Below are 144,179 nucleotides of genomic sequence, written 5' to 3' on the forward strand. Positions count from 1 at the left end.
TCCCATTCGGGAGTGCTCATGGTTAGAAAATTATTAATTAATTTTATTCTCACAAAGTATATTATTTTTGCTAATTACTTATAAAATAAGATAAAAATCATAATTTTACAAAAATGGTGTTTTTACTTTTACTTTCTCGTGTACGAAGTATTGTAATCGTCAAAAAATTCGAATTCAAGATTTTGACGAATCTTCACGCTTGAAATGACCCTGAGTTCGAAAAACACATTTTTGGAAAATCCCTGTCCATCTGTGACAAAAATAACACAAAAACGTTTGAACTAGATGGTTGAAATTTGGTTCACGATCCTTACAACAAATTTGTGCGTTTCAATCAAATTTTGGGTAAAATCTGTTTTGTAGAAGTCCATCTTTCCGGCTGTTCAAACGTAAGTTAACATGATAATTATAAAACGAAGAGAGCTAGATAGATAAAATTTGGTACACATATTTAAAAACCGCAGTGCATACACCAGTCATATTTTTAGCCAAGACCAACAACTGTTTGACAGTCTACAGGTCTGTATTTTCAGAAACATGTTGTTATTACTTATGGCACTTGTCATATACAAGCCCGCTGACTAAGTCAGCGATTTAAGCCGAGTTTGTGCAGTAGCTTCTGAGGGTAAAGGCCCTTGAGCACCCTAGGGTAGAAGTCTGACTTCTAGCTCATATGAAGATGACACTCACACAATCGCTTGGAAACCTCTTTTTACAGGGGGCTCTTTCACACACCTCACAGGGAGAACACAGGGTAAAGAACAACCGTTCCCGAACAGGTCTCGACCTTGGGACACACAGATCACGGGAAAGACGCGCTACCCCTAAGCCGGCTCAGTAGCACGTCACGCATTCATTAAAAAATACAATGATTTAAATATATCAAATTAAGTATGGGATATTGTGACTGCAAGTGCAGCTTTGTGTCAAGTCTTTGTTTCAATCTATTGAGAAAAAGGTGTCTGTCTAAAAGCATAAATTCTTTTTTGGATACCATTAACCGCATGCCATGAATTAATCGCCAAAAAAAAAAAAGATAGATTCAGTATAAATGCTAAATTCACGTCAAAGGATAATATTTCGTAACTATTGTACGCCATTGCTGTTATTCCAAGCGTTCTCTGGCATGACAAATTTATTAAAGAGTATGCGAGAAAGTTTTGGGGAGACAACTCCCGCTCATTTAAAATATGATATTGCAGCATTGAAGAAAGGCAGCCGAATCTCCATAGCCGAATGGTCATGGCACTGGTCTCATAATCAAGAGATCGTGGGTTTGAATTTCGCTAGAGACAATGTGATTCATAGTATATGTACTACATATTTAATTCCTTGATTTTATGTTCTCCGTTATTTCATGTTCCAGAAGATACTGGACATTTCTTTACTTTACGAGATAAGCGTTCTGGACTTTTCTTACTGTCTCCAGAAAAGTATTCTGGAACTTTCTCTGCTAGTAAAAAGCAGAAGATTTATCAGTCACTGAGTTCTGAGTTCAGTTAATAAATTGGTCTACCACTTGTGTGTGGCATTGAGTTCTATACTAAAGTATCTGCGTGACAATATGTTATCAAAATCATTTAACTAAATCAATGAAATCATTAAATCATAATTAGTTAACTGATCATCATCATAAATCATTTCGTCGATTAACGCAGCATGAAAAATTATTGTTGAATTGTACCAAAAATAGTTAAAATAGTTGGTATTCTACAAGGGTATCATACTGTTTGCACATATATAATAGTCTTATTATTTCAGATTCAATACATTCTTCTTTTCACTGTGTGCGTTTGGTGGGAGGATTTTAAATGATCATGTGGCCTTTACGTTTCTTGTTCTTCCCATTGTCTTTTAAAATGTGATTTTGTATCGCAGATGAAAAATAAAAATTGTTTTGTATTGACCAAAATATGTGGGTGAATGATTCTTCTGGAATCATTTATATCTCATTCAGATGAATCATTTAATTTCTATTTTGCTATTCCGATTTCTGTTTTTAAAAACAATGCAGAATTTTCCTTTCGAAAGTGCATTAAATTCATTTTAATATCATCAGATTCTCTATAATGACTCCGAGCATTTAATTTTTGTTATTTATTGATAAAAAATTACTGATTAATCTCTAAATACGGTTAATACACAAGTACCAGAAAACTAATCAATATTTTGGATCTTTTTTTTCTGCTTCTCTCACCCCCCCCCCCATCCCGAAATCAAAGTTTGACACGAAACAACAGATAAAGTCACAAGATCACATGCCAATTTTTAGCTATTTAAGTTAATATGTTTTTGCGTTATCGTATTTAATTGCTTGTGAAAGTACAGATAGACAGATGGTCGATGTAGTACATAGATGTAGTACAAAATTTGATTAAAAAAGATCTATATTTTAATTGTTTAAAGCTAGAATTAAATTTATTACAAATGTATTCAATTTTATTTCAATCAATTTTTACATTTTTGAATTTTTGCGTTTAGATACACATAAAAAACACTGCAGACAGATTTAGTTCTAAATTTAGAATGTATCTACACTTTAGATGTTAAATCTATAAACCAAATATTACCTATCTAGCTTTCTTCCTTTTATATTTACTGTGTTAACCCATATTCCGACATTCTGACAGATAGATTTCCTTTGAATGGATTCGATGCAAAATTTGAAAGAAGCCTACAGATTTGGTGCAAAGCTCACATACTGAATTTTACCTGCTTAACTTAAAATATTTTTGAATTATTGGGTTCACAGAGAGAAAGATGGACGGGCAGATGATATAGTCTGAAGATTTGTTTTTCGAATTCAGCGAGGGTGAAACATGGAGGTTCGTCAAAATTTCGTATTCGAATTTTATAAACTTCACTTTGTCTATTTTGTATAAGAAAAAAATAACAAACACGAATAAATAAATTTCAATATTTTCCCTTTCGCTTTCATAATTTTATTCATAGCTTAGTTTTACGTTTTGTAGTTTCGATTTCACTGAAATTCATCATACCATAGAAAACATTGTGTGGATTCTAAAAACGAATAAAATAAAATAAGTCCAAAAAATATCTGTTGCATTAATCTACTCCTCAACATAAACTTAATAAATGAGCCAACTTTCGTAATATTCGTAAGAAAGACATTCGATTTTTTATCTTTATATCCTCAAGAATGTCTGCCATAGGAAAAATATTTCCAAGATTTACATTCGAAAAGCCATATCTGTTTCAATCTACGTAAGTTATGCCGCGTCTTCTACTACGAACTCTGAATTCACTTATTGTAATCTTAAGTACTTCTTTGACATTTATATAGATATAACTTTTTTCTATACGCAATTTGAAGTAAAAACACGAGCGTTCCGAAAAATCAAGAATAAATAGAAAATGTCATCTTACATAAAGACAGTAAATAATTTTTTTCTGTTATTTTTCTGAAAAAAATCAGAGCATAATATTTTTTATATAATGCATCTTCGATTTATTTTTTCAAATTTATTAATTTAACGAGCCAATTTTTATACTAAGCAGAATTAATTTATAAAATTCTTAAAGATATATATATTATGATTGAAATTTAGAATTCAGATTGTAAAATGTTTAGCAATATAATATTCATAATGGAGTGAGAAATCGTTTGCAATAAAAAAAAATACTTTATTTCAAAATCTTTTCATAAAAAAAGAAATGATAGATATTATCAGATTTTTCATTCACTTCCTATCTATTATTTATATGAGCACTAGCTGGTACCCGGCGCGCTGCTGTCTGCAGAGAAAAAAATTGGGGAATATCATTTGAAATTTGATATAGCTATTCTGTTTAATTAGGAATGATAGAAAGAATGATATTTATTTTCTTGTCGATAAGGAATGCTTTCATTGAAATTGACTGATATATAAAGGAAAAGTATAAATAATATTTATTCTATTTTTTTACTTTATTATTCAAGTATACTTCCGAATAGACAATATATTTTCCCCCCTTCTACAGGAAAAACAAATAAATATCTTGACTTCCCGAATCATGAGCATCCAACATACAACTGGCCATGTGAAAAACATGGATTTTCTAAGATTCAGAGCTATAAGTTGGCAAAGTTTTATCGCAATCGGATGAGCGGTACGGCAGCGCATGAAATACGTACAGACAAAAATTTATTTTTATATATTAGATATAATAATTGTACTATGTCTATAACCATCGCGCAGGTGCCAGTAATAAGTTGGCAAAGCTTTATCTCAATCGGATGAACCGTTTGCAGTGCTTAAAATATGAACTAACAAAAATTAATTTTTATTTATTAGATATATACTAAATTGATATACTATTCTAACTTACATAGCAGGTAGCTGTCATTCTAAATTCTTTTTATAGAGAGTGCTTGAAAAAAAAAACAAATTTTGGGGCAAATTCCAAAGTTGTCTTTATTTTTGTACTAGCCGCCTTTGGCGACCAGCCGGTTCGCCAATCTTAATGTTCGTTAAAATTTTAATAATTAAATATTTTATGCAATTCCAACTTTAATAGATTCTTCAACAAAATATTTTAAAACTTCAAATTTTGATAGTCATATAATTCACTCATAATATTATAAAGGCCTTCTGTCATAACGTGATATGTATCTCTCTCATCCTTCGTAGAATTTATGGTTTAAATTAAAGTGTAAATGATTAATCTGCAATTAATATAATAATATTTTTTACTGAAACAAAGCATTTTTTTCATAATATGATTACTGATAATAGAGTCACTGAGCGTTTAAACTTTATGGGCACTAAAAAATATCTTTCTTAATTTATGTAATATCTCAAGAATTTGTCAACAAAATTTCTCAGATTCATCATGAACAGATCGATTCATTAACAATGTTTAATTTTAAATGCATTAAACACTAAGAAAATAAAATGAATCGTTTAAAATAATCGGTTTAAAACAGGTTTAAAAAAACTATTTAAAAAACGATGTACTAAAAACTATAAGCATATACAAAAAAATATATATATAACTAACATAAATACAATTTAATTACAAAAGCATGCAACTAATCTAAAAAATAATTTAAATCATCCGTTGATAGTGGTTGTCATGACAACAAGCAGAACAATGCGCATGCGTGAATTTTCTTCGCCAGTTAGGTAACGCAAATGCGTGAATTTTTCTACGCCAGTTGGGGTAACGCTATGCAGATTATACATTTTTAATTTCCTTTATTCTGTGTTATTTTAATTCAAAAGTACTTCAGAATGAATCTGAAACATGGATTCATTAACAATGTTTAATTTTAAATGCATAAAACATTAAGAAAAGAAACAGAGTCGTTTGAAATAATTCGCAGAAAAATATTAACCCTAGCCTCATTACTGTTGGGAGAAAAAAATAACTGAAGCCTTACTCATTTGGCGGTGGATAAAATGGAAGATTATTTTGGCGGATAATTTGGCGGTGGGGAAAATGGAAGATTTTTTTGTCGGGAAAGTTAGTTTTTAATTAATAATTAAAATTCTAATTAAAATTTCAAAAAAAGGGACCCCAGGTGCACATTCCCGACCTCTAAGGTATATATGTACCAAATTTGATAGCTGTATGTAAAATGACCTGGCCTGTAGAGCGCCAACACACACACATACACACACACACACACACACACACACATACACACACACACACACATTGAGCTTTATTATAAGTATAGATAACTATTTTATCAGTGTAATATTTCTACACGATATTTTTGCCATTTAAATGAACTGAATTTAATATTATAAAAATATTTCTTCAAATGAGATTTTACAATGATCCCAAAATTATCCAGACACCAAAATACGAACTCTCTAGGATTTGAAATTTGAGTGCTTTTAGAGTTGTCGCGCTATCCAACTCCTATAATGATGAATGAGCCTTTAATGAAACCAGATTGAACGAAAACTGAATGCATGCTGTTCACCTAACTGCAGTAAATTTCACAACTAGTATAATAAAGTTAAGAAATCTGGACTAACAAATAGTAAAAGTCACTTTTCCGGATGAGTGTATTTCAGTCATTGAGAAATTTCTTTTGCTGCATTGCCAGTTTCGAAGCAGATGGCATTGATTCTGGGCTTTCTACATCAAAATTATTATGATGGCCTACTTTTCAGGAAATATCGACTTATGCAAATAATGAGTTATAGACCGAGGATAACTCTCATATTTCATGAAAACGCGAACAGAAATTGTGATTAAGTATGAATTCAACTGCTGTGTGTTAATGAAGACGTATGGTCTGATATAATTCATTATGCATGATGGTGCAGAGAATTTAAAGGGCAAATAAGGGACAAAGACTAATTTTTAAGTTTTTTTATATATTTATCCTTATTAGTTTATATATTTAAAATAATTTGTATATATTATTTTTATTAATGTATTATTGTATATATTATTTTTACATATTATTCCTTATTTTGTTTTTCCAAATAAGGTCCATTTATTTGAAACCTACTTCTTATAAACCTCCTAGATAAAACAAGAAAATACAATAAAACTTAGGTTATTCTAACTAATTATGGCCATAATCAATCCGGATATTCGAATATACGATAATTGTTGAAAACTAATGTATTTTGTAAAGAAACGAGGGAATTTATTTTTAGTGTATTAATTTAAATATGAAAAAAACTATATTTTTTATATTTAGTCTAGAGTAGCCTTATTATAATTCGAATCTTAACTAGTCTAGCTCTTACAATACCCCATGTTTTCAGAAGGGGAATAAGGACCATGAAAAAATAAATAAATCATTTCATATCGATGCCAATGACCTTCGGACAATGTAAGCAATAGGTTATTCCTCAAGTTTGATTATATTTTATAATATACGTAGCTTCCTCAGAAATATTGTTGTGTTTAAATTACATTAAATGCTTCACAATTAAATTGATGTTCATGATTATGTCAATAAAAAAAGGAATTTACTGAGTGAAGTTGAATCCATGACATCATTATGCCATTAAAAATTAAAGTATCTGGGTAAATATTTTAGATTTTACGTTGTATTTTGTAATAATGTAATTTTTTCTTTCAAAATCCTGATATAAACTGCTTAGATGATTAGAAACTTTGTAATAATTTCCAAAACTGATTAGTAATAAAAAAAAATTCCAGTATGAGAAAAGGTAAAATTATTCTCATTTTTCTATCTTTTAACTATTTTAAATTCCGTTTAATGTAGAAGAAATTATTAGTTATATGATATTGTTTGTTTGGGCGATAATGCATACACGTGAAAGCATAGTGTTTTATGAATTGGAAATTAACTGTTTAAATAACTATGGAAATCTTTTTTGAAGCTTTCATTATGTTTCATAATATTAAGAAAACTTTGAGAAAATGTGTTCAGCAATTTAGATTCTAAAAGGCAAAAAAAAAAAAAAAATCCTTTTATTTATACCAGCTTTTATGTGTTCAAACATTTTTAAAATTCGAGGTAAAACGCTATAACTTGGAACTTAATATGTATATAAAGTCAGAAATTTTCCATTTGATCTTCAAGTGATTTTAAACCCCATATGTCTGAAAAAAAATTATTTAATTAAATCTTTAAAAATAAAAATCAAAAATCAATAATTTAGAGATAAGACGCGTCACAAAAGTGTTCCTACATCGATAAATTCCAAATACATTCATAATTAAAATTATGGTCTATCACTTATATATAATTTTTGGTTATGTTTAAAAAAATTGTTTGATTTCATTTTTTCTTTTCTTACTTCTCTATATTCTATTTATTATTTTAAAGCGATTCTTAATTCGTAAGAAAACAACAAGCAACTTTCGAAAATTGATTATTTTTCATCACAGTAGTAGTGAATTAAATCGGCATATCGCTAAATTATTAAATTTATTCTATTTCACAGACATATATAATAGGTAATAAAATGCTTTTAAAGGTTAAAAACCGAATCGAAAACAAGATAAAAAAATAAGAGCGTCCGGATAATTCAAGTTAATAAGACATTTACAGTAAATAAAAAAATATAGTGAAAATTCCCGTTTGAAGGCTGTAAAGAATTTTGTAATTTATCAAAATATTTTCTACTTCAATTTCACTTAAAATTATTCAACGAGTCTTCAGATCAGCTGGATTACTTAGACGTTCAGACAGAAGAAAATCTTTTTCTCAAGTAAATTAATTTGTAATTACCCACAAAATCGGAAAATATCATCTTATTTACTGGATTTAAATCCAATAGAAACATATATGGAGGGAACTGAAACTTAGAGTACGAAGATAGAACATTAATACAAAATCGGACTAAAAGAGTAATGATGCCAGAATTGTGGAAAAGTAATATTAAAAAAAAAACTATTGTACTGTATGCACAGATATTTAAAAGCTGTTGAGGAAGCTGCGGGTCGAAACACGATATTTATTAGTAGATTTAAATTTCTTAAAGTATACGAAGACTTTACGAGATAAGTTTGTTTCTTTCTGATTATTGATTTTTTTCAAAAAGAAAGGATTTGTATTTCTTTAAATATTTAATTAAGTTTTGTTAAGAAATAATTATAGACATTATTAAAAAATTCCATTCTCCAATATTAACTTTTAGTAATGGACAGAACAATATTTCCTTAAAATTCGTAAGGATCCACTAAGATCGATAAAGTCATTAATTTGATATCGATAAAGTAATTAATATGATATCAATAAAGTAATTAATTTGATACCAATAAAATAATTAATTTGTTATCAATAAAGTAATTATTTTAATGTCAATAAAGTAATTAATTTGATATCCATAAAGTTATCAATTTGATGTCGATAAAGTAATTAACTTGTTATCAATAAAGAAATTAATTTAATGTTAATAAAGTGATTAATTTGATATCCATAAAGTTATTAATTTGATGTCGATAAAGTTATTAATTTAATAAACAAAATTATAAGATGTGATCATTTTCCTAAAGTAAATTAGATAGTCGTTCATTTTTCAGTTTAATTTTGGCCTGCTGTAACGTATATAAATTCCTAGGAAAACATCAGTTGTTCTAAGTTAAAATCCTGAACAATTAGATATGAAGTAAATAACTTAATTTTCTTAAAGTGAGAAACAGCAACAGAAGTTAAGATCAAGGCCAAATTTTTAATTAGGCAATGCAGACTATTGCCTAAGGCTCCACAACTTTTGGGAGCTCCGAGCCATCGAAGTTTTTTTATATGATATTTCAAAGTCTATTTAATTTAATATATGTATTTAGTATATAAAAACAATGTAGTCGAACTTGTTAAAATTAAAATCAAGAATTTTTAAAAATTAACTTTGGAGTGTTATTCTAATAACATTTCTAATTGATTACAATTTTACAAGTTTTGTATTACGTTATTTTATAATTATAATACAACAAGATGCTATACAATTAAAAAAGTATCTGATCCTATTGTTCAATATTATTCATATTAGAATAATAAAAGTTTTGTAAATTGTTTTCTGTTGCCATTTCGTTTAAAACTGCTTTTAAATTTCATTTGTATATTTTTTAATATGTGATATACCGAAAGCGACTTTTTAAAAATTGATCTGTAACTAAACTTTTTCAATTTCAATTATTCAAAATTTACTACTTAAAACTTTATATAGAAATATTAATCTAAAATCGATAAAAAAATTTGACTTTTTAAAAAAGTTTATAAAGAAAGAGGGGGGGGGGTCTTGAAATTAGTATTGCCTAAAGATACTTAGAAGAATCAATCCAGTACTAGTTAGGGGAGGTGAAAAAATTAGATAAGACTGAGAACAAGTAATTGAAACTAAAATAAGAAAAGATGTATTTTGCCTGTTCAAAAATAAGTCAGTTATTAATAAATAAATGCATATAATCAACAAAAAAAGGCATTGACCTATAAATGAATTGAAATTCCATTGTACATTAGATGACATACAAAATGCAACAAAAACCATCGAAGACGTACGTTAAAAATATGTATAACGAGTCGAGCCCTAAACACTTCAAAATTGAGAACTGTTAAGCCAATAGAGCGAAATTTCGCTTCGCAGTAACCACCGAACGGATTAAGAATCCTTAGCCACTTCACTTCCCCGTGAAGGAAACACTTTTCTGCGGCAAGATTGTCCACAAGGTCGCAACTCATCAGACCCTGGCGAGGCAGACTCGTTCCGCGTGATTGCTCCACAGGTCACATGCGTCAGCCACCGACTGTCCTATTCTTTGTTTCTCGCATCAATTGACCGCCCATGCATTGTTTGAGAGAAGAGCGAGGAGTTTTGCTTCAGAAAAGAAGTATCAGTGCAGTGAAATATATTCATTTCTCCGCGATCTTGCTTTTGTGACACAGGGACGATTTAAATGAATGTTGGCATTGTTAGAAGGTGGTCATGGAACAAACAGGCTTGCCTATTAGAACGTTAGAAAAAAATGTTTAGTTTCTGTGTCATTTGAATGCTATTTTCCATTCCTTTCCTGTCATTTTTCGCGACGGAATTTTTTTCTATAAAAATAACAAAAAAAAAAAAAAAAAAAAAAAAAAAGATTTAAAAAAATCTTTTAATATCTAAAGATTTTTTAGTTTTCAAATATCAACATACCATATAAGTTTCAATGATATATTTTTATTAAAGACATTTGATGATTCTTAAACAATATTTTAATACTAAATAATGGATGATGTTAAATAATAAACATTCATGATGTTATTTCAAGGGTTAAATTTTGTTTCACAGAGTGTTTTTTTTTTTTCCTTCTTTCGGTTTCAATATTTTTTTTTCTCCTTATTTCGGTTTTTTTATTAAAGGCATTTGAAGATTCTTAAAGAATATTTTAATACTAAATACTAAATAGCTGCAGTATTGATCATGATATTTCAAGATCAAAATTTGTCTCACAGAGTGTTTTTTCTTATTTCGGTTTCAATAATACGTTTTTAGAGATATTTTTTTTCTATTCAACTTCTTCACCTACATAATGACAATTAATAGTTTTTCCTATGCAAATAGTAATTAAAATATGGCATTATTTTTTTCATTTCATCAGAATGTGCATTAAAGAATTGATAAATTTGTTACCATTTTGTTTCCGCGACACCGGACATTTGATATCTTCTTTGCCCTCCGGTGACTACACTATTGATATAAAAACAGTTTTTGTACACTAATATGCTCCATGTTACACAGAGGACAATTTTAAAATTTTGATTAATTTTTTAATGAAATTTTTTAATATAATTTTGGGATTTGTTTTCTTACTGAACAACTGCAACCCAAGAAGTAACTTTGTGCCAAAGTTGGTAATTATAGTATCAAAGATACTATGAAGAGGAATTTTTAACGATATTGTTTTTGTAAAGGTCACAATTATAGATAATATGCTAGCATACACATTAGCAGGTTTAAAACACACACACACACACACACACACGCACGCACACACACACACACACACACGCACACACACACACACACACACACACACGCACACACACACACACACACACACACACACACACACACACACACACACACACACACACACACACACACACACGCACACATGAAGCAACTTTATGACTGTCTGGAAATACGAAGAAAAGTTTTATAACTCTTATCCTATTTACCTACAACTATCAATTATAAAATATGTTGATTTTTTTTCAGAAAGCTAACATCCGCAGAATGGTATAATATATCTGTAAAATTTTGATAAACTTTAATAGAAAAGAATAGTGATACTTAACATGCGCTCTGGCACTTTTACAGAGGTTGAAAAAGCATCGAAAACTAATTGGAAGTTGAAGAAACTTAATTATTGAAAACTGAACTAATATATTCGATTTTACTATTGACTAAAAAAGGAAATGTTAATCATGAAAAAAGTATATTTCATTCTTTTTATCAAAAAAGGTTTATGATATCAAAATTCCAAAATTCGTGGGAAAGAGAAGAGGGAAATTCAATAGAAGCATATGAAAATATTAGAGCAAGTATAACTGATTTGTGAAGTTAATCCCCAAATACTGAACAGTAGAAAATAACAGATTTAAATTAAAAATATATATTTATTTTTGTGAAGTATTTTTCAAAAACAGTTGTTTTTATTTCATTCAAAATTTATTTGAATTTGGACATGGGGCTCTTATTTAGCAAATGTTGAGCAGTATAAAATTTTGCTATAAGGTTTTTTCTTAACTCGTGAAGTAAAATACTTCCTGCTGGACATTCCTAAGATATGCTTGCATTGTTAGTTGTTGATTATGAAGCAAGCTTCTTAAAACCTCAGGAAAAAAGACATATCTACCATCTATGGTATGCATAAGGTATTTTATTACTATTGTTTATCTTGAAAAAAGAATATTGTGGAATTTTTCCGTAGAAAAGGCAATGAACAAAAAAGGGTGTGTTTCAGAGATATTTTATAGGTGAATTGTTTTCGTAAGAGTAAATGGTGTAGTCTTTTATGTATTTCCTTTGCTTTTTAATATCTCGTATCGGAAAAATAACGAGACAAAACACTATAATCGTAAAAGAAATAAAGTTTCGAGATTTAGAAGAATTTTGATGTTTTACTTTTCTTTTTAAATGATTAGAACTAATTTCCAATTCAGAAAATCCTGAAAAAAAATTGAATCTCAATGTGAAATTAAAGAAATTTTGTCGAATTGATAAAATGAAGATATGAGAAAGATAAAGTAAACTGTGTAAACTTTGCTGAAATTAGTAAACTGAAATTCACTACAGCTTTAGTGAATAAACGTATGCATTTCAGCAATATAAAAGAAAATTCCGAAGAATAAGATAAAATAATATAAAAACTATATCGAAGATAAGAATAAATAAATACGAAATATAAATCAATGTAAAAAAACTAATAATATACATATAATATGCATATAAATAGATGAGGATATATGTAATCACAGTAAGAGTAAAAAAATTTGATGTATAAGCATTAATTTCTATATGGTTGTTGAAATATATATATATTTATATATATATATAACATTACATACTTGTATTTATAATATTTTAATAGTTATATGACGAATTTATAAAAAAAATTCCAGTTTTTTTTTAAATGTGTCATTTTAATTTCACATCATTGTATTTTTTCTTTTTCTCCATTTCCTATCGGAAATATGAATACTTCCGTTTTGCAAATAAAATTTATCACTGCATAATATGTTTGGCATAAATGTAAAGACAGACGATATTGTATAATTAGATGACAAATAAGTCAGACATTTATCGTATTAATGAAGTTATAATAAAGACATTGGATAGAAATAAGTTCCCGTAATTCTAATTTAATATAGATTGAAATTATTTTAATAACTTTTTATCATCAAAAATTATGAAAGATTATTTTTTCATCCGAAATTGAAACAAAATTATTTTAATCTAAAGTATCTTATATCTATATTATTGAAAATATTCTTTACAAACAATTGAAAAACATCGATTTTGATCTACACCATTTTGAAATTTTTTTTCACAATCAAAATATATATTTAATTAAAATCTAAGAAAATTAATTAAATCTAAATATATAATTAATTAAAAACATTAAGAAAAACCGATAATTTTCTTCAGATTATTTTTATTATCGTGTGATTTCCATTCTAAATCAATTTTTTTCATTCAAAAAGAACAGACGTCATAACTACCATATCTGCGTGACGCACAGACTTGTCAGACGTCCTGAACAGGTTAATATCCTTTCGCTCTCACAGTAACGAATATTTTCGCTTTAAATATGATAATGAAATAGTAAAACAAATTTTCCGGTTCGGACTTCAATCACTAAACTTTTCTCTTTTATTTTTCATTCTGAAGAGGCTGGAAGTGGACATACAACTTTCACTTATTATTTTCCATTTATTTCAAAGCCATTTATTTCGGTCAAGATCCAGACGATAGCCCAGTTTATAATAACAATGTATAAAATGGACGCGCTAAGTATGAACAATGAACTAAAATTATTGTTACTTTTTCTTCTTATTTTGATTAGTTATTAGCAAATTATTGATTACTATTATTATCAAAAATGCCATTTTGATGTTTTTATTCAAAATTTATCAAAAGTCACAATTTGAACATCATGTTTTTTTAAAACTAACTTTCTAACTAATTTTTATTTTACTACTAATTAACTCTTTATTTTTTGCACTATTACAATACTTTATTCTTTTAATAATACTTATATAAAATAAACAGTGAGGGAATATTATAATCGTCAAATAAATTCGACTCCGAAATTCTGGCAAATTTTCCCTTTTCGATCTTGCGATTTCAAAAAAATGCATTTTGGAATTTAAGTCTGTCTGTCAAGCTGTATGGATAAAACTTGATAAGCAGATTAATCATAAGAGTCATCTATTCGTGGGATTATATGAGTCATATACTAAAATAATAACTCAAACAGGGAGTGAGCTAGACGAATGAAGTTTGGTAAACGTGCTTTAAATCAAATTTATTGATTTGTATGAACATTTGAATGATATCCTTGTGCGAGAATTCTATCTGCTCTGCTCGTCCGCATGCGAAGATAGTAAAAAATTTCAATTCTGTAGATGGATGAAATTTGGTACACGATATTATCATCAAATACGTAAAAATATCAAATACGTTTTAAAATTATTTGCTGATGGAGGATGCCTATTTTTTCGTATGTACGAATGCGATAATTCAAAAACGCAAGGATGAATGAAATTTGGTATATGCCATTTTGATAAATGAAATTTGGTAGGGATGAATGAAATTTTGTATGCCATTTTGATGAATGAAATTTGATGGGGATGAATGGAATGTGGTATGCCATTTTGATGAATGAAATTTGATGGGGATGAATGGAATTTGGTATGTCATTTTGATGAATGAAATTTCGTGAGGATGCATGAAATTTAGCATGCCCTTTTGATGAATGGAATTTGATATACTATTTTGATGAATGGAATTTGGAAGGGATGAATGAAATTTGGTCACCCATTTTGATGTTTAAGAGACTAAAATTGTCGATTTGTATTAAAATTTGAATCCATTTGGTAAAAAAAGATAATTAAATTCATAAATGGTTTATTTTCATTGCACTTTGAAATTTAAAAACACAGTTAAGGGAAATAAGGCGGTGAAGAGAGGGGACTTGTAAGACCCTGGTGTTATTTTGGATGATTTATTTCCTCTATCCCTACTCCCCCGTTTAAGATATTTTCTGGGAATGCAGCATTTCATAAAGAAAACTGAAAAGCAGGTACAGTCTTGTATAGATATACATAACATAATGCTATCCTACGCCCCCGGTGCCTATAACATTGAGTTATCTAACCTATTTGGATGAACACAAGATGGAGGAGGGGGGGGGACCGAAAAATGATAAAAATGAAAATTAACATTTGGGGTATTCCAACTACGATGGAATAATTTAAACTTATTTTCATGAGTGACATTTTGATCTTAACTATTGAATGGTTTTGAAGTTGTCTTGGTATTTGTGATTATGTTTTATTATAGCATGGGTCTTAAATAATAATAAATCGCATTTATACCATAAATCGAATGCTGAATATTTCCACTGTTTTGTACATTAATAATAACAACAACATTCACATGAATAAGAAATTTTAATAAATTTCGGATATTAATTTATTTTTCAGTTTATTTGTGTTATTATAAAAGCTTAAAGCTTTGTATGTTATACGAGGATGTTTGGAGATGGACTCTGATATCTGATCCTTGATCAGATTATAATCTCTATTGTTGCACACTTTCAGGTCTTACGAATATGAGGGGATACTTGATTCTACGAAGTGCATCAGATGATCTATGAATCGCTGTTTTCTTTTGTCCATATACAGTGGAGCTATTATTTTGACCCAAGGTCAAATGGATTTGTACGGTCAATAACAGATTTAGGTATTTTGCGGCTCTAAACAATGTACATAATGAGGGACTTCTTTTAATAAGATTGCCGATTTAGTCTCACATTTCTGCAAATTTTTAACATGTTAATGATTTAATTTAGGATAGTTTTTTGTTTTATTAGCTTTGAGTGAATATGTATTTATTTTTTATATATCTGTAATGAATTCAGATATTATAGTTTACAGCGATATCAATATTTATCTGTAAATTGCAATATGCATGGTACAAAAATCGTTCAAAATGTTCAACAAAAGGACCGTTGGACGTAAAGCTATTAAATTTGGCATGCAATTACTTCTTGGGTAGTATTGCCAAATAAGAAGAAAATTTTAATTTTATTTTTAGTTAAAAAGCACTCGAAATTTTTACATTTCCTCTCAATACATTTTTTAAATTTCTTTAAAATAAAAGTTTGTTTTATATATTACAAAAATTGCAGATGATTGTGGGACGCACAATTCTTTTATAATAAGGTAAGCTTACACAAAATCTAAAAAAAAAGCTTTGTGAATCTTTTCTTTCGTATAGCTTCATAGGCCAAACTATTATGTATTTGGCAGATTATATTTTTATTTGCTTCCGATTGTTTGAATAAAAAAAAAGCTACCTTTGTCTCATTTTTTAATAAATGACATATAAATTAAAAAAAAAGTAAATTTTCAAGCTTGTTTAAATTTCATCATTTGCATTACCGAATGCCAAAATAATATCACAAAATTTTTTGGACTGTTTCTAGATTTTCAGATTGAAGAGTTTGAAACTCTTAAGCTTCTGAAGATTAAACAATCTGACATAGAACTTTTAAATTTGAAATGTAATTAATTTTTGGATGTAAGTAATTCTTCAAAATAAGCAAAAGTTTTCGAGATATTTATCAAACATTTATTTAAAAATTAATCGAAATCTTCTTAGTCTATTTCGAACCATATAATTACAAAAAAAAAAAACACCTCTATATATTTACTTATTTACAATAGGTGTTTAGGAAATTATTGTTTTATTTGTCACCAAGAGTTTGAATCAAAAGTACAGCTCTGAAATAAATAAATGCAGTAATACCAATTTAATATTTACTCATTTTTTCCTTCCTTATTTAAATAAATTTCTAAAACTTCTAATAATAATTTTAAATATATTTTACCAAAATATATTTTATAACTTTCTCTCTCTCTCTCTTTATATATATATATATATATACTAACGTCGCATTAAATACGTCTTTTTACATTTTTTTGTGTATGTTATTGCTGTTATGTAATTAAAAATACTTTTTAAAAATAAAATAAGGATAAAAGAAGCAGAACCAGAACATTATTATGATACGATGTTTTAGATTAGAGATTCGAATATATTAATATTTTTTTAATTGCTCTGATATTTAGATAATTTTATAACTAGATACCACTCATTAAGCATAGATGATGAAATAGGCCATTTCCATCAAATAATAAGACCATTAATAAAAAATAGCAGGAGAAAACTACGATCCTCGACAAATAGTTAATGAAGGACACTCTTTTCAGGTCAGAATTATTTGCCAATATCATCACGATTGTTTGGTCTGATGCAGCTGCTTTTGTAGGGTTGGTGTAATGTCTGCATTGCCAAGAAAGACAGATTGATCTAGGAGCTGATAGCAGTCTTCCATAAAGCATCAAAACAGGAAAAATGATTTTTTATTTTCATTTTCTAAGTGTTTTAAACAATAGTTAATGATGAATATACACGCGAAATTATTTATTTGGGACGAAGACAAAGATTAATTAAATTTGCGATGACGTCTGGGGTTCTTTTAAAATTTTCTAAAAGTATATTATTTACTTTACATTTTTTTCTGTAATAGAACTCAGCAACTAAAAGAATTAATATAAAATTGGAAATTGTAATAATTATTACCTTATTATTATTAAAATAAATGAATTTTATTAATTGTAGCTGTATTTTACAGAGCCATATTTATTATTTTTATATTAATTATTTATTGTTTAAACCAGTATTATTTAAACCAAGAATTGACAAGATGCCGAAACCCTATAAAGGGGTATGGAAAATAAGAACATGTATACAAATCATGAAACATATATCAGGAAAAACTATTAAAACAATTATTGTTATAAAAATTATGTCTTTTAGTCTATTTATTAAAAATTATATGGGCATCATATTAATAAAATATGTGAGTAAATATAAGCATTGCTGAAGATTTTTCATCTGCTAATTAGTAGAAATTACAAAAATAACAAGAAGAGCATGAAAATTAATAGAAAATTAAAATAAAATAATAATAGAAATAATAATAGAAAATAAAAATTAATAGAAATGGATTATTTAAAAGTAATTAATTGATAACATCTGATATAGGAAGATACTCTAAAACAATTAAAGTTTCAGATTTTCAGTTTTAAAAATTAAACAAATTTTCAGTTTTGTGAATTAAAAAAAATGTTGTTTAATTACAAGTAAAAACAAAACATTTACGTCCCATTTCGGGACTAACATTTTAGCTGAAATCTTGTATGTGACTAGCTTCAGATGCTACACTGCTAAAATACTTTCCTTTCTGTTTTTCAAGGGAAAACTGATCAAAACATATTTTTAAAATCCTTAGTAGAAGGCAATACAAAGTAATTTGGGTTGCAAATCAGGACGGACTAATTAATAATTTCGGAAGGATAAATCACGAAAGCCCTTCATTCTCAGATATTAAAATTTTCTGCACTTTCGTTCATGCGCCATATGGTGCTGTTTTAGATAAAGTGAGAGTGAGATATAAGATGGAAAAATAGATATCTATATTACTATAGATATCTATATAAATTATATCTATATTAGTTTATTTAGCCGTACAGTAAATCTGGATTATAAAGAAATTAGGAGGAGCAGAAAGTATAGATAATCTCACATGACAAGTTCGATATCAAATCGAACTAGTCATATGAGCAATAAATCGCAAGTTTCGTATTAAATAAAATAGTAGATTCAAAACGATAAAAAGAAAATAAAAACTGAAAGGAATTCATCCAAAGGAATAGCAGTCCAGGCCTAACAAAAAATTGCAGAAATATGACCCTGTTATGCATCGCGTATCCCCCCTCCCTTTTTTTCATATAAAAAAAGCCAAAAAGTTTTTTGAAATGTTCACAGGTATTGGAAACTTTAAAAAAATGTTTAAACAATTTTTATATTTAGTAAAATGCTTTATTTTGAATTCATTTCTCACATAGCATTGCATTATACTATATGAGGTTAATATCTCTTATTTTAGAAGATTCCATTATTTTTAATTCATGCTCTATGTTTATTTTAATATTGCACATTTATTCTGCATATGTTTTTATTTGGTCTTTTATATAAATTTATCAATTTTTCTTAGTCGCCTATTACAGGGGAGGGGAGATGATGAGTCCATAGACACTTCATGATTAAATAACTATTTTTAATTCCCAGATTAATAAATCCAGTAGGTTATGTTCTGAGAAGAATAATCCGAAATAGGCTTAGGACTTGAACGATTATAATAGAGTTGGATATGCCTAGGAACTTTCAGTTCGGTTCAAAACAGTATTGGCAAAAACACATTAGCGATTAACTTTCTTTTTATATGCTTTTCTGTCAAAATGAATAAATTGTGGGGTAATTCTTGCTATGATATAAAGATCTTTCTAAGAATTCCGACAATGGTTTTGCAAGTATATACTATGCCTGGGTATAGTATTATATTCGAGTCCTTCCCTCATATTTTTCTTTTAAAAATGACATATTCACACTAACGTTTAATTTCCATGGTCCTCGGAGCCTTATCCTTCTATCGCTGCCCTCGGAGGGAAATATCAAAAATAAAAACAGTGGTTGGTTCTAGCCACTTTGACAGATATAGAAATGGTATGGAGCGTTTATCCATTATCGATAACGGGACGTACCTCCTGCCTGAAGTATTTTACTGTGGTGATGATAATCCATAAAACTCAACAGTATTCCCTCCAATGCTATTCCTAGGAAGAGGAGAAGCTACTTGTGGCTACCCCTCTTCCTCTCGTGATCGCTAAGCTTTTTCCAGTTCATTGAAAGAGGAACCTCTATGGACAGTCTACGTTCACAATATAACTAAATCTGCCACAGTAGACCTAGAAATTGGGTATAAAAACCATATAAAATATTTGGATTGCCAAATAACAGCATACATCAATATGTTACACTATCACAAAAATGTGGATCATCAATTATTAAAACATCCAGTTCAAAATCGCACTCATATTTATGATTCTGCTCTAAGATCGTTACAGTTTTCTTACTCATATTTTTTTTTTGTAAAATTTGCGCATTTAGTTTGTGATGTCTTATAATTATCGTACGCACTTATACTGGGATAGATAACTAACTCAATGATGGATTAGGTCCCAATATTGTTATTCTGATTTATTCCGTTTTAAAAATTCCAGTATTTAAAAGAACTTTTATAAAACAAACTACAAAATAAATAATTGGGATTTAAAATTTATGTTTCTTCTTTCAAAGATCATTCATCTCATCCTTCAAGACTTAAAACGACAAAAGATTAAAAAAAGATTAATAATCAAAATAAGAAGGATAATTAAATACAAAAACAGATTGCTATATTTATAAATTACAAAACTACAATAAATGATGAATGATATAAATACAATAATTTAATCTTTTATTTATGGTCCTTTCATAAGTGATGTTTAGTTTTAAATTAACAAAGCATCAGCATCTGCTACATAGAATCTCAGGGATTTATTATGGCTCAGCTGTTTTGACGTAAACAGTTTGTTTATTGAAAGTGAAAACAAACCTCCCAACGCGTTTTCGGTTGATTACACTAATTGTAGCTCAAAAATAAACAAAAAAGTAAGATCAAAACAAGACACTGAGTTAAAAAAAAACTACCAAATATGTTCTGATCCAATTACCAATTCATTTGATGATTGTCCATTGTTTGAAAAGATAATTCGCGCCAATTCTTCTGTCGACGACTTACTACTTCGAATAAAAAGCGGAAATAGGTAACAACGTGCACAATGTCCACTCGGATTGAACTGGTTTCAGTTAGATATAATCAAAAAGATAAAAGTGGACCGTTGAATGGAATAATTGATTCATGGACTGATTATTACTCGCAGTTTCCTGACTCTTATTGCTAGAAGTGACCGATGGATACAAGAGGAAGGCCGCGAAATCGCGACTGAATCGGTTTAGAGGAAGTGGTAATGGTGATTTTTTGCATTCTTCGCGAGTTATTTTTGTTTTCGGAATGTTAGAACAAATGCTATTCATGTATATTTATATTTACTTAAAAAAATACTTTAATAGTACTTTGCAAATATAATGTGCTAAATAAAATAATCCTTTGATAGTTCTTTGAAAATATAATGTACTACGTAAAAAATTTCTTGGATATTCTTTGAATATCTAACGTACTAAAATAAATACATTTTAAAAAGAGGTATTCCAAATATATATCGAAGAAGACTTCATATACTTTAACAATTAGCTCTTAAAATTCCATATGGAAATTGTAACAACTTATAATAAATAAATAATTTAAAAAGAAACTTGGGGAATTTTGTTAAGTTAGAACATTTAGTACACATTTTCTTCAAATGAATTGTGTTTAACTTATAATCTCTTATTGAGAAATATTAAAAAGAATAAAATAAAAGAAATATTCTTATAAAAAGAATAAGAAAAATAAAATCAATAAAGATCTTCGTTGCACATGTCTGCAAACACGCATTCTTATAAAAAATATTCTTATAAGATAATTCTTATAAAAACAATAAGAGGAATAAATAAAATGAAATCTGCGATCGCATATTTCAAGTTATCATGTGAGAACATTACTATTTTTTAAATCATTATTTGTCTTAATTAATTTAAGTCATTAACCAGTTTAAACCGGTTTGAAACAATCACGAGACTTCTCTATCGGTCTCTCTCTCTGTATATATATATATAATGATAATTTTTTTTAACTTTCATTTTCAATTTTTCTTGCTGGCAACAAAGTTTTGGAGCTCGACCGATTTTGAGATGAAATAAGAGCTATGATGTCATAGTTCTACGTCAACCTTTTAAAAACGGATCTGCTGTCAAAGAAGCATACGTAATAATAAAGCAATACTGGTAAAAGCAGGCCAACCTTTTAAAAATGCATCTGCTTTCAAATAAGCGTACATAACAATAATGCAATACTGGTAAAAGCAGGTAAAAAAATATATGCGATTAAAAAATGATGATGAAAATTGTCATTTATGCTTTATTCATTGCCAACGCGATTTCGAACCTTGAATATTCATTGCCTGCGCGATTTCGAGCTTCAAAACCCCCAACCAAAATAACATCATGTTCTCACATGATAATAATATTAATAAAGAGCTTTGTTACACATGTCTGCAATCATGCATTCTTACAAAAAGAAATATTCTCATAAGAATAGAAAAAGAATAAGAAGAATATCAATTAAGAACTTCGTTACACATGTCTGCATTCATGCAATATTAATAAATGATAAAATATCTTTAATTAAAACTGAAAACATCAATCATAAATATTGTAAGCAAAACAGAAATAAATATATCGTAATTGAACGGCTAAAAAAATCGAAAAATGGAAGAAATTTAAATTTATCGTTTAGATTTATTTACAATTCTTGAAAATGGCACAGATCTATGGCTTGAAATACTTTTTTTGAATGCTATACCGTTTATTATTTTATTTATTTATCGCAATGATATTCTTTTAAATTCTTTATCCATATTTGCGAAATTTAACCTTATAATGGGAAAAGAATATGATAACCTTCATCTTCTTTCACTTTCCAATAACGGAAGAATAGGTTTATTTTTTCAGGTAATCTGTCTTAACCTGATAAAACACAATGGTACTGAATATTTAACTGTTTCCAAGATAAGAGCACGCGTGTTCATTGACTTAAGTCAAATAAGGTCATGTTTTGTTCTCAGCGACAAACGTACTTTTTTTTTATCAATTTATTGTTTATTTTGATCATTTATGTTAAGATACTGATGGGTTTTAGAAATAGGATAGCTTTGGATCTAAATTGCTCGAAATGCTACCGAATTTTTAGGGACCTGAGTATTAAATACTTTTTCTAACTTATTGAAGCGAAATTTCTGAACTGAATCAGTAATTGACTTTCATGGGATAGAATTTATTTGATTCACATGATTTGAAGCTATATAAGAGCTATTTTGGAATGAATCGTGTTATTTTGAAATATGGTCCGTTGACGAGGATGACCTTTGAGCCTGCACAGTTCAATCTTTTGCATAAAATTTTAGGAAGGATGCTAATTCCTTCACTCATCTCAAATATATATACAAAGATTTAATATGTATCATGTCCAGGATCTAACATTTGCGCCATATTTTCTCTCACATTGACATATTTTTGAAGAGCCATCTTCAAGCCCTTACTCTGAAATATAGACCATCAATCCTAATAACTTCAGCTCAAAAAAATAAAAAAGTCAAATGTTTAGAAGATGTAGTCGTTTTCTCAAGCATACTTATTAATCTGTTTTCTTGGAATATTGAGTGCTATCTTTGGATTTTATCCGAATACGTTAATCAGCTTTCAGTAGGTCCAATACAGAATTATGGGCAAAGGCCAATTAAAAATGTGCGACTTCTAAACATGTAACATTAAATTTTAAGGATAGTGTTTTGCTGATATGTTTTTTTAGATATATTCTGATGTCAGCAAAGCCAATATGGTTCTTTTGACAATGATGCTTTTATTAGCCATAGTTAAGACATATTTTATGTTGAATGACTAATGTCCAGTGTTGGGAGTAGAATTTTTTTGTGATCGAGATTGGCCCAAATTATGTCGACTTTAAAAATGGATTGTTCTTCAAATAAGTTTGAATTTATCAGATAGCATTGTCTTATGACATCCAGCTAAAAAGAATAATGTAAATTAAATTGATGTAATGACAATTCTAAAATATTTCCTTTTGTATGCATGAGCATGCTTGTATGTCATGTTAGAAGATGCTAATATTTTGGTCAAATTTCTGCAGTGATGAGCCAGCACAAAAGAAGCTAACCTTTACAAACCAATACAAGTAATATTAGATTTCCCTTAGAGTGAAGAATAATTTGTGAAGGTTATTTTTCACTTTCAAGGAAATCAACAAATTGCTTCTCCTGTCCATTCTACCTAATTAAAAAAATCTGAGCATCTAAGATGATATGTGCTTTGTTCACTCTATTGAAAATACTAAAAGCCTTTCTTTTAAATGGATTCCAAGGTCATTCAATATATATATTAGATTTAAAACTGAATAAGCATTACATGAGTGTCTTCTAACTGTTTTGGATTTCATTTTAAAAACATAACTATTTTGATGTTACTTGAATTTTTGGAGGTTTAAATCCAAGTTTTTTTGGAGTTGTTAAATTTTGTAATTACATTTTTTACTGGACTTTTTGGCTTTGGCACAAAAAAAATGTTAAAGAATTCGTGATAAAAAAAATAAAAAAATTACACTTTAATTTATCGATTAAGCCTTTTATTGCCGTTTTAAATGTGAAAAAAATGATTTAATAATTATAGTACATACCGAATTAAATTTTTTACATGATTCCTTAAAAAAATTATTTTCGGTACTTTAAAACTAAAGAATGATACTTAAAAATCAAATATTTCTTAATATAATGCTCAATAAGAAGCACAAAGAAATATATTTTGTAACTGAAAAATAATTCAAATTTCAGTTTTATCTTAGCTATATATTTAAATGAATGAAGTACATAATATGCTACTACAAGATCTGCAATAATTGGTGTATCAACACAATCGAAATATAATAAATCGAAACAATTGAGTTTAAAAACTACAATTCTTGTATTTTAATCCCAAGTAATGACTAAATGTGAAGAAGAAACGCAATTCAGATTTCCATTATAAAAACAGAAATTGCTAAAATTTAAAATGTAGATTACAATCAATATATTTGCAAATAATTATCAATTAAAGCTTTTTATAAATTACTGGATGCGCTAGGATAAATTTGTGAATTTACATTCTATTGCCTGCGATAATTATTAATAGTGTTTCGACACAAAATGCAACCAATACAATGCCACCAAATGCAGAATATCAACCAATAAAGCAACATATTATAAAACAATTCTTATTGAATAGATAAAGAAACAGAAAAAATTTCACGCCAAAAGAATTATTAGTTAATTCAGATTCTAACAATCTTCCATTTTTTTTTCTTATTCTACAGAAATACAAAAAGTTAAATTACTTTAAATTCATCCTGGAGCTCAGAAAATAATAAAAATTTACTTCATTGCTCATCATATAATCGTTGTGTTGCATCATTTTTATTTCAATCTGAAAAGAAGTCAAAATAATTGACTATTTAGACTAGGATCTTCGAATGAATAGTTCTCATTGACGATCGAGTAGAAAATTACAGCTTTTGAAAACGAATAAAAAATATTGCATTAAATAAAAAGTCAGACGATTCTGAATACTTTGTTTCGAAAAAGAATCTATTTAAAGATGACAGCTGTCTCATTCATCATTAATTATTTTATTTTTTCACTTGCATGGGCACACTGAAATTTTCCGAGAAGAGTTAAGAGGTTCTAAGGAACAGTAAAGACCACAACAAGTAAAAGCAGAAACCTGTTCGTATTCAGTTTTTTCTGCGAGATTATTCAAATGTAATCGGCTTGGAAATCAAGATTTACATTCTTCAGGATGTTGATTGCAGTTTTTAACATAATTCCTCGTGTTTTAGATTAAAGCTTTTCTTTGGAAGATATTTTTAAATTGCAATCTTCAAAATGAAAGACAAACTTTGTGAATGATTATAAAAAGATTTCTGTTAAAAACTTTCTTTAAATTTGTTATCTTTCTAATTTATTTCTAATTATCTAATTTATGATCATTTACTAATTTATGAAAGTGATAATATGTTTTCTTTTAATTAAAAATATCATTCTTTTCAAGTTTTGGATTAAAAAACAAGATCTAACAACTAGTTCCTCCACTAGCTTGCTTTTATTTAAATTTTATCATTTATGTAAAATATGCAAAAAGAAATTGCTGCAATTTTCTATTCTAAGGTAATTTACTATAATTAATTTGACCTTGAAGTTTTTAAGAATCTTTAAGCTTCACTGTGTCGGAAAAAAACCATTCGCCGTATTATGTTCGCCTGCCTCTTTTTCCATAATTTAAACATGAAATGAATTGGATGAACGAAGTTTGACTGCGTTTTTGTAATAAAATGGTTGATCGATATCAAAATTTGCACGATATCCTTCATGGAGGAATATTCATATACATGCAATCCTTTCCTATCCATATACATGCGAAAATAAAAATACGATAAGCTAGCATTTTTTCGTCTTGTTCGTCTTAAAATTTTCTCATATATGAAAAATACACAAAACGAAGATACTGCAATCTTCAATTCTTCTGTAATTTAAAATAATTAATTCAACCTCGAGATTTTCAAGAATGTTCAAGCTTCAGTGTGTCGAAAAAGCCCATTCATGGTATTACGTCCGCTTCTCTTTGAACTCGATAACTCAAACAAGAAATGAGCTAAATGAACGAAATTTGACTGGTTTTTGTACCAAAATGGTTGATTTATATCAAAATTCATACGATATTTTTGAAAGAGAATTTTGTCTCCTCTATCCATATACATACGAATACAAAAATACGATAAGTTAGTATATATATATATGCTTTTCTATATAAAGCATATATATATATATATATATATATATATATATATATATATATATATATATATATATATATATATATATATATATATATATATATATATATATATATATATATATATATATATATATATATATATATATATATATATATATATGATAATGATAATGATAGCTAATGATAAAACAATAGTTGGTATATACGATAAAAGGGATGATTTCAACTTTAAAATAACAAAACTATGTAACTACCATTCCAATCTAAACTCTAAAATTTTCAAAAATCTAATTTTCTCACAAGTTAACAGGATCAAAAGGGTTTGCAATAATAAAAATTCTTATATTGAAGCATCAAACAACCTCCTTAAAAATGTAATTAAAAATGAATTTCCTAGAAATTACTGTAATGTCAATTTTTTAATTAAACAAGGTATGGTTTGGGATTAATCCTTTGACTTAAATAAAAATAGAACTTTCCTTGCATATTGGATCACTCAATAGATGGCGCTGGGAGCCTACATCTGTTTACATAATTTACCGCTAGTTTTTTAAAAACAGGAAATCACAATCGATAGTTTAAAGTTTCCTTGACTGTTGATGGTATGTACTGGCCTTTTCGTTTTTAATTTTTAATTTTAGTGCTATTTTTTGTTTTTATTGTTATTTTTGTTATTGTATTTTTACTTTGTTGTGGTTAATTTCTTCTAATTTGTTGTTTTATATTTCCTTTCTGTTAAAATGGTATATCTCTTGAGCATAATTTCAGGGGATTTTCGGGTCACGAGGAATCATTATTAGACAATGTCTGTATTTCCTCACAGAAAAAAATCCCTTTCTTTGAATCAATGCCTGAGGGTGACCCTTGAAAAGTCTTCAGGCCGGATTCTTTTTTTATATTTTTTATAATTTTTTTGGTTCAATTTTTATTTGATTTTTTGTTTTTCCTATTAACTTGATTCTAATACTTTTGTGTATATATATATATATATATATATATATATTCTTTTCTTTAAATGTTCTCATGTAAGAAAAATACACTAAACGAAATTCATGCAGTCTTCAATTCTGCTGTAATTTATAATAATTAATTCACCCTCGAAATTTTCCAGGATTTTCAAACTTTATCGCTTCGGAAAAAAACACCCATTTGTGGGATTATGCCTGCCTGCCTTTGAACTCTATAACACAAACATGAAATGAGCTAGACGAACGAAGTTTGACACATGGGTTTTATACCAAAATAGTTGATTTACATCAAAATTTGTACGATATTCTTCAAAGGGAATTCTATCTCCCCTTTTCATATACATAAGAATACAAAAATACGATAAACTTGCATTTTTTCTTTTTGCTTTTCGTTAAATTTTCTCACATATGATATCTATCAAAGTGAAGTTCTTGCAATATTCAATTCTACTGAGATTTACAGTAATTAATTCACCTTCGAAATTTTGAAGAATCTTCAAGCTTCACTGTGTCGAAAAAAACCCATTCGTGGTATTGTGGTGAAAGCTTATAAGCCAGTTAACAGCTACACTGCACCAGCTATTGATTTTGTATTGTGGTCATGTTACTGGGCTGTGAACCACAAGGCCCCAGATTCTATCCACGCTCATTCCAATTCGCCACAGTATTATGCCTGCCTGACTTTGAATTCGATTACTCAACCATGGAATAAGCTAGACGAATGAAGTTCACATTAAAATGGTTGATCAATATTTGTATTACACCAAAATTTGTACAATATTTTTCAAAGAAAATTCTGTCTCCTCTGTCTTTATATACGAATGTGATATTCAAAAATATGATAAGTTTGATTGACCAATTTAGCTTATGATCTGCATTGCAAAACTGTAAATCTATAACAAATTTGGAGCTAAATATGGCATAGGTTCACAGCCTGTTCATTCCTTCACTGTTCACTTTTATCAACAAGATAATTAAAAAATACAACCACATGGATTAATGAGTTTCAAGATTTTTATTTATGCAAAAATCTTTGACATATCTCTAACTTTACACGCAATCAGTCAAGGTTAAGAGGTGCAAATTTACGTAGTAGAGTTTCTTTTTTCTATAGTACCAAGTTGCACAAGAAACGTGTCATGTTATGCAAGAATACAGGAAGGTCACGCGTAGAACACTCCCGCTGTTAATATTTTCTCACTTTCCTTTCATATAAATAATACCTCTGTTGTGTAAAATCAATTTATAGAAAGTTTACTTGCTATTTTCACTGATTCAGAAAAGTCAATATTGGATAATTATTGTGGATGTTCGTGAATGTTAAATTTCTCTTAATAAAAAAAGTTTCAAGATTGTAGTTTTCATAAAAAATATTTAAATAATTATGTTAATTCTTAAATTAATTATAAAATAAATAATTAAAGTGCTTAATTCCTTGCAATGTGTTTTCAGAATTAAGCTTACAATTTCTGCAGAAAACTGATTGAAAGGAATCAGGTATTTCTCACAAAGAAAATACTCACATTTCAGAGAGCAAAATTGAATATGGCGAACCCTGCCTGCCTATCCTATGTCAATCCTGCCAAAATTTCCGGTGAAATCTAATAATAAAAATCGTGACATCAAGGAGACGAGAAGTAAGAATCAGTTCTGAGGGCCATAATTCGGCCCATTACAATCTCTTCTGTTAGAGAAATTGAGAATAAATCTCATGCAGCAAAATATTCTAATAACGTGGTCCAAAAATAGTAATTTTTCTTTAACACCCAGCGAAAAAAGGAAAAACTTCGCAAAATATTATTCTGCAATTAGACATTCTAATGTTACTCCCACAGAAGAATTTCGATAGAGGATGAATTAATTTCCCCATAGAAGGTCTTGATGTATTCATACCTATCAATTAGCATAAGGGATTTTGCAGATTTCTAATGCTTTCAAAAAATTAAATTAAATTTCGAAATATGTCTAAAGTTTGGTTAAACATCAATGGAGCTTTAACATCAGTATGGGTAGAAATATTCGTAAAATTATATTTAAAAATGCTCTTTCCGATGTAAGTTTAAGCAACTTTTATTGCCTGAAAAGTTACTTCACAAATAGGAAGGAATATACACAATTTAAGATATTAAATTTAGTTTTGACGATTTTTATTGCTTTGCAAAACTATTTAAACTTAGTAGAAAAAGAGTAATTTCACTGTTAAAAGTCGTAAAAGTCAGGATATTATCGCCGGTTTGTTTGAGGTAAATATTTGAGTTTGAAAGCAATTATTTCAGTTACTTCCGCCAAACATTAAACATTCTATTTCTAGATATATTTTTGCGGTAGACCAGAGGAAATAAAATTCTACTGAAAATGGGTTAAAAAGATAGTTCTTTAACTTTTTTATTTTCTTATGAAGGAAGTATACAAAGAGAAAATTTTGTAATTGCTTAATAACTCGACCTCAAGATTTTAAGGAGTTTCTGCTTATTAAACTTCCCGGTATAAAAAGAAAAAGAAATTTTTTTTTTGAATAAGCTTATCTGTCTGTCAACAGACATGATAATTAAAAAATGGGAATAGCCAGAGGAAACAATTTCCACATGTGGTATTTAAATCCAAATTATATATCTTTATTTAATTTTGAACGATATGTCAAAGAAAGCTCTTCTATATGCATATGAATACGATAATTCAAAAACAAAATTAACTAGATAAATGAAATTTGGCAAGCAGTTTTATGATTAGAATTGCATATTTAAATCGTATTTTGAAACCAATAAGTCGAGAAGAAGGGGTCTGTAAAGAATATTGTCTTCATTTCATTAAAGGATGAAACTGTGCTCAAAATGCCCAAATTGTTGAAACATATATGAAAGTGAAAAAAAAAAAAAAAACACATCCACTTCTGTTGAACTTTGATAATTTAAAAAAAAAATTCACTGAAATAATAATTTATTCATCGAATTAGAAATATTTTATTAGAAAGAATCCTTTCATTTTTTTTAAAAGTGGATGATTCCTATTTTATGTGTGCGTAGCGCCACAATATATATTACAGCAATAAAAATTAAATGCTTGTTTTAAGTAAAAATGTAAAGATGACAAAATGAATCTAATAATTTAAAAATTAAATAATAATAATTAATAAAGTAAAAAGTTTTCTAAAAATTTGACAGAATGTAAAATTTTATTCATGTATCAGAATTCTAAAAAAAACAAGCCTTTTTTGTTGGGGGGGGGAGGGTTACACTGTATACAAATTAGTTAATAAATATAGATTCTTACAGACACCATATCAAAAAGATTTCTAAGATATAATAAATGTAAAACATGTTGTATCAAAGAATAAGATAGAAAAAAGATATAAGGTCAGCAGACGATATATTCCATGTTAGAAAATAATGCTTTCATAATTGATTGAGAATATTGTTAGAGTAAACATCTATTATGAAACAATTTTCTATTCTACTTCATTTTTATCAGTTTACACATATAATTTAAATTCTTCATTCAAATTAATGTAGTCCTTATGATGTAGAAGACAAATTTAGACTATTTTAGATTCAAAAGATGCTGTTAAAATCATCAAACTTTATAAGCGTTGAAAATAATTTACTGATTTAAAAAATATTTGTAAGTATGATGATGAATGGTTTAAAAATACTTTATGACTTTTAAGCAACTTCAATAATAAATTAGAATCAATTGATTCAAATATTTACAGATCGTATACTACTGCAATAGACATAACTGATTATTACCTAATTATGCATATATGTCAATGAGCATAATAAGGGAATAAACAGATAACTTCATCATGATCATATTAAGGTATAGTAAGAAAAGTAAGCTGAAATTTGTTTGTCACACTTACATCTTTTCTGTAACCCCCCGGGGGCACCTCGAATTGAGGATGAGATGCTTCCGGCATGGTGGTTGGATCTCGCCACCCTGGAGGGTACACTAATAGGTGGAAGATCTGACTCCTCCCATCGATGACGGGATGTACTTCCTTCGGGGAGGGTTGTACCGTGGCCGGTGACGGCCCTCAGGACTCGACCACAGTTCCCACCAATGTTGCTGTTGCGGCGGTCCGGTCATTCAGTTTTTATGGTTTAAATCCGTGCGCCTTCGTGGCGGGTCGGAGAGTTAGATGACTTACATCTTTTCAGTGACGATTAATGCTGTCAATATTTAGAACGTCACGAAATAGTTGTTTTTATAAGTCTGAATAATAAAGAAAGAATACAATTCAATTAAAATATTTTTTTTTGGTTTTATAATATAGTGCTTCATTATTTGGAATATCGTTAATTAATGCTTAAAAATTAATATGTCCGATTAATTTTGTTTATTCCAAAATTAATTCTGTTTATTTAGGCATGATGGTAGGCTAAATAGTTTTTGTCATACCGTCAATGCAATTAACGTAACTTCATCATGCCTAACCGATATGTATGGCCATTCGTACCACTCAGAGGCTTTAAACCTTCCTATCACTTATTTCTTGATATCTCGAACAATTATACTAAACATGTGATATGCATATTATTGGTATTCATAAGTTATTCTTACCTCTCTTTGTCTTTAAATCTTCCAGTCAGTATTGTTTTCATTTGGTATTATAAGCAGCTTCCACAAGCATGATATTGGATCCATGCTGTATTGAGACTTATCTGTGGTTTTATATCTTCCCGTTTCGTATTATATTAAGTTGGAATCTTAACGACTTGTATGTTATTGGTATGAATAATTCATTTGTGCCTCTCTGTGAGACATTATATCTTCCCGTCACTTATTGTTTAAAGCTGATATCTGTAAAAGTTCCTTCAAACTTACAAATACATTATAATATTATTCTTTCTTTATTCGTACTGCCTGCTTTCTCTACGTTTTCATATTTTCGTTTCAATAATTGTTTTGTGTTGATACACGTACACGTAACAGTTTTTTTTCCAAACTAACGACCGTCTGCATCAAGATTTTGTTTCACAATATTAAAATGTGCACAATACTAGTTTTGATTTTAGCTTTTTACTTATTAATAACTCACTCTCACCAGACTGCTTAAAAGATGAAAGAAAGTATTCGTTTAAAATTTTTTTGAATTAATACTGTTGAATACATATTTTTAAAAATACCAAAAACTAAATTTATTAGAAAATTTTGAATTTAAAAAAATCGCTTAAAAATAAATACTTCGAAGAATATTTGTTATTGTAAATATTAACCTTTCAAAAAAGAGTGTTTGAAGTTAATGGTGCAAAAAGAGAAATGGTCTAACAAAATGCTTGCACTTTCGAAATTATCATCATAAACAAGTGATATAAAATTACGCATAGCTGTATCAGTTGAATATCTATATTCATATCTTAGAAAGTACTTCAGTGTAGCTTGAATAATATGAAAAAAAAATATCAAGGGAAAAAGAAAAAAAGCAAAGTCAGAATTATATATATGTGGGTTAAGAGAAAAAAGTACTCTTCAATTTAAAATTGGTAAACAAGATTTACGTGTAGAAAATATTTTTGGTATTTTGAATGCGGTTGAGCTTTAGGAAAAATTCGTATTTTATTAATTTTAAGCTTTTAGTTCTATAACTTTTTCTACGTCAATAATGTTTAAATATTTCATAAAAATATTTAAAAATTTAAGTCAAAACCTATAAATAAAATGTTTCGCATTTTAGTAAAAGAATTCATTTCTTTAATTTTATGTTTTTCTAACAATTTTGAGTTGGTTTATAAATATTCCGATCTTAAAAAAATCATCTGGAAATTCCTGGCGAATCTGCTTTCACTTTTCTACAAAGCATTCTTTAAAAAGGGCTCGATAATGTTGATGCAAAAGTTTTTGTTGATTTGAACTTTTTAGACATTTAAAATCATAATTAAAAGAAATAAAATAAAAAAAAACATAAATTTAAATAAATGTAAGTATAAATAAATGTTATATAAATATAAATTTAAGATAAGTATAAATTATATACTAAAACATAAAAAAGTATTAATATATTATAATTAATTAAAATCAATTTCGTTAATAATAATAAGAAATTTTACTATCAATACTGTGAAATTAAATTTTATCAATAGTAATATGTAATTAAATTTCACTAATAATAATATTAATTAATTATTCTATGAAATATATTATTCTTTAAGCTTCCCATATTTCTTACTGCCATTCGAGTTATATTATTTATAAAAATTTAGATAAATGAACTGAATTATTAGACAATAACTTTTTTTGTAAAAAAAATGTAAAGTTACTGAGCAATTTATACTAAATTTGAAAAAAAAAAAAAAAAAAAAACCTTTTCTTTTATTTTAGTGTAACAAATATCGTAGAAACATTTCTGTAGATGGCGCTACAATTGAACAGCATTTTCCTCCTTCTCCTTCCTTTTATATAAATTTAACTAAAATAAGAAAAATAATCGGAAAATATGGAATTTTGGCAGCGAATATTGTAGGAAAAAAACCAATTTTACGCCCATATATAAAATTAAGTAAAAATTAAAATATAAAATATAATAATTAAAGGATTAGTTAAAAAAAATCTTTTTTTTTTCATTGCTATGCTATTTTCATTTCTTAGAATGTATATTTCTGCGAACAAATTCTTTTGCAATATTTTGCTTTTTCTGCTGTAAACAACTGGCAAATATTATAAAATTGTCACCTCAACTATACACGAATGTAATAAGAATTATATGGATCGTCAGTTATTTAAGTTTAGTCAGTTTAGCTAAAAAAAATGCACGGCTAATTTTTCTTAATTAGGAATAGAACATTCTTATATTAGTACTGCCTCGGTAATGCTACAATATTTAAAAACTAGATATAAATCAAAGCAAACAGATTAATAAAAAAAATATAACAGATAGAAAAGTATTTTCAATAGACGAGTAAATAATAAGAATAATATCGTAATAATAATAAAAGTCTTTCAGTAGGAAAAATTATTTGATTTATTATCGCCAGATGGCAGCAGGAGATTTAAATTTAAGACTGTTGGAAACAAAAATTCTTGTCAAAAAGTCATGCTAGTAATTGAATGTGTAATTAAGGACTAAAAAAATATCATTTCATGTTTTAAAACATTTATAAAAAATGTAGTTTTTAAGTAAATATAACAGAGTATCTTTTTCAAATTATTTGTTCAAAATTTGGTACTGCAGAAAGGATAAAATAAAATTATTAAATAATTGTGTAATTGAAATGTCTGATTATTTAAATGGGATATATTATTTTCTCCACTGAATTTTATTTGAAAAATATTATTAAATACAACCACAATTCTATTCATTAATTCTTTTTTATTGTCTCAGTTTGAATATTTATATTCATTATCTAAATATATAAAAATGAATGTTTGTTATAGCTTCTTTTATACAAATCTACTATTTTTATCATATTTTCATTAAATTTGTCACACTTTTTCTTCAAGAAACAGAAAGACCCTTGACAACTTTTCAAAGAAAGATGATTAAAACTTAAAGAAATTTTTAGTTTTCTTTAGTTATATCTGCCGAGCATATAATCTCATATTTTTTTTCATTCCAATAAAATTGAAAAACTTTTTAATGATGTTAGTTTCACTGCCGTTAAATTTTTCTCACATTTTAATGAATTTGCATTTTTAATTTAGTAGACAATAGGTAACAACATTTTTATTTTTATAATAAAATTCTACTAAATTTCATTGTCCTATCAAACCTTTAGCTTTTGTTAATGTTATTATTATAACTGAAAAATACAGTTTTTGGATATTAACACCTCACTAAAATGTTAACTTCGGTTTTTATTTCGTTGTCTATACATTTTTTTAAATTCCTTACTCCAATTAATTTATAGTAGATTGATTCCACAATATTTATATTTTTCATTCATATCAAATAATAAGTTGAAATTTTAAATAATTGCATTACATTTTAATAGTGCTATAACTAAGAATTCCAATCTAGTGCACAACCTCGTTTTCGACTAATTATTATATAAATTTAGAAATTATCCCTGTTTTTTTAAATTGACTTTGATTATGTACTGTGCTTTTTGCACTTAACACCATTTATTCATACGTTAAAAGTTGACATAAAATTTCCAATTTGTTGCTCGAAGAGATTAAAGAGCAGTCAAAAGCTGTGATGATTTTTAACTTTTTTATATGGATATAAAAAAAGATCACTCAAAAAAGGTAGATCTACCTTAAAACAGGAGATGAATCTAAGTCCGTTAAGAGAGAGTAAGAAAAGTTTTCGTTTTTTCTCCTTCTTTTATTTATTTTTAAAAGGAAATTAATGAATTCAACTGATGTTTTTTCAAATTCTATGTAAATTTTCCTTTTCTAAGAAATTCTATGTAAATTTCTCTTTTCTAATGAATTCTATGTAAATTTCCATTTTTTAAGCGCCAGAACAATGAAAAGAAAACTTTAATAGCTAATAAAATTTATTCATTTGGAAGTTTCTACATTTATCTTTTACTTTGTGAAATGATTGTAACCACTTAGAACACCGAATTAAAGGCAGAAATACATATTTGCATGTAATTATATAAACAGTTTATATATAAATTGTTTATACTGTATTCCCGAAAAGATTTTTTTAATTTTTTTTCTTAAATGAAAGAATAAATATGTAATTAAAACTATTTTATAGCAGTAATTTTAATAGCAGAAAAGTAGAAATCCAGGGAATTTAAAGCTAATTTCTGAGAACAATAATTGGATTTAGATTAGAATAAAAGAACAATTAAATGATTTTGAATATCCCCCCCAAGATTATGTTAATTAGATAAGTATAACAAGAAAAATAAATATTTCAATAAAACAAACATATTTTTTTCAGCATAGAAATCAATTATTCGCCCATAAAATATAATAAATAAATATATAATACATTATTATGCATTTTATTAAATACACAATGATTTCAAAAGAAAAACCTAATTTCTATAATAATAAAACTATTTAAGATTAAACAATTCCTCACAAATACGTGAAATGCATTAAACGCAATTTTCCATGAATTTCATCCTCTTTCCATCCAAGTACGTTGATCTACGAACTTATCTTCCGAACACCATCTTTGAATGCTAAGCGATGCCAGAATTGGTTGATAAATAAAAATATTATATCATCGAAATGATTAAAATGAGTTAGGTTTATCATCTAAACGGCTGGAAATAGCAGTGCGTTGAACGAATTAGATTATGTTAATGTCTGCTTCTGCTATATTTAAGGTAGCTATCTTCGACATAGTTTTAATGAGAAAATAATTTTGTATAACTCAGTGGTTCTAGTATGACTGATCGAAAATCGTCCATTTGTCAAAGTTATCGTCTGCTCATTCACGCACAAAATCGGTATCCCGAGTTATTATGAATGATGGCATTATCTTCATGGAGTTATGATGAATTATTGCCGATATGTCTGCATGACAGTGATAAATTGCTTCCATTTAAATAAGAGGTTTTGCAGTTTTCTCTTAATTTAGAAGTAATTATAGATCTGAAGATAAAGATGTAGACGATGGCGTATCATTCAGCTTAAAAAGTAACTTTGTTTTATCATTAATACCTCGGTGATTAATAAAGATTTCTCCAAAAATTTATTAAAATTTATTAAAATTTTTTTTAACAGTTTCAAATTAATCTATTTTACTTTTTTTACTAAGAAAATCTCCAATAATTGCTGTTATAGTAGGTTTATAAATTCACTGTTCACCAAAATTTCAACAATTTCTAATTTTATTTATTCTTATTTTTTTGAAATTGCTGTTGATTAAAGAATAATTCTGATTTTCAAATACCACCGTTAGAATACATTATTGATAAAATTTTTCTGTTTAACTAAAACGCGATGCGAAATTAAAATTTAAAAAATGTTAAGAATTTTTGATACTACAAACAAATTTACATTAACATACATAATATACATTAACATATTTCTGTGCAAGTTTGCAGTTAAGTGCAAATTCAGATTCCCGATCTTCTCAAGTTGAGATTTGATTTATCTTTAAAATTTAAAATAAATAATGAGCCTGTTAATTTCAAACATGGAAAATCTTCATGATAAAAGTGGATTTAACATATGAGATCCTTCTTATTATTTCATTTCTTGGTTTTTTTTTTTTTTTTTTTTTTTTTTTTTTTACAAATGTATAGTTAAAATCGTAAAGTTATTTAATAATTTACTGAAGGATAAATTATATTTAACATAATGAAGTCTTATTAAAAATGTATTTTTTGTGTAAAGATTTTTTTACTTACAATATTGAATAAATATGTTTAGGTACAACTCATCGAAATATTATGAATTTTAAAATTGAAATTGATTGAAGTTAAATGCTTCATTTCAGATGATCAATTAAGTTATCAGTGTATTGTAAATTAATTATGTTCCTCTGTAAACGATGTATAAATTTTTAAGCTTATAAATGATGTTACAGAAAAAAGGTAATTGTTATTATTATTATATGTTAATAAACTTATTTCTATTGAAATATTTATTTATATTAAATTCTAAAGTGTTTCATAGCAATTTATTTATTTATTTAATGCAAGTTGATTAAGCTGACTGGTTTAATGAAAAATGCTCATTATTATTCTTGAGTAAGGGGGACAGACCAAATTAGTAAGCTGGTCAAGAAAAAGAATGGTTTATATGCATTATATACAAGCGTCATCACCTTATAGATATTGCTAGCATTCCACGCTAATAGACACTGAAAAACAACCGTCATTTCGCTATTCGTCAGATGCTGGTTCTGGGATTTTTACGTTGCAAGATCTGCAACGCAAGAGCTTGCTGACCAGCCAGGAATATATTTGGATATTCTTTGTTATACATAACTTTCTTAGACAATACATTTTTTTTAATAATTGTATTGTCTAAGGAAGTTATTGTTGTTTTTTATAGACCAACCAAAAAAATTAGTCTTTTAGCTTTTCCAATCGGTACAAGATGACCGAAGAAAACTTATGACCAATATCTTGCCCCAAGTGATTTTACTGTTTTGTATTTGGCATTTCTATGCATTTTTGTATACATTTTGTGTGATTTTTTTTCAATCAAAATTATTTTTAAATCGTTTCATAGACCAAATCGCATAGACCAACAAATAATATGTTAAAATCATCTTTAGAAGATATGTTAACTCTAAAGCAAAAATATAAGGCACGAAAAAGATATTTAAAACAATCAAAGCAAGAAGTTGTGAGTGCAAGAAAATGGATTGATAAGAAAGAAACCAAATTTTGCTTTCTGATACTCCTGTCATGGGCTGAAATTTTCCAAGAATGCTATCCACAATTTCTACATGTGAGATTTATTTTGACCTTTATCAAGAAACTAGGATAAAATGTTCAAAAAGCCAAACATGATGACACAAGTGATCTCAGGAGGGAAATTTGCTTTAAGTATTTGATAATTTAAACAACAACAACAACAACGATTTATAATTTATTACGAGCTAAAATTTTAAATATAATAATCTTTTCACTACCTACTATTCCAGAAAGCAATGTTTAATTAATTACTCTATTGCCTTACATATAAGAATAAAAATAACTCAATTTTTATGAGGATTATCATCTTATACCGAGATCAAAATAATCTTGCCCTGGTATTGGAGCTAGATGATATTTTTGATCTATCTTTTTAAAATAGCAAAACAATATTGCTTTTATTAAAATAAGAATTTATTGAATTGGGTATAAGAAAATATCATTCTAATATTTGCAAAGAAAAGTATTTTGAATTTGTTATAAATGGTTAATGGTTAGTATTGTCATATTGCCTCAGTCTCTTCTATTACCTTTCGAGTTCATATTAAAAAGAAAAAAAAATCTAGTATCTAAAATATTCTGATGTATTAATAAATAAACTTTTGTCTTTTAAAATTAAAAATTTTCGTCTCTGATGGCTGCGGAGGCCTGGTGGTAAGGTCGCGGCCTCGGAGCTAGAGGGTTTCAGGTTTGAGTTTCGCTTCTACCGAAGAATCGCCGGGTAAGCGGGACTGGTGAACGCTAAGTTGCTTAGTGGTGTTATGTGATGTTGCTTAGTGGTGTATATCGTCTGACCACGATTCCACATTATGAGGTCCGTCCCAAAATAGCCCTAGTGTTGCTTTAAAACGGGGCGTTAATGTAAGTAAACTAAAACTTTTTTTTTCAGAATTCGTTGCTTTCAAAAACTAAATTCGAAAACTTTTTTCTATTTTAGTGATGGAATTTTAAAGAAAACGAAGATACTTCTTTACAACATGCAATTGAAGAATTTTAAATCTCATAATTTTTACATTAAGAACTGAATAAGTTTTAATAGTGAAAAAAAATGAAACCATTGCGTCTTTAAAAATTAACAATGAATTTAACGAAGGAAAAGCTTAGGATTTTAAAGATACGAAAGGGATTTTTTATTTTTTATTTTTAGAAAGATTAACTTTGTGCTTTTTTTATTAAATACTAGCTGGTACCCGGCGCGTTGCTGCCACAGAAGAAATAATTTTAGAAATATCGTGTGAAATTTAAATTAGCTTTCCTTTTTAATTAGGAATGATAGAACGAAGGATATTTATTTTCATATCGGCATTGAATACATACATAAAAATAGAATGATATATAAAGGAGAAGTATAAATAAATATTTATTCCATTTTTTTTCTTTATTATTCAAGTTTTTTAGGGTAGACAATGTAGTTTTTTTTTCCATCTTCAGCAAAAACGAATAAATTTCTTGGCTATCCGACTCATCAGCAACTAACATACAACTGGCCATGCGAAAAACATGGATTTTCTAGATTCAATCCGTATACTTGAAGTGATTGACCCTGCGCCATGTTTATGGTCATCGAGAATACAAGTCGAATGGGGAACTGCAATCGTTTGAAATCAAAACACACTTAGGTGGGAACAATGGAAATGCGTGGAATCAGCACATCTTCTCCAATTGACTTTCCTTTAAGAAAGTTACCTCTCTTCTTGCCGCATATTGGATTGATTCTGAACGCTTGATCAGGTAGCATATAAAAGTTGTCTTTCGATTCTTGCAGTATGTTGATAATGAGATTCTGAAGCACGTGAATTTGCAATTCGTAAACGATCTGGTTTATTGCTCGCTTGTCGTTCTACGTTTGTTTTCTTATGTCTACTCGCTGTGCTGGTAGATCTATTAAGTGACGAACATTTGGGAGACATATTTTTTGTCGAAACGATCAACACGATTTACACTTGTATAACTGGAATATCGTTTGTCGATTCACTGAATAAATAGAAACATTACTGTCTGCACTGGAAAATTTCCATTACAAATAACTTAACTTGATTGGCATCGATAAAAAAAAATTATATTTTGTAAGTGTGAGATAAACTTTGAATAATATATGAGGTTTATCGTAGACAAAATATTCTGCACGTTGAATGACAACATCCTATGTAGATGGCTATTCATTAATAAAAAAAAAAAAAATAGAGCGTTCACCAAATATTTTCGATTTTATTTTCCTCACATTGATTGGCATCAATCATAATTATTTTATTTTGTTTGATATATGAGCTATTAACTCATATATCAATATTAACTCATATATCTATATTAATAACATGAGCCGTTTGCTGCTTGTCTTTTGTCAATTTTAAAATATAACCTCAGTGCAAGTGTAAGCAATAAGTTCATCAAGTTTCATCGGAATCGGTAGAACGGTACGACTGTGCATAAGGTACGAACAAACAAAAATTCATTTTTATATATAAGGTATGAAGATATGATAACTGTACTATGCCTATAACCTTCGCGCAGGTGCAAGTAATAAATTCACCAAGTTTCATCGGAATCGGTAGAACGGTACGACTCTGCATAAGGTACGAACAAACAAAAATTCATTTTTATATATAAGGTATGAAGATATGATAACTGTACTATGCCTATAACTTTCGCGCAGGCGCAAGTAATAAATTCACCAAGTGTCATCGGAATCGGTAGAACGGTACGACTCTGCATAAGGTACGAACAAACAAAAATTCATTTTTATATATAAGGTATGAAGATATGATAACTGTACTATGCCTATAACCTTCGCGCAGGTGCAAGTAATAAATTCACCAAGTTTCATCGGAATCGGTAGAACGGTACGACTCTGAATAAGGTACGAACAAACAAAAATTCATTTTTATATATAAGGTATGAAGATATGATAACTGTACTATGCCTATAACCTTCGCGCAGGTGCAAGAAATAAATTCACCAAGTTTCATCGGAATCGGTAGAACGGTACGACTCTGCATAAGGTACGAACAAACAAAAATTCATTTTTATATATAAGGTATGAAGATATGATAACTGTACTATGCCTATAACCTTCGCGCAGGTGCAAGTAATAAATTCACCAAGTTTCATCGGAATCGGTAGAACGGTACGACTCTGCATAAGGTACGAACAAACAAAAATTCATTTTTATATATAAGGTATGAAGATATGATAACTGTACTATGCCTATAACCTTCGCGCAGGTGCAAGTAATAAATTCACCAAGTTACATCGGAATCGGTAGAACGGTACGACTCTGCATAAGGTACGAACAAACAAAAATTTATTTTTATATATAAGGTATGAAGATATGATAACTGTACTATGCCTATAACCTTCACGCAGGTGCAAGTAATAAATTCACCAAGTTTCATCGGAATCGGTAGAACGGTACGACTGTGCATAAGGTACGAACAAACAAAAATTCATTTTTATATATAAGGTATGAAGATATGATAACTGTACTATGCCTATAACCTTCGCGCAGGTGCAAGTAATAAATTCACCAAGTTTCATCGGAATCGGTAGAACGGTACGACTCTGCATAAGGTACGAACAAACAAAAATTTATTTTTATATATAAGGTATGAAGATATGATAACTGTACTATGCCTATAACCTTCGCGCAGGTGCAAGTAATAAATTCACCAAGTTTCATCGGAATCGGTAGAACGGTACGACTCTGCATAAGGTACGAACAAACAAAAATTCATTTTTATATATAAGGTATGAAGATATGATAACTGTACTATGCCTATAACCTTCGCGCAGGTGCAAGTAATAAATTCACCAAGTTTCATCGGAATCGGTAGAACGGTACGACTCTGCATAAGGTACGAACAAACAAAAATTTATTTTTATATATAAGGTATGAAGATATGATAACTGTACTATGCCTATAACCTTCGCGCAGGTGCAAGTAATAAATTCACCAAGTTTCATCGGAATCGGTAGAACGGTACGACTGTGCATAAGGTACGAACAAACAAAAATTCATTTTTATATATAAGGTATGAAGATATGATAACTGTACTATGCCTATAACCTTCGCGCAGGTGCAAGTAATAAATTCACCAAGTTTCATCGGAATCGGTAGAACGGTACGACTCTGCATAAGGTACGAACAAACAAAAATTCATTTTTATATATAAGGTATGAAGATATGATAACTGTACTATGCCTATAACTTTCGCGCAGGCGCAAGTAATAAATTCACCAAGTGTCATCGGAATCGGTAGAACGGTACGACTCTGCATAAGGTACGAACAAACAAAAATTCATTTTTATATATAAGGTATGAAGATATGATAACTGTACTATGCCTATAACCTTCGCGCAGGTGCAAGTAATAAATTCACCAAGTTTCATCGGAATCGGTAGAACGGTACGACTCTGAATAAGGTACGAACAAACAAAAATTCATTTTTATATATAAGGTATGAAGATATGATAACTGTACTATGCCTATAACCTTCGCGCAGGTGCAAGAAATAAATTCACCAAGTTTCATCGGAATCGGTAGAACGGTACGACTCTGCATAAGGTACGAACAAACAAAAATTCATTTTTATATATAAGGTATGAAGATATGATAACTGTACTATGCCTATAACCTTCGCGCAGGTGCAAGTAATAAATTCACCAAGTTTCATCGGAATCGGTAGAACGGTACGACTCTGCATAAGGTACGAACAAACAAAAATTCATTTTTATATATAAGGTATGAAGATATGATAACTGTACTATGCCTATAACCTTCGCGCAGGTGCAAGTAATAAATTCACCAAGTTACATCGGAATCGGTAGAACGGTACGACTCTGCATAAGGTACGAACAAACAAAAATTTATTTTTATATATAAGGTATGAAGATATGATAACTGTACTATGCCTATAACCTTCACGCAGGTGCAAGTAATAAATTCACCAAGTTTCATCGGAATCGGTAGAACGGTACGACTGTGCATAAGGTACGAACAAACAAAAATTCATTTTTATATATAAGGTATGAAGATATGATAACTGTACTATGCCTATAACCTTCGCGCAGGTGCAAGTAATAAATTCACCAAGTTTCATCGGAATCGGTAGAACGGTACGACTCTGCATAAGGTACGAACAAACAAAAATTTATTTTTATATATAAGGTATGAAGATATGATAACTGTACTATGCCTATAACCTTCGCGCAGGTGCAAGTAATAAATTCACCAAGTTTCATCGGAATCGGTAGAACGGTACGACTCTGCATAAGGTACGAACAAACAAAAATTCATTTTTATATATAAGGTATGAAGATATGATAACTGTACTATGCCTATAACCTTCGCGCAGGTGCAAGTAATAAATTCACCAAGTTTCATCGGAATCGGTAGAACGGTACGACTCTGCATAAGGTACGAACAAACAAAAATTTATTTTTATATATAAGGTATGAAGATATGATAACTGTACTATGCCTATAACCTTCGCGCAGGTGCAAGTAATAAATTCACCAAGTTTCATCGGAATCGGTAGAACGGTACGACTGTGCATAAGGTACGAACAAACAAAAATTCATTTTTATATATAAGGTATGAAGATATGATAACTGTACTATGCCTATAACCTTCGCGCAGGTGCAAGTAATAAATTCACCAAGTTTCATCGGAATCGGTAGAACGGTACGACTGTGCATAAGGTACGAACAAACAAAAATTCATTTTTATATATAAGGTATGAAGATATGATAACTGTACTATGCCTATAACCTTCGCGCAGGTGCAAGTAATAAATTCACCAAGTTTCATCGGAATCGGTAGAACGGTACGACTCTGCATAAGGTACGAACAAACAAAAATTTATTTTTATATATAAGGTATGAAGATATGATAACTGTACTATGCCTATAACCTTCGCGCAGGTGCAAGTAATAAATTCACCAAGTTTCATCGGAATCGGTAGAACGGTACGACTCTGCATAAGGTACGAACAAACAAAAATTCATTTTTATATATAAGGTATGAAGATATGATAACTGTACTATGCCTATAACCTTCGCGCAGGTGCAAGTAATAAATTCACCAAGTTTCATCGGAATCGGTAGAACGGTACGACTCTGCATAAGGTACGAACAAACAAAAATTTATTTTTATATATAAGGTATGAAGATATGATAACTGTACTATGCCTATAACCTTCGCGCAGGTGCAAGTAATAAATTCACCAAGTTTCATCGGAATCGGTAGAACGGTACGACTGTGCATAAGGTACGAACAAACAAAAATTCATTTTTATATATAAGGTATGAAGATATGATAACTGTACTATGCCTATAACCTTCGCGCAGGTGCAAGTAATAAATTCACCAAGTTTCATCGGAATCGGTAGAACGGTACGACTCTGCATAAGGTACGAACAAACAAAAATTTATTTTTATATATAAGGTATGAAGATATGATAACTGTACTATGCCTATAACCTTCGCGCAGGTGCAAGTAATAAATTCACCAAGTTTCATCGGAATCGGTAGAACGGTACGACTCTGCATAAGGTACGAACAAACAAAAATTTATTTTTATATATAAGGTATGAAGATATGATAACTGTACTATGCCTATAACCTTCGCGCAGGTGCAAGTAATAAATTCACCAAGTTTCATCGGAATCGGTAGAACGGTACGACTCTGCATAAGGTACGAACAAACAAAAATTTATTTTTATATATAAGGTATGAAGATATGATAACTGTACTATGCCTATAACCTTCGCGCAGGTGCAAGTAATAAATTCACCAAGTTTCATCGGAATCGGTAGAACGGTACGACTCTGCATAAGGTACGAACAAACAAAAATTCATTTTTATATATAAGGTATGAAGATATGATAACTGTACTATGCCTATAACCTTCGCGCAGGTGCAAGTAATAAATTCACCAAGTTTCATCGGAATCGGTAGAACGGTACGACTCTGCATAAGGTACGAACAAACAAAAATTTATTTTTATATATAAGGTATGAAGATATGATAACTGTACTATGCCTATAACCTTCGCGCAGGTGCAAGTAATAAATTCACCAAGTTTCATCGGAATCGGTAGAACGGTACGACTGTGCATAAGGTACGAACAAACAAAAATTCATTTTTATATATAAGGTATGAAGATATGATAACTGTACTATGCCTATAACCTTCGCGCAGGTGCAAGTAATAAATTCACCAAGTTTCATCGGAATCGGTAGAACGGTACGACTGTGCATAAGGTACGAACAAACAAAAATTCATTTTTATATATAAGGTATGAAGATATGATAACTGTACTATGCCTATAACCTTCGCGCAGGTGCAAGTAATAAATTCACCAAGTTTCATCGGAATCGGTAGAACGGTACGACTCTGCATAAGGTACGAACAAACAAAAATTTATTTTTATATATAAGGTATGAAGATATGATAACTGTACTATGCCTATAACCTTCGCGCAGGTGCAAGTAATAAATTCACCAAGTTTCATCGGAATCGGTAGAACGGTACGACTCTGCATAAGGTACGAACAAACAAAAATTCATTTTTATATATAAGGTATGAAGATATGATAACTGTACTATGCCTATAACCTTCGCGCAGGTGCAAGTAATAAATTCACCAAGTTTCATCGGAATCGGTAGAACGGTACGACTCTGCATAAGGTACGAACAAACAAAAATTTATTTTTATATATAAGGTATGAAGATATGATAACTGTACTATGCCTATAACCTTCGCGCAGGTGCAAGTAATAAATTCACCAAGTTTCATCGGAATCGGTAGAACGGTACGACTGTGCATAAGGTACGAACAAACAAAAATTCATTTTTATATATAAGGTATGAAGATATGATAACTGTACTATGCCTATAACCTTCGCGCAGGTGCAAGTAATAAATTCACCAAGTTTCATCGGAATCGGTAGAACGGTACGACTCTGCATAAGGTACGAACAAACAAAAATTCATTTTTATATATAAGGTATGAAGATATGATAACTGTACTATGCCTATAACCTTCGCGCAGGTGCAAGTAATAAATTCACCAAGTTTCATCGGAATCGGTAGAACGGTACGACTGTGCATAAGGTACGAACAAACAAAAATTCATTTTTATATATAAGGTATGAAGATATGATAACTGTGCTATGCCTATAACCTTCGCGCAGGTGCAAGTAATAAATTCACTAAGTTTCATCGGAATCGGTAGAACGGTACGACTGTGCATAAGGTACGAACAAACAAAAATTCATTTTTATATATAAGGTATGAAGATATGATAACTGTACTATGCCTATAACCTTCGCGCAGGTGCAAGTAATAAATTCACCAAGTTTCATCGGAATCGGTAGAACGGTACGACTGTGCATAAGGTACGAACAAACAAAAATTCATTTTTATATATAAGGTATGAAGATATGATAACTGTACTATGCCTATAACCTTCGCGCAGGTGCAAGTAATAAATTCACCAAGTTTCATCGGAATCGGTAGAACGGTACGACTCTGCATAAGGTACGAACAAACAAAAATTCTTTTTTATATATAAGGTATGAAGATATGATAACTGTACTATGCCTATAACCGTCGCGCAGGTGCAAGTAATAAATTCACCAAGTTTCATCGGAATCGGTAGAACGATGCGACAGTGCATAAGGTATGAACAAACAAAAAATCATTTTTATATATTAGATTACTTGAAACTTATTTTAAAGATATCGGTTTCAATTCTAAGCCTATAAAATGAATTGTATGTTAAGCAATAGAGATTTATTTTATGTTACTGTTATACCAATAGTTAAAAAAGACTTTTTAGAAATTTCTATTGATTTAACAGAAAAGAAAACCCATTCTCGTGGTTATTCAGAAGAAAAAAATTGCAAACCTTTGTGATTAAACAACGTATATTTTTTATAATTTTTTTAAAGTATTCGTCAGATTCACGAGAAAAAATCATTGCGTTAAAATCTTAAACAAAATAGATAAATTTTAGAATATATTTAAAAATTTATGTTTAAACTTGAAAGCAGTTATGTGATAAATAAAATTGTTCCTAAAGTGAAGTATCGATAAAGAATCGTTTGCCAAGGAACAAATTGCCAAAGAGGAGAAAAAATGCACTTATAACATTTTATTTGTTGATAAGCCCTTTGAAATGTGAACTCACTTCAGTTCTTTATAAATAAAATATTTTTTTAACCCTATCATTGTTTGCCAGCTACATAGAGGCTGATATTGCGCTATTAGAATAATATATGTTGACATTTACGATGGTAGAAAATAATGAACAATAATAACAACAAAGTGAAATTTTTAAGTTTAATTGTATTAACATCCCGTTTCGAAGTAACTCAAGAGTTATTTTTTTAGTGAAATGGTGTAATGTATTGAATAAAGGAAAGAGGAATTTGTATTTAAAAAGGGAAGATTTATGCATTCTGATATTGAAAAACATAATGATGTGAGCTTGAATTGACGGGAAAGGTGAAGACAAATGCTAGAGTTCGAATTACATTTCAAAATTACAAATTCATTAAACTAATTCAATCGGAATTTATTTATTTTGAGAAATGGTTGAATTAATCACAGAAGACTAACAATTTTTAAGAGCACAAAACTAATATAAACTGAAAAGAAAATGAGTTCGCCAAGAGAACTAGTTATAATTTGAAATATGTAACAATCAATTTATTTTAATTATGTTATGGAATTAAATTTTACACGTTTGATAAAGAAATTATAATTCCCATTCATATTGAAATGGGAATTATAATTTCTTTTATGCTCAATTTTGAAATTCTAAAATAAAATGGAACAAAAGCTTACATACAATAGTTATAACATAGTCTTTTAAATAACGCGTTACATTAAGAGAAATATTTCATTTTAAGAAAAAAAAGGCAATTTATATAATGCAAATACTTCCATACATTTACAAATGAGAAACAAATATCTCTTAATATTTAAGAATCGAAGACGTTCTTGGAATCAAAAAATATAAATTTAAATGAAATTAAAGCTTTGTAAACTCTTTCATCGTTAAGAAGAACTTTTTAATTTGCTTATTTAAACCAACACATTTTTAAGCTAAATAAAATGAAATAGAAAGTTGGTTTGATTAAGTATTTAGAATCCCAAGTCGAAATAATTTTACTATACATCATATTATTAATTTAAAATTATGCAAAAGGATTTTATTTCATTACAAATTGTTACTGGAATACTATAAAATTAAGTATATTCCTTCATTTCTATATTTTTCTTTCATGAGCATCGTAAAAATGTTTAAAGGAATAAATTAATAAATTTTATCAAAAAACCTTTTACATGTTTATAATTTATATGGATATATATATATAAATTCATGTATATTTTATGGAAAATATATACATGCATATATTTTATTGAAAAGGAAAGAAAGAATACTCGAAAACATTTCAGATTTCTTTTAGTCTGAAATATGAAAACAAGAAAGTACCGAAAGTATCGCAATATCGAATAATCCTTGAAAACTTTCGTTTTAGTTTTACTTTGAGTAAAATGTTTTATTCACTTGTAACATAAAGTCAAAGTCAAAGTCAAGTTGTAATATAAAGATAAAGTCAAACAAATGTTGATTGTTGGTAAGGAAAACTGAGACAAGTTATTTTGAGTTATATTAAATTATAAAAATACCAAGAACTATGTTAAAAATGATAGTCTAAAATTTTATTTACTGATTGGGAGTTTTATCTAATTATTTCATCAGATTTATGCAAAATTATTTTAATTAAAATAATTAATTTTCTTACAGCACAAGTTCGACTGAAAATAAAAAAAAAATCTAAAAAAAATCTTTGTTTAAAATAGTTTCATTGGTTCTTTGCCGTTTATAAATTTTATGATAAGAAATTATCTTTTTTAATAATGATATTTTGAACAGAGAGTTAAATATTTGAAATCTGAGCTTCTGCTTCTTACTTTACATTTTAAACAATGACATTTTATAATAACTTTTAATGTATAGAAAAAAACTCTTTCATATAAGTAGGCCATATGATATGTAATTTTCAAGGCTGTCAAGGGCAATTGTTGAAAGCTATTAATTTTCAAGATCCTATCTTTTACGTTTTGTCCAATAACTGTTAATTTATAAAACATTTTTAGGGTTAACACTCATGTTAATAATAGACATTTAATTAATTGACATGATTTTAACTTTTTGATTTTATCAAATGTCATTTAGTTATCCTTTGTGATTCGAAGATAAGTAACAGTTTGGTTAATAAGATTAAATAAGAGTTTGGCCCGATACGGCCATGCTACGGCTTTTCTGTCACTAAAACCTACAAACCCACACAGGCTTTGAAGTTCCAAAATACTTTCTTCAATAGCCATGTGAGTATTTGTTTTAGAAAACAGGTATTTTGATAATCTAAAGCAAGCAAAATCGTCTTTATGCTTTTTCGTCTGTTTTGATGTCCTTTTCAAGCTGTGCGTGCGCGATGCTTCATTTATTCAAAAATACCATCATCATCACCCATCTGGTATTCTTTCAACACCATTGCAGTTAGATTGTTTTTTCTTTCAAAGCTAGATACTGCTTGCTGTTTTTCATATTTTAAAATAAGTATCTGGAGTTGCTTTGCTTCAAAGTCACAGACGGAAGGATAATAGTCTTTCTGCAAATGATATTCCGGGACGCATCGCAGAATCCATTTTAACCTGATCGTTTGCGGTTTGGGTAAAGAAAACGAGTTGCGTAATGGTCAAGAAGAAACGACATTTTACTTTTCACTCACGGGAAAAAAATAAAATAACATCACAACAAAATCGAAATAAAAAATAAGTTATTTCTTTTTCAAAAAAAAAAAAAGTATAAAATAATAAAAATTGTGCATCATAGCTTTGTTTAAAGATAAATATAAGGCTAAATCCTAGGGACGGGTACTGCCAAATTTGGCGCCACACTTTAAAGATAAAGTCACCAGCGTCTCTTGAAAATGGTCATAATATTAAGAAATAAAATTCTGAAGACTTAGCGAGAAAAATTTGGCGGAAAACTGCCAAATGGCACCTGTCCCAAGAACTGTACCAAATATAATTTTGTTGTATACTTACCTCAGTCTTTAAAAATATGGTACTTGTCGGTTGTAACGACGACCAAAATGCTCCAAGAAAAAACTTTGCCAATTTAGAGATTTGAATCGTCGAATTATATAGAATGTGATTCGTTCATCCAAAATTTTTCATAATAAATAATATTGCATTTGAGTATATTTTTATAATTCGGCGAAAGTTTTTTCTTGGCGCTTTTTGGTTACCGTTAAGACCGAATTGTACCAAAAATATTACTGAAAAAAATAATAAAACATTATTTACAATAGAATTAGTCAGCATTTTTTTAATTTATGCTTTTTATTAATTTTAACAATGATATTCAGTTCTTGAACTTGAAAGAAGTAGGACATTGGGATTTATACCATCAATGGCGCTGTTATCCCCTGTTTACCGATGAAGTAATCAAAAAATAAACTTGTGAATATTTATGTAAACAAAAGAGTTACAGGAGAGTGTTGTATCTTTGATCATTTTTGTCTGTTCGAGAAGCATATTTTTCGGAAGTTTTTGATATAAAGTAATCCTTTGGGAAAAAGACAAAGGATCTTGCATCCAAAAAAATTTATTTTCACATTAAATATAAGGACGACACATAAATAAGGAGACAGAAAAATATGCTCGCAGAACAGAGCGGCCATGAATACAGAATTCAAACAACAGCAACGCTACCATTCATAAAACGACAAACTCAATGACATCAGAAATATAACTGGTTGCCAAATGCAATAATATAATAAAATAATACCAAAATATAATGGGACAATACGCAAAAAATAATAAAAGTAAAAATGATCAAAATACAAATATATCCACACACAAAGATTAACCATTAATTTCTTAATTTAACTTCTTGGTTAAATAAGAAGAGTTAAATTCTTCTTCTTTTTAAAGAAATTCTTATTTTAATAAATAAAAATATTTATCTGATTTCACTATTAAAAAGGAAGTATTACGAGTGATTTCCCTTACTAAAAGTAAGCGTTTACATTTGTCTTACGTCTTTTCCCCCCCATATAATTGAGAGATGATATTAGTGTATACATATTGTTAGGGATTTCCTTCTTCATTCGATTGTTAGTGGTAGGGATATGGTTTGAAACACACTCAGCAGGCGGCAATAGAAAACGATGACGACGTTTATTTACACGAGGACGACGAATACAAAGACGACAAATATTTACAGCCGAGACGAACACAGGACAGTTCACAGTAGCACAGTACAGCAGACAGTAGCCCACAGGTAGTAATCATCCAAAGCACACGAAGCGGATAGACAGAATTCAGTAGGAGAGGCGATCCCGGGAGCTTCGCTCTGCCGTCTCTCCAACGACTGAACTCACTGTCTTCTCTCGCTTTAGCTGCCGACTCACTACTTCTCACAACTGGCTACACACAATATACGACGCTGCCGTCTCACTAATTCTCACAACTGGCTACACACAATATACGACACTGCCTCCACAGTGGAAAACAGGATTTGGCACACAGCGGTTCAGCAATCACTTCACGCAACGCTGGTAATTTTCCGTTGCTTCGCTATTTTCTGGAAGGCTCGTTACTTGTTGGCGACTCCGACTACTCACGACACACACAGCTTGAGAGTGCCGGTCTTTTATAGTACCGGGAGGCGTGGCTAGAATTTTCTAGACCAATCAGGCGTATCTCGGTTCCTAATGGACGATCGACAAAATTCTCAAAGTTTCGAGTATAATCAATTTTTTTGCCAACTTCGTCGCCAAGTCGCCAAATGGTCGCCAAGTTTTTCGCCATGCTCTAGGATCACTGGCTTGGTATCCGACAGCATCCAATACAGATGACTACAAAACGGTCTTTCTTATGATGATACTATTCGCGCTGGGAAGCAAAATTATAGGTTTGTAACAATATTATAGACAAACTAATTATCTTATTTTGAGAATTTTTCTGCTATCCCTGATTTTTATCTTATTTGTGTAGATATTACTGATTTTGCTATTTCCAATAAAAAATCAGTTATAGAGGTTTCAATGTAAAAGTGTACTTGCTATGTTGTATCTTTGACCATCATGATATGTTGTTCCTTTTACAAGACACGAGTACAGTGTTTCTTATTTAGAGGGAAAAAGGATGCTTCATCCACTATCCTTTTTTCAGACTGTGAGGAAGAAGATAATTTGTGTATGCTATATTTATTTAAATATCGCAAAAAACCTCCATTTCAATCTTTTAAAAAACATTGCAATTATAGGATAGGATGTCGCTGTGATGTTGCTCGATATTCGGAAAGATGCAGCTAATATGACAAGGATATCGTTAAAATATTGTTGTGCATTTTAAGCTAACAGAGAATGAACTAGGCAACTGATCTGAAAAAAAAAATGCAATAAAATGAAGCAATTTTGATTGGATGTATTTTATATATAACTGAGAGCCGAGGAAATATTTGACTGCTCATTGAACTCATATTCATAGGGGATTTAGCTCACCTTTGTTTCAAGATTCCATTAATAATTAATTATTCAAAGTGAGAAGTTTTCTTCAAATGCCTGAATCCTTATTATCTGGTCATTTCCGATTCCTGAATCAGTAGAATAATGGGAGTCAACGTAGCGAATAGAAGTCAACGTAAAGAAATTGAATCCAATCTCAGTCTTGAACACTGTTATTTATATTCAAGAAGAAAATATCTTGATATATTGATAGCAAATGGCTATACAAAACATTTAATTAGTAAACAAGCTTTCAAATTATCTACACAGCGTTTGCAGGGCAGCAGTAGTCTGATGGAAAGGTCTATGCTTCAGAACCAGAAGCATAGACCTTCAGAACCAGGTCTATGCTTTTCAGGTTCGAAATCCGATTCCACCAAAGAACCGTCTTGAAAGTGGTTCTGGTGCGCTCTATATCCGTCGGAAACAAACGCCTTCCCGCTGGTGTGGTGTGAATGTTTGGTGAGTGGGGTGCCAGCTCAGGTGTCGTCCTCGCCATCTGACCGCAGTTAAAAATGACGAGGTCTATTCCAAAATAGCCCTAGTGTTGCTTTAATACGGGAAGTTAATATAACTACCCATCCTCCCCCAAAAAAGAGTCCATTTAAAGTTGTGTCTATATTCGTGTGAGCTCATTCCGGTGGAATTTTTTAGTGAGGAATTTTAACATATTTTTAAAACTCAATCAATAATAATTATAATGAGTTTCGAGCAGCCATTAGAAAATAATTTTAATAAACATGAATTAATGCAACAATTATCTTTTAGAATTAACAAAAATCCGTTAATGAAACGACCAATAATTTGTAAACTTTCAATTCCTAATTCAAAACATTTATATATTGATCAACGTTTTGAAACTATCTGATTAATTATTTATGTATTAATTATTTATACTATATTTAATTTTTGAGATATTTCATATATGCAGTGTTTTCAATTATGAAAAGATCTGAACTTTAATCTTATCATAATCGCTGTTTATAATTAACTCGCATCCGGAAATGCATAAATATATCGAAACAAATCGACCAGAATTTATTAGTCAATCTTTCCGAAGTATTTCATTAGATGTAAGTCCAGAGTGAGTTCGTTTCCTTTTCAAGAGAGAGGTGCAAGACTTAACACTCATTCATTCCAAGTTCCCATTATTACCTCTTTGAATCGCTTCAGTCTAATGAAATTCTCCTGGAAGACACGAATCCTAGCCGTCTAGTCACTTCCAAATCCTTAATCAATAAGGCGATTCCTGTGAAGTCGAAAACTCGCTAAGAAAATGAGATTCCGTATTGGAATTAAATTCTCCCTAATTTGAGACTTCAATCACACTTCAGAAGTTTCGATTTTCTCTGAACTTCGGAATGTGGAGTGCAGATAAGTCCTGATTATTATGGAGAGGAATGAATGAATGAATCGGAATGGAGCAAGCGAAAGCTAGCTTCATTTGGATTCGATTGAGAAGTATTTCGAGAAGCTTACAAAAGATGGCGCCACTTTATCTATTTTCACTATTCCATTGAAGGATTAGAAGTATTTATTCACCAAGTTGATTTAATTCCACTCCATATAAATAGAATGTGAAATTGTTTTAAATGAGGAATTCGAAACATTAATCTATTAAAATGTGCGAAAAGGTATCATATTGTTGAATAAAATTTGTTGAAATAATATGGGGAATAATTCACTTATCAGACTGTGGTTAAAAGATTCATGTTCTGGATCATGATTTTGCAAGCAAAGACAGCGCCAATGAAGCAATTTTAGAAATTTTCAACATTTAAGTCATTTAAATTAAATAAACTCATGATCTTCACCCGCAAATATTCATTCAATTAAAAATAATCTTTATGATTTTAAATTGTTATTTAAAAAAAATGATGAATTACTCGTATGTTTTTACTTATTTTTTAAGATTCCATTTTTTACTGAATTATAGATGCGTCTTTAATGCTTTAGAATTCAAATCTATAACTTATGGGAGTGATACCCAGGTTCAGATACTTTGAATGAAATGTTTCCTTGTAATTTATAGTAGGAAATACGTCTTAGACAGATGAATTAAAAGTCAACAGACTACTTATGCGAAACATTTATCTGAGGACTAAAATACTTCTCTCATTGTAAGAGGCTGTCGAGTAATTAAATTAGTAAATTCATTGTTTATGAGTTAACCTTTTATTATTAATTATGCAGTATTCTCCAACGTAAATACTAATGTGAAGGCTTATTAGCTATTTTATTTGTTAATTTCCCTATTTAACACAAAATGTCCAGCAATTTTGTTGTCATATTTTGGCAACATTGACCAATATTTAGAATACCGAACAACTTGATACAGATGTCGAACATCTTGTGCTAATAGGGTTGTATTAATTCTTGTGAGCATAAGAAGGTGATTCTGCCACAAGAAACGAAGTGACTTGCCCTTAAGTCCGGTATATTATAGTTCCAAACTTAATTACCTTAGTGCTTTTGTCCTGGATTGGTTTTGGTTTGGTTTTGGTTATATTAACGTCCCTTTTGAAGCAACACTAGGGCTATTTTTGGGACGGACCTCGTAATTTTGAACCACGGTCAGATGACGAGGACGACACCTGAGCTGGCACCCCCCTCTCCACACCACACCACACCAGCGGGAGGACATTTGGTCATGACGGATTTAACGTGCATCAGACCCCCGTACACGACGGTTCTTCGGTGGAATCGGGTCACGAACCTGAAACCCTCCGGTTCCAAAGCCGAGACCTTACCACCAGGCCACCGCGGCCCGCTTTTGTCCTGGAAGTTGGATTTTGAAGGGTTTGGATATTTCTATTTCTCATCTAATAGGAACAAGTCTGTATTGGTTAGCCCGAATTTTCTGTATTGGTTATGAAGACTTTATTTGTTGCACATTTTTATCTAGTGACTCATCATGCTGATTGAAGTTTACTACAGTTCATTGGGTACGACTAGGGCTTTCAGCTACATCTTATGATGATTTTCAGGTTTATGGCGACTATAAAACTTCACGATTCATGACGATAGAAAAGGTGTTTGATCGAAGATTGGGCTGTGTTCTCAGATATAAACAGCCGGGTGTAGCACAAATTCTAGCATTATATTTCGATTTCAATATGTACAATGATTTAGAAATAAAGGTTTAATTAAAGTATATATTTATGACCTTCATTAACTAGAATTTTTATTGTTACGACATACCGCCAAAATTAAATCTTTCATTATTTTGGATTTAATAGTATATTGTTTCACTTATTAGTTTTTTTTATCATACTTTTTTCGTTTCTTTTTGATTTCTAAATTTGGAAAATTGACCACTAAAATAAACAAATATTCTTCTTCAACAGAAAATGAGGTATTTTCTTTCAAAGCTATTTGCTGTATATAAGCAATTCGTTATGAATTATTTTCACATTCTAAATTCCCTGCAAGTGCCGAATTTTCATAGGAACTGTTAAAGACTATCTCAGATAAAACTTATCAAAAAGTTCATTCCATTGAAGAATTAAATAATTGAGAAATAACAGTTTCAGTATACAATTATTGCGCTATAAAATGTCAGATTAGAAGTATTATAAACTTAAAAGCTCACAGCCATTATCAAAGGCTTAAAATTTTCAAACAAGTTTTGAGCAGAATATATGTATACAAAATAATGAACACTTGCACAAATAATGATAGAAATTAAAAATAACCAGCTTTGTAAGTAATGCCTTTAAATTTTTTTCTCAGTTTTAAGTCGGCACAATTTAACTAGTTTTATTTCCTTTTGCATTGCTTTATATTTCACTGATTTGTTTTTTTGAATAAGTTCTGCTATAATCAGTTTAATTAAAATATATCAAAATAATATTGATATGCATTAATCGAAATATATCAAAATTTGATTTGATATGCATTGCAGATACTAATATCTGCAGGAATCTGATTTTTCAGAAATATTATTTTTACTAAACTGCCATCTCTTCAAAATATCGTTTTTTTTGTTTTTTTTACAACTCTAGAATGTTTCGATAGTGGCAGTTTCTCGACATAAAAAAGAATAAAAATAATAAAATATTAACTTCAAAGCTTTTAAATAAAAAAAATGAGTAAAAACTAATATTAGTCTTGAAAAAGATAGTTTCATGAATATTAGTCTGTCGTAATAAGAAAACCGAAAGAACGAATTTTCATTTGAAAGCTCAAAAGATTTACGAAGAACGCAAACAAACAGGAAAGATTTGGTAAACAAACAAACAGAAAGTTGAAATTAATAACCATTTCTTTTAAAGAAATTTCTTTTAAAAAATCATTTTTAGGGTACTGTGCTGTCTTAAGCGCCATTGCTATTTTTAAATTAGTGATTTTCTGTTTGTTTGAGATACAAATCTACAAATGAAGTTTTTCTATAAGCTCGGAGTGTTTGCTACCTAAAAAGGATTTGTTTTAGTTGAAAGATTCCTTTTAGATTAAAGCGATTTAGATTTTCATGATTTCCTTTAGATTAAAGCGTCATTTTTAATTATCCAATGTGATAAGGTTTTTTTTACTGAATAATTTTCATAACAATATTATATTAAATGCTTCATAGCCAGTAAAATAACATACTGATCACTATCTAAAAATAACGCAGATCCTTTAATGTCTCGTGAAAATTTACTGAAACGAAACCTTCTGAACTAAGTTTGAAATATATTAATTTAGAAGCCGGTTTTGCAATGAATTAATTTTTTTCAAAGAAAAGAGATACTGAAAATATATGAATTCATTTGTTTTAAGGCAGCTCCAATTTTTATTTCATCTTATTATTATTCTTAAGAATTCTTTCATTGCAGTAAATTTCTAGCCTAATTAAACAGTAAGAAATCGTTGATGAAGGCCAAAACCAAGCGAAAATAAAATAAAAATAATTCAAATAAAATGATTCATTTGTGATTTCAAACATTTCTTTGAAGTTCTTATAATTGAAATGTGGCTTCGAAGAATCTTGCTTACCTGGAAAAGAATGAACGGATGGAATGAAACGGAACTCATCAGGAGCGACATCATTAGAATATGTTTGAAAAATGTTGAAGATTTTTATTAATAGATGGCGCTACATCCTCAATCTGAAGAAGCATGAAGCTACGAATTCTGAGTGAATCTTTAAGCAAGAAATGTAATTAAACCGTGTAATAGTAAAATTTGCTAAATCGTGCTTTTTAAGGAGAAAACATTTAGATACGAATCACATACTGATTAGATATGAATATTTTTCAATTTTATCTATATATGTATTGGACATTTAAATAAAAAAAATATTGAATGCATTTAGTTTAACATGTTATTTGAAACAATCTGCTATTTTGCATAATTCATTTACTTTATTTATCACTACTTATATTTTTAAACTGATACTGTTTTACCAGCACTAAAAAAAATAGTTTATATAGTCTAATAGTTTTTTTTTTTTTGAAAAATTGTGTTTTTTAAGACATCTATACAGAAAATAAAAAGCAAAACCTTATCTAAATATAATATTTGATCCAATTTGTTAGGGCTGTTTCCGAGATGCAGGAATTAATGTTATATTTCTATACAAGAAGAATTGCTTGTTTAAAGTTATAAGATTTATTGCATTAACATTACACATGCATATAACCTGAACATGAAAGGAGTAAATTTTAAAGGAATAAATTTTAAAGGAATACATTTTAAAGGAATAAATTTTAAAGGAACATAAAAGGAATAAATTGTAAATATTAAACAAAAACTTAGATTGAAAGTTTGGTTGCATATTTTCCCATTCGTGTCTCGCTTCAGTCTGTGTGGTTATATTTCATACAACTCCATGCTGCTGTACTTACTACTGGTGCACGACCACCTAATTTTAGAGTGAGGGATGCACATTTGTGACAATGTGGAAATATTGAACTGAATTTGAAACTAGTTTTTCATGCTTTTAGTACATCCAGAATTTTCTGGATTTGAGATTACTATTATTGGAATACGCTGTACTTAATCATTCAACTCCCCCCCGGGGGTACCTCGAAATGAGGATGAAATGTTTCCGGCATGGTGGTGGGATCTCGCCACCCTGGAGGGTGCACTAATAGGTGGGGAATCTGACTCCTCCCATTGATGACGGGACGTATTTCCTTCGGGGAGGGTTGTACCGTGGCCGGTGATGGCCCTTAGGACTCAACCACAGTTTCCGCCAGTGTTGCTGCTGGAGCGGTCCGGTCATTCAGACTTATGGTTTAAATTCGTGTGCCTTCGTCGCGGGTCGGAGAGCCAGTTGGTTGACTTACTGCCATTCATCTTGTTACACAATACAATTATGATCCTTTTTAGCAAAAAATATTTTTCGACATCTCCGTAATGTCATATAATTTCTAGAAGATAACATAATAATATTGTTTGATATTTTGTACTAATAGGGATCGTTGGACAATCATTGTCATGTTGCTATAGAAATTTAAAAAGAATTTTTCGATTCAAGCTCTGCGCCTTTTTATGTCATCAACAATATGGCAGAACTACAAGACACATTTTTGATGGGTCTCATATAGCATGTTTGGAGATGGAACATTAATACAACAAATTAATCAATCAAATTTGGTTTGCATGTGTAAAAATAATCAACATCAATGTATTAGAAAATAGTCCAAACTTTAAATTAAAAAATATTTAAAACATCTTTTCATCGAAGGTTTAAATATTTAAGTGTTTGGATTTATAATTTTGTGCGATTATAAAGTTTGGAGAACGAAGTGCCCATTCAAATGCCAGTTCCACCATTTTTTTTCAATATTCTAAATTGGACGGATTGAAATTTCTGTGGTAATGTCACATTTTCTTTGTTTTCCAGAAATTAATATATCACTGAAGGTACTGTATTACGCAGGAAAAAAACCCCCTCAAAACTATAATTTTAGGGTACAAATTTAATGCATCCAATAAATGGAATTTGTGCATTGGTTATAATATTAAGATTAATTTTTTTTTAAAGTGACTTAAGCCACCGTAACTTTAACCCGCACAATCGGGATGCCATTTACAAACAGCGCACGTTAAACTTCAAAACTCAAATATGTCAATGAAGAAACGAATCAGTCGACAAAATCTGTTGCATATTTATTCGAAATTTGAATAATGGATAAAATTTCCTTTTAGAAAATTTTTCTTTTTTTTTAGTTATTAGATTTTATCACAAAAAAGGAAAATTGTAAACGAAAAAGAAAAAAAAATAACTGATCGGAAGCAGTATCCAAATTAAATTGGAAAAGATTTTGTCACCCACGCAGCTCAAAGTTAATTTAATCTTCTTTTATGAGGCTAAGCTGCAGTTCCTATTTTTAGCTTCTGTTCGGAACTGCGTAGGTTTTAAATTTATTAGGAGAAGAAAAGAAATCTGAGAAGATGTTACTTGAAGTTAAATGTTGGATTTATACGACGTTTTTATAAATATATAAAGAGTGAAGATGATAGCAGCTAATATTACAACTGAAGTTTACTGCTTTCTTAACACTAGAATTTATTTACGCCTAATATATTCAACTAATTAATTTTCCTTCATTAATAATTATATTATTTTTATCTACAATATGAAGCATAAAATACATGTAAGTTTATATGTCATTTGGATTCATTCTAAACGATGAACAATAGCAATGCGAAATATATTTGCATTTAATATTCTGGGCACCATATGGAGATCAGCTGAGAAGCTTTCAACTTTCAATATTAATTAATTTTAAGATATTTAATTTTATAACAAAACTTCTTTTAACAACATCTGAAATATTTATTGTACAAAAATTATTTATACATTATCTTAACGAGCAAACAATAATTTTTTCAATGATTTATTGATTTTTATTTAATTATTATACAGGTATTTTTTATTTTTTAATAAAATTTTAAATGCCACTGATGAATCTATAAAATAATTTAAAGCTATTGAGTCTCTCCTTTAACGAAGGGAGGAGACATAAGAGGGAAAATAAGGAATATAAAGCATTTTTTTTTCCGGTCATGCACTCAAACATTAAAAAGAAAAGAATGGTATTTAGAATCTTGAAGAAAAAAAATAATTTGAAGAAATTTTTTATTTGTTACGCAAGTGCTTGGTTGGAAAAAATTGTCTCATAAAAGTTACTGACTTTACATTACTTATTACTAAAGCATTACTTATCTGTTGGCCGAAACCCCCTGGGGGCACCTCGAAATGAGGATGAGAGGCTTCCGGAATGGTGGTTGGATCTCGCCACCCTGGTGGGTACATAAATAGGTGAGGGATCTGGCTCCTCTCATCGATGATGGGACGTACTTCCTTCGGGAAAGGTTGTACCGTGGCCGGTGATGGCCCTTAGGACTCAACCATAATTCCCGGAAATGTTGCTTCTGCGGCGGCCCGGTCATTCAGTATTCTTTATCCGTGTGCCTTCGGGTGGGTCGGAGAATCAGTGATATGATTCATCTGCTGACCGAGGGGTCATACATGATGAAGGAAAGAGCGAAAAAAATGCGCAAGAAATTCTGAACTGATAAACTTTTTAATTAAGTTTAAAGTGCTATAAATTTGTAGGCTTAAAATTATTTCATTCCATGTTAATATAGATATTTGTTATTTTCCATTTAGACATTAATGTTCACTGATATAAGTGTTCTAATATAAATAAAGCTTGATTGATTGATTGCGAATGAAATGAATGTTGAGTTACTTGTCAGGTTAAAACACTAATACAACTTATTGCATTGTAATGCAATCAATATTGAAACTGCAATAATAATCAGTAAGTGTATAGTCTTCCCGGATATATTTTTGCGTTCTCTCTAGTAAAAATGTTATCCCCGTTCTCCTCCTGCATAAAATTGCAGATCTTAGGTAAGGATATAAATGCCACAAGTTCTCAGACTTTAATGAGCGTTGTGAGCTTCTTAGTGTGACAGAAATAAAAAAAGGCCCTTTTTTAACTTCTTGCCATTGACGAATAGTAGTTAAGAAAAATCGATCTTTGGCGTGAATCTAAGGTTTTCACTAAATCTATATGCGTCCATTGAACATTGATCGCTAATATAAGTGCGAGCACATCAAAAATGCATTTTGACTCGTTTTTTTCCGATCGATTAAAACTCAAGTTTGCCATAGAATTATAATTGAAGCCACAAGATCTCTATTATTTAAGTATTTACGTTTTTGAATTATCGAGTTTACATTCACGAGACCAAATTGTATGCATCTAGCTCTTTTCATTTTGTGGTTATGTTTTCACTTAACAATTGAACGAACAGAATTTCGGAACGGGATTTCGTATAAAAGTTGATAAAAATTTACACATTCTGTAATGAGTATATATACCAATTTCTTCCGTCTAGATATAGATCACAACGTTGTTGTATTATCGTATTCGAACAGAGAGAACGTAATACCAAAAATGTATTTGTCGAAATCAGGTACATCTCAAATGTAAAGATTCTTTTAAAATCTCAAGTTTTGAATTTTGTTTGACAGTTAAGGTAACTTGCTTTCTGCATATTTCGTAAAAAGTAAAAATTATTACTTGGAGTGGCATTGTAAAGTTTGCTGGTCGTTGCTAAAATATAATGTTGGTATATTTAGTCATTTTATAAAGTGGTTTTTAAGAAATGTGAAATAAAAAGAAAAGAAAACATAAACATCTAGTCCTAAAGATCATAACATAATAATATTTTAGTCTTAAATCGCTTAACATGTCTCTGTTTTATTTGCATTGACTTATTCAATACGGTGCATAGGGATTTTTTTATAACATGTGATTTACGGAAAGAATGCCTGCCCCTAAATAATATGATTTTGATAAAAGCAAAATTGAAAATTCTACTTTGATATTAATGTTAAAAAATAATTTTTATTCTAATTTTAAATATTATCATAATCACGTGAGCGGAAGATTTCATGTAATAATAAAAAAAGGATTTATAAATTGTGTTTTAGGAAACTTATATTAAAGAATATATTGTATGAAAATTAATTAATTACTGAGAAACTAATTTCTCTAGTTTTAAATTTGTGCAAAAAAGACTTTCATACAATAATATATCAAGGGAAAACCATTGAAATTTCTACTATTCTTTACTTTACTAAAATCTAATAAAAGTTTAAAAATTCTATTTTTTGTCAGCACCTAGAGTTGCCGTATTCCAAACTTGATTGTTCTAGGTCTAATAGTATGCCCTCTAGTTTTTTAATAATTTTTCTTCCTATAATTTGCATACAAAAAAATCCAGTCTAAAATATTATTACGTTTTAAAATTTAATATATGTTTCATTCAATAACATTAAGATTAATGCACGATTTGTAATAAGGAAGAGTTTAATTACTTTGTGAAACAAGTGCTATTAGTTATTTTTGAAAATAGCACAGTATTGATTTTTTAATAACGTTACATATTATAAATAGAAAATAAAAGTCTTATAATTTTTTAAAAATTCAATTGAAGGATGTTATCGGAACTCCACATTCAAGACCTCTCTCAGAAAAACACATTTTAAGAAGTATATTTATAGGTTTGATAATCCGTTTGTATATGCATGTACAGAATAATTCATTGAAGCATGAATAGTGATCTTTAAAACAGAAATGTAGACCTGATTAACGTTTTTGAGGGAATTATTCAGTTGGAAATTTATATAAATATGATAATTAAAGAATTAGAGACAAGAATTAAGTTTATTTAATACTAGCCGCCTTTGGCGACCAGCCGGTTCGCCAATCTTAATGTTCGTTAAAATTTTAATAATTAAATATTTTATGCAATTTCTACTTTAATAGCTTCTTCATAAAAATATTCTAAAACTTCAAATTTTGATTATCATATAATTCATTCATAATATTATAAAGGCCATCAGTCATAACGTAATATGTATCTCTCTCATTTTCTGTTAGCACCCGTAGAATTTATGCTTTAAATTAAAGTGGAAAGAATTTATCTTCAATTAATATAATAATATTTTTTACTGAAACAAAGCATTTTTTTATAATCTGATTGCTGAAAATAGAGTCACTCAGCGTTTAAACTTTATGGGCACTAAAGAATATCTTTTTTAATTTATGTAATATCTCAAGAGTTGGTCAACAAAATTTTCTTAGATTCATTATGAGCAGATCGATTAATTAACAATGTTTAAATTTAAATGCATCAAACACTAAGAAAATAAAACGAATCGTTTAAAATAAACGGTTGAAAACAGGTTTAAAAAAAACTACTTAAAAAACGATGTACTTAAAACTATAAGCATATACAAAAAATATATAACTAACATAAATACAATTTACTTACAAAAGCATGGAACTAACCCAAAAATAATTTAAATCGTCCAATGATAACGTTGTCATGGCAACAATCAGAGCAGAATGCGCATGCGTGAATTTTCTTCGCCGGTTACGTAACGCAAATACGTGATTTTTTCTACGCCAGTTGGGGTAACACTATGCGGATTAGAAATTTTTAATTTCCTTTATTCTGTTTTATTTTAATTCAAAAGTACTTCAGAATGAATCTGAAAGATTGATTCATTAACAATGTTTAATTTTAAATGCATCAAACATTAAGAAAATAAACAGAACCGATTGAAATAATCCGCCGAAAAATTTTAACCCTAGTCTCATTACTGTTGGGAGAAAAAAAAACTGAAGCCTTTCTCGTTTGGCGCTGGATATAATGGAAGATTTTTTTGGCAGAAAAGTTGGCGGTGGGGAAAATGGAAGATTTTTTTGGCGGGAAAGTTAGTTTTTAATTAATAATTAAAATTCTAATTAAAAATTCGAAAAAAGAAACCCCAGGTGCACATTTTCAACCTCCAAGGTATACATGTACCAAATTTGGTAGCTGTATGTCAAACGGTCTGGCTTGTAGAGCGCCAACACACACACACACACACACACACACACACACACACACACACACACACACACACACACACACACACACACATTGAGCTTTATTATAAGTATAGATTGTAATTGCAGATTTTTACTAAGCATTTGTCTACCTGGAGCTCATAAACATATATAGAGAAATCAAATAAATTTGCAAAATTCTTGAATTCAATTAATAATTTGACGATGTTTCAAATCAATTTACAAGATTCACAAATTCATATCAAATTAATTTGCAAGATTCACAAATTCATATCAAATTAATTTACAAGTTCACAAATTCATATCAAATTAATTTACAAGATTCACAAATTCATATCAAATTAATTTAGAAGTTCACAAATTCATATCAAATTAATTTACAATATTCACGAGCAATCTCATTTTGATTCCTTTCCGAAATCATTTCATGGTTCTTTAAAACAGTTAAATTAATTTCTGTAGCGGCTGAATAAGTTAAATCGAATATTTAGTATTGCGAAATAATATTATATTATAACTAATTCCAAAGTTCATTATTAGAAAGAAATTATATTTAATATCATAAAATGTAAAAGAAAATTTATATTTTATTAAATTTTACAATAATATAAAAAGAAAATAAAATGGTGATAGTTTTCCTCTATTCTTTGAAGACAGAAAGTATTCGCAGACAGGTATGCTAAAAAAATTGTTCCGAGAGAACAACAAAACACAAACAAAAAAATGTGAAAAGCGTTCTCGTTGCAGACAATAATATCTCCCGCACATTCGTCGTAATTATAATTTAATTTTTGTTTTTTATTTCAAATCGTCTGAGCCTGTCTGAGTGTTCGAGTCGAATTGAATATTTTAAGCTGATTTGAAGCAACATAATGGAAATCAAAACAATATTATTTTTAGTTAATTAAGGAATTTTGAGAATTCCACAATACTGTCTGTAACTGTATTCTTTGTAAACTATTTTAACCTTCTAATATATAAGATTAAACTTTCCATATAATTGTTAGTGGCAACTTGTATACATTTATTTGTTGATTTTTTTCTTCAATAATTCAAACTAATAATGTCATTTGCTTTATGCTTTACTCGCACTTATTTCATCTGTTGAAAAACGATTTTCATAGTATAAAGATAATGGATCTTACTTCAGTTTTATTTCAGTAAATAACTTTTTATGAAATGGTTATCGATCTTTTCCATGTTATCAAGCTTTCTTTTTGGCAATTTATATTTTATTAAGGATAAAGCCTGCAAGTTGAAAAAACAGTCAATTTGTAAGATCTATGCACATTTCTTTTACATGTAAATCTAAAAATAATTAATAGAGATGCAACTATAGATAGATATTTGTAATTTACTGATAAAAAATGCCTGAATTATGAGCAAATAAATGTACATAAACTTGAAGTTATTTTTCTATTTAAGATAGTTGGAAATATATAAAAGATCTTCAAATAACAGGAACTTATTTAAAAGGGATTAAAAGCCCGCAATACTTTCAAAGAGGTTCCTACTGTAATAAATATGTGAAACGGTATCACGTGTCGATATTAAATGTTCTTTTAGAAATTATGACTTATATATTGGCGAATTTTTAACAAGGCAAATCAAACTTCAGCCTAGGTACCTAGGCAGAGAAGGAGTTAAAAGAACTCAATAGAAAACTTTATTTTCCTTGCTTCCTGTTAAATAAAAAAAAAACGCTTGTATAAAACGCCACTTCTATAAATAGTAAAGTGTTAAGGTATATCACATTTTCAAGTATAATTAATCAAGTTCTTATATGTTTCATGATATTTAATTAATTATCAAAATGTTTAGGAAACCAAACAGCTGCATCAAAACTATTGGGTATAAATTTAGATGTCTAGCTTTCTGGAATGACAATAGATTAAAAAACAAAACAAAAAAAAATTATTCTCAAACCTAAGTAAAAAAATTTTCAATCTGAAAAAATCATGTTAATAATTCCAAATCAACATTCAATCATTTAAACCATTGCGTTTTTTAGCTTTCGCTTTTATATGCTTGTGGAAATACAAACTTACAGACTGTGAACCATTAATTATTTGATTCAAAATGTGACATAGATCTATATTTTTAGAAGATAAATCTGTGTACCAAATTGCATGCATCTAGCTCTTTTTGTTTTGTAGTTATCGTATTCACTTGAATTCGGATAGGTGAACAGAGACTTCCTCTGAATGAATTTCGTTAGAATTTGGTAGAAATCTAAATATTTGTTACACATTTACCAAATTTCATCCTTATAGCTCAAAGCATTCTTTGTCTATCATGTTCACAAAGGACAAATATAATTCCAAAAATGTGTTTTTCGGTATCAGAGAGTTTTGAAATGTGGAGATTTTCGAGTTCAAATTTTTTGGTGATTACAATACTTTTGCTTAGTATACTTCATATTAAAGAGAATAAAATAGCTTAAAATTTTTCTAAATAAATAATCATGAATTGAATCAATAAACTAAATTCAGTATCACGACAGCCCATATGGGCCAAGGTCTACAGTATTCATATCTGCTTTCTTGACCGAGGACCCTGGGGTGCAGGCATATGTTCCGGTTAGGTAGTCAGCCTAGCGCGAAATCCCCACCTTTTAATTCCCAAGTATGCTTAGTTTTTTCTTTATCGACCCACTGAAGGAATAAAAGGCTGAGTCGACCATACCTAGTCCGAGGATCGAACCTCGCACCTGTGCGATGGAAATTGAAATTGAAAACCTCATTGAAATTTTTTCTTCAGCATTTTGACGAAAATAAATTCAAAAGCCTTATAATGGAATGAAATACCAGTTTAAGGAAGGTGGAATTTTTCGTTCTTTATATATGAAATTAAATTCAGAATTGAATTCAGAATTTTGAATTTTGATTATTTAGAAGAAAAGGGGTAAGAACTTTAGTTTTCTTCATAACACAGAATTAGCATCTAATTCTATGCAAATGCAAATAAAATCAGTAAAGTTAAGGCAACTGAATGTTATAAATATTTGTCAATAGCTATTTGAAGTGCTGAAAAGTATTCATTAGTCTACGTTATTCTTTGATTTTAGCTGGCTTGATTCATAGATCTCTCTGATTTATCATTACTGTATATGCGGCAGGCATGGAAAATTTCAGTAGGTGAGTGGGTCGAATTTCTCGGTGATCTCTCGTCCTTCCTCCACCCCACGAAGACATTTAAATAATTCATCACACCATACGCAAGGAGTACCGATTAACTTCCGACAAGTGCAAATCTTCCTCCACCCCTTTTCTGAAAAGGTCGACCCTTTTGCTTGGAAGCCTGGTCCATTCCCGAGCAAGGTGTGGAGGGCTCCGTGAATTATGGGCAGTTCATTACAACAGAACATGGATCATACTTAGTTTCCAGCAGTTGGCTGCGTTGGTTAATTTATAGGAGGAACTGTCGCGCGAAAAGCACTCCTGTGGATTCTGATAAAGCTAGTAGACTGTAATTTATGAAGGAGGGGATGAGGTAGTAGTAGATTCCTCCTAAAGTAAGACCCTCCCTACTGACTGTGCTGAGATTCGCCGTGGTTGTCACTTGGGCTAGAAGCTATCAGCCTTTTAGCAATCTGGGTCAAAGTTTGTGTATTAATTTTAAGTGATCCTTTTAAATAAATATTTTTTAAAAATTAATGTTAAAAATAAGCCGAATCGTTTCTAAAATATATGTTTACCCATGTTTAAATGTTTATTTTATTTTTATATTAACAGGATGTATCTTTTGATTTTGATTATTGAATTTGCGAACAGGATAAGGTGAAAGATTTTTTCATTATTTCCGAAATCCCGTTTTATAATCTCATATCCATTCTATAAGGATTTCATTTTGAGAATAAATAACATAGGGGACTTATTAAGTAAAATTAATTCAAAAGACTCAGCCTATTTCATCTTTAAATTTCTTATTCTTATTCTGATTATATTATATTTCTATTTCTTATTCTCATTATTATTTCTATTTCTTATTCTCATTATTATTTCTATTTCTTATTTTCATTATTATTTCTATTTCTTATTCTTATTATATTCTAAGATATTTCAACCCATTATTAATTCTGCAGGGGGGGATCTGGCTGCTAATATAAGCAAAGATCTTTCTAGGATTCTAATAGATCTACATGGGTGTATTTTACAGAAACTTTTAAGTGGCAGTCCGTAATATTTTAAGATGGGTCGCGGAGCCTGGTGGTAAGGTCTCGGCCGCAGCGCGGGGCATTCCAGGTTTGAATTCCGTTCTCGCCGAAAAACCGTCTTGAAAGTAGACCTGATGCACATTAAATCCGTAGGGGTCAAAAGTCCTCCCCCTGGAGGGATGCGGCACTTTGGAGTGAGGAGTGCCAGCTCAGGTGTCGTCCTAATCATCTGCCAGTGGCTCAAAATAACGAGGTCCATCACAAAATATCTCTAGTGTTGCTTTAAACCGGGAAGTTAATGTAACTAAATTAAACATGTTTTAGTTATCAGTTTTTGTATTTAAAGAAAAATAGTTTTTGTGTCTGAAGATATTAAAAGGAAATAAATTTATAATAACAATTTTCTGTTAAGATTTCGATGAATTTGAAGATAATTGGCTCCTTTGTTGTTGAAAAAGAAACATAATCCATTAAAAATATTGAGTCTACTTTCTGGATGTAAGTAAATGAAATAATAATAATAATAATAATAAAAAAAAAAATGGTGCATTTGAATGAAATTTCGTATGCGGTTGCAACTACAACAGTTTAGACCTGTGTCAAATTTTATATAGTGTCTGTATGCAAGAAAAGAGCATTTTTTTTCTGTGCTATGAAAATAAACTATCCCATTTACTAAGCTAATTTTACCAGAAGTATTGCCAACCAATGCAAATAAAAATGTATAAATTTTAATCAATACATTTCCTCTTTATTTCCCTTATCTTTCCTACCCAGGAAATATTGATATTCGTTTTCAGTGATAGTATTTATTCTCACAAACCAGGAAAATCGTCTATTTGAAGTATGAAAAAATTTATATATACTTACCTTCTTACATAATTTAAACTAAAAATAGATTTTTTATGAATATTCCAGAATTTGCAGAGAAATAAATAGATCGCATATAATATTCGAATCACTGAACTGATACTTAAACATTTTTTTAATTACGACACAAATAAAAATTTTGAATTAATTTTAGAGAAGTATAAAAAAAATCAATATATTCATTTGCATATAAGTAGTATCCATTTGAAATGCAAAAATAGAATAAAAGCCTCATCTAAATTATTAAATTGTAAAAGACAATTTGTAATACAATTTCTAGTATGAATTGTTTAATGGAATATTGTCTGCGACAAAAAGCTTTTCAATTACATCATCTTTAACATGGACTCCTCTGAGTTTTCGATTTAAATATCATTATAAATTCACAAAATTACCTATTATTTCTATTTGTTAATTATTTTGAGTTAATGTTAGATAACTGTGAATGCTTAATATCATAATTTATTTACTTTTAAAAACCGTTTGGCCATTTTTATGTTATACCACTTTCTTTCAGTAGCATTAAGGAATGGAGGTTATAAACTAAGAGCCCAATTTCCCTTGATTAATACTCGTGACTCTGGTAAAAATATTTACTATTTAAAGCTAAAGAAAAATGAATCTGTACAAAACAAAACAACATAATTTTCTTTATACATATAGAAAACTACATGAATGAAAAGTAAACTAACAAAGTGCAGTAAACAGAAATTGTGTTTTTTTTTCATTTGTAATAAAACTTAATTTATGATTATTAACAGAATTTTTAACGAAATAGCTGTTTGTTTCTGAAGAATTTATTTTAATCTTAATTTAATATTAATTTTATGTTGTTATTGTGTAAAAGAATTTTAGGTAAATATCAATATCTTTTATCGAATCATCTGATGAAAGAGATTTTATTTGTCACACCTTTTTGTATTATTCGTTATGTTTTTAATAGTGCTGTAAAAGTTAATATAGTTATTAAGATACCGTTCTGCTTTCAAACTTTGGTTATATATTTCAAAATATTATTTTACAGAACACATTATATAACACATTTGTTATCATTAGTTAACAGATTAGTAATCAGAACACATTATATAACACATAATAATACGAATAACACATTAACGAGAAGTGCAAAAAGGTTTTTATTTTTACACATGACAGATGGTATAATTTAAAGTAAAAACAAAGAACAATCAAGCAAAAACTTCTAAATTGAAACATTTCAGAAGCATTCTAAAAGGAAACTGCTGAAAATTAGGGTTTAAATGGAAATTTCATTTTCCTGCAGGACAACGACCCAAGACACACCACACATAAGGTCAAAATGGGATGTCTTTTTCATTGCAAACAGCAGTTGCACACACCACCACGGTATCCGGACATCAATGCCATTGAACATCTGTGGGCCACATTCGAAACAGGGGTCAAAAATACAAAATTAGAAACAAAACCTATTTAAAACAAATTTTGTAAGATCAATGGGGTAAAATATCTTCCGATGACACCAAAAATTGGTTGAATCGGTACCGTGACGTATTAGACCATTATAAAAGCCAAAAGACATGCAACTAAATATTGACACTTTCTTTCTATGCGTGATATTACAAAAATTTCATTGGTGTATTCTCAATTTTTCAGGCAAAAATCTGCTTACGTTTATTTAAAATGTTTCTGAAACTTTTGAATTTAGAAGTTTTTCGTTGATTGTTCTTTATTTTTACTTTAAATTAAACCTTTTGTGATGTGTAAAAATAAAAACATGTTTGCACTTCCCCATAATGTGTTATTTATATTGAAAGTCGGATTTATCAAGTAAAAGTAAGGCGTATTCTCAGTTGTTTGAGTCACCATGTATATGTATATGCAAACGATTATATTAAAAATCGAAGTTTTACTTCTATAAAAAGGAAACAAAAACCCGGCCTTCTATAAAATCAAGAATATGTTTGAACTCTAAGATTTCATGTAAAGCAAAATGAAATAAAATACAAATGTATTGTAAAGAAATAAATTTATCGCCGTTCTATGAAAGGAACTATTTTCAGAAGAGAAAGCAGTATCGGCTTTCGAAAAAGAAAAATATGAGCTTAACTCCATGAAAAAATTAAATAAAGCCCCCAGTTATCCTCTTTGAATTTTTCCTGAACCAAATCTGAAGCATAATCCTTCAAGCTAACAGAAGATTATGAGATTTAAAAGATCGACTTACCAAACAAAAGCAAATATCCTTATTCTTCCAACAAACTTATTACGTAGTAAAAATCGTCTTCAATTTTATATTTTCAATACATTGGAAATATCTTAAGCCATAAATAAGAAAGAACGCCAAAACTATGTTTTATATCATATTCACAATAAAAGAGTTATAATAGTAGTTCTTTTGTTGCATTTTTAGATTATTGAGCACATACAAAGAAAATAATTCTAAACACTAACATGCAAATTCTTATAGATGCCATTTATAGTTTAAGAATAAATAACTTGTATAATAGAAATAAATCGTTTGCACTGGTTTATTAAGTTGCATAAATAAAAAAGAAAAATCGTTTTCAATGACGCGTTTAAAGCTTATAATATAAATAGAATAAACGACTTGTATGCAGAAAAAAAACCAAACAATGAAGCATGAATTAATAATAATTTACAATAAAAAATGATTTATAAATTTATATTTAGTAGCAATTCAGTGAAAAACATTTTGTGGAATATTTCATATTTAGACAATATTTTTATACATAATTTTGTTTTCAAATAGTGAAAAATTAAATAGAATTGTTCCACTTCTAAAGTTAATTGAAGACATAAAGCCACATCATGATCCATTATTTAATGAAAATATTATTTTTTATGGAAATTAATCTAGAAATAATTAGGTTTCATTAAAAACAAAATTTTAGGTTAAGTCATAAAAGGGTTCATCTTCTTAAGTTTTTTCTTATTTATGATTACTTAAGAATTAGTAAAATACGTAAATTCTTTTTAATGAAGAAAATAAATCTCATTAAAATGTAAAACAAATTTTATTTCTTTAAATGAATTTTTAGAAATTTTATATAAAATAAAGTTACTAATGGTACTACAAAATTAATTATATAAAGAGTTCCAATTTTAAAAATTATAAGAATTAGTAAAAAAAGTTTGGGAACCTTACTAAATATTCCGGTGAAAAAGACAATGTCTGTTCTATTTTAAAATCTTAAAAGTCTTTGGTAATTAATCCAGATTTCTAAATAAATTATTCGTTTCTTACGACAGTACTTGTTATCATTAAATAATATATTTATTTTTAATAATTGCTATTAAAGAATTATTTATTATTTGTTTTCGATAAAATTTCATTATAATTCTATGTTAAATATAGAATACTTCAAAAGGCCTCAGTTTTTAAGCAAAGAAATAAAACTGGCATTTTAGGACGGAATATTCTTTCCTAAAATATATTTAAGATAAAAGATAATAATTACTGATCTAATAATGGTAACTGGTAAGTCATTATTCTCTTTGGAGATTTTTCCAAATTAAATTATTTTGAACTAAAAATTAAATATCCTATTGACATATAAACCATTTCAATCATGGAAATTTAATGCAAATATGTTACCAAAATGTTTTCTCGCTTTTTTCTATAAAGTTAAAATGCGAACAAAAGAAATTTAACAAAGATTGAATATAAAAATTCTACTTAAAATTATTCAAACGATGCTTGAAAATTCCTGGTTAATTACTGTATACAGTAATACTTAAATATACATATTTGTTTGTTGTCCGTTGGCAGGTTTTGCAATAGCTAAAAGTTTACTATTTAATTAGCGAAAATGTTTCTGCGTTTAATCATCTAATATGATCTGTTTTTAATTTTATACTCTCTATAATATCTAGGATGGAATGGAGAGTCGTGCAAAATATTTAAGAGGGAAAAAAATGTCAAATTAAAATAAACGATAATAATTTTTATTTTTACGGATTGGCAAACCCCAGCTAATTGTTCCTGATATTAAACAGGAATGAAGTGGTAGATCGTATGAAAGCGGTTGTTCTGAGAAGGAAAAAAAATCTTAAATTAATTACGATATGGCAAAAGTTGTTTTTAACCAACATTAATGTTTTAGGAAAGAATTTTAAATACATGTACAGCTTAGGTAATTTATTCAGACAATTTATGTTTTTTATGACCAAAACATATTTATATCCTGTAAAGAAAATATTACAAGATAATTTAGATAACATGTTTATGCAAGAGCATGTGCTTTATAATTTATTTTTTGTTCTGAAAATTTTGCAGAAAGTTTTTTTTATTAAAATATGTCGCGTTTTTCATATTTTTGTAAAATTAGATATATTTAGAAAGCAAATGTTTTAAAGAGCCGCAAAATTTTGAGACATTATGTAAACAGTTTTAAAGAATATTTTGCTATAAATAACTCCCCTCCCCCCTTGATATATTTTTAGATGAAATAACTGATGAATATTATATTTTTTACACAAATAAATTAAATTTTAATTATGTTACTTTTTAATTTTTTGAAAATTAAAATATAATTGATTTTTAAATAGCTGACATTTTTGAATTTGAGAATCAAAAAATTTTGTACTGATTTTTTTAGACTTCTTTCATAAATGAAGATTTATCAATATGTTTTATTTCGTTAACTATTTTGTTGCTTGACTAAATTGCTTGACAAAAATTCAATTCATATGAGTCCTTATTATAAAGATTTCTATGCTTATATATTATATACTATATTTTCGCTCGTTCCCTCATAAGTTATGTGTCTTATATCTATCTTATATTTAAAATCATATATCTGAATTAAATATATTATTTTTTTTCTTCTTCTAAAGTTAAAAAATAATTCCTTACGGTTCTTGCAAATACAATACTAAAACTGCATTCTATTTTACTTTAGTGAATTATAATTTAAGCTTAGATTGATTACACAGTTGGATTCCACTTAAATATGATTTTACACTTGGAATATTGCAAACCACGTTGAAATATGCAATTATAAAAAGTAATCCAGTCTTTTAAATCAAATCGAAATGCAGCGAAAACTAATTATTTTACCATTTAAAAAAATCCACGTGAAATTCGTGTTATGCTAATTTTCCATCACTATTTTCTTTTAAAATGCTATCCCATTAAATTCTAGTTAAAAATTAATTAATTTTTTTTATTTTTCTTTAAATACCCATTAATTTATCCAGCTGCTTATAAACGCATTAGCTTTAAACTAAAGCATGATATTTAATTAAATTATTCTTTTTTTTCCCTTTTCAAACATCAGCTAAAAGTTTCGCTTTATGTTTAGCAAACCTATGTATTTTTTGTAAGCAATGGCTAAGAAATAAAAGTTTGTGAAAAAAAAATCTCGAGAGGCAAAGATTTAATTTTTTTTCTTCAATTGCTTAAGTAGTTTGATAATGGATTTGATCTTATTATATAAATACTATATAATATGCTTTTCAAATAAGATTTGATTCAAGAAAATTAAAAGTAAAACATTCGAATATTAATTCAAATTAAGGTTTAAAGTGAAATGCAGAAGTCCTTATATGCTAGGATTATTATTCATGCCAAATCATTAACCACTTGAGTAGGTCTGACGAACCAGGGCGAAATATATAATTGTTTTGCCTAAGTTACAGATGATGAATTTAATTCGTAGATAAAACTATTATTTAACTTTATTCCACTTTATAATAACTAACGACATTTTACTTGTCTATGCACATTTTATATACTGTTTGGCGCATCATCAAATTAAATCTATTCCAAACACTTTCAATTAAAAAAAAAAGTTGTGGCAGCTTAATGGTAAGGACTCGTCGGCTAAGGAACATAAGGGTGTTAGGTTCAAGATCCTTTTTCATCAAAGAATCGTTGTGTTAGCGGGTCTGGTGAGCGATAAATCCTTCGGAGTCAAACATTTGTCAACTGGTGTGCTGCGGAAGTGAATGGGGAGTGTCAGATTAGATGTCGTCCTCGTCATCTGACCAGGATTCAAAATTAAGACACCTGTCTCGAATTAGCCCTATTGTTGCTTTAAAACGGGGTGTTAATAAAATTAGACAGAACATTTCAATAAAAAGGGCTCAAAGGAGTTTGCTTTCTACTTCCTTTTGTCCCTAAAACATAATATGATAAAACTCTATGTTATAACAAATGATATTATTATTATTATTATTTTATAGACGAATTAAGGAAGATGAAACTATTGCAATGATAGAAGAATTCTTTCTCGACATTTTGAAGAATCTCCATTTTCAAAAGTCTTTTTGATATCTTGATCTACGAAAACAATAGCCCAAAAACACCTTGAATAAGAGGAATGAAATTTGTTGAAAGATCTTTATAACAAATTTATATTAAATTCTGGACGAAATTCATCTTTAGGAAATTTGTCAGTGTGTTAATCTCTCATAATTCTGAAACTTCTACTTTGTTTCTAGTACTTGTGAACACGGCAATTACAATACACAAATAGATAGATAAAGTTTTGTACATAGTCTTAACATCTAAAATTTAAATCCGTATAAAATGTGGAACTAAATCCATCATCGAATTGAACAGTTTGTTAGCCTGTAAATGCTTAGAAATGTAAATGTTATAATTCAAGCATGCAACAACTTTGTTAAATGAAATTTGGTATGCTATTTGTTATAAAAATTGTAGCTTTGTGCCAAATTTCGGTTTTAATTGAACGTAAGAAACGCGCCTAAATTATAAGATCGGTTTTTCTTCACTATTCTACGAACCATAAAACTGTCATATTGGTAGTGGAAAATCGCGCTAGGTTGAATCAAAAGAGGGCACTGTCAGCCTTCCGCCTTGTACGTTTTCACATTCTGACCGGCACTGAGTTTGTTCATAGCTCCACGGAGGTGACGGGGAAGCCAAGATTACTAGAAATACATAATTCGGGTAAATATTCAATGCTTTAATTTTTTTAAAATTTTATCACCGTTACTTAAATGATGTGAAGAAATTAATGCAATATCTATCTATATATAAAAAGATAACGTACGTGGCACAAAAATCGAGCTTTTTTACGAATTACCTAATGGCAACAGTCAAATATAAATAAAACATCATAGGAATTTGACTGCTTCAGTACAGAGTTTTACAGCTGTACTGATTCAAATGCTTCGGAGCAGCTAAATATTATTAGATGCATCCTGGAGATAGTTTCTCATGTCACCAAAGAGAACATTCAGTCAGAGGAAAGAAGATACAAAAGAAATCAAGAAAAAGACTTAAAGCAAAAAGTTCAATCAAGTGAAAAAATAGGCTTAATGTTGCCAGATATGTTATCGAGATAAGATTTAAGATTAATGTATCGTTTCTCGGCACGTCAAAATCGTGCCAATCGTTCAAAAAAATTCACTAAAAGTCTGTAATCCAGATTGTATACCAGAAATGCTAACAAACGTCTTCTAAAGATGCAATAAAAAATGTCACGATTATATTTGGCGAGAAACAGTAATTTTGGCGCCCATATATTAAAGTTAAGTCTAACCGTAATCATTTTGATTTGCCTCGGAAATTGATATTCATATCTTCCAAAACAATTATCTAATAAAAATGCTTTTTGTATTATCTAAAGACTATTAAAACATTTTTTATGATATAAATTTCATTTTCGTATAATTTTTTAAATTTAATTTTAATATTTTTAATTCAATTTGATACACTGCCTGAAACAATGTTTTAAAATTCTAAGATGGGATTCAAACTATACATCAAAACATTTAAGCTCGTGCTTTCGCCAATCGTTCAATCCTTGGTAGGATTTTCACTTCCGCGTTTGCACTTGTAATTTGCAATAAATGCATTTTGTAATTTGCAATAAATTGTTTTAATTGAATTCATGTGTTTTAGTCTTATCAAATTACAAGGTGAAATATTTTTAACTAAATACTTATACTTATACTTATTAATAATATAATACTTATTAATAATTAAGAGCCTAAAAAACCAATAATCTAGGCGAACAAACTGGTCTCCATAGAAGGCTAGTAGAATATAAAAACATAACAAGTTAATGTATTTTAGTTGCATGGGACAGGCTCAGTGGAGACATCAGTAAAATAACTAACTGCCTTACAAATGACTGTAGAAATGAACATGTCTGTTGTAATTAATATTTCACCATCATATTCAGATCATAATGAAAACATCATGTTGGCCAGAGAAGCAAACCTTGCGAAATTAACATGGCATTCAACGGGTTAACAAATTCATTAAAATTTAAATTAATAAGTCAACTGCAACTCAAATTAATAAATTAATTCTAATTAAAAAATTCAAAGTAGTATTTCCTTTTCTAATTCATTATATAAGGATATTAAATTAATTTTTTTTGAAAATGTCAAATAATAGTTTTATTATATGATGGAAAAGGAAAAACAACATGTCAACTCACATAAAAATAAAAACATCGGTTTACTTCAAGCATCAAGCGCATTTATTTAATTTAATATACATAAACAAGAGACTGCAGTCTTGAAAGAAGATTATATTAACGGCAGAACAAAGTTTCTCAGACTTCTGATTTCAATAATGTTAGTAATAAACTTGCAGCTGCAAGCTTGGTTCTGTATGCTGTCAAATTAGATTTTGAATTAAGGCAGGAGTGGTTTTCTAAACCTTATTTTGGTCTTTAAGAACAGCTGGGAGTGGCATTTCATTAAATATTTCTTTATGAGCCACTCGTTTAAGAAAATTTTAACGTTTTGTTTAATCTGCTGTATGAGAGTGAGCTTTTTTATTACTCACGTTTTATAAGTAGTTGTTTTAGTCGAAACGTTTCTTTTATGCAGAAGACTCAACAATTTATTCCTGATGGTTTTGTTTGAAGTTCAGTCAAAATATAAATTTATTATTAAAATTTTTTATTTGCTCTCAAAGAATTCACAATTCATTCTGATCTTTAGATTAAAAACGAACTGAATACCCTAAATCTTTCAAAAATATATATAATAAGTAAGTTTAGCATACCAATTTTGGATTTCAAAATAGTTTACAGTTGGAAACTTCATGTTATACATTTTCCTTTACTAAATAATAAATTAATAATACGAATTCAATCATAAGAAGAAATTTAATAATTTTATTTTCTCTAATTATTGCAAAGTGAAGCATAATTTTTTTTACACAATGCTCTAAGAATGAGCTTTTTTTTGTTAAAAATGTTAATATAATAATTTATACTAGCTAAAAAATCTTTTTTTTTTTTACTGAACTCTCAAGATATTTTAATAAATATATTGAAAGATGGTTTATTCTTAAAATGGTATAATCGTTTTATCGTAGTTTTTATTGAATATTGTCCTCATTTTCATAAATTTGGAATAGAGAGTTTATCACACTGTTCTCTATGAAAATAATAATAAGTAACAATTCTATTGACTTATTTTGTTCCCTTAATAATTTGGAAACAATACTTCAAAAGTATGCAATCAAGATTAAGATTCCGAATTTTTATTACTGGTCCAAAACAATTATTACTTTACATTTCCTTAATAAAAGATTAAAATTAATTTATGTAACATTTAATGATAAAATTCGAAATTGAATGAAGTTTAATTCTGAATTAAATGAAGCTCTTCACAGAATTGAATGAAGTTTATTGTTAAATTTTTATTGTAGAAGAATTATAATCAAAACCAGATTTGCTATTCATCTGTATTTTTATTTTATAGCATATTGCATTAAGAACACAAAGACTTCTCAAGAATGTTCTGAAAGGAAAAGTTTTCATAAGATGTTAATGTAACTAAATTTTTCTCCACAGTCATTTGATAATATTTATTAAAATATTTATTTTAGAGTTTTTTAAGTAAATAATTTTTCCTTTCAAGAATGGCAGAAAACCTTAAAGATGTTCGGGACTATGTTCGGGATAAATTTTTTTTAACAGCAGTAGGAAACTATGGTATTTTTGAATATTTGCATAAAAGAGATTGAAAAAACATCTATGAAATCAAAATATGCCGTTAATTGCCAAAAAGTTTTTTAAAATTGGGGAAAAGGCCATTTTGTTTTGGATAAAAAAGAGTTATAATGTAAAAATCTTCTAGTTTAGAGGTTTATCAAATGATTTGCTTAAAATTTTGCTGATAGACTAAAGAATATATTATCTAGCACTTGAACTAAGAAAATAAGCTGTATTTTTACACATTCTTTGAATATTGGATTTCGACTGATAAATAATAAGAAATTTTCACTTTTTTTTAACATTGGAAAGCACTAAAACAACCATGAAGTATTTTTAAATGAATAGATTTCTTATTCTTTATTTCCGGAGTTGTAGACCGGAATTGTCAATAATATTTAGAAATTATTGAAATTATCTGAACTGAAATTATTCATTAAATTTTAATTTATGTGGTTTTTCGTAAGAAAATTCTATCATATTCTGTATTTGAGATAATAACATTTAAAGATGTGAAATAGCATTAAAACTCATGTAAATGCAAAAATAAAAATCAATGTAACTTCCTAAAAATTAGATTTAAAAACAACGGGTTTATAAAGAAACCTGTTCAAGCATTAAGAATATTAAATAAAAAACATCATAGTTTCGCAAAAAATCGACCTTTTAACATAATCACTTATTTTAAAGCCATTTGATTTCATTTTTCAAAATATTTATTCTTGATTTTTTTAAATAAAAAAAATAATTTTTCCTTTCAAGAAATGCAGAAAAGCAATTCTTTGCCCCTTTAATAATCGATCTTTTGAAAGAGGTATACTTTGATGCTGGTAATGATGCTTAATTAATGATAAATTGTAATTAATACTTTATTTAAGATGATTAATTACAATTCCATCCATCAATCAAATCCATCATTTATTTAAGATGTTAAATAAATGATGGATTTGAATCAATGTACTTATATTTGTGTTTATATAAATTGATTATACGTAATGATGCAATTGCTTTGAACGAATGAATAAAACAGATAAATCGCTTGCAATTTATTTTATCTCAACAATATTGAACACTGATGTTTAGAGGAGAGAAAACCATATAAACTTTCAAAAGAAATAAATAGATACCATTGCTCTAGCTAATCTGTTTTTAAAAACATTTCTTTTTTTTTTTTTTAAGGAAGCGACATAAATTGCACTTTTCGATAGTTCTTTAGGTATAATATCTAAAGTTAGTAAAATAATTATTTGATCCTTAGAATAACAATTCCCTGGCTTAAAATGTAGTTATCGATTTGGTGTGAAATTAAAGCACGTAATACAGCAAGGAAAAAATCCAGACAAAAATTTTAATTTTGCAAATGGTTTTATAAATAAGAATTTCTTTTTTTTTTCATTTGCGAAAGAGTGCTCTAAAATATTGATCACAAATTATTTTGTAAAATAATAAATTCAAAGATATTAGTGGATAATTTCTGCATTATTTTCTCAGAAATTCTCAATAATTCAAATGTTTTTTAAGTGTTCTAAGAAAATTATGTAACACTTATCTGGGAAGCAGCATCTTAACAAAACTAAAGAACAAAGCTTAGTACTCGGGAATTCAATAAATCACACTTAACCGAAGGGGAAGTTTCGCAGAGAAATCTAAGCGTCTCGGACGCCAGCCGTACTTTCGTTGAGCGAGCGTTTGGTGCCTTTCAGTATTGGTAGCCAGAAAAGGCAACAATCGAACACCCCTGTTCTGAAGTGCATTATAATTGTGACATTTCTTAGAAAACGATTTATTTATTGACATTGTGTTGATATATGAGACATTTTATAAAAGAGTTATATAATTGATGATTGTATACGATTCCTATTGTTTTAGACTATTTGATATAAAAATTTTGTAACCCTGAGAGCCTCTAATATATGTATATCCTATACAAATAGTTTGCTGACATTGTGTACTACATAACGGAAATTGATTTAATTCCTATATTACAGAACACCAAAACTCTTTCCAGTATACACACATCCCTTTAAATGAATTGATTTGTATCCTTTCGAAACGTTAAGAGTCGGACTGATTCATTCATTCATTGCTTGTTCTCATTACCACCCTTTCGTTGTAATAAAATTTTCCTGAAAGGCGTGAATCTTCAACGTCTGGTCCAATTCCGAATTCTTAATCAAAATGAAGTCATTGATGAAGCCGGGACCTTGCGGAGAAAATAAGATACAGAATTGAAATTAAATTCCCTCTAATTTGTGACTTCAATCACCTTTCGGAAAATTGAAATTCCTGAAAACTTCCTAATGCGATTTAGCGGTAATTCAGATGACTGAAACGGGTAAATGAATAATTAAATTGAAATAAGACCTTCTAAAATTGCTGATTTTGGATTTGAATGGGAAGTACTTTGGGACATCTCCACTAGATGGCGCCAAATTATGCATACTCAGCTTTCTCCCGACTGCAACAGAACTTTCATTAGACTATATGTTGATTTGTTTTTTTCCTTTCGTTATTAATAAATTAATTAAATTAAATAATAGTATATCAGTGGACAGCAACTTCTATATTTACTTAGTTGACTGTCCATCAAAAACTTTGTGAGGCGCACTGGAGTCGTGTAAACCACAGGTTATTTTGAAAATTGTTAAATCATGTGCATACTTGATTACACGTATTGAATTCATACATGTAATATTTCCTAAACTCGTATGAACCAGCATTACACTAGAACTAGGTAATTCGAAGTTGAAGTGAATTCAATAAAGGCCAATTTAATCAAAATTAAGTGAAGAAATTATTAAATTAAGAATTGGGTCTAAAAATAAATATAACGAGAGAAAACGATTTCTTTTAAATTAAATTCGTAAAGTTTCTTTTAAAAAAAATTCACCATTATTATTTTTATTTTAATTATTTTTACCTTTTATATTTATTATATTTAATAATTAATTATTATAAAAATTAGGACATAAACTTTTTTTCTGAAATTCAATACCAGGAAGCGCCACATACAAAGCAAAATACCAGCATACGAAGCAAAAATTTAAATAAATTAATTGATGAAACAATATTTAAGCTCTTAAAAAATTAAAATAGTATATATTGGTATCAAGGACAAAAAAATTATACTATTTTGGAAATATAGTAAGTCAGTTACTGAATAAAAAAATGATTATAAAATTCTTGCTTTGCAAAGATGAAACAGGTTAAATTAAATAAAAAATTAATAACTAATATGAACTGGAATAAAAAACATAAAAATAAAAAATATCAATTAAATATTCACTGTTGTATTTCCAATTTAAAATCCTTTAAATATTCAAAACAGTCCTTAGATAAATAAAAAAAATGAAAAAAAAAATAATCATTGAGCCAAAACTTATTTTAAATTGAGTATTACGTTACTTAACTTACAAAAATGGAGCTAAAATTATCTTTATTAAACATCATCTCTTCATTATCAGTATCTATCTATTTCTCCAAGTTGCGACACAAAAATAGAAATTATAGTTGGAGCTATAGTTAAGCTTAAATACTAAATTAAATATTTTACGACATGAAACAGTAAGTATTCCCGGGTGTAACTCTGATGTCATAACAAGATAGAAACTAAAATACTAAGCTGTCGGCGTCTTTACATAAGACGTCTTCAAGATAATTTAAATTTTAAAACCCCTTATGATACGGTTGCATTTCTTATTTTTGAGCTGTAGTTCTGGAGTCGTCTTTTAATTTGGAAGATTTTAAGCCGATTAGACTTTGCAGACATAAAAAAAAATTCAAAATTAATTAATTGATCATAAGCTCTCATGGTACTGCGTGCAAGAATATTGTATAAATAAATAGTGAAAACCATATAAAATAAGAATGTGTTGATTTATTTAAGATTTTCTGCAAATGTTTCATATTTGAGACAGAAAAGATTGGAGTAAGTTCCCAAAATTAACATTTAATCATTTTTGATAAGTTAAATTATTTTAGATAAAATATTTTTTAGCATTTATTATAAGAATGTTTTTTTCCTTATATTTAACTTAATTGCATAATTTTTTATTTTAATATAATAAACGATATTTTATTATTTTAAAAAGATCTATACTCGATAATATAGCAAGTTAATTGTAATGCAAGTAAAAATTGAATACATTTTTATATATCATGATATATATTAGTATATATATTATGTATATCATGATAAATATTATTAAGATTACTGATTATTATGTATTTTTATAGAATACGAGTTGAGAATAGCTCAGGTGTCGTCCTTGTCATCTGACCGTTGTTCAAAATTACGAGGTCCGTCCCAAAATACCCCTATTGTTGCTTTACAACGGGACGTTAATATAACTAAAGTATTTGGCAATTGGCATGGGATTTGCAGATCCAAAGTAAGCTTCATTCCGTCAGACTTGCCATTGGTTTGTGGCCTGTTCACCTTATACAAGAGGTTGATGCCAAATTGACTCGCCTAACCCGCTATACTCATCGTCATCTCATCTTTGGTGAAACGGTGACAGTGCGACCCATTTGTCATATTGCTTTTAGTGTTAAACATATTTTAATTGGAAGTCCTGATTTTAATGTTCATCGTCGTCATTTTTTTACTCGTCTTCTCTTAAATTACAAGACATGGTGGCTGAAACATACCAACCAAATATTTTTAAATTTTAAAAAGTTATTGGCTTATCAACTGCATTTCACATTTTTTTTTCGCCTGTTTGTTTTTCTTTTTGCGTTGAATGCGTCTTCTTTGCACAGTTGTTTTGCATTTACTTTCATCATTGTCTCACTTTAAAATAGATTTTTAATATTTGTATCGACACATTTTATATGGTTTTAACTATTTACATTTGCTTTTAAAATCGTGTTATTATAAAAGTCTGTTTTGATTTTACCATGTGCTTGGAGCAGTATTGCCAGTAAACAAACAACAACAACAACAACAAAAATAACTCAACTTATTTTTCAGTTTTCATCATTTGTTATGCTATCAGTGAGCAAAGGAACCCTGAATCGAATTTGACCTGAAAGTCTAAGTAAGTGTCGCAAATGTAAGATACAATCGAATTAAATGAATGACTTTGAATCATCCATACCTCCTTCAGTCTCTTCCACGAAGCTGTCTCAGATAAATTGAAGTTGATAATTTTTAGATAGTTTTGCATAACCACTCAATGATGTGCTTAATAATTATTATAGACTGCTTAAAATAAAGCCGAAAACTTGAACATTTTTCTAACACAGACTTTTAAACTATTTAAAGCCATATGATGTCATTCCCTTATATATAATCAAATTCTAATCTTTTCTATGAATTATATTCCTTGTTCTAAATTGAGATTTCAGAGAAAATGTCCTCTATATTCCACTACAACTAGGTTTCGGAAATTCAAGCATCTTGCACACGAAGCAAGGGTTCGCTCACGAGAATAGCACAGAGGGTGTGTTGAATTATAGGTACCTAATTATCAAAGGATATGGATCATACTCAGATTCCAATAGTTGGCTGTGGAGTTCAATTTATAAAGGCATTATCGCTCGGAAGTCACTATTGTGGATTCTGATAAAGCTGTGTAGGATAAAATTTATGGCTGCGTTAGGTGGTACTGGACAAATATCCTCTTGAATAACTCCCAAGATAGTACTCATATGCGCTATGTTATTTGTTATTCGTACTGTTGATAACACATAATTCAATTCTAATGGGTCACAGAAGAAGGTATCGAAGTATTAAATAGTTTAGTAAGGAGTATAACGATGATTTTCAACAAATGGGAAGGGAAACTTGAGGAGAATGGGACAAAATCTCTAAGATGGAAAAAAAAATCCATAAATTCATGGAAATCAGATTATTAAATGGATTTGATAGACTAAAAATCTGAATAGATTTGTCTTGTTAGTACAAAAATTAAATATCTGTATTCAAAATTAGAGAGCATATTTTTATAAAGATTATTTAAAATTTCGTATTTAGGTTAATATTTCTTCGTATTTTAAGGCGTGGTTTTTATTTTTATATAGTTATCGCTCAGCTTCATATTATTTTTACTCGTCTCTCTGTGCACTTATTCCGATTTAATTTCACAGCTCTTTCAATGAATTTTGAAATATTTCACTATTTGTATCAAAGCAAATGTTGAAAAAGAATAATGCAGATTATTTTTTAAAGACTTTTAGAAATAACTTTTTATTATTATTATGTGAGAACACTATGTTGTTTTCTTTAGGGGGTTTTGAAGCTCGAAATCGTGTAGGAAATGAATATTGAAGCTCGAAATCGCGTAGGCAATGAATAAAGCATAAATAACAATTATCGTCATCATCTTTTAATAGCACATATTTTTTTTACCTGCTTTCTGCTTTTACCAATATTGCATTATTATTATGTACACTTCTTTGAAAGCAGATGGTTTTTAAAAGGATGAGCTGCTTTATTATTACGCATGCTTCTTTGACAGCAAAGGCGTTTTTAAAAGGATGAACTGCTTTATTATTACGCATGCTTCTTTGACAGCAAAGGCGTTTTTAAAAGGTTGACGTAGAACTATGATATCATAGCTGTTATTTCCTCTCAAAATCGGTCGAGCTCCAAAACTTTTTTTGCCAAACCGGTTTAAACTGGTTAATGACTTAAATTAATGAAGACAAATAATGGTTTAAAAATAATAATGTTCCTACATGATAACTTGAAATTTGCGATTGTAAATTTCATTATATTTTTTCTCCAGTTATTTATTTATTTTGCCTTTTTTTCTTCATGTCATCGCATTTTTTAAAATTAATTCTATGGTTTTACATTTTACTGAAGATGTTGAAATTTCGGTAGGCATGGTAACCGCAAAGAAGAAACTTGGTGGAATGAAGGTGAAGCTTTTGTTTACTTTAGGCATGCGTTTTTTGCTCTGTATCCACGATTGAATATAAAGCCACAAATGCCGAAGGAAAGATTGGTTCGATACAAGGCATGTTGTGTAACCATTTCGAACTGATTGCTTATATTCGTTGTTTGTTTGTTTCTTATGGCACTTGCCACTGACAAGCCCGCTGTTACGAAGACAGCGATTTAAGCCTGAGGGGGAACGTCTCTTATTTTTTATAGCAGCGCCAACTAGGGCCAAGAGTACGACTTTGCCACTCACGCATCATTCATTCGCTTGCACAACCCCTTTTTACAGGAGGGCACATTCACACGTCTCACAGATAGAACAACATAAGAACAACCATGCCCAAACCGGGACTCGAACCCGCGACGCCCAGATCACGGGGAAGACGCGCTACCCCTATGCCAGGACGCCGGCGATTGCTTATATAATAAGGGCAATGAACAGAACGAGGTTTCGCATTTTCTAAAAGTTTTTATGTGAGTAGGAATTGGTACATACACCTAAACTGCTTCTGGAAAAACCAATTATTCATAGATGTATTCAATCACTTGAATGATCAATACTGCTTTACGTCATTTTATATCCCTCCCTGTTCACCCTATGAAAGACTGCATGTGGGAAGAAAATCATTTTATAATCGTGATATTTTCTGGCATTTATTCATCTTAAAACATGTATTCTTATTTAAAATTTATCCACATACTTTTTGAAGTCATTTCTCATTTCACATTCTCTCAACCAATATTCAATCGTTTAATAATTCCACACTCAACCTCTAACACAAGAAATAAGAACTTTTTTTTTTCAAATCTTCTAAGCCATTATCGAAGCCATTCGATTCCAAAACGACAAACGATAATATGGAAGAAAAATATTTCTGATGTACCGAAATATCATCCGCAGGAAAACTATTCTCTTTCTTCTGTGATTTAGAATCAGGTGAATTTCAATTTCAGGAATATGGTTACTTATTCTAAAATATACGGAAAGAATAGAATTCATGTCATTCAAGAAATCAAAAACATTCTGAAGCATCTGCAAAGGGATGATGATGCTGCCGATGTGACATGTGCTATGCGGAAAACGATACCAAAACATGAATAAATGCATAAAAGATCGTTTTCTTTGTACCTATGAAAAACAAGAATATGAAAAATTTACATTTAATGACTTTTATTACGTTCATTTTGAGAATTAAACGGAGCCATTGTTTCTTAAGTTTTATACTATCATGAAAAAATATGAATATTTAATTGTCACTTGTTCATAATAAACTAAGATTATTAAAAAAAATATTTCTGGGTTCCTTTTTCAAGCAAAAATTTACAAATATTCTTATAAAAGACATCTCCAAATTTTTAAAATTAATTTTCATTTTCATATTATTTAAATAAATGACAATTACAATAGGCTTCCTGAGATTAAACTCATTAATATGATCATCATCATTATTCATTTTCAATATAATAAGTCTTCATGACATGAGCAAATAAATAAATAATTTTTTATCATATATTAAATTGCATATGATGTCTAAATAAATCGTTTGCACTGACGTAATTAGGTAACAGTACTTTATTCAACGGCAACGGTAATTAACTGTTTGCTAATTATCTAATCCAATAATCCCAGAAATAATTTTGAATTGAATCCATTCATGATCATAAGATAAAGGTAAATTGACACCCGCAGTTTCAATTTTAGAATCAAAAGTACATCATGAAAGTAGTTGATAACGATATTTTTGAAATTTGAATTTATTGTTAATTCTTTTTTGTAGCTTTATATTTTCTCAGGTTAGCAAATTACGGTTCTGATATAAGGTATTTGTTGACTTTTTATGCTTATAAGTTCTTAAGGCATGTTTAATGAATTTAATATAGTTTTTGTTTTATTTTAGATTCCTTCATTTTCATAAGAATTTTTAGAATATATCTAACTTATATTATAACGATTTTTTTTGGTAATTACATGTTATTTAAATGTTTTTTTACTTTTTCGTAGATATATGCCTGCGCGAGTTGGAAAAAATTACCTTTATGCCGTAAAGAACATAATTGGGTGAAATCTTCTGCGATTTTTAATATATAAGTCAGAAACCTTTTGGATAAACAAAATTATTTATCTTTTAGATTAAACCAACAGTAGAAAATAGAGGAAAATACAAACAGAGCTTTATATCATAGTATAAGACAATGAGATTTAAGTGCTAAAACATTGCATATGATTATTGCTATATGACATAAATCAAGTATTGATGCATAATTATTGTGCATATCTTTTTTATATTATTATTATTGAATCCTTTTAAAAGAATAAAAACTCAAAAATATTTGGAAATAAATTTAATAAAAACAGTTTTAAAATACCTACATTTTTTGTACTCAAAATAATAAATTTGTTTTTTTTCACAATTTGTTCTTTATAAATAATTTTTGTAAATATTAAGAATTTTAAAACTAATATTTTTTCTAAAATTTAATACTAGATGATATCAATAATCTAATATACAAAAACGATTTTTTGTTTCTTCGTGTTTTATGCGTTGCCATACCATTCATCCGATTGCGATAGAACTTTTGCTTTGTACTTAAAAAATCCATATTTGTCACATGGCTAATTGTATGGTGAATGCTCACGCATTGGACAGACAAAAAATATATTTGTTTTTGCTGAAGACAAACAAAACAAAAAATATTTCCTGCCCAAAAGTATACTTGAATAATAAAGTACAAAAAGTAGAATCAATATTATATTTAAAAGTAGAATAAATAATTATTTATACTTCATCTTTATATATAATTCAATTTTAATAAAAGTATTCATTACCAATAAGAAAATAATTATAAATTCTTTCTATAATTCCTAATTAAACAAGATAGCTGTTTCAAATTTCAAACAATATATCCAAAATTACTCCTTTTGCTGTAGCAGCCGCCGTGTACCTGCAAATATACAATAAAAATTAAATTAAATTGAGTAATTCATTGGTAATTAAGCTATGAAAACATTCAAAAAGTGTATTGTCATCAACATCTCGCAACATACGTAAATAAAATTTTAAAATTAAAATTTTGGAATGTTAATGAGTAAATAATTACAGTATTATATTTTCATTATCATGATACATGTAGGTTATAAGACTTTCTGAAAAATGATTAAGCAGAAGAATCTACCTGGCAGTGTTTCCAATATTTTCGATAAACGAGGACAATTTTCTAGAAATAAAAAAAAAATATATATATATATTTCGAGCCTCATTTTTTGAAAATAAATATTGAAAGGATATCAAAAATAAGGGGAATCTAAACACTTGTGTTTTTCTCATATTGAATTGTATATAGATACAATATGTAATTCGATATCTTAAAACAATAAGTCAACTCTTTCATTGAATATAATTACAAATTATTTGAAAACAAAATCCGAATCTTATTTCCTCCATCTTTTGCTTTCGTAATTTGCTTTTTATTATATTTTTGAAACTTTTTACATTTTCTCAGGATGATAAGATAAAAAATTAAGCGAAAAATATAATTCATCTGCCTCGGAACATCAACAAGGAAAATTTCTGTTTGTTAAAATGAACTGGGGCAAAGAAACTGACAAATTAGGTTTAGCATCAAGTTTTTAACTTTTTTTTATTGCACTCGAAATAAAAACCGTTGAAACAACGCGGGTGGTATGAAATGAAATAGCTTTATAACATATTTGTTGAAGAGAAATATTTCATATCAAAACAATGAACATAAATTTTTCTGCTAGTTTTATCAGTAAAAGGAAAATGAACTTCTGATGGGTGTTTTTTATAAAGTATTATTTTAAAAAGTTACTACAAATTTTTCTTATAATTGCTCATCGAAGAAAAATACATTCAATATTTTTTTAAAAGCCCTAAAAAAGCCGGAGAAAATAACATAAAATAGCTTCCCGTAGGAAATCAAAACCGACCATATTTTAATATTTTATTCTATGATACCGAATAAGAATAATTTAAAAATAGCGCAATGTACTTCTTCGTTGTAAATTTATCTTCCGCAATCATTGTAAATTTATCTTCATCTTCCAGATATAAAAGTTTGTTTTTGCATATGCCAGAAAACTCAACATAAAATCTTATCATTAATTTCCTTCAAATTAATATTTCCAGAAAAGAACGTTTATATCAGCCATTGTTAATTAGAGCGTTGTTCATTAAGAAAACCTGATTTATTTTCAGCCAATGCGGCCTACGCATTCACATCAAACGCTTATCTATTACTTCGCCAAGAAAGTGCCATTTTCTATCATTTCTTATCTTTTATAACTTCTTTAATTATTCCAAGTTTTGAGGAAAAACCACAAACTTTCTCTGATTTGAGGACCACAAAAAGTTGAGGCAATTCATCAAAGCATCGGAGATATATCAAAAGCAATTCATCATCATGACATTGAGTCATTATCTCTTCCCATGTTAACTCGGAACACTGATCTCACGAGTGAACGGACAGACGACATTTATGGTTAATGAATGGTTTCGAATCAATAAGTAATTGAGTTATTTTTCAAATTAATTTCTCATTATGCTTTCTGGAATGCCGCAAGTGAGCTGTATTCTTTTTCTTTTTTAATTGAATTTTATTTACAATTGATTAATTTTATAAATTACTGTCTTTATTATATATATATATATATATATATATATATATATATATATATATATATATATATATATATATATATATATATATATATATATATATATATATATATATATATATATATATATATATATATATATATATATATATATATATATATATATATATATATATATTAATTACATTATTATTATATTTTTAAAATTTTATTAATTTGCCTAAAAATTTAATTTGAACAACAATTACAACAATTGAAAAACTAATTGCAATTCATAAACTAACAAAATATATAGATTTTATCCATTATTCGATAATATACGCAGCATTAGACGGAATGAAATTTTTTACAGATTTATTTTCTTATGAAATATTAATTATTCAATTAATTGTTATTTAATATTCATTAAAATCGTATAAACTTAATTTGAAAGTAAAATTTAAAATTTTAAAAACATATAAGAGGGATTATAATAAAGGGAAAGTTATGCTAAAGATAATTAACTGACTAATTAACTTATTTAAATCTCTTCCTCTGCGTAGTGAGGTAGAGTTTACATGAATATGCAGTAGTTAATACGTTTTTTTAATAGGCTTAAAATAATAGCGATATTTATACATAAGTTTATTCTATTAGCAGAAAATATCCAATGCCATTGTTACGATCCTTTAACCATATTGTGCAGGATTTATAATATTGAATATCATTGTGGATATATTATATATTATTTTGTGCCAATATGGCACGTGGCATTACTGTTGTAGGCCTACATGGTATCTGTCTCTTACATTATTTTCAAATTAAATCTATCAATGCCCATAGATTCGATCATATATTTCATCTTTTACAGAAAAGTTTTAGCATTATTAATCACCAAAATAATTCATAAACACTAGGTAGGCCACGGTGGCCTGGTGGTAAGGTCTCGGCTTCTGAGGCGTAGGGTTTCAGGTTCGAGACCCGATTCCACCGAAGAACCGTCTGTGTAAGAGGGTTTGTTGCACGTTAAATCCGTCATGCCAAACGTCCTCCCGCTGGTGTGGTGTGGAGATGGGGGTGCCAGCTCAAGTGTTGTCCTCGTCATCCGACCGTGGTTCAAAATTACGAGTTCCGTCCCAAAATAGCCCACGTGTTGCTTTAAACGAGACGTTAATATAACTAAACTAAATCAAAAACAATAGGAATTTAATATTGAATAATATTAGGATGTGAAAATGAAAATAATATCTTGAATAAGCAGCGGGTGTGATTATCTCGGAACTTTCCCACCCTCTCTATAATGAAGGTCTTATCTCTATCCCATCAGCATAAAATTGTGGATTTTGGGTAACGGGGCTAATATCTTTATTAGCATTGGCAAGCAATAGTTAAAAATATAAACATTTAGCATGAATCTAGCATTTTTATTGAATATATCATGCGAATGTGCAGCATGAATCTAGCATTTTTATTGAATATATCATGCGAATATGCATTTCGGACTCTTTTATTCAGTCTATTGAAAAAAAAAATTGACACGGGACTGTAGTCAGAGTCGCAAGATGATTAATAGAATTTCATTGATTCCTTTCAATCATTCTTTTTGTTTGTGAGAAATTGCGTTTACAATCACAAGAAAGAAACAGAATGATACACGGCCAGCCATTTTTTAACAGTTTTGGCTGAAAACATTTTAATAATTTTCAGTTTTGATGCTAAAATTCTGGGACCAAAGTGTATTTATCTCTCTTATTGTTTTGTAATTATTGGATTATTTTTACTCGAACAGCCAACCAGTTAAGTATTATCTGAATATATTTCTTTAAAAAGTTGATAGACATCAACAAATGTGGTCTAAAATTCATATATGAAACTTCATTCATTTAGCTCAAAGAATGATTGAGTTATAGCGCTCGTAGACAAAAAGACATAATGTCATAAATAGGAGCTTGGAGATCTGAAATTTAGAGATGCGTCAAAATCTCGAATTCAAATTTTTTGACGATGGAAATTTTTTTCTTTATATTTCGAATACTAAAAAGCAATAAATAATATTGCGATGAAATATTGTAAAAAATATCCATCTATGAAGGAAAAATTATTATAATTACTTGATGAAAAGGTATAAAATATTTTTTTCATCCAGTCACAATCCTGAAATCCAGTTAATAAAAAGTTTGGTAATCTAGTGCACTGATCTTCACGCTGTGATGAGGTTATTCATTATGTTTATGGCAATAGATACAATAACTTATACAGTAAAGATCTAAAGTATAGAGGAGTTCAAAGAAGAGATTTACATTTTACAGTGACTTTTTTTTCAGGGCATCCTGAACATTGTGTGATTAAGAACATACATCCTGTGAGTCCTCCCGAAATTTATTCATAATTCGAATATTTTCAGCTCTCAAGTTCTCTTTCATAAAAAAATCGTAGTGAATCGTTGATTGAAAAAAAAATTCTATATAAGATTTAAGATTCTAATTCTTATAATTCCGTGCGTTCAGACAGAGGCTTCAATGACATGTAGAATTGCACGGGTGTCCAAAATACACTTCCATCCATAATGATTCCACTTCAACTGAAATGATCAATTTCTCTTTCCAGGAAGAAGATTCCTGGCTCCATAGCAATCAATCTCTTTATCATGATATAATGTTGGGAAAGTGTAGCATTAGACTTTTTTGTGTAAAAATCCATATCAACTATGCATTTGTACAAAGTATATAAAGAAATTATTTCAGTCATTTCAGCAAATTTCAGAAAGTTACCTCTGTATAGTACCTTCCATCTAATGCCATGCACATATCATCTGCAGGTGTTGTAATTTTGGGCCAGTTTGGATAGTTTGGAGTTGAACTCTCTCTTTTGGTAGCTTGAAATCGATTCCACAATCTACCTCAACCATTCGGCTTATTCCTAATCAACCAGCAACAGATTTTTGAAATTAGCCAGCTTCAAGGCTATTTACGGTTTTCTGCACTTTATTATATTTTTTAACGATTATTAAGGCTTTTTTTTGCTGTAATGGATAAGTCGTATTCCATATTTCTGAAAAAAAATCTTTTTTATAAACAAAACTCCTAATGAAGTAAATGGATTACTTTAATTTTTTCTTAAAATTATTTTATTTCAAACGTTTAAAAGGCACCTCTCGAAACGTAGATGCTTAGCTTATTTAGACAATTCTTTAAATTATATACGACATGAATTTTAAAAATATTAGTGATAGCCGTTTTGAGTAATTGCATGCTTGTAATTTAACTTTTGGGCGCCAGTATATACCTGGGTTAATTCATCATAATCACACCACGACATAATAATCTCTAATAAATGACTTGTGACCACGACACTGCCAGGGGACAAGCGGAGAATAAATGGGACAAATGGATGTTTTCGGATTAATTACTTTATAATCACTAATTTATAAAACGGTATTATTTTCTCATTAAACTTTTCAGGAATTTACAGCTAACTTAGCTGTCATCATCTTGACAGATATTTTTCATTATTTATAGTTGTTTGAATAATTTGAATTTAAATTTAATGAATGAAGTAAAATAGTGTTAGCCTTTATCATATGGAATTTCTAATGAAATAAAGATGCTGTAGAAAATAGAATACAACTTATTTTTTTTTTTCATTATAAGTTTCGTTTTCATTTATTCGATGTTCTGATATTTTAAAAAATAAATTAGATCTTTATTAATTACATCTAAAGATAATTCTAATGTTTTTGGAAGTAGATTCTATTGTTAATAATTCATTAATATTATTTAAATATTAACTTTATTAAGATAATTTAAATATATTTTAATATAAATAATGATAAAACTTAAATAAATAACCTTTTTTTTTTGGAATTTATCAATTGTTTCACAATTTTCATTCAAAATCCTTTTATAACTTTTCCTAAAACTTTTTTAATCAATAAAGTGTTTATTGATTAATCAATAAGTGACTTTGAGTTATGTTTGAAATGGCTGAACTTGTGACTGTTGCCTGTGAAATCCTTTAAAGTCTATATAAAAATTGTCCTAATTGATGTTGGCTTAATTTTTATCATTTAATTTCTGAAATGAATTTTTTTTCTTTTTTTCTCTGTTATTTCGTTATGTCTCTCTCTTTTATTGTTTATTTTTATTGCTTATATTACCAAATTAGAATAATAAATAAAATCTTCGACTCTTACTTCTTTCTCTTGCTTTGAAATCGTTTTAGGCACGTGAATCAAGGTTACGTACACGTGATCAAATGCTTGGACGTGAATCAAGGTTAAATAGATTGAAGGAAAAAAAAATGCGATTAACATTGATGACATTTTGGTGGAAGCGAAAAGTTTTACAAACTATATCTGATATTAAAATTACGAAAAAGGAGGAAATTCCAAGAACTCAGATATGAAATTCCCTAAAATGAGTGGAAATGGTGTCGAAGAAATAAGATTAGAAAGTATCTTACCATTCCCTATCCCTCTCCATCGTACAAATCTGCTTCCTTTATACATTTCTGCATATAGAAGCCTTAATTTATTAAATTGATTAAAAGAGTATGATAGAATGGTAAAAGGCAATGTACAGAGTTTTCACCAACAATTGCTAAATCGAGCCGAACTGTAGAAAACTCGTCACATATTAATTAAAAAATATAGTTAGTTTACCCTATTTGGCAATTTATCGCTCTTAAAAAATATAGTTTGGAGATTGTACCGCATTGTTTACTTTAACTGACAGAATTACTAAATACGATTAATGGGATAACATGATGTAATGCGGTAAGAATTAAGATCAATTTTGAGTTCTTGCCAAGTAAGTTAACAACATTCCAACTCTTCAAAAACTCAGCTATCTTGCATGACTCCTAGAAATGCTAGAAATCGGCTTTTTGAACTGTAATAAAAAATAGTCATGATTTTATCTGGCGAGAAATCATTCCGAAATAATTCATTCAAAAACTCCAAATTCACCACTACGCCATTTTTAACTTTACTCTATTGCCGGTCCATAGAACTGTAGAGAAGCTGAAATTCAGAGCTCAGTTTTTGAGTGAAATAAATCTAGTCGTAGATTAAATCTGTTCTACCTCTGTAAATACCAAAATTAATGAAAATGATGAAGTTGCTCACCTCATGAATAACGTCACTGAAAAATTCTACCAGGCATTATTCACTAAAGATATATCAACAAATTTCAAATTTATTGAATAGTACCGATATGGGGATGAACGGCACGAACGTCGAATTACACAGAAGATATTTGAAAGATTATCAAATGTTGTTACTGTCTAGAATAATTAGCATATGCCTTCTATTGCATGTCAAAATGTGACTGAAGAAATATATCAATATCTGTCATTCTTATTTCTAGAAACTAATAAATATTAATACATTTTTATTTCCCCCATTGTATGTAATTATTTAGCGAAATTGAGAATAAATAATATTAACTTGTGAATTTAATTTATTTCTCATTCAAAGTAACAAATATATATACAGTGGATCAAAAAATTGAGAGTACACCTTACTTTTTTTTGATAAAAAATTTTTGATAAAACTTCTAAACTCAAAAGTTTCAGAAGCATTTTAAATAAACATACTCAGAATTTTGCCTCAAAAAATTGAGAATACACCAATGAATTTTTGCAATATCACGCATAGGAAACAATATGTCACCATTAAATTGCATGTCTTTTGTCTCTCATAATGACCTCTAAACGTCATGGTACGATTCCATCAATTTTTGGTGGTATATGAAGATATTTTACCCCATTCTTCTTGCAACACTTGTTTTAAATGGGTTTTATTTCTAATTTTGGGTTTTTGAACCACTTTTTCGAGTATGGCCCAAGAATATTCAATGGCATTGATGTCGGGGTACTGTGGAGGTGCGTGCAACTGCTGTTTACAATGAAAAGTACACCATATCTTGACGTTATGTGCATTCTGTTTGGGGTCGTTGTTCTGCTGGAAAATGGAATATCCATCTAAACCCAAATTTTTAACACTTTCTTTTAGATTGCTGCAGCCATATGGTTCATCCAATTTGTTGCAGAAATTTTTCGAATCATAGGCAGAAGTGTAAGTGCTGAAACTGTACAAAATGCCATTAGACAAGCTGGATATTAAAGCCGCATTGTTAGAGAGAAACTTTTCATCAGCTTGCAAATTCAGAAAAAACATTTGAGGTTTGCAAAAACTCATGAATCGAAGACCACTAACCTTTGGAAGAAAGTTATATTTAGTAATGAAAGAAAACTCAACATTTTTGGAAGTGACAACCATCTTACTGTATGGAGAAAGCCTAATATTGCTTTGGGTGGTAACATGATGGTAACTCCGTCATGAATACATGGCTTCATCCGAGGTAGGAAATTTAATTTTTATAAATGGCATTATAAATGGTATGTTTTACTTGGATATGCCTCGCAGCAATCTAAAGAAAAGTGCTAAAAATTTGGGTTTAGATGGAAATTTCATTTTCCAGCAGGACAACGATCCCAAACAGAATGCACGTAACGTCAAAATATGGTGTATTTTTCATTGTAAACAGCAATTATCCACACCATCACAGTACCCCGACATGAATACCAATGAATATCTGTGGGCACTCTCAAAAAGTGGTCCAAAGATACAAAATTAAAAACAAAGCCCATTTAAAAAAAGTGTTGCAAGAAAAATGGGGTAAAATATCTTCATATACCACCAAAAATTGGTCGAATCGGTACCATGACGTTTAGAGGCCATTATAAAAGCCAAAAGACATGCAACTAAATACTGACATGTTCTTTCTATGTGAGATATTACAAGAATTTCATTGGTGTATTCTAACCCAAACAGAATACACGTAACTTCAAAATATGGTGTCTTTTTCATTGTAAATAGCAGTTACACACATCACCACAGTACCCTGACATCAATTCCATTGAATATTTGTGGGCCGTACCCGAAAAAGTTGTTCAAAAAGACAAAATTAGAAACAAAACCCATTTAAAACAAGTGGTGCAAGAAGAATGGGGTAAAATATCTTCAAATACCACCAAAAATGGGTCAAATCGGTACCATGACGTTTAGAGGCCATTATAAGAGCCAAAAAACATGCAATTTAATAGTGACACCTTGTTTCTATGCGTGATATTGCAAAAATTTCATTGGTGTATTCTCAATTTTTTGAGACAAAATTTTGCGCATGTTTATTTAAAATGGTTCTGAAACTTTTCAATTTAGAAATTTTCCGTTTATTTTTCTTTATTTTTACTCTAAATGAAACCATTTGTTATGTGCAAAAATAAAAATATGTTTGCACTTCCCGGTAATATGTTATTTATATTGAAAGTCGGATTTATCAAGTAAAAGTAAGGTGTACTCTCAATTTTTTGAGCCACTGTATATTTGTATTTTGTGCTTGATTGAACAGCTTTGAAAAGCACGATATAAAAATCACGAGTTTGTTTACATCTTAGTCATGGTTTATGAAAAAGTTTCACTGAAAGAAGAATACATGCTTTTAATGTTTGTCGCATTACTTAAGAATTTGCTTAGAAAAAAGAATGTTTGTCTTGAGAGTTTCAAAGAAAGTAGTAATAAAGAAAGATGATGATGAAAATTCATTGCTTCAAAGCGGAAGAAAAAGAAAAGAAAAATGGCGCAGTATTCTCTTAAATGTGTAAGGACATCCTTCTAGTCATACTACAGCAATTTTCTTTCTAAGTGTTATTTTAGTAATCAGATTTAAAAAAGAAGCCACATGGGAAAATTTATTTTCTTGTATATAATGGAAAAGCATAGTTTCATCATAGAATTGAAATTGTTTAGATTAAAGAGGTGATTCAAAATTTTATTTCATTTGGCTCCCAGTTTTAAACAACAGAGTTTTTATGTGCTGCTTTTTTGATATTTGGTGAATTTCATTATAATTTTCAAATATTTATAAGTTTTATCTTAAAAAATATATATTGATTAAATGCACCAATTAGGAAATCAAATGTTATTACAAATTAAATGTAATTTATTATATAATCTCAAGTACTAATCGTTTGATTGCTGTCTTTCAATAACATTTGATAAAATTTTGCGCCTTTGTAATTCGTTAGTAAAATTATCATAATAAATTTTATGTTCTTCCTTATTCTTGTTTTTTGTTTCCTTTTAATCAAGACATTTTATTTTTACAAGCACATAAAGCATTTTTTTTAAATACAGTATTTGAGCCGTTTATTTTGAAAATGGGGCATCTACATCTAATAAGGCCCACATCAGATCTGCATCAAATTAGATCCGCTTCTAAATACAACTGCATCTAATTAGATCTGAATCAGGTCTGCATCTAATTAGGCCCGAAACAAATTTGCATCTAAATAGAACCTCATCTAATTAGAACAGCATCTAATTAGATCTGTATCAGGTCTTTATCTAATTAGGCCCGCATCAGACATGCATCTAATTAGATCTGCATCAAATTTGTTCTGCATGTAACTACATTTAATTAGATCTGCATCTAATTAGTTCCTCATCAGATGTGCATCTAATTAAATCCACATCTAAGTAGAACTGCATCTAATTAGGCCAGCAGTAAGTCTGCATCTTATTAGGCCTTTATGTGGTCTGCATCTAATATGATCCATATCTAAATGGATCTGCATTAGGTGTGCATCTAATTAGGCCATCATCAGACCTGCATCTAATTGGCCGGCATCAGATCCACATCTAATAAGGCCCGTCTCTAAACTTATCTGCATTTAATTACGTCTGAATCAGGTATGCATCTAATTAGACCCGCATCAGACCTAATTAGGACCGAACCTAATCAGATCTGAATCAGGTCTGCATCTAATTAAATACACATCTAAATAGAACTGCGTTTTGTTAGATCTGAATCATGTCTGCATCTGATTAGGCCCGAATCAAACATGCATCTTGTTAGAATTGCATCTAATTAGAACAGCATCTAACTAGATCTATTTAGATCTGCATCTAATTAGGCCTGCATCAGACCTGAAACTAAGTAGAATTGCATATAACTTCATCTAATTAGATCTGCATCTAATATGATCCATATCTGCATCTGATTAGGCCCGCATCATATCTATCATCTAATTAGATCAGCATCTAAATAGAAATGCATTTACTTAGGCCTGCATCTTGTCTGCATCTAATTAGGCCCCCCCCATCAGAATTGCATCTAATTAGATACACATCTAAATATGCATCAAGTTTGCATCCAATTAGATCGGTATCAGGTCTGCATCTAATTAGACCAGCATCAGTCCTGCATCTAATTAAGAGCGCATGATCCGCATTTAAATACAACTGCATGCATCTTATTAGGAGCGCATCTAAATAGATCTATATTTAATTATATCTGAATCAGATCTGCATCTTATTAGGCCCGCATCAGAACTACATCTAATTACATCTGCATCTATTTAGAGCTGCAAATAACTAGATATATTAAAATCTGCATCTAATAAGGCCCACATCAGATCTGCATCTAATTAGATCCATATGAGCCATTTATTTTGAAAGTGGGGCAAGTCCTTTTTTGAAAAAAAATTAAGATATTGGTATTTATAGATAAAACTTGTTATGATCTTTTTATAAGTAAACAATTTAAAATAAACGAAAAAAAATCAGATTCTAGTATTTTGGAGATGGCAATTTTAGCTCTGAACAGTGTTGAAAATCTGTTTATTTTGAAAGTGGTGCAAGTTCATCTTAGATTGAAGTTATTTCTGACCGAATATATTACGGCAAAATTTAGCTCCGGTTGCTGTACTGTGAACCAAATGTGGCCGTTTGATATCATGTCTGAAATCTAGGGTGTTTCTATCTGTCTGTTTTTGATAATGAAAATCGGTGGTTGTACAATGTTTCATAAATAATAAAAAGTATGTCTTCATTTTGTGTTTCGATAATAATGTGTTTACTTCCACCACCGATTGTTCAGTCCAGTGACAATGAAATAAATACCATTTATCATAAATTTTTGTTGTCAGGACATTCAATTTTCCGAACGTTCGTGATTTTGGAGTTGTAGAACTGGCAATCCGGAAAACCAGTTTCTTGTATATTAAACCAGGATTACTATAAAGTAATACGAAATTGTCGAAAACATATTGAATGTTTAATATATGAAATGAAACGCGGTTATTTATTTTCAACCCAACTTCTGGAGAAAGCGGTTTTAAAAAGAAATAAAAATACTGATGGAGAAACTGTGAATTGTTTAACTATAATATAGTTATAATATTATTAATATTCTTAATAATATTATTATTATCGAATATAATATTATCGATAATAATATTATTATAATTGAAACACAAAATTAAGACATACTTTTTATTATTTATGAAATACTGTACAACCACAGATTTTCCTTATCAAAGATAGATAGATAGAAACACCCTAGATTTCAGACATGATATCAAACGGCCACATTTGCTTCACCTTCTTGTCTTCTTGCGTACAGCCGACCACCCCGCCACCACTGAACGTAGCAGTATCGACAGGATTTGTTTCATTTGCTTCACCATACAGCAACCGGAGCTAAATTTTGCCGTAATATATTCGGTCAGAAATAATTTCAATCTAAGATGGATTTGAACCACTTTCAAATTAAACAGATTTTCAATACTGTTATGAGCTAAAACTGCCATCTCCAAAATATTAGAATCGGATTTTTTTAACTTTAAGTTTTTTACGCATACAAAGGATCATAAGAAGTTTTATTTATACTAGCATTATCTCTATTTTTTTCAAAAATAGACTTGACTAATTTTCAAAAGAAAAAAAACCCGGCTCATTTATTAATAACGCTTTAAAATGTTTTGCTCTTTCCATATTTCTATAGCATTTTGTCCCATTTCATCGAATCTATTTATGCTAAACCCATTATAAAATTAATGTACTGCAATGGCTGTTGAATATTTAGGTTTGAAAAATGGCGTTTTAACTGATTTCAAAATATTTTATTGAAATAATTGTCATTCTCCCAATGCCTTTTGGAATTCTAAATAATTTATTGTGTAAATATTTATTAGATATCTTTGTTTAAAGAAAAATTATTTTTATTTATTTTTCAGCATTTTAATATTATCCTTGAGTCTGGTTTTTGTTAGAGATTAAGAATATTTGGATGACATGAAAGTGCAATCTTTTCTTTGAAATAAAAAATTCATAACTATTAAGAATGATCTAAATATTCAAATATATGAAATATAATATAATAAGACTATCATCCAATTCTTCATATTGACACGTGTGGAAATATGAAGAATGCAATATCACCTCATGTGGTGTTTAACAATTGTGCGCTTTAACAGTTATCATGCAGCTTTTAACTTATAATATAATATAATAATTTTAAAATAACAGATTTATTAATTAGTCACTCCTAAAGGAAATAAAGAATATTTTCCTTTACGGAATATCAAGAAAAAGAAAATTCTATAAAATAAACTGCTAAAAACATCCTTTTGATTCACCTTCGTAATATGCATATGCGAATCAAAAATTTTTGAATTGAGAACTCTGGTTCCAAATAAGTCACATGAATGAATTCTATGATAATGAAAATATTGACGTTAAGGGCTATAGTATTCTTTCTTAAATGTTAATAAATAATACTGTTTTTGTTTTAACACTTCCCCCATGAGTGATTCAGATATGCATAGCACACCAAAGTTAATATTTTCTATATCACAGCGGACACTACATATATCACTCAATTTGTGATTTGAATCCTTCATTTGTAAAATTAATCTGATTCTCCTCTTAGATTGATCTGCAAATATTTCTAATAATCTCTGTTTTTGTCGTTCAAAATTAATAAAAGGAAACATAGCTAATGGAGAAATGCAAAAATAGTTAATTTAATGATTGATTTCAAAGGATAAATTTCATATGACTCAATGACTTGAAAAGAAGTGTTATCCATTCCAGTTTCTTCTTCATAGACTCACTTTTAAATGGATATATTCAAATATTTGTTTCTCTAATTCAAAGAACATTAAATTAAAGAAATAATTAAGTTTAAAATCTTTATTTTTTTTATTTGTCCATGATTAATAATTCATTTTTAAGCTTGAATTTAATCCTACATCGAGAAAAAGTTCACTTAATGCATAAAAAGACATTAATGGAGAACTTAATGTATAAAAAGATATTAATGGTGAACTTTTACTTGCCCTCCGATAGAATTATTATCAGCCAAGATGACAAGGGAAGAAAAAAAAATTGAATTTGAGTTTTATTCAGTACTAACGACTAAAAGAATTAATTAAAAACATAACAACAAGAAGAAAAAAAATATAATTGTTTAGTTTCTCTTCCTTTTCCGAATATTAATTCTTGAAAATAACTGCTAAATAGATCTAAATAGATATTCTGTGGCTTATTTACTTTACAATACGATGCAGAAAAAGTATTTTATAAAAAATTGTGTAAAAAATTTAGGTGAAATTTTGTAGATAAATAGCTAATGAAATTAAAAAATATATATTATTTCAAGATTTGGAAAAAGAGAAGAAAAAAAGAAAGTAAAGAAAAGAAAAGAAAGAAAGAAAGAAAAGAGAAGAAAGAAAGAAAGAAAAGAAAAGAAAGAAGGAAAAGAAAAGAAGATTTCGAAAGGCAAATGACATTTTTTCCAAAGCAGCTAAATGATGAATTATTTCTTGCAGTTATAATGAGATATATAAATTAACACGATGAACCAATTTTGAAAATCACCTGTGCCGATGTATAATAAAAATGTATCTTATTCTATAAAATTTATCCAATTATCTAATTACTGTTCATTGAAAAAGATTTAATAAAATTTCCCATACAAAATACAGAAAAAAAATCATTATCATCTCATTAAAGATAAAGTTTTACTGTTATCTTATGTCCAATATTGTAAAATTACTTTTAATAAATATGATATTTTATAGCAGATATATTAAAATGACTTAAATCACAAGAGGTATCATAGAAATATGTCTATAATGTTGAAGCAGATAAAAGAAGTCACCTATAAATCAAAATGGTTACGGTCACCATTATTCATAGTCTGTTTAACAACGATATATTGACTTAAAAAATCTTTTCTTCAAGTTTTCTAAAAATAGAATTTAAAGCATATGAAGATTCATTTTTCTCTTCCAAAATAAACATTCTCTAAGTAAAGTCTTGGCTGCGGTTTTGATCCTAAACTGTGTGGTTAAGCCATTTCGGGAAAAAAAAAAATTGAGAGATTTTTTTATTTTTTTTACTTGTGCACTTTGAAGCAACTTGACGGATAAATTTTTCGTTTAAAAAAATCATGTATGGAGAAAAATGTTTTCATGAACAGAAAGAATTTGTAAGACGTAACCTATTTTATGTAAATCGAACAAATTTATATCCTTAAAACAGAGGCCTCTTTGGTTGAATTTTTAATTGCACTCAAGACTATTTTTGAAAATGTGTGATAAAAACGTGAGAAATTCACGATGTTTTAGAATATTACCAAAAAAGAGAAAACATATAAATTAAAAAAAAAAAACTTTGAATTTATTAGTCATGAAAATTACAATAACATTAAATCCTCGTTCAGACTATGACCCTCTAACACATTCGTTTAAAGACTTCTCATATAAAGGTTTCTGCTTTAAGTACAAGAAATATTTCTGATTTTGGGAAGGTTTTTTCATTTTGAATAGATATTTTCTTTTTTATTGAAGTTATAATCGATTCAAAAGGAAGAAATAAAATACATTTCTTCCCATTGCTTTTACTGTTTTTGCTGTTTATTTTTATTATGTCAGTCTTATATATGCATTCTTCACGTAATAAGTACCTACTTTTCTAATGACATTATTAATATTTTTTTCAGATCAAATCGCTGACCTATATATAAAAATCGGGGTAGTTTTAGAATTTTTGAAATTTTGCAGCCTTAAAATTTACAGCTTTAATTTAGTTACTGGATCTTTCCCAATTAATTTTATATAAAAAAGTAGCAATTGAATATTAATAGCTTTTCTGGTTATTTATATTTCATAAAAGTTCAAGTTGTTATGCAATTATGAGTTTTTATTAAAATTTGCAGATAATTTATTTGTTGAAAATGTTATGCAAGTATTTAATTAAAAGATGGTAAGAACATACACATCCTCCATCTTTATCATTATCCAAACTTTGAAGGATTATAATCCTGATTCGTACTTAATTATGCTATAATTTTCTCTAAATAACATACAAAACTAAATGAAGAATGGGTTAATTCATTTCTTCAGTCAAAATCCATAAATGGAACAGAGAAAGCACTCATTTATTTGATGTGATCTGAAATATATTATTAAGATTTCTAAATCCTCCAGGATGCTTTCTGTCTTAGTGGGATTTACGTGTTGTGGCAGGTATATAAAAGCTCTTGGAATAAATAATTACAATTAAAGTAGCGGCTCTTAATTATTCTCTAATTTTTAATAGAAACGGTAGCCATAATTTTTCTTAATGAGCGAAAAGATCGCCTACTGTAAATGCTTTTGTTTTAACAAAGAATGGAATACTGATATCAAATATCTATAAGCTTCAGAATTATATTCGAGATATTATTTGTGTGTACTTATAAATATCATCTTGAATTAAGTGTAATTTACAATTGTATGTGTAATGTACAATTTATATACCCTTGCTTGAAACTTTATGTACCATTTTATATACTTCTCCTTACAATTTTATGTACTGTTTTATATACTACTGCTTAAAATTCTGTGCACAATTTTATATATTTCTGCTTACAATTTTAAGTACCATTTAATATATTGCCGCTGCAATTTTATATACCATTTTATATGCCATTTTATATATAGTTGCTTACAATTTTATGTACCATTTTATGCACCATTTTATATATTGCTGCTTACAATTTTATGTAACATTTTATATCCTACTACTTACAATTCTATTCATAAATTTATATATTTCTGCCTACATTTTTATGTGTCATTTTATATACTGCTGCTTACAATTTTATGCCCCATTTTATATACTGCTGCTTGCAACTTTATGTACCACTTTCATACTTCTGCTTGCAATTTTATGCACCATTTTATATACTACTGTATGTGCCATTTTATATAATAATTATTACAATTTATGTACCATTTTATATACTTCTGTTTACAATTTTCTGTATTATTGCTTAGTATTTTCTGTACCATTTTTTATATACCTATACTCACAATTTTATGTATCATTTTAAACACCTTTAATCACAATTTTATGTATCATTTTATATACTACTTCTTACATTTTATATAGTACTGCTTACAGTTTTATATACCATTTTGTATAACTCTGATTACAATTTTATGTACCATTTTATATACTATTGCTTACAATTTTTTGCCCCATTTTATATACCAAAGTAATCCTATTTATCTACCATACGTATAGTGCGACATTATCAAATATTGTTTTTGCGTCAATAAATCCTAGCTACTAATCAACCAATCAGAATTCATGAATCAAATCTGAATCATTCAAGAAGAAGCAATCAATTTAATTAGTACAGCTTGCTTGCATAAAGTAATCAAGTTTTTAAAACTTTTTAATGTCTGTACATTGACAGAGATAATATAACTACAAAATAAAAGAAAAATCATTCATATCAATGTAAAATGGAAATGCAATGGCGTACTAAATGGAAAAAGGAAAAGCAATTGAAAAGTTGTTTACATTTGGTGAAAATTGCTTTGATTATTTTAGTAAAGAGTCAATAAATTTAATTAAATAACCAATTCTAAATCTAATTATTGAAATTTATTCAATAATAGTAAAATAATAATATACATGTTTACAGCAAATGTGAAATATAATAGTAATCAAATAAAAGAATAGTTTAGAGAATTTTCTTGATATATTATAATAGAGATCGGGACAGTCTGTCTTAATTAGTTTTCTTTCTTTTCAAAATATAATACAGTTATATGTCTTAGACCTTAAGAAATATTTATCTTTTCGCGTAAATATTTAACTTTATGATATAAAATTTATCTTTTAAGAGAACACAATATTTATCTTTCTAAAGAGAAGTATGGATACAAAACAAGATATTAAAAGAGAAGATAAATTTCAAAAGAAGCATTTTTAAATTGAAAACATTAAATGATGGATCTTATGAAAAAAGTAAATAAAAATGGTTTCTCTATTTCATTTTATTTTTAAAATATTATTATAAGTTTGAATGATGCTAATTTTTGATATATTTTATGATAAATTTTGATTTTATTTTGTAACATATTCAAAAGAACAAAATATCTGAGTAAATTTTCTGCAATTTCTTTCTACAATAAGGAATGGTTTTCATTAAATAATATTTATATTTCTCTGGGCTAATTTGGCTTTTCCACTTTCACTCACCTAGGAATTATCATTAGCAAAATAGCGATGCTATTTGCCGAAGATTCCATTGCTGTTTTGCTAATGATAATTTTATATATCCAGATTAAGATAGTTTTTTTTAATTCTTAAGTATTTTCTTTTAATTTCCATGTAAATTGAAAAATAAAAATAACTACAGACCTACTTGTATTTATGTATCATTAAATACAAAAATATTTTTATTTTCTAAGGAATGACCTTTTCCCTTTCTTCATAATAGCCACTGATTTTAAGACAAAAATTCGATGATTGTCAGTTTTCTATTATATTTAGACCGTTGAGAATACTGGATACATCTCTCTTCAACCATCGTTTGAGCAGAAAATCAACACAAAATGCAGCTGTTTGATCTGCTACCAAATATTTTAACTGATTTTTATCAAAATATTCTAAAAATGTCAAAACATATCTTATTCATTGAAGGTTTATGACTCTTTAGATTACTTTTTTTTATGTTTTTCGGCGATAAACTTAATTGGATAAAAAAAATCTTGCAAATTAAAAAGTTTATTTATTATTTGGATAAGAAAATTGAGCGTTGAAATAAATTTAATTTCCAACTTGGTTTACTCTGTAGTTCTCTAATATTTTAAAAGAAAACTTTTAAATATTATATTTAAAATCTTTGTCAGTGTGATTCACTTTTGTGTTGCTCCTTGCGGAATAAAGAAACCTAGGTGCGTGATTGAAAATTAACCCTAATCGCTTACTGATTTGATCCATGTTGTACTGATCTAAAATATTCTAGTCAGGAAGGAGGCCGCCTTAAATTTCAGTTACATGATTTATTGACTTTTTTTAAACTATTGCGTTCTCAAACATTTGAACAGAAATACAAACATACTTTCCCCTTCTCTGCAATTTTTGGTTTCGATAGAAATTCAATACAATTCTCTAGATATTTTCTTTTTAATTGCTATACTTTCAACAGATATATTTCTAATACAAGAAAGTGAAAATATCAAAGGTCAAGTACAATCATATAAAAGACACTAAATGATATATTATAGAATGGGATTATATAAACCATAAAATGTTCGGTTTTGTGTTTAATAAAAATTTTATGCTGGTTTCAGGTCCGGTGTAAGAGACAAAGTAATAAATCAAATTTAAAATAAGGCTGATTCAAAACACAAAGTCTTAAGTAAGTTTTTACTTTCAGTTGATTATAAATGCATTATAAATCAAAATTTAAATATAAATGAATACCAATTGTTTGAAAAAAATACACATGACTATTACTTAACAACATATATGAGAAACACCTGGAATTAAAAGCATAAAAAGATTAATAGTGGAAAGTTTAAAGACAAAGACGCATTTTGGATTACTGCCCTGTTTAAAATTTCATTATGTTTCGTCAGATTTTAAAAATGCAGACATATTTTGTAATGCCTTAATATTAAAAATGTATATGCTATTTCATTGCACTAGTTTTATGGAGAAATATTCATTAAAATCTGACAAAATACTCTAGTCCAAATTTAAATATGTGGGGCAATGCTATATTTCATTAAGGTAATAAAAAAAGATTGAAGAAACAGGACAAATTAACTACATCTGCTCTTACTGCATAACAAATATTTTTGATTGTACTAACCTTCCTGAGATTTTAAATTTATCTTCTTGTACTAACAATGAAGAAATTCCTTTATTTTTTTGTACTGCTCTTTGCAGTTCCTGTAATTAGTTTATGTTGTTATAGTTTACAATATGCGTCTGCATTTAGGAAATGAAGTCTCAGAAGTTGGCTAGACATCTTTGAATGAATGTTTTATAAAATTTTATAAAACAGAATAAATTTAAGAATTGAATAAAAGTAATTGAGTAAAATTAAATTCATATAATAAGAAAATTGAATTACTTTCGTTTAGGGCTATAGAATTGCATCATTCTGATTAAACTTAACGAAGGCTAGTCAAGCTTAGTCAGAATAAAAACTACCTATTAAGACAAAAATACTAAAGGGTAGTACAAATTTAAAGTATTAATTGCTATAGTTAATCGTTATTTGAATTAATTAAATTATATTAACTTTTGAAGCAATTGAAGGACTATTTTCAGATGGGTCTTTGAGTTTTGAAAAGTGATCAAATGATGAGGCCAACAAATGATCTACCATTATCCTGTTCAATTTCAATATTTCACCAGTCGGATGATGTTTAATCCTCAACGGTAAATTTGACGTGCATTGAACCCAAATACTTAGAGGATCTTTAGCGGAGTTAGATATTGAAACATTTTAGCTGAAGACTAGAAACTACCAAGAAAGTAACAAACTACCAAGCAATGTGATTCTGAAAGTGGCTTCGGAAGACATGACAACTAAAATTTCAAAATGTTTTATTTCCAAATTATAATAAGTAAATATATAATATATTTAAACATAAATAAATTCGCATCTTTAAAATGGATTAGCATATGAAATTTGCCGAAAATATAATTAGAAAGAAAATAGATATTAATGAAAAAAGTATTAATAAAAGTGAACTTGGACAATTGAAAAATTAGGAATTCAAACAATCATTGGAAAGTTAATACGTTTAAATTTCAAGTAAAAAATAGAACTCTAAATTTTAAATGGTTCATGATTTCTGAGCCAGTCTGAAAGAGCTCTATTCAAAATTCCAACATGAGCAAAAATTTTGACGCCAACCCAATCAGATCTTACACTAACTGCTTAGAAACTCCAGTATCCAGAAACAAAGTAAATATTGAAGAAAGTACAGGGTATGCCAAAAGGTATGCAGCGTCTAATATTTACAGATTCGGATAGAATACGTCAAGACGAGTATTTTGATGGCTAATATGTGGGGTCCTCAAATGTAGCGTCATAGTCTAATTAATGTGTGAAGCTTGCATTATGAAAACTTCAAGACATGAGGGGAAAAAAAACCCAAGTGAAAATCAATCTTTATTGAGAACTTTTAATATAACAGATTTTTGAAATGTCGACCGTTCGAAAAAATGACATGGCGAAGTGTGGAATCGAATTTCTCAATAGTTTTCTGCAAAACGAGTGTTCCAATTTATTTGACCTTGGTTTTGATTACTGCTCTTAAGTCATCCAGTGTTGAGAGATACACTGTGTTTTTCAAATGTCCTCATGAAAAAAATTGCTTGGGTTAAGATCCGGAGAGTAAGATGGCCACTCTATACCATTGTCTGTTTTCGTAATGGAATCCAACTAGGTCAGTCTACGGTGAAAATGTTCTGCTAAGAGATCGTATTTACTTTTGATCGTCGTACTGCCGTTTATATTGTGGTGATTACCGAATTTTTTCTTGATTTTTTTCACCACAGTCACTGATGTTTGCTATTCATGATAAGTCAGTACCATGAAAACACGATTCTTAATTGAATATTTGCTTATTTTAGAACCGCAGCAATTACAAACAATACCCAGTAATTTCTTACGCAGGTAACTCGCGACTTATTCTTATCAAAGCCGTATTCTAGCGTTATATGTCGATGCAGAGTTTTGAATATTCACTTGCAGATGCTCTTTTCCTCTCATTTGTTGTAACAAATTTGTATAGTCACCTAGGAAAGCTCCCATGTTGTACAATCATCGTATGCATCATAATTTAGAATACAAACTGTCGGATTCGTAATTAACGGTCTTCGTGTAATTAGATAATGTCGCTATATTCGGAGACCCTACATGTTATACACCAAAACACTCATCTTGGCGTGTTCTATTCCAATCTGTAAATATTAGATGCTGCATAATTGAAAGATTTGATGGATGAAGAAATATTAATTTTGACCTTGATTAATGATGGCATGATTCCCAAAGATAGTCATAGATCAAAATGATACAAAAAGTTAGATGAAAAATGAAATGTACTGTTATGATTCATATGATTCATGGATCAAATTAAATTTAAAATGGCACAAATAGGTATTTATTTATAGTTATTACAGCAAAAAACAATCCAGTCTTCATTAAACTACCACAACAACCCACTAGTTCTCTTACAAATAAAAACACTAGGCAGCAAATTTTCTTCAATTTCCAGCAGTTTAGTCGTGGTCCCAGACACCGATGTTCAGGTGCCCTCCATATTCCAGGGACTTCAGAGAGGATTTTATATAATCTCGGAAGATTAACAATTTTTTTAGAAAAGAGTTGAAATTTCAAGATACAAAAGTGGAAAAATATATCATCTAATATGTCGCCAAATTTACAAAAGTATAGTCAAAATTTGTCATCAAGCCCAAAACCTTGGTTCGAAAAACTTGGCTAACAATTAAAAATACTTTCAATTTACAGAGTTCCTTATAATACACAAGAAAAAGTGTCAAAAATAAAAATCATATGATCTAGAAAATTAAATATTTAAGAACATAAATCATCTTTTTTTTACAAAGAAAAACTAAATTAAAAATGCTTTGAAACCTGAAATGTGTTCGATTTATCCTTTATTTACCGAATTATGTTGCCATCAATTTTTCAACTTCATTTTTGCACTAGTAGTTAAGTTTTCTTACAGAACAATCCCAGGGAACCCAAAAAATTTTTTTTAATTAATATAAATATATTAATTAATTATTTTTTATTCCTACTTTTAGCTTATATTAACTTCTTGCTATTTCGGTTACATTCTCCTTGTTCTTTAGAATACCATCAACAAAAATTGTCATATTATGAAGATATAAGCTAGATTTAAATGGTACTTTTAAGTATCGTCAGTAAATAAAGGGTTAAATACATTGATTAAAAAATTAGAATGCAAAACTGTATACAATGATAAACAAAAAAATTATACTCTTATTTTTTAAAAATCCTAATTTTTTATATATAAACACCTTTTAAAAATATTTTACAGACATACTCCCATTGCTTGTATCAACTTTAAAGGTTTAAATGTGCCTCGGAGAGAAATAAAATATAAAAAAAAATGTTTGTAGCTCCATCTATACGGATATTTTAATTTTCTATTATTGACAATAATCCTTGAGGTTGTATGGAACGGAATTACTCATTCCCTTACTAAAATCTCTCACTATCGTATGTGACACTTTATTTTTTTTACTTGTTTGAAATTGTTATATTTCGACATAGTTTTCAAACTTTTCTGTGCCTGAGGTCCCGATCCATTCAACTGTTTGGCAATAATCAGCTCATTTATTTCCTATATAGAGCAGACGTTCTAATCTCTCATTAACTAAATTTGCATTATTGCAAATAGTTCAAACATAAATTAAAATGTCTGTAAATAGTGAACAAAACATCTTTCAAATTCTTATTTAATGCTTTTCGACTATAAGCAAAAGTATATTCTAATGCCATGTGCATGCTGTCTATATGACCGGCTAATTATCGGAAATTTCAAAACTCATATACTAACTTCGAAAGCATTATATTTTAATTACCTCTAATGGTCCATAATTATCCCTAAAAGCTAGCAAACTATAATATTGTGAAATAATGCATATTCCTTAGGTTATCAATACTGTAAAATGACAGGAAAATTGCAGTTTGAATGTTAATGAGTATTATTGAAAATATTCTAAATTGTTCATTTTAATAATAAAAAAAGAATGATTTAATAATAAAATTTTATTCATTTCATATCATTCTCTTTTTTTAGGAGGTTTTCTCTATTTCAAATTTTAATAGATTTCCTTAATTAATAAATTAAAAAGAATCATTTTTATACCATTATCCTTGTTTGAAAGAAATGATTTTAAAATTGATTGATTCTCAATTTATTGAATACATCTTTTTAGCCGGTCACCTAATAATATAATGAGACAAGCAATATACAAGAAATCAACGAATGAAAATTCTAATTATTGAATTATGAATAGTGCATACTGAACATACAAAAATAAAATACTATCTTAAAAATATTTTTTTTAAACGCGCTAGAAAAAAAATATTTTATTGCAAATTATTCAAAATTTTGAAATGTATTACATTGAATTGGAGGGCTCAAACTTTATTAACAATTAATAATAAAAATCCTGAAAGAAATTGATATGCATAACTTGGGATCAAATACAAAAAGTTAAAAAAAGATAGTGCCCTCATACTGTACTCGCGTACACATCACGCATTCTCCTATCTACAAGGTATTTGTGCTCTGAATGATAAAACTAAACATCCTGTTTAAATATGCCATAGTTATTTTTAATCAATTCGTTGAATTAATCAATTAACTATCTCTTCAATCAAAAATTGTAAGGTGATTGAAGGAAGGCATGAGTTGGGCTTTCGTCTTTAGAATGAGTCTTGATTTTTCTGGATCAACCCTTACGGCGATAGTCAATGAATCAGAATTATGTACAGATCTTGCGATCCCAAAAATATAAAAGTCAAACCATATAAAAAATGATTGGATCATCCATTAACGTTTTTTGGATTTATTAATTGAGATGTAATTTATCTTTTCTAATGAGATGTAATTTACTTTTACCTTTTTTTATATAATATTCCCGTTGATTCTATTGTTTGGCATTCCTAATTACCTTAGTGCAGATACAGACGATTTTCTTTAATGTTTCTAACCGGATAAATTGTTTCGGGACAACACATTTTTTCCCATTTAGGCTTGGGCAAGGTTTGGGCCTTGTATTATGAGAATGTGATGATTTTCCTAATTTCTATAACCTTCAAATTTTCAACAGTTAATAAGTTATTGGAAACTGAAAATTTAAAAATTTCAACCTTCGCTACTTTTGCCCTCATTTGAACTTGAACTTTTGTAAATATGCACTTCATTTATCTTTCTTTACTGAAAATTCTCCGCCCATTTCCCGCTACTAAAATTACGTGAGATTTTCTTATACATGTGGCGAATTGAATTATGATCATGTGAATTATGAGCGAGAATAGAACCTGGGACCTTGTGGTTCGCAGCCGAGTAACATGACCACAATACAAAAGCAATTGCCCATGTAGCGTAGCTGTTAACTAGATTATAAGCTGTCACTACAGACTCTCCCTCCAGTGAGTCGGAGGTGAGAGGAACGATATGGCTGTTAAGTGGTGATGTATTAGCTGTTGATTCTAATGCGCCTGTACCCATTTGAGTAGCGCCAAGCGTTATGGCGAGCGTGTGTGGGTTAGTGGTTGCTGTTGCGCCAAGTGAGTCTGACGACTTTGGGTTGCTGCAACCTTTCTTTGTTGCTGCGTCAAGTGAATCTGACGTCTTTGGTTTGCTGTGGGTAGATGGCGCCACAACAGCTGTACGGAGATTGTAAGTTCATCGTCCGAGGTCACCAATGTGGCGAATTTGCGATGAGCGAGGATAGAACCTGGGACCTAGTGGTGCGCAGCCGAGTAACAAGACCACAATACAAAAGCAAGTGCTCGTGTAGCGTAGCTGTTAACTGGCTCATAAGCTTTCACTACATATACATGCTCAAAGCGTTATATGCACAGTAATGTGCATAGTTATTAGAAAAATTATTAAATTTCCATTACTTGTTTATAAAGATAAATTTATAATTTTCTTGTTATAAATTTTTAAGAATTCCTCCTTCTTAATCATATATAAGTGTTAATTATATATTAATCTAACATTGCTTTTTACAAAAGATTAATTTTGTACTAATTAAACTTTAGCTTTTCATAATTATTCGAACATCGAATTTAATTTTTTATTTTGTTAAATTTTAAAAACATAAAATTTTGATTTATTTGGTAATTGCTTATTGGTTTGAGAAGGAATAATACCCGAAGATATTAGAATTTTCTGTTGATTTTTTCCCGCATATCATCAAACGGATTGGGTATAACATGAAAAATTATGCAAGAATATATCATTTATTTCCAGACAGAGATTTACTATTTGTGCAGCAAGTTTGAGACAACAGGATCCATTGGAAACAAGAGTGGGCGAGGTAGAAATCTGAATATAGATGTAAGCCTCTAAGATTTTAAGAATAAAAATTTTAACAGGAAAGGGATTATATATAGTTAGAAGAGATTATAGAAGCTTTGAAATTGAATGCATCAATTCTAAAGGCTTAGGATCCTTCGAAAACAAGTGTAGGCGAGGCAAAAATATGAAAACAGGTACAAGGAGAGCTTCCGTGGTTTTAAGATTAACGAAGGAAAGGAATGATATATTATCAGGAGAGAAGACTTGGAATTATATGAATCAGTTCTGAAAATATGGGAGATATTGAAAACAACTCTGGTGAAGGCAGAGGTTCGAAAACAGATGTAAAGTAAGCTTCCATAACCTTATGTCTAACACAGAAAAAGAATGATACATCTGTAGGAGAGATTATAGAAGACTTGAAACTGAATGAGTCAGCTATGGAGTTCACTCTCGAATCAAGAGCTAAGGACTGATAAGTTTATTAAAAAAAACCCATATCCAAATGAAATTTGTCAATGAATTTGTGTTTTGCAAACTAACATTTTTCGGAGGACTCATGGCAATCACGTGATAACAACTATCTGAAGTTCTTAATCAGATCAAAGTTCTACAGACAGTTAAAGACGGAATTATAAATCTAATGATATGATGATGTTTGTCCTATAAAGGTGTTGATGAAATTTAAATAAAATTAAAGATGCTATTTTACCGTCGGCCTATAGACAGCAAAATAACGGGAAGTATGTACATTCTAATGATGTCTGCTCATTACTAGACCTTGATAATATCGGCAATTTATGGTTCCGTGTCAAAGAGCTAAAAATTGAAAATCAGTCTTTTTAACAGCCCAGATACAGCATAGTAACTAGTTGATGGCATGGATTAAAGACTAAAAGTGTCGAATAAAGTCATAGGAGATTCAATTAATTGTTGCACATTGACATTTGTTTTTGAAATATTATTATGTGCCTTTCTATTTCCAAATTTTCGATCATTCGAATTATTTAATAATTTAGAGATAAATGGGAAAGTTACTGTTCTGAAATATTCTGTTATAAGGTTTACTTTAATCGTTCATTAAGAATTATTTGAATCTTTTTCTCATGACTAAGAGTAAAGTAAAAATAAATAATATTGTTTCAAATATAAATAAAGAAAACATTTCTTATAATTTTCCCTCTTTACCTTAATAATAATTGTAAGTGAATAGGTAAACGGTAATTATTGGCAAATGTAACTGCAAGTTCTGTTTATAGCTCAAACTGTCAAAACTGTCAAGCCATTAAACAAAAGAAACATTTCTTGTCATTTGTCACTTGTTTTGACATATTTATCATTTTTATTTTAAACATTAATATTATGAATCATAACTATTTTTCTAATTTCATCAACTGATCAAAGCTAATTGTTTTATTTCAGTTGAATATGAGCCAACTGAATGAATAAGATTAAAAAAAAAAAAAAAAGAGTTTTCAAGTAACGATCGATTTGCGACTGTCCAGTCTCTGATGCATCAAAAAAATTATAGAAAGGTCGAATTATGGAAGCTGTCATTATGTAAGTGCAACAGAATGATTACATCAAAATTGGAAACGTGCTTCCGAAAATAGATGTCAAAATAAATCGAAGTTTAGTGTTTTTTTTTTTTTTGTAAAAATCTAAATGTACATGCGAAGAATACGGAGAAAAACGTAGACTTATTCCTTTCACAGACGATGCAACTTAAGATCTGCATCTCACGCCATTGCAATTACGAAATCTACATTATGCCAGATTTTAAAGAAAAAGAATATCCATAAAACGAGTTTCAAGTACCATCAAACCATTTCTTACTAAGATGAATAAAAAAAGCCTCACAGTTAAGGAACCCTACCTAAATCAGCAATTCAAAATGCAGTATTTACTGTTTGTATTTTTTTTTATTTATTATTGTTTTAATTCATTGCTTTTTCCACTATCGTTATGCGTCAATTAATTTCATTAATTACTATTCTTGTTATGAGACACAGGGAGTAAAAGTCTTCCGAGAGTTTTAATACTTTTGAACAACAACGTATATGCAATATATAATAATGTTGCATTTTGAAAGAAGTAATTTTGAATTCTAGCGAACTTTACTGGATAACATATGCAGAAATTTAGAGGAAGTCAAAGAACTTGAGATTCATTCCAATAAGTAATTTTCCTAAAAGTAATGTACATAAAACTTTCTCAGTTACAAAGCAGAATTGTATAGATTTCAAAGACCTATTAGTTTGCTTTGTTAAAATAAAGCACTTGAATTCACAATCTGTTCACGTAATCGAGCTGCTTTGTAACTTTACCAACGGTCTGCATTCTAGTCTCTGTTACAATTAGCAATCGCGTTAATTGTGTTTATTTTGGAGCTTGCCCACCAACAATTCGTGACTCTCTGAATGAGAGAGAATATACGATCCACGATTTAGAATTCGAAACAAGTGGTTTCTGACGCTAATGCTTCGAAATTATTTCGAAAATTTAAATACCGAGAACATGGAATGCCTGATATATAGTTGAAGATGACATATTATTATTAGTTTTCATTATATTGACATTTGATACACAAATTAGAATGCCAATTAATATTCCTCTTTTCTTCAATTAGTTTACTAAATGACGTTTTCTTTTCTAACAAATAAGAAGATTTAAAAAAATAATAAGAGATTTCTAGTTTTCTACTTTCATGTGTTTATTTGCATTTAAAAGGCAGATCCTTTATTCTATTATCTTCTATTGATAATTGATTTGATTGTACTGATTTTTCAAATATGGCGAAATTTCCACCAGAGATGATCACAAAATTTGGGCTCATTAAGATGCGTTAGAAGTGGACACGATGCAAGGAATACTTTGATTCATACAATTTATCTTTTGAATGATGAGGATAAACATTGACAAAAGCTCATTTCACTCAATTATTTACCTTATTTTCTCAAAAGCATTGCTCTTTAATAAAATTTTATGTCTTGTGTTTTGACTGATAAAAATGAATCCCTTAACATCAAATCAGGAATTTTTGCTTTGCTTAAATGCTTTTAAAAGGCACTCAAAATTATTGAAACTTACCGAATTTGCCTCACAGACTTTCGTTTGTTTTCAAAATGATAAAAAAAATTTAGAAGAAAATTCACCACCTCATTTACACACAATTCTCAAGAAAGAAGTCATATCAGACCCTAGAAGACATAAGAACATTATATTGATTGATATATGTTATTGTACAATTGAATATACGTTGTAATAAGATCATTGTATTGATGTCGTAAACGTTGAGATGAAGAAGAAACACATAGGAAAGGATAGAAACGTCGCTGAAGTTCGAACTTATCAACGTTTATTGTTTATTCTTATGCTTATTATGACGTTTTGATTTGCTTTTTGAACAGGTTGTTTAAGTAAATGTAGTATTAATGGTAATATATGCTATATTTACTATAAAGGCTATTATGATTTTTCGTAATTTATTATTATTTAAATCGGAGCAATTCTATTTGTAATCAAGGATTATTTTTTGTTTTCTAAAAAATACCAATTTTTATAAAATTTATCAACCAATGCTAGAAATTCTTAACACTTTCTAGCATATTTAAATGACCAGTGTCTTAAATATATCATTATACTAATAAATAAAATTTTGTATAATTTTAAAACAATCATTTGTATTCTTTATCTTATCTTTTTTAGATAACATTGTCCATTAAATTACATAATATATCTAGAAAATATTTTAAATTTCTTCAAAGAATTATTCACTACAGAATCTTTTACCATCCACTTTTAATCTCAACATATTTCTAATAAATTATTGCCCAGTGCAGAAATAAGGGTATAATAAACAATTAGCATCATCTTTCAATTCCATAGGGCTTAACTATCAAATCAAGCCTATTGAGAGTGTTTGATACACCCCCAAAACTTAGGAAATCGCAAGTCCCTAGGGAACAGTGACTCTTTGCCTCGTTTGAATTTCTAGATCGTAATTACTTTCTCTATATAGTAACGTTTGCTAACAGTCAAGTATAAGATGGGAGGGGGGGGGTGTCTACTAGAAATAATCTATGAGTCTTCATTCTACGAATAGCGTGGATTTATCTCCTCTCTAATTTGAAATGAACAATTTAATCCCTCTTATTGAAAATTCATGTTGATGCTAATGTTTTCGAAATGAAAGCAAGCGATATTAGAAGTACTCAACTAATTGAAGGAAAAGATTTCAACGCAGATCTGAATATTGAGCAGCCGTTATTGCAATATTCAAAGACGTGTTGTAGTAATTTAAAACTATGAGTGGAGCCATTTCCGTCAAAGAGCTATAGAATATTGTTGGATAAATACTATTTACTCGAAGTAATGACGCGTTTACAGCTTTTCCATGTATGTTAACAGGATTTCCTTCGACTTAATCTACATGTTAATTTATTGTTTAGAAATATGTCTTCATATCTTTGATGTTTAAAGCTAAAACTCTTAAGACACAAATATAAAGTTATTCTCAAAGGTTCTGTTTTCCCATTATATCTAAATTAAAAAATATCCACTTATTCTTCTAGACAATTTTGGTATATTTCATAATTGATATCAAAATATGTTCTCTAATAAATCTAGTTCTCTTCGTTTTGCAGTTAACGTGTGAACTTATATACGAACAGACAGACTGACTCTGAGAGGATTTTGATTAAAAATTGATAGAAATCTACGAATTTCGTTTTAATCTGATATACCAAATTTTTTCTGTCTAGCTCAAAGCGAATTTGAGTTATCTTTGTCACAGACAGATAGACATTTTCCAAAAATGGTTTTTTCAGACTCTGTTATCGATATCTGACTGCATTTTCTTATTTTGAATTAGCCCATAAGCTCAGAGGAAGACTAATGCATTTTCGCAACCAATCTAGGATAAAAGTATTGTTAGAAAATAAATTAATTTGTATTGATATCAGATATATTTCTATTGAAAAAAAGTGAAAATGTAAATTTCTGTCATAATATTGCAAATATAAATCCATTTTTCCATTCTTCATAACTTATATTTGCACCTTCTTGAGTAGTTATACATATTTCCATTTTATCATACAGACAATTTTCTTATTTTCCCTTTTATCACATTTTAAAATAAATCTTGACAATTTTCCAATGGTTTTTATTTACTGGAAGTGAAATTATTTCAAGGCACCAGGGAAAAAAGGATAAAAGTAATAAAAAGGCATATAAAGTAATCTCATCAAAATTTTTACGTTTTGATAATTTGGTTCTGAACTTGAAATTTCTGCTTCTATATTCATCGGTAATATTTATGAAACTAATATATTCAGAAAAAATATTTCTCCAGAATTAGGCAGCGAAATATAAAATATTTTAACATATTTGCTTTCTGCTTTTTAAGGACGATATACTTAAACAGCTTTTTGATTCGTTGAAATATATAGCGGTTCATACATTAAAAATGAAACGCACTTTTCACTGGATTTTGCTTTTTAACTTCTAGGAAGGAGCCTTATCATGCAAATGCGAGCATTTTATAGAGCTTTCCGTTTCTCTTTAAGACCTTTAATACCTTTGAGAAATATACTTTTCCTCTCTTTTAGGAAAAGATATATATATACTTCCGTTTTTCTGATGGTCGGAGAAAATATTAGGGGAATACTTTTTTCGCAACTTTTGTAATGGAAATGAATTTATGTTTCACTAGTTGGATATACGCGTAATTGGAATAAAATGGTCTTGGATAAATTTATTTCTAGATGCTAAGCTTTACTGAATTTTTAGGCCAGTGTTGTTACAAAGAAAGATATCCATTTTTATCTGTTCAATAACAGTTTATGATTTTCTTAAAAAAAATATTGCATACTTGAAACAGAAAGGTTATGTTAAATTGATGATTGACTGATGTTAAATTATGGATATTATGTTAGATGTAAAAATTAAACTTCTTCGTTTGTCCTTATGCTAAGTGAAGCTTTCATAATTCTTCAGATAAAAAAGAAAATAGTAACACCTTGATCTTTTTCTGACATAGTGAAATTATAATGGACGTGATCTGGACGTTGCGGGTTTGGGCACGGTTGTTCTTCTTCTAAGTTCTATCTGTGAGGTGTGTGAATTTCCCCCCTTGTGAAAAGGGGTTGAATAAGCGAATGGGGCACATAAAGCAGCTAAGTCGTACTGTTGGCGCTACTGTAAAAACAAGAACCGCTCACTTGGCTTAAACCGCTAACAAATCTGCCAGCTGGCTTGTAAAGTGTCATAAGTAACAACAACAACAGATCACCGAAAATCATTAAAATATTACACTAAATATTGATTAAAATAAAAATAAAATTAAGGACTTAAAAAATCATCTAAAATAATATTAAATGTGTTTTGTGCTTTAATTACACTAAAATTAAATATCCTTTCAGCTTTATTGATGAATTTTTTAATTCATTAGGAAGTATATTTTAAGCGTCATTGTAAATCGTGTCTCAAATCTTTAAACATAATATATTGCGTATACTGCGTAGAAGATACAAATATTAGTACAAAGCTCTAATGATGATATCAACATTTCTTTTAAGGGTTTCTAGGATACAAATGAAGCTGGAATGATGCTTCAAATGAAACTTTTCTGTATCCAATTATTCTAATTACAGCCAGCATTATATGAAAAATATGTAAGAAAATAAAGCAACTTCGGATGATTTTCTTTATAGTACATATAAAAGTTAAATGATTGTATTAATTTTTATTTATCAGACAATGCTAGTATAATTGCAATTATTTTGGATTCATCCAGTGATATCATAAAAATGTTTTACTTAATTATTCTTACTCAAGATTTTGGAATACGTTATGCAGAATACATATAATTTTAACTGTTGATTTTTTTTTTCTTTTCAATGATCATTATTCCACTCTCACTTTTTCTCAACTACAAATGAAAGCTCTCGCCCTATTTTTAACAAAGAAAAAAAAACCTTATCGTCTTTATTTAATGCACAGTGGTCCGAATCAAATACCACTGCATATTCCTTTGAGCTTGAAGCGGTAAGGGACGCGCTAGAAGAGAACCTGGGACCTTTAGGTTAGCAGTCCAGTAACATTCCGATTTTGCCAAAACAACTGCTCGGGCAGAAGCGCTGTTACTGGCTTATATGCGATTCACCACAGTACTCTGCCTCCAGTGAGGCGAAGGGGAGACGAACGATATTGCGTTGAGTGGTGATGTATTGAGTAGTAGCTGTTGTCTTAATGGGCCGTATTCTGGTTTGAGTAGCGCCAAGCGTTATGGCGAGAGTTTTGTGGGTGCCGATGCGCCAAATGTGGCTGGCGACTTAGGGTTGCTGCGTCACGTGAGTCTGACGACTTTGCTGCGCCAAGTGAGTCTGGCGATTTTGGTTGCGGGTAGATGGCGCCACAACAGCCGTACGAAGGTTGAAGGTTCAGCGTCCGAGGTCACCAATGAAGCGGTAAGAGACGAGTGAGGATAGAACCTGGGACCTTTGGGTTAGCAGTCCAGTAGCGATCCGATTTTACCAAAACAGCTGTTCTGGTAGAAGCGCTGTTACTGGCTTATATGCAATTCACCACAGTCTCTCCCTCCAGTGAGTCGGAGGTGAGACGAACGATATGACTGTTGATTGGTGATGTGTTTTAGCTGTTGTCTTAATGGGCCTGTACCCAGTTTGAATAGCGCCAAGCGTTATGGTGAGCGTGTGTGGGTGCTGATGCGCCAATTGAGTCTGACGGCTTTTGGGTTGCTGCGTCAAGTGAATCTGACAACTTTGGTTGCGGGTAGATGGCGCCACAACAGCTGTACGAAGGTTGAAGGTTCATTGTCCGAGGTCCCTAATGAAGCGGTATGGTGTGCGCTAAGATATAACCTGGGACCTTTAGGTTAGCAGTCCAGTAACATTCCGATTTTACCAAAACAGCTGTCCGGGCAGAAGCGCTGTTACTGGCTTATTTGCGATTCACCACAAGCTTTCCTCCAATAAAAAAATCTTGCTATATTCGAAATCTTCAAAACAGGTTGAATTATTGTTTTAATAAGTGTCTCGAACATATTCCATGGAGGATTCAGATAGAGTAACTACTGCAAATCCCTATCTAAATGGGCAGTCTTCCTAAAAGGATGTAGGGCTATTAACCCACCGATGGGAACAGAAAGCAACACTTTACTTTGGAGAAATGCAGAAAAACTAGTTCAGTCGAATGGATATACTATATTCCTATTAGCACAAAATGCTCCAAAATATAATCACAACATTTTTAAGATATTTATTACCCTTCAGATAATTGAGCAATATCATTGAGATATCATATAATATCTTGCAGTATTAGGGTTGGTTGGTTTAGTTTGGTTTTATGGCGCAAGAGCCATCTTTGGCCATACTGCGCCAAGCATATGGTTTGACATCAGGCCATATTAAAATAGGCTTATTAGAAGAATAAAAATGCTAAATAATGATAAAACTTTTTACACATACTCTCAATGTAAAATTTAAGAATTACAATATGAACAATGATTTTGAAAAGGGAATTAGGTGTTGCATAGTAAACAATGATTATTAATGTCAAAAAGTATTAAATGCAAATAAAAAACTGAACTGCCCTTAAAAAGTTAAAAATATTTGGGTGGTGTTTCTCACCCACCAAGTCAATCATATTGACAGAAGATGAATGGAAGAAGTTCTGGCGATGAGAATTAAATGATGGACATTCGACCAAAATAGGCTTCACATTAAAATCAGTGTTACATGCTGGACAAATAGGTGTTCTCTCACCGAAAAGGAGGTGACGGTGTGTAAAGCGAGAATGCCCTATACGAAGGCGAGTCACCTTGACATCGACCTCTCGAATTGGAAGGACCGGCCAATAGCCAATTTTTGGTTTGATGGAGTTCAATTTGTTGTGGATCTGCAGATCCCATGCATCCTGCCAAATGGATTAAATGTAGTTGACTGGGACAGTATTAGGGAAGCATCGTTAGTAACAAGTCAAGAAGAATTTTAAATTTTGTTTGAAAGAAATGAAGCGAAATTTTGCTGAGATTTCATAAAAGAGCTTCAAGAATTCATCTTCATAAAAATGCCGTTATTGTAAGGGTTTTGAAATGTATTGTCATTCTCACAGCATATCTGTATGCAGCTCTAAAAGGATAAATGAAGCCAGTCAAAATTAAAGGGTGGTAAACAAAACTTCGACATTCTCTTTTGAATTACAGTCATTTTAACAAGGATATACTACTTAAAACAAATTTTTCTTTCAATTTTCCCCTTTATAATTTTATAAAAATAAAATCTGCTGTAGATATAGATCCAATAGTAGATTATTTTTGTTTCGAAGAGAAAACAATCTCTGGACATTTTTTGATTGAAAGGCGGTACTTAAAATCTATGGTTAAATCATATCAAAAACCATTTGAAGTGTTGCCATTTTTATTTATTTTGAAATATGTGAAGCATTTTATTTTACTTTTAAAAAAAGCTGAAATGCAGAAAGTAGCAACTACAGGAAGTATTCGCAAGATTCAATCTACCAAAATGCATCAAAATATATCTTCCAATGATTACTTGTCTGACTTTATAAAAGAATAATAATATAATTTTTTCCATAATATGAACTCGAATTTTTGCATTTTTCTATAAAAATAAAAATATGCAGGCGAAATCACATAGTCAATATATAAACATTTAAAGCGTGTTTAAAATTTAATTATCACATTTTAATAGCTGGGACATGTTCTTAAATTAAGAATTCCTTTTAATCCACTTTTTCTGACACTCTGCTATTTATTAATAACAACAATAAAGTCTCAACGGCTTCAAAAATTTATTGCAAAAATCCCATAAAGAACACAAGAAATTTCCTGGGAATTGAACACTTTATTTTTAATTCGCTGTTAAGCATTAAAAGCAAAGGTGGATTTGCAGTTAATAAGAAGAGTAGTTATTTTTCAAATATTATCTCATCATATTCTTTCTTATTCTCATCAAGGTAATTATTATTTGCAAGCTTTTAACCGCTTGTGTTGTCTAATTTATTTCTCTATTACATCTGGTAGAACCTAATTTCAAAATTCGAATAGAGAAATTAATATTCAAAAGAATACAAAAATTCCACTTCACACGCCAGTCTGCACAATGTTTATGTCTTCTTTTTATTGTTTGTAATAAACGGAGCTCTTTCATTTTTAGTATCTCTTTCAGATTTAATGGAGGTCGTTATTAAAATACCTCCTGTTGAAGAAAAAGGTGCGCACAACTCGAGACTTCACCTGCTAAATTTCAGTCCTGACAGATTTTAGGATAAAATGTTAGCTTTTTTCTTTTATGGAAGGAAAACGTTTCATTCATAAAGATAAATGAATTACTTTTTTGAGTGGATTCTCATAAAATTTTCAAAGTCTTCCAGGATGTTGCAAATTAGTTGCTATATAATAGAATCTTGATTTAGAAAAAAAAATAAAGCCTTTTAATTTATTTAATTTGGGATTTTATCAGCAGACCGATAGTTTCAAATTTTATATGCTTTAAATAGAATTTTGCATTATCTACAAAATGACACAATGATAACATGAGCATTAACATGCTGCGAAGGAGTAAATGATTGATTTATTATTTTCACTTTTGTGGTATATAAACTAACTATGTATCTATTTACGATTCATTCATTAATTAATTTATTTTTAGAGTTTATCTGCTTGATTCAATGTAAGCATATTTTTATTATTTATATTTTGTAAATTGATTTTGCCAATAAAATAAATTTATATATTTATATCATGCAATTTTGTTGTTATATATGTATCATAATTAAGAGTTTCAAGTATTTTTTCCGAAAATTTCCGGTTGAAAAAAATTGGTGATTATAGTTTCGTAAACTATTCAAATATAATTAGTCTCTACGTGATATAATTAAAGTTATGTTTAATTAATTGATATTTCTTATTTTTTAATCGATAATTATTAATTTGATTGATACTTAATAGTTTTTAGATCTCTTTAACATATAAGATAATAAAATATTTTACACTTGAAAAGTTGGACAAATTTTTTAAACATCTTACTTTTTCTTGCTGTTTATTTAGATGTCAAAAATCTTTTTAATATATATATATAAAGATTAATATGCCTCAAGGTTTAAACCAAGCATTTTATTCAGGTTTTAAATATGCGTGTAATAATTTGTTAACTGTGCATTTTTCTGCCGGACTATAAATATTTGTTAAGTTTCAAGACAAAAAAAAATGACTTTAACTATCACGTAGTTACTTGTTTCCTGCTGAAATTAATTTTGTTTTCATTTTAAAAACTTCTAACTTTTTCCATGAAAAACTTTTCATCTCGGCGCACACTTAACTTAAAAATGTTTATTAATATATAAAAAATTTAACCAAACAAAATCAGTTTTCAAAAGAACTACAAAAGAAAATGGTACAAATTCAGTTATTCATATATATTTAGGGTGCTTCGAAATATTTTTTTTTAATTTTTAATTTACCATTTTGAAAGTTTATTAACATTATTAACATTTTAATAACATAACAAACTATAAAATACAGCTCACATATTTTTATTTATTATTGAGTTCCAATGTTTATGAAGATTTAAAGCGATGTTTATAATTACGTTTATTTATTTTTGAGTTTTAAAATTTAATAAAAATTAATAGAGTTTAGTGTAATAAGTGCAGTTCATAATTTCAGTGCATTCTATAATTACCAAAAAAGTCATTTTTTTTATTAGCTACTTTATTCATTTCTAACAATGATTGGCATACAGTTCTGATTTTGGAAGAAAACTTTAAAATAATTAATATACGTAATGTATAATATAATATAATACCGAGAAAGTATTTCTTTTGGGGTAAAATATACTCAATATTTGATGCGAAATTATCTATATAGAACTTAATATAAAAATAGCTTTTGTTATATGCCAGAATTTCTTCTCCCCAAGTTTTATTTCATTATTAAAGCCTCAGTAGTTATTGTTTTTAAAGTGAAGCGTATAGAGGGCTTCAATGAATAATGAATATTATATACTATTTTTAATTGTGTTTAATACTAACTATATATCTTAATATATATAAATTACGTGTCACGTTGTTTGTCCGCGATGGACTCCTAAACTACTTAACCGATTTTAATCAAATTTGCACACCGTGTGCAGTTTGATCTAACTTAAAAGATAGGATAGCCCTTTTTTGAATTTTTAATTAGAATTTTAATTACTAATTAAAAACTAACTTTCCCGCCAAAAAAATCGTTTCATTTTCCCCACCGCCAATCTTATCTTAATATATATAAATTACGTGTCACGTTGTTTGTCCGCGATGGACTCCTAAACTACTTAACCGATTTTAATCAAATTTGCACACCGTGTGCAGTTTGATCTAACTTAAAAGATAGGATAGCCCTTTTTTTGAATTTTTAATTAGAATTTTAATTATTAATTAAAAACTAACTTTCCCGCCAAAAAAATCGTTTCATTTTCCCCACCGCCAATCTTATCTTAATATATATAAATTACGTGTCACGTTGTTTGTCCGCGATGGACTCCTAAACTACTTAACCGATTTTAATCAAATTTGCACACCGTGTGCAGTTTGATCTAACTTAAAAGATAGGATAGCCCTTTTTTGAATTTTTAATTAGAATTTTAATTACTAATTAAAAACTAACTTTCCCGCCAAAAAAATCGTTTCATTTTCCCCACCGCCAATCTTATCTTAATATATATAAATTACGTGTCACGTTGTTTGTCCGCGATGGACTCCTAAACTACTTAACCGATTTTAATCAAATTTGCACACCGTGTGCAGTTTGATCTAACTTAAAAGATAGGATAGCCCTTTTTTTGAATTTTTAATTAGAATTTTAATTATGAATTAAAAACTAACTTTCCCGCCAAAAAAATCGTTTCATTTTCCCCACCGCCAATCTTATCTTAATATATATAAATTACGTGTCACGTTGTTTGTCCGCGACGGACTCCTAAACTACTTAACCGATTTTAATCAAATTTGCACACCGTGTGCAGTTTGATCTAACTTAAAAGATAGGATAGCCCTTTTTTTGAATTCTTAATTATAATTTTAATTATTAATTAAAAACTAACTTTCCCGCCAAAAATTTTTTTTCATTTTCCCCACCGCCAAATGAGCACGGCTTCAGTTTTTTTTCCCAACAGTCATGAGGCTAGGCTTAAGATTTTTCGGCTGATTATTTGAAGCTATTCTATTTATTTTCTTAATGTTTGATGCATTTAAAATTAAACATTGTTAATGAATCGATCTTTCAGATTCATTCTGAAGTACTTTTGAATTAAAAGAAAACAGAATAAAGGAAACTAAAAATTTCTAATCTGCATAGCGTTACCCCAACTGGCGTAGAAAAACTCACGCATTTGCGTTACCGTAACTGACGTTGAAAATTCACGCATGCGCATTGTGTTCTGATTGTTGACAATATTATCAACGGATGATTTTTGATTTAAATTATTTTTAGGTTAGTTGCATGCTTTTGTAATTAAATTGTATTTATGTTAGTTATATATTTTTTGTATACACTTATAGTTTTAAGTACATCACTTTTTTAGTTTTTTTTAACCTGTTTTCAACCGATTATTTTAAACGATTCGTTTTATTTTCTTAGTGTTTGATGCATTTAAAATTAAACATTGTTAATTACTCGTTCTGTTCATGATGAATATGAGAATATTTTGTTGACAAATTCTTGAAATATTACATAGATTAGGAAAGATATTATTTAGTGCCCATAAAGTTTAAACGCTCAGTGACTGTTTTCAGTAATCATATTACAAAAAAATACTTTGTTTCAGTAAAAAAATATTATTATATTAATTGCAGATTAATCCTTTCCACTTTAATTTATAGTATAAATTCTACGGGAGCTAACAGAAAATTAGAGAAATACATATTACGTTATGACTGAAGGCGTTTATAATATTATGAGTGAATTATATGACTATCAAAATTTGAATTTTTAAAATATTTTGATGAAGGAGCTATTATTGAATATATATGAATATATTGAATTAAGAAATAGGAATTGCTTAAAATATTTAATCATTAAAATTCTAACAAACCTTAAGATTGGCGAACCGGCTGGTCGCCAAAGGCGGCTAGTATATATATATAATAATTAATCTATATACTATATTTAAGCATTATATTCATTATTTTTTAAGCAATATTTTTAATAAATAAATACCAATAAGCTTAAATTATGAAAAAAAAAAAATGAAAATAAAGTTCTTTGAAATAAAGTTTTCTTTATGTATTTAAACCTATTACGTATATTTAAAGTGTGGCATGTAAATTCTTGTAGTATAATTCAAAGAATATATAATCTTAAAAAAAAATGTCGAAATTTATGTTCCTTATAAAGCTATAAACCACAAAAACTCTTCGATATTAGATAAATAAACGAACCATCAATATATATTAACTCCACACTTAAATACCATCATATTATAAAAATATTTTTTAAATAATGAGCCATCAAACAATTATTTTTTTTATCTGTAAAAATGCTGAGAAAGGCTTTTTGTTTACAAATTTTACAAAGAGGTTGTTCGCCATTTTTAAAAAATTATTATATAACTTTTACACTTACATTTAAAATAAAAATAGAAAAATTTTAGTTCTTCCATTAACGGTTTGAGAAAACTCCTCTTTATCAAATGAAGTATGGAAAAGTTAAAAAATCAAATTGATATACTTTAAATTATATGTGTTTCAATCTTATTAGTTTATACTATCGGATAAAGAAATTGATGGCAAGCTCGTTATAAGAAAAGTACTGTACAACAAATTTCTTGAATCAATTGTATAAGCATTTTAGAGAATCAATTGCATTATATATATATGTAACATTTTTTGGTTGAAGCAGAATGCAGGTTTGAAGCAGTGAAGAGACATTTTACAGTTTTAATTTCGTTTTACTCTCTCTTTAATATCCATTTCGGGAAAACAAACACCTCGACACAAAAGCAGAAGTAAGAAAGAAATGATCACTAGTCTTATATAACATGCGATTTCCGGCCACGTGCCGATGGAATGCGTATGTTGACCTTTGACAAGGGCAAAGGAAGTATCATTTTCATTTGATACATAGTACTGATGGCGCATTAGTTTTACAGAGGAATTAATTAAACCGAAAGTGGAATTGGATGACAAAATAAGAGAATATTTTTAGAATGAAGTTACTATGGGCTAAATTAAGATATAATCTTGGAAATTAATTAAATTGAAATTAGAATTAAAATATCATTACACACACACACACACACATATAAGAACACACATATATTTGAATGTAACTATTCGATCAATCTATAAATTTTGAAATTTCCAGTTTCCTAATGTGAATAATTTAATATTTTTTTTCCTAATTTCCTTTATAGTACTTGTGAATTGTCTTATAGAGCAATTTAAAATAAAAAAAACATAAATGAACCCTTTAAAGATATATCCTCCTTAGATATTGGTGTTTCTTCATGTAGTTGCATTAGTATCAAATAATGGAACTTTCTTAATCCCAAAGCCTTATGTCGAAATTCTTTATTTAGAAAAAAATTAAATTACTCCAACGAAATTCACGAAAGGATCTAAGCTAAATATCTCTTCTAGTGTTTCGCTGGAGCAAAGATCTGATTTAAATACTTTTAAAAAGTGTTTTTAAGTAAAATTTTAAGATATGGTAATCTTGTTTAGTCTCCCATATTTATATTCAGCTTTAAGATTTATAAGTCGAATAAGTATAAGAACAAACATTGTTCTAAAAATAAGTTGTGAAGCGTAAATCATTTTGAACTTCTTACCTTTTGCCTTTTTAGAGACAATTCACTTAAAGACCGCTTTGAACGACAGAGGTGTATACGGATTGAAAGCTGCCATGAAAAAAAAAAATTGCATATTGCACCGAATTCTTCTGCATCTTAGCTTCTAAAGACTGATTTGAGAATGTTAATAAAATCGTTTTATAAAGTTTTCTGTTTGTCTTTAAGATTTAAAATTTCTTCGAAAAATGACTTTTCTATTGTTTGAGGAAGTCATCAAGGTGCAGTGATGGAAACTACAGCGTTTTGTTTTTCGGCTGGAAAGGTTTGGAATGATTGATGGGGAAAACTTGTAAATAGCTTCTTTCAATATTATTTTTATAATGGAAATGGATTTATGTGTGAGTTTTCATATACAGACATTCTATTTCTCAAATAGATTCATTCTTATTCTTTAATTTTTTTATACCACATAGTTCAAATGAATAGAACCCATTTTTTTTGCTCATGTTCATGTTATAAGTGCATGGTTTTATTTAAAAAAATAATGAATAATTCATTTTAATGAGATAAATCTTAGAACTGGCTTGTCTAAACCGTATAATTAATAGATAAGTTTGATTTATTTTGTTAGAATCATAATATTTTGAAATGACGAAGAAAATAATTTAATAAAAATAATTTTTCGTCAAATAGTAATTTATTCCTTCGGTTTTCAGTCTGCGCATATCGACAGTTAAAAATAAATTTTTATGTGTCAGTTTTTGAGATTTTAATTTTGTCCCACTACATATAAGGTGACCTAAAAAGTGCAATAAATTAATTTATTACCTTAAAGCATTTTAAACTAATAATAAGGCAAAAAATTGATTTATTTCCTTAAATATTGCTCGCAGATGTATTTTTCCAATCACAGAATTTTAGTAACTGAAGAGGATAATTTATAAAAGCATTATGGACTGCAACGTCTTAACCTCAAGACCGAAGGACACCAGCTCATTGTTTCCATTAAAGATCCCTCGTGTGTGTGTGGGCCAGATACACGCTAAATCTGACGTCATTGGTGAAAAATCCTCTCGTTGGTATTTTGCAGAAGGTTGAGTCATAGAACAAAGGTTCAAAATTGCTGAATCCGTCTGAAAATAGCTCTAGAACCGCATTCAAATGTCAAGTTGTTGCTGTTTCTTATGGCTCTTGCCATGGACAAGACCGCTGTTACGAGGACAGCGATTTTAAGCCGGTGAGGGAGCGTCTCTTTTTATTAACGCCAACTAGGGCCAAGAGTACGATGTTGCTACTCATGCATCACATTCGCTTGCACAACCTCTTTTTACAGAGGGGGAATCTCACAGCTAGAACACATAAAGAACAACCATGCCCGAACCGGTATTCGAACCCAGGACGCCCAGATTACGGGGAAGACGCACTACCCCTACGCCAGTACGCCGGAAAATGGCAAGTGATATAAGTAAAATTAAGAAAACAATTCGGCTTTTCTGAAGAATGATATTAAAGTGATAAAAAATTTAAACTGATATAAAAGTGATAAATAATCAAATTCTTTTTATATATGCTCCTAGGGATAATTAGTAAAATGCTTCCCGATTTGACAATTTGAGGGATGGTTTGCGGGATACTCAATCTTTAATTTCCTTATTCCCCGAGCATGGCAATTCGATTGGGGTGTAACATTGCAAAGGAATTATATAATAAGCGGATGTCCTTGGAGAGGATTTGTAATTTTAATTGTAAAAGTAATTATCATAGAGTAAGTTTACGTAAATGAATCTAGGTAAAATTTAATCCAGAATCAAGTTTGTGCGGGAAGACTGCTACAAAGTTTTAATCATATAGAAAACGATGGGGTTTCATGGATTTCCCCGGGTGCTTAAGATCATGAAGCTGAACTTCTTTGATGACGGTATTTTTATTTTTGTCCAGCATTTAAAATAATATGATTGATAATTTTTCTTGAAATACATTAATTATTGCAAGATTATTGTCTTTACATATGCCGGAGTTTCGAACAAACCACGGAATGTTTTTCATTTGCCGAATCATCACATTTTGCAAGATCAGAGATCTGGGTTTTGCAGTAGTTGTCGAGATGAGTGATGCATAATCGATGAAAGAATGCAGCATGGTTTTGAGCATCTCTTTCACGTCTGCGTGCTTTTAATTTTAAAATGTTTTTAATATATTGAAGTTCAAACAAAATCAGTTTATAAAAGAATTACAAGGGCCGCGGTGGCCTGGCGGTAAGGTCTCAGCTTCTGAACCGGGAGGGGTTTCAAGTTCGTGACCCGCTTCCACCGAAGAACTGTCGTGTAAGGGGGTCTGTTGCACGTTAAATCCGTCATGACCAAACGTCCTCCCGCTGGTGTGGTGTGGAGAGGGGGGTGCCAGCTCAGGTGTCGTCCTCGTCATCTGATTGAGGTTCAAAATTACGAGGTCCGTCCCAAAATGGCCCTAGTGTTGCTTCAAACGGGACATTAATATAACTAAACCAAACTAATAATATAATATAATAAACTAAACTAAAGTAAACAAAAGACTTACAGAAAAAATATAAATTCAATTATTTATATATGTTTTAGGAAAAAATGGTGCTTCAAAATATTTTTTAAAAATTTTAATTTACCATTTTGAAATTTTGTTAACAATAAGAGGTAAAAGATGGAAAGTTTTCATTATAAAAGATTTATAAATCGCTTTATTTCTTTGTTGTCATTTATTTACAAATCAAACTTTTTTTTGTAATCAAAATTCAGTTGTAGAAATAAAGATAATTTTTAAAATCCATCTATATGTCCGGCTAATTTGGAGATACAAATAAAATAAAGTAAAACAATATATAGTAAAATAAACATCCTACTAATGGAAAATGGAAATTAATACATTTTATACGTAATAACAGAAATAGAACTAATATTTACAAAAAAAAAAAAAAAAAAAAAAATTGTATCATTTTTATGGAAATATGTTCGACTATCAAGGGCAATGTTTATATTCAGCTCACCTTTATATTCATAAATATTTAGTAAACATTCTTTCATTGATTTTATATAAATATTTAATAAAATCAGAAACAATGTACATTCATTTTGTAATTTAATTTATTTCTTGCACAAAAGCATAAAATTTTTCTTTTTAGTTTTCCAAGTTATTCAACAACTTTGATAAGCGCGATATAAAATTTACGATGTTGTTAAACTTTATGTCAAGAAATAAGGAAAAAAACTCTCTGACAGTAAAATGCATTCTCTGGATATCAGTTTACTCAAGAATTTGATCAAAAACATGCACCTGTCTTATGTGTTTCAAGGAAAGGACTAATAAAGAAGTATGATGATGGAAATTTATAGCGAGGAACTGAAAGATTTATAAAAAAAATAGCCTATAAACTTTACTAAAATTTAATAAGAATTTATTACTTATTATAATATACGGGGCAATGTAATTTATAGAGAAAAATCACTTTTCTTGTGCAAAATGAAATCACTTTTTGATGACAAAACTTCAATTATGTAAATGAAAAAATAAACGCTTTCAAGTTATATCTTGTATAACACGTTTTACCTATACCTTTTTTAACTACTTTATCTTATTTATTACTGGAGATTTTCAGTAAATTTTTCTGTCGTTTTTCTTTTCGTATTATATGCAGTGAATTTTGTTTTTATTAAAGAAGATAATTCGGTTCAAACCGATTTTATTTGATGAATAGATTGATAATGAAAGGAAATAAATTAATTGAAAATGTAAAATCATTCATAGTTTTTGTACCAAACCCATTCATACTGCTCTCTAGCACCGTTTTGGAAATTTGATTATTTTCCATTGAAATATGTAATTAGAAAAAGGATCAAAATTATCTCCATTTTATTTTGTACATTAAAAGTAACATTTAAAAACAATTATCAATTTTTGAAGGTACTTAAAATTATCCTTGAAAATAAATAATTATTTGTTTATATAATATTTGTGGAAAGACGGACAGTTTTTCTTTCTACTATAGAACATAAATTTTGGAATTTATTTTCAACTAATATTTTTTTACGGAGAATATAAAAATGATTATACATTATTTGTTAAAGTTTTGGTTTTATATTATACTGACTTTTATTTATTTAATATTAAAATATGGAAATTCTTTTAGTGCTGTTTTAAATAGGCACTGAAAAAACATTATGTTAGAATCTGCTTAGTAATGTGAATGAAAAGTGAAGAAGTAACTCTCTATATATTTCTATCAATAATAAAGGGAAATGTGTATATGTTGACTCTCTATAGGGTAAATCGTTTGAGTTGGAGATATTAAATTTTTCTCAGAGATACCTTGAAAGGTTAAAAAAAACACTTTATAAGATTTTAATCAAAAATTTTTAATTAATAATTTAGCGAGATTTTGAATTTTCGTAATAACTCACTACAATGTTTTTTGGCAAAAGTAATTTTTATACCGTTTTAAATTTAAAGAAAATTACCTTTGTAATGATATTAATTTTTTGACAGATTTTCCACAAATTTTATTATTTTTTATAATAATTTTTGCCCTTTTTATCAAATACGAATATTATTATTAAAATACAATTTAAACTATTTTCATTCTTTCAAGACATATTTAACTGTATGATCTTCTTCCATTATTCACAGCTAATAAAAATAGATTCTTTTTATCATCTGTGCTGTTTTCATAATGGACTTGAAAATAATATCGCAGTAGTACGAAAGACAATGTGCAATTAGAAGTTCGATAAACCGGGCAGTTAATTTCAACGTTTTTTCACTTTGTCAAAATAGCTTTAAAATTTATCAGAATTTGTTGTATTAAACTGATTTTTGGAGAGAATTACGGATATCAAATTATGCAAAAGAGATTTGATTGAAATTAAAGACGGCCAAATTTCCCGGAAAACCAAATGATTGCTAAATTCAACTATATTTAATATATTAAATTTGAATTATTAGCATTCTTAAAAGGAATTATTGATGTACTCATAATTTCAAGTCCAAAAAGTACTTTAACTTACATGTAAAGCATACCTTTGGATTTTCCCGCTTCTCGGGATTTAATAGTTGTAATTTAACTTATCATACACTTTTGGTCAAGAAATTCATGAAATTTAGATTCGGTTTTACTTTGAAATCAGGATTGTTACAGTTTGCAAGTATACTATTTTGTCTCTTTCTGCTTTGAAAATTCCTTTGTGATTTCATTTAGTCATTTCTTGGATACAGACAAAATCAAGGTTTGATCGAGCATGAAATTTCGCTTCAGTTTTAAATTGAGCTGATTTATGACTTCCTATTACCATTGTATTTTCTACGAGTTTACTCTATATAGCAACATATAGATATTATAGTTACAAATATGACAAGGTTTAAATTTTACCTAAATCTGTTTCAAAGTCATGGAAAATCAGTTAATTAATTTCGCGTAATATCTACTAAAGATTTTAAATTTAAGCTCTGAAATGTATCGCATTAATGAATAATCTGCATCAAATTCTACATAAAGCTAAAAAATTTCAATAATGTCATGTTTTCATTGTTGTAATTTTATCCTGACGTCGACTTCAAACTAACCTCATTTTTGTTAAAAATGATTAAGAACTGGCAAAAGTATTTTGATTCTGAAACACCTGGAAGAATTTAATTATTTATGCATAAAGAAACAGACACAAGCAATAATATCTTACCTTTTAGTCATTTTTCCATGTATAATATACTAAATGAATGGTCTTATTTTTAAATTTAAAAATTAAATTATTCATAGATGCCATTATTATGGGAAGTTTCTTTAAGCTCTATGTGGAATCAAAACGATAATTCATTTTGTAATTATTAAAAGTAAGATGTTTTCAAATTATATACAAGTGGAAGCCGACCAGATTAAAGGTGGACACAAAACGACATAACAATTAAATATAGCTGGGTATAAGTGAACATAAAACGAAAGTAATAAAATATTTTGAATTTAAAATTCAGTAACATAAAATAGATTTAAAGATGAATGATTAAAATTGATATGAAAATATTTGTTCTGAATATTAAAAGGTGGAGTATTGTTTTCATTTTCAGTTCTGTGAGAAACTTTCCCTATAAAAATGCCAAAATATCTTGATAGAAACGAAAAGTATCACAATTTTTTTTTTTATGTCAGCCTGCCATTATGAATGCTTTTTCTTGTTCTTAGCTTATCTTTTGAGAATCAAGTTTTTACAAAAGAGATGTAATGTTATTTTCAAACAGAATTTTTTAAAACCCACATAAAAAGCATAATATCATATAGAAATGCAGCATATATCATGCATTTTCATGATGAATAAGAAACAAACGTGCTTGAAATAGGCTATAAGAACTACGAAAATTGCCTTTCTGATGACATTTTAAAATATAGTTCAGAAAGCAGCATCTAACGGAAGACGAGAAAATGTATTGCGCTTTTCTGATAAAATTTAAAGAAAGGCAATAATTTACTGCATTCTATAAAAGGCTGCATTGATTTCAATATCAGTCCTATTGGAAAATGAAACTCTATTATTGCAATAAATGGGTATGTGCGATAGTTGATCATCGTTTTAGATATTTTTATGAGGTGTTTTTTTTTGTAGTTACGGTTTTCACACAAAAAAGGAAGCATACATTCGTTTAAAATAATAGCATAAACTTTAAAATTTTTTCGAAGCAAAGCTACCAAAAAAAATAATGCCCATCTAGTAGAAATAATTTAAAAAATATATCATTACATGTATTCTTAAAAGAACTGTCTGAATATATTCATAAAAATCATTCAACAAATACTGTAAAAGTGTGAAGCTCAGTTAGAAAATCTCTAATAAATTTCAAATGTAACACTTTACAAAATGAATATTTGATATTCTTTGCTTCTTTTTTTGATTCATTGTGGCTTTATGATCTTCTTTCTATTTTTCGAGCTTCTTCAATTCAGCAGTATTCTTTTTTATCTATGCGAATTGATTTACATTAGCTTTACATTAATTATGCAAAATTTTAACATGATGATTTTAGTTTGACATGCTATCTATAAACAGAAAAAGGACACACACATTCTTCAAAAGGCTTTACAGGGCAAACCTTTGGATGTAAAGCTACTAAACATAAAACGTCATTACTTTTTAGGTAATAGGCACTCTCTAAAATAGGAATTTGAAAAACTTTAGATTTCTATCAATTAATCAAAACTGTATTGTTACACTCAGTATATTTGGGAGCATATTATCGCGGAAGAAATCCCGCGAAGTTTTTTCGTCTATTTCACAATAAAGATATTATCCCTCTTCCTGGGTGCAGTAATTCTGGACATTGAGAAAATTCATGAGCGCCAGGAATGCTCAAATTTTTATTTTCACAGCCCAATGCATGATCGCATAGTGCTTCTTTACATAGCAAAGAAAAGCGTGCATGAATTTTGAACATCTTTTTGTTTTCGGTAGATTCCGACAGAAATTTGGGAAAAAAAAGCAATGATTTTAGTAACAAGATCACATACCAATTTATTTTTATCTAAATCAATGCATATCAGAGTGATTCCCTTCACAGGCGTGTAAGTGTAAGATATTCTACTCTTTTGCAGATTTGGTTTAAAATTTGAAACAGATCTAAAGTTTAGATGTTATAACTCCGTAACAATTTTTTCTATATATTAAACTACTATACGTTTATATCCTTTATCGTGTTTACTTTTTATTAGTCGGATAAACATACTTCTTGTAAATAGATTGCGTTCAAAATTTGTAGGAAATCTACAAATTTGGGATTAAGTCCGTCTATATACCGAATTTCACCTGTGTGGTCAAAGTATTTTTCAGTTGCCTTGTTCACAGACATAATTCTAAAAGTCTATTTTTCAGATTCAAGAGATCTAAATGTTTAGATTCGTCAAAATCTCGAGATCGATTTTTTTTTATGATTGATATACTATCACTTTGTATATTTCGTGTACGGGGAAGAAAAATTTTATTTTTTCCTCGTATTGAAACATTTTTTTATATATATCATAAATGCATATAAATTGAATTTTCTAAATAATTTTATTAAACCTTTCATAATTGCTTATAGATTTTCTGATACTACAGAATTTTTTTTTACAATTTTAATGGTTATATCTTTTTTTGCTTATCATTTTGACATATGGCTTTTTGAAATTTCAAACTTGACGAAAATATATAAGAAAGTGGTATTTGCTTGTTATATATGTTTGTATTTTACTCTCTGTGCACATCCATTTTATTTCACATGCGGGAACCAAATATAAAACGGAGATGTATCAGTAAATTGGGAACTAAGGCAATAAAATTCCTTTTAAAATTTGAATTAAATTCTGGCATTTTTTGCGTATTGTCGCAAATTTTCTAACTAGAGCTCTATAATTTTCATATCACTATGAAGTTTTGATAATCCTCTTATTAATATAATTTTTATTTAATTTTCAGATTTTCAACTTTTTCTGACTTTATACAGAAACATTTTCCACCCACTTGCCCCTATGAAGCTTCATAGGGGCAAACAAGAAAAAAAAAAAATGAAAACTAAAACATCAAAAACAGAAGGAACAGCGCAGATGCTGAAAGAAAGATATCCAGAAATAATGAGAGACTGCAAAAAGAAAGCCAATTCAATTTATAAACAAATGCTAAAAGGAAGATAATTAGAAGAGAGAAAATGCAAACTTGAGACAAATATATATAACGACAAGTTAATCAAAGATAGAGCGTAAATGAAGTGTAATATAACATACAAGTTCATCCTGAAAAAAAAAATTAGGATTTCAGTTACTATGCATTGTTCTTGAAATGCGCATAATTATATTCGTAGTTATGAAACTTAAGTGAATATAAAAGGACGAGTATTATTTTTTATATCTGCAACATGTTCATCTGACATGTATTACAGTACTGAAAATATGCAATTAACTGAACCGGCGAAAAATCTATTTACGGGTAGGAATTGAAAAGTTCATTTCAGTGTGAAGAAACTAAAAGATGTTTGTTCAGAAAGTTACTGACAATATTCGTAAAATAAGAAGCATATCACTAGACCGAAAAATTTGAAGTGTGAGCAAAGCCGGATCTATCACATAATGGTATTATAAAAAACTATAATGATAAAATATACAACGCTTTTTAATATGTTAATATTATTATTGTATGATACTTCGGATAGTACAGGGCGATCAAGAAATGAAAGGAGGTGTTCGGAGCCTGTAGCGTGTTATGTACAGGACAAAATAAAACAAAATTTGGCCACCATACATATTAAAGTATTCGGTTTCGATTTATAAGGAAAAATACGCCGATAGGGAAAATCCTGGCACTGTGATCGAAAACTTTATTTAATTTGCCTATAAGGGTACTTTGTGACACGACATCGAAGATGAAAGGAAGGTTTGCCGGAACTTATGTCATTCTGCAAGAATCCGCCCATCGATTGCATTGTCACTACGTGAACGCGCCTTATTAGTCAAGCTGTTTTATCAGAGGGATGAAAAGGCAAGTGCTGCTGTTCGTGATCACCGGCGGTTAAAACAGTTAGGTACAGGACTGATGACCATAACGAACTTACGAAGAATGATTGAAAGATTTGAAACAACAAGAATTCTTGGTGTGAAACCAGGTCGAGGACGTAAAGGTATCAAGCAGGAACAAGTTGAAGAAGTTGAAACAGCCGTTGTGGATCAGGAGATAGCTAATAACGAGGGTACCAGAAGTGCACGTTCAATATTGTCACGTAGGTTCTTTAGTGTGGAACTCAATGACACACACAAGAAATAAAGCTAAACCAATTTATTAACTCAACTCTAAACTGAGAACACAGTGACTGACAAATCTTCTGCTTTTATACTAGCAGTGAAAGTTCCAGAATACTTTTCTGGAGACAGTAAGAAAAGTCCAGAACACTTGTCTGGTAAACTAAAGAAATGTCCAGAATCTTCTGGAACATGAAAAATGAAATAAACGAATTAAATATTTACACAAACTGTGTATCGCATCGCGGGATTCGAACATTCAATCTCCTGGTTATGAGATCAGTGCTATGACCATTAGGCCATACAGATTCGATTGCCTTTATTCAATGCGGCAATATCACGACAAACAGATATCCCGTTCTCGACGATGCAGAAGATAATTGCATGAGATCCTGAAATTTTATCCATATAAGACAATGCCTATTAACTGATGACACTGATCTGAATCTTGGCAGTTTCTGGTTGTGAGGCAGTTCTGGTTCTCTTAAAAGGCATTGTGTATCGAGGGCATGTTCCTGACATTCCTACTTTAAAAGATCAAATAACGTTACATGTCAGATGAATAAATGCCGATATGCTGTGAGTCACTGTCGAAAACCCCGTGTATCGTATGCAATTATTGGAACATCAAGTTGGTGGTCACCTTAAGTCAAATTTGTAAGTTGCTATAATGAACGTTTTTCATTGGTATTTAGTGTGTTGCTATTTACTGTTTTTTCCATTGGCAGTTATGTATTCTTTTTCCACATATTATGCGCTTGCAGTGCCCGGATTTTTCCTATCAGGATTTTTTGTTACTAATTTGTTTCTTAATAAATTAAAACCGCAGACTTTAATGTGTATGGTGGCCAAATTTTGTTATATTTCGTCCTGTACATAACACACTTCAGGACTCCGAGCACCTCCTGTTATTTCTTGATGACCCTGTAATTTGGAATATCTTTCCATTTCATAATTAGCCTTCTGAAGATCTTAATATTTTTAATACATTTAAGCACTTACAATTTTTTTTAAAAAAAAATTGTCATGCAACGTTTGAAGTTCCTTACTTTGTCTTTTCTTTCAACAAATAAATACAATTGCATCATATATAAGGATATTAAATGGTTCGAAAACTGACTACAATTTCGTATCTAAAATACGTAATTGACTCTGCGTCTAGAACTGATTGAACCGGTAAAAATCTATTTACGAACAAGAATTGAACAGTTTAATTTAGCATAAAGGAGCTGAAAAGAGTTGTATTTGTTGAGACAAGTAATTGATAATATTTGTAAAATTAGAAATACATATCCAGACGGAAAAATGTGGAGTGAAAACCAAGCTGGATTATTAGCTGTAATATAAGAAACTTGATGATAAAATATATAACGCTATTTAATATGTAAATATTGTCATTCTTTTGGTGATTCGTATAATAGTTTAAAATTTCTTTCCTTTCTCTATCAGAAGTTTTCTAAAGATCTTCATATTTTTAATATTCCCTTGAATATTTTTAAGTGCTACAGTTTTGTAATTTTCAGTCATACAACATTTGAAGTTTCTTAATACGCATTTTCTTTCAATAAATAAATACAATTGCTCTATATTTAAGGGTATTAAATGGTCGTAAAGATGACTACAGTTGTGATTTTTATAATTTTTTTAGACTCATTTTTGTTTAAAAAGACATCAACCATTCGAAGTGGTTGGATATCTTCAGCACCATAAAGCAAATTATTCCACTTCAGTTGAGTTCGGACGACAGTAGCATATGAAAATACGAAAGAAAACATCGCGGTTAAATAGAGGCAAGATGATAATATAACAAAGAAATCTAAAGGAGACCGAGGAGGGCCCTGGAAAAAGGAAGGTCTACCCTCATCGATTTCAGAATTCGAAGTAATTGGGTGGGGATCTGTTTATTCTCACAACGCACTGCAGACGATTCCAAAATACAATAATTCCTGCCTCAAGTCTTTCTGTAAAAAAGTGGATAGTAAAAAGAAAATGTTTCTAAAAAACACTGCAAAATTCACGCAAAAATTCTTTTTCACCTAAGGCGTTCTTCTGCTTTTTTTAAGAACCATTTTAAGCATTAACTTGCCTTCGCATGCAAGCAGTGCTTCAAAAGACAAATATATATTTAAAGATGATTTCTAAAAACTTTTGTAAGTAAAAAAGTCTTTTCTTATTAAAATTATTAGTTTTGTCGTATTTAAGAAGTTATTAAATGCGGAGAAATAAAGATAGAAGATAACGTACAATGAATATTTAAATGATTTATCCATGGGTTCTTTTTTTTGGGGGGGGGGTATTGGCATAAGAGCCAAGTTTTGGCTAAGCTGCGTAATTGATTTATCTCATTTAATGTTTTAGTAATTTGATAAATAACTAAAAAAATAAAAATAATAACTTAATATTTAATGAATAGCAATAAAATTCTAAAACATCATAAAGAAGTAACACAATAAAAAATGTTGAGTAAAAAAATTAAGTTCAAAGGATTAAAAAACAACAACGAAACATGTTTAGTTCAAAGATAAAAATTCATTAATT

The sequence above is a fragment of the Argiope bruennichi genome, chromosome 1, assembly GCF_947563725.1.
Source record: "Argiope bruennichi chromosome 1, qqArgBrue1.1, whole genome shotgun sequence".
NCBI lineage: Eukaryota > Metazoa > Arthropoda > Arachnida > Araneae > Araneidae > Argiope > Argiope bruennichi.